Here is a 144,179-nt window from a genome sequence, read left to right as displayed (position 1 = left end):
CATGCTCAATATACTGACAAGCAAGCCTAGTTTTGCGATTCACTAGAAAACAAGCTTCATTTGGCAATTTACTGAAAAAGCCAGTTATTTTCTATTGTAGAAATAACTATTGCAAAAACAACATTGCTATCCCCTTTTCTCACACACAGTAACTGCAACTTCTCCTCCCAATCTTGGAGGTGCAGTTACTGCAGGATGTGAAACCAAAATGGGCAGACTTCTTACATGGCTACATCCCAGTCACCACCCAACCAGATCTCCATGACATACATCAGGTCTGTACATTCATGATGTTTTGAAAAGGTTCAGTGCAACAAACCACATGCTGCAGGAGTCAAAAATGGTCCCAATTCTACTGTAACAGCACTGAAGTCTTAGAAAGCATTTGTTGAATCAAAGCAAAATAAGTTCGATGAATATGAAGATGTAGGGAGAATATCGTCTGAAGCAGCAAAGTTTCCCATTGCACAGATTGGTCCTTGCCTGAGAAATGCATATCTCATTCCAGTATATGGTAAAGCAGCCCAGATGACACAGAGGGAGAAATTTTGCACAGAAAATTATTTCAGTTGCTGATCATCTTATTCTGTCCTTAAGCGCCAGAATAGCTGCATGAGTCTGAGCAATTTGGGTTCCTTAATCATCTGGAACAGACGCTTCCCAGCTCTGTTCACCTGCAGCCAATCTTGTGAGTACATACAAGACTGACAAAGCATAGGCCTAGTAATGAATTAGTACATTTTTATGTCTTTGTGAAACTTTACAAAGAAGACCACAATGACAGTATGCCAGAGGAACTGTTGTTCTATAGATGTATAAATTTATTGTTGAGAAAGTCTCAACAAGTTGCCTAAAAGCAATATTTCATAATTTGACATTATTGGAGGAAGCGATTTGTATCCCTGAGAGCAGTGATCAAATCTGAGCAAAAACTTTTGAAACAGTGCTTTGTAATATCAACAAAAATAAATGTTATTGTAGGAAATACATAAGGGATAGACATGAACCTAGCTCTGGCTAGCTATATCTTTTCAGAGAGAACAAGGCAAGTGTGTGTATGCAAATCAGAAAGAGGGTTAGGAAATTCCCTGAGTTTTACAATCTCCCCCCCCCAAAAAAAAACAGGAAGAGTAGGAGATAAAAAAGGGAAATCTAACTATCTAGATCTCACAGCCCTTTGTGGTCAGTAGGTTGGAAGAGTCAGTGCAACTGAAGTCACATTCTAAACAGAAATTATGATTGGTGTCAGTGATGTCCAAGTGCAATGATGAATGGTCATTTTTCAAGCAGAAAATAACAAACACAGATTAAGAAAAGTAATAAATTTAAATAATCGCTCATGGTTTGCAGTAATGAATATTGAACATGATACATAGTATGAACTGGATTTCAAAGATGTAACTGAAGTGTTTGCCAGTCAGAAAGTAAATATATTACTTTATCTTAGTTACAAGTTTGGCTGCTATCATAAAACTATATACAAATACCAATAGGTAATTTAACAAGAAATGTTCTTGGCAAGGGCCCCCCAGATGGCTTTGCTTCGCGGTCCCAAAATTTCCTTCATTATCTTCAAGTCCTGGGCCAAAACACTTTTTCTCACGCTTAATATCAATTATTTTTGTTTTTCCTCTAAGACCCAGTTTCCACTGGCACTGGATAGTCATGACTGAGCTTAATTTTTGAGACTTGCCCCCTAACCCTTTTTTTGTATGGGTCACTTCCTTTAGAATATAAGGCTGGGATATCGACCATTTCAATACTCATTATTTGTAAGCTGTCCTGCAGCCTTTTAGGGGAAACTGCATCACAGAAATAAATATTGTTGTTGTCTGTACCACTTTTGATATAACCTCCCAAAGCAACCATATATAATGTCCAGTCCAGTGCTTGGCAATCTAATTGTTTCTCCGATATCAAGCATGCAACGAGTACATGGATTATGTAAGTCTTTGTTAGGCCACAATATTGATATTGGAATATACTTGGCTTCATAGGACCAGGTTATTTGAAGGCCCAGCTTAGAATTCGTAATTCTTTAGTCCAGGCAGCTTTTGACTAAGAATTCTTTTTGTACTATATCAAGTATTAACATGATACTAAGAATTCCACTGGTGTTGAGCCTTATGTTTCCAGAGACAGCTTAAAATGTCTGCTCAAGCAGACCTTCGGTCAGCCGGTACGGCTGCATATTTCTTTCAGGATGGTGTTGATCTATCTTCATCCACTTTTATGGACATAATTGTTTGTTTTTCTTAATCTGCAATGAATTGTAAACCCATTTTAAGATTGCTTTTTAAAAAATAATATGTAAAATATCAGATCAATAAATAGCTCCCAGTTGCAGCTGTTAGAATTTTTTTATATTTCCTTATCAGGTTTGTTTCTGAGCAGGGATCAATGAAACAGGCAGTTGCATGAAATTAAGTTCTTTATTTTTCACCCAAGAGCAAAAGCAATGACAGCAAGCTCTTAGGTGGGCGATTGCGCAGGACCCCCTCCTTACAGCATGTTATATGCATTCCATTCAACTCCTCCTTTAGGATACCACCCCTTACTCAGTTACCCAAACTCCACCTTAACCTCATTCCATATTAGGAATTTCCTTCCCTCCTTGCTAGGGTTCCTTGACCATTATTAAACAATACCTTTCCTCTGGAGAAGCTATCTTTGGAATGTACACTTTATCTTGTTTCTATGGGCATAGCTATCTATCAAGTCCTGTTAGAAAGGAAGAGTAAGAAAGCCAACACAACTCTTTAAGGAAATATAATATGATTTCAGAGCCATAATACAAGTGCAGATGTTTCTAACATATGAATACTAAATATAAAATATATGAAAATGAAATATATATGTATTTAAGTTATACATATGTAACATATCACATATGTAACATATCACAGCAATGGGACCAGAAGGTTGGACTGAATGAGCCTAAACAAGCAGGAGTATTTTTATGTTCTTTGAAGAATGGCCTGCAAAAGTTTGCAGCTATCATATTTCTGTTCCCCTCCCCACCCACATTGTAGAATTTCACTCACTCTATCTTCGGAGATCTTTTGAGCCCATAGAAATAATTGTGCTTGACCTTGGAAAATGCCTTTTTTCTAGTCTTGCTGCCAAAGGTCTGTAAATAGTTTCACTTTTGTGAGTTGTGTTTAAAGAAGCTAATGTTTTCTGAGCTGTCACTGTATTTCTGAGCACTTTCCAACATTATGCTGCAGTTGGCTGTCATTCACAGCTTGGAAGCCATGCAGCCAATAGAGCATCTTCTTAAATGTCTTATTTCCCAGCACAAAAGAAAAAGAAAAGAAAAGAAAATGCTTATGGAAATTTTGACAGCTCAAAAAGTGTTAGAAGATTGATACCGTGCAGAAAGGTTAACTAAAAGGGGTAAGGTTTAAATACAGTACTATACTGAAATGAAGTACTCCCTTTTTCATGGACAATGGAGTAGGTACTATTCCCCTGAAATCAGAATTCAGTAGAAGCTAATTTTGCTCAGGGGGGAAATGGAAAGGGTGGGGGGAGGCTTTTTTGTGACTGCAGTAAACTATACAGTACCTTGGCTTTCTAATAGGAAATCCACAAACAACACAAGCACAATCTTGCTATTGTTACCTAGTAACTAGCATTAAGAGGCACGCTGTGGATGTCACGGCTAGTAGCCATTAAGAGTTTTATCTTCTTTATCTTTCATGAATTTATCTAATCCTTTTTGAAAGTCACATAAATTAGCGGCCATCAGCACAATCTGTGCTGATGAATTTTGCACTTTAACTATGGGCAATGTGAAGAGGGACTTCTTTTTGTCTGTCTTGAATGAGAAACAGGAATCTGTATAATAATGAATAAGGGACATTTGAAGGAGGCTATCAATATACAGATACAAGAGAAGAGATATTGGACTATTAAATAATCTTAATCAAGGCAGGACCTTATCTCTTAAGAAACTGAACAACGACTATTTAAATCTAAAAATGTCCATTGGGGAAGCTCGATTTGCTTAACAATTGTTGTAAAAATGGTCGTAAAATTGGGTCCAGTCATATGTGACTCCTTAATGACTGTACTGCTTAACAACCAGTTTTCCAGTCCCTATTATGGTCATTAATTGAGGACTACCAGTATCATTTTAACAGTAAGAAAATATCCTTAGCCTCATCTCAGTCTTTTTCAAACAATGCCATCTTTCCTTCACTTTTTTTCTCTCCCACAAATTGTGATTGCCAACTATCTTCCAACTGGCTTCCACTGAGGAATTGCAAACCTACCATTCTGGGCTATCGATCAGCAATCTACTTAACTGAATGCTCAGACATCAACTGCGACACTATATTTGCCAACTAACTTGCCATCCAAAGGGCATTTCCCACTAGTGACTCAAAGCATCTTTTAACATAACCTAGTCATAACTGCACTGTGAGAACACCATATGGAGACACTGATTGGTTCAAGATACAGAAAGGAGTATGGTGCGGTTGCATTCTTTCACCTTTCTTATTCAACCTGTATGCCAGTGATCATGAGGAAGGTGGAACTTGAAGAATCAAAAACCGGAGTAAAGATTGGAGGAAGGAACATCAACAATCTTCGATATGCTGATGACACAACTCCCCTCTCAGAAACCAAAGAAGGCCTGAAACATCTGATCAAAAGGAGTAAAGAAGAAAGCAAGGAATTTGGCCTCTTCCTGAACATCAAAAAGACCAAGCTCATGACCACTGTGAAGAATGGAAATGTCAAATTAACAACTGATGGTAAAGAGATTGAATGTGTGCAAGAATTCACTTTCCTAGGATTGCAGATTGATCAAAGCAGTGAATGCAGTCCAGAAATAAAGTGTCAAATCACACTGGGTCACACAGCAATGATGAGCATGAATCTAGTATGGAGAAATAAGGACATCAGCCTGGCAACTAAATGCAGATTAGTCCACACTATTGTGTTTCCCATAGCTACCTATGGTTGCAAAAGTTGGACCATGAAAAAAACTAGACAGGAGGAAAATCAACTCGTTTGAGCTGTGGTGTTGAAGAAGGCTCCAGCGCATTTCTTGGCCAGCAGAGGTGACAAACAAGCAAGTACTGGAGTATATAAAACCAGACAAATCGCTGGTGGGCAAAACCACAAAATTCCACTTTACTAATTTTGGCCATGCTATGTGATCAAACTCATTGGAAAAGGCAGTTATGCTCAGAATGGTCAGCGGTAAAAGGAAACGAGGCTACCAAAAACCACAGTGGCTAAACACCATCAAAGCTGACACCAGCCAGAGCATAAAACAACTAAAAGAAGCCATACAAGATCAGAAAATGTGGAAAGAGCTGGTCCATAGAATTGCAGAGAATTGGACACAATTGAACGGATAGCATCATCAGTCATAACTGAGATGAGAAAAAGCCTGCCCTCATTGCTGTTATGTTGACTGACTGATGATTGGTTGAAAGGCACCATAAGTCACTAGTGGGATCCTATCTAATACAGAATGTTCTGAGTGTACTCTTAACATACAAAATAAATTAGGAAAATTTTTGCAAAGTGGTTCTACCAAATTTTGCATGATTAAATATTAATTATATAATTAATTAATGATTAAGTATTTAATATTAAATATTAAAGGAAGTGGGGGGTAGAAAAAGCAGAGTACAGGGTCAATGTGAAATATTGATTTAAAGAGGCTGTCAGTTCATTCAGCTTGGATCTTTCAGGTTCTCAAGTTCAGATGCTGTTCATTGATCAAGCTGCCTGTCTAAATGATATGCTGTCTAAGGCATTTTTTCCCTTATTATCTCAGAAAATTCATGTTCTTTTGAGAGAACACATAACAATCCTGTACACACAGGTTCATTATTATTCCAGAAGAATGCTTCCAGAATGGCTTCTTAAAATATCACAAAATGAATATGACTGAATTCCAGCCTACTCATTGATAAGCCAGCTTGTCAACATGAATTTTACAAGAAATATTCTTTATAATACTTAAAAATATATACAGGGGGAAAAATTGTAAATTAAATAATGGCCCATGCAACAAAAAAGAAAAGTTTACAAGTTCAAGCAGGATGATAACAAATGAGCATATTTAAACATTTGATAGTTTGATAGCTCAATGTATCATAAATCTGTTTATCAATTGCATATATTACAGCTGACTATGACACTGTTTTTAGTCCTTTCTATTAAGTATTGTACTGATCCCATGAATATTATGTATGTAATATTTCTCATCTCATTCTTTCCAGGTAACATCCTAATTTTATATTCCATTTTCTTTCCTTTTTAATTGCTGAGTATTAATTATTGAGATAGAGCCAGTCTGGTGTAGTGGTTAAGGCACCTGGCTAGACACCAGGGGACTCTGAGTTCCGCCTTAGGCACAAAGCCAGCTGGGCAACCTTGGGCCAGTCACTTTCTCTCAGCCCTAGGAAGGAGGCAATGGCAAACCACTTCTGAAAAATCTTGCCAAGAAAACTGCAGGGACTTGTCCAGGCAGTCTCCGAGAATCAGACACCACTGAACGAATTAAAAAAGAATTGAGATAGAAGATCACTTAAGGTTTGAACTGATACGGTGTTATTGTCACACTTGGGTTGGAAGTGTGGCTTGTTTGATGATTTCTCTCCACTTCAGCTGTTGACTTTCATGGTTAACTGTTGTACAATACACTTTGCAGTTGTTAAATGAAAGCTGTACAGTAATGGTGAGTGATATGTGGCCCTCCAGATGTTAATCTTTAATGTTAACCTAGACACAATTATAAAAGTCATGAGGGGGGAGGGGGAATTCTGACTGAAAAAAAAGTGCCCGTGGAAACTGATGAGGGAAAAAAGTCTCCCAGTATTGCTTTGTCTGTTGGGTCTGGCTAGTATATATACTGTATTTATCTGAAAAGATGACACAGAATTTGAGATGATCCTCCAAAGGAGGGAAAATTAGACAGAAACATACCCCACAAAAATCATGCATAGTGTTTGGCTTTGCTATTTTGCCAACCAAGAGTTGCCATCTCCACCTATGTATATATGTTTGTGTGAATATACACACTGGCCAGAAGCCACACTTAAAAAAGCAAGGCCAGGCAGAACAAATACATATTTCTGTTGTGTGTATCAAATTAATACCTTTTTTTGAAGTATGGCTTCTGGCCAGTGTGTATAAAATAAGATGCCCTGTTTGCAAAAATAACAGATCCCCCCTTGGCCTATGTATGCTGAAAGCTCATTCTTTCACTCATATAGAACCCACTCAGAGACGGTGGCTTCTCCCATTCAATACTCACTCTTCTATTCTGCAACTGTAAGATGACCCTCCCACTTCAAAGATAATTATTTGGGGGTGGGGGAGACTTATTTTCCTTATTGTATCATTGTGAACACCTAAACCTTGGACACTTGCCATTTATATCACATCTCCAGTGAAAAGAAATGTTAAAAACCTCCTAAGTTGTCCGTCCAGGGAGTAAATAGGTTTTCTTAGAAATGGACATTAAATTTGTACTTAGTTCAAAGGGAAATGCAAGTCATATAGAATCAGTATTCAGTGGTCCAATGTTCAGAAATAATGGACATTAAATTTCTTATATTGGCAATGTAAGAAAATTGAAGGTTCTTTTACTCACATGAATTGGTCCTGTTCTGGTACAGTTTTGTTTTTGCTTCAGATCATTATATAGCTTGATATAATTTGGGGAAGAAATATTGTAGTTAATGATCTCAAATGGGATATTGAATTATATTCCTAAAACATGGCATTTGTCATCTCATAAATAGTTTTGGCTCTATTGAGCAAGGGGTATGACAGAGAGTTTTACATGATTTGGAAAGCAAATTACTCTCCTGATTTTAAGGAATGTTTGTTACCCTTTTTTTGAAAAATCTCTGTGTTCTAAAGATATCACCACAGCATGTTGCTGTATGGTCTAGATTTAATGATAAGCTTAATGACTGAATTAATTTTATATAGGCATTTATACATGGTATCCTTTTGGGTTGGCTCAGGGAGTTGGGGATGGGCGGCGTAGTTTTGTGCTGGTTCACCCCCTTCCTCCAGGGCTGGTCCCAATTGGTGTTGATGGGGAATGAGAGATCCGACCCCTGACCCCTCCTTTGTGAGGTGCTGCAGGGTTCGGTACTCTCTCCACTCCTTTTCAACATCTACATGAAACCACTGGGTGAGATCATCTGTTGCCACGGGATGAGGTATCATCAATATGCTGATGATACTCAATTGTACATCTCCATCCCGGGTGAGGTAAGTGATGCTGTGACTGCCCTCTCTCAGTCCTGGAGGCTGTGGGGGTCTGGATGGGGAACAACAGGCTTCAGTTGAACCCTGGTAAGACGGAGTGGCTGTGGGTTAATGGCTCTTCCATATCCGGGATATTGTCATCTTTGGTTCTGAATGGGGTTGCACTGCCCCAGACAGACCCAGTGTGTAACTTGGGGGTCCTCCTGGACTCATGGCTCCTGCTAGAAGAGCAGGTGGCAGCCGTGGCCAGAAGGGCCTTTGGGCAACTTCGTGTTGTGCACTAGTTACGCCCCTTCCTTGATCGGGAGGCCCTTTGAACAGTCACTCATGCCCTTGTTATCTCCCATTTTTATTGCAATGCGCTCTACATTGGGCTACCCTTGAAGAGTGTCCAGAAGCTACAGGTGGTCTAGAATGCAGCCGTGTGGGCTATCTTTGGCACCCCTAGAAAGGCGCACATAACACCCCTACTACGCGAACGGCATTGGGTGCCAGTTTAAAGCCCTACATGGCATGGGGCCAGGCTACCTGAGGGACCACCTCTTCTCCATTACATCAACCCATACCACCCAATCATGCAGACAGAGCATGCTACGGACCCCATTGGTAAGAGAATTCTGTCTGGCAGGGTCTAGGAGGCGGGCCTTCTCTGCAGTAGCTCCCACCCTCTGGAACATCCTACCTCTGGAGGTGAGGTTAGCCCCATTGCTCCTGGCCTTCCAGAGGAATCTGAAGACCTGGCTCTGCCACCTAGCTTGGGCCAGGGAGAGGAATGGTCATGCCTGGGGATGGCTAGTGCCCTAAAGTGCTCATCCCACATAAGGACTGAATTAGATCATTGCCATCTGGACTTCATTTTTATCTATATTTATTAGTTACTTGTAATTGTATTTTATGTAGTATATTTTTATATACTGTAATTATATTATACATGTATATCTATTGTTTTATTGATTATTTTGTTGTAAACCTCCCAGAGTCCCCCTGGTGGGAGGAGTTGGGTGGTGACAAATTTGATAAATAAATAAAAATAAAATAAATATTATATGGATCTTTTTTCTGTTAATTAGGGTTTGGATTACATTAAATTCATTTTAATCACTATAATATATATATTTTTTTCCTTCACTATATAACCACTGTTTATCTTCCCTCTTTGTTGGTGATGTAGACTCTTCTGCATTTTAACAATGTTTTTAAAAGAAGTACCAGCACTCAGTGTTTGAGCTGCAGTGCTGTTAAGACCTTGGTGAAATAGGAGCTTACAATACACCAGCTCTTACCCAAGTTGATATTCTCTAGGCATCTCGGATTGCTGTTGGAAGGAAAGTGCCTGTGCATGTGAATGAATGTTCCTGAGAGTGAGAATCTCACCTGACTATAGTGAAGCAGGTTTTATAACTATAACAGAATGGAAATACGTGATAGGAATAGGCAAAACATCTAGCTAGCTGTATACTACTAGGAGGAGAGTCAGTGAGCAAGACCTCCGTATGTAGATGTCTCTGGTCAAAGGCAGAAAAGGGGACTTGACAAAGAACAGACAAAGTAATAGACATAGCAGGGAAAGAGAGTAAATCTTTAAATATCTGTTTATACCCTTCTACCCCTTATGGTTAACAAGTTGCGAGGGGCTGAACAATCGGTGCCTGTGAGGTTGTATTTCTAACAACTACAATTCCTATTGTTGTAGGGAGCATGGCTTTTGCAGGATAGGAGTAATTGGAAAAACTATAGTTCAAATCATCTGAAGAAACTAAGCTGGGGAATTCTAGTATATAAATTCAGGCATTATAATATTTGGCACGTCCACTCACAGCAGTCTCATTACTGCATATGATTTCTAGTAGTCTAGTGGCTGGAAAAAAAAAAGTGATAGCATACTGGTTATAAACATGTGAGGGAACACAGAGTGTTACAGACTTGTTTAATGGTATTTATTTATTTATTTATTTATTTATTGGATTTACTATTGGTGATTTTAGTAATGAAACATAAGAAATAAAACATTATACAGTTATAAAAGCATAAAGCCAAAATAAACAATAGTATAATCATCCATCAGAGCAACTCCATTCTCAGTCATTTCTATGGGGCCAACCTCAGTTCAAGTGGGGGCTCTTCCAAAATATAGGTACGATAAAGTAGTGCCTACATGTCTCCACAGTATATATTTTGCAGAAGTGGAGGACAAACATAATTTCTCCTGGGACAAATAAGTATGATAAATTAATTCCAGCTGATGAAGGTGGTCCTGAAGATACTTCAGTGAACTGCTTTTAGAAGCAGTTACTTCATCTGAACTACATTTAGAACTTTATCAGAAGCCAGTTTGACACTCAAAGCAAAGGTGTTCATGGTAGCTAATGCCAGCCACTAAATGAATTGCTGCTTTCTGAACTAATTAAGGTTCTGGGTGGTGTCCAAGGACAATCCCATGCAGGATGCATTGCAGTAGTTCACCCTTGTTGTGATGAAGGCATGAATTACTGTTGTGAGGCTCTCTTCTCCTAAGCAGGGTGCGAGTGGCACACCAGCCTCCTGAAGCAGTAGTCATGCATCCCAAATGACTCTGTCAAGGCTAGCACATCCCCTCGTAAGGCAATGCTGGAGTTATCAGAACACCATGATGAACAAACAGCAACTCCACCTTATTTGGGTTCAGCATCCTAAACTGATAGATGACCCCCCTCAGAGGTTTCAGATATTGTCCTAACAGCCAGGAACCACGCTGAGACAAAGAACAGGTCTCTAGTGTTTTATTGCTGTTACATAACAGGAAAATCCTAACAAACTAAAGAAGCGTGGGAAAAACCCAGACATATAAACCTCAAAGGTTAAGGTGGGCCCGATCTGTGTCTCTTGGAATGGCTACCTAATTCCTCAGTGCTACGCATGCGCTTTACAGCCTGGATGGGAGCCCCCTGCTCTCCATCCGTACTCATGACAGATATATATTAAAAAGCAGGGGAGGGAATACCGTATATGAGAGTGACTGCTTGGCTGATCCTTCTACCCCAACAACCATCCAACTTGAATGGTCCACTAAGGAAGGAGAGGAACCTCTGTAGAACAGCCCTTCCAATTCTTAATCCTTGCAGATGGTCCAGAAAGATAACATAATTATTGGAACTGAAAGCCACCAAAAGACTGAAAAAGACAAAAAGGATGCACTGCTTCCAGCCAGATTCTGACAAAGATCATCAACAAGAGCAACCAATGTCATCCCATGCCCAGGGATGGGATGGAACCCTAACTGAAATGGGTCCAGAAAATTTGCTTTCTCTACAATTATCTGTAGTTGCCTGGTGACCACAGTCTTAACAACCTTCCTTCCAAAGTGGATGTTAGAGACTGGACAATGTTCCTCAAGGGTGACTGTACCCAAAAAGGGCTTCTTAGGAAGGGGGTGCACAGTCTCTTTCAAGACTGCGAGGATCACCTCTTCCTGAAATAAGGCATTAATAATCTTCTGGATCCAACCCAACAAACACACACCCTTTCTCCATGCCAAGAGGAGCAGTTAGACAGCCAAGGACATGCTAGAGCCTCCTATCTATCTCCTCACAGTCCACAGGCCAAAATGAATTCCAGATAACATGGTAAGATATCACCCATCACTTCATCAGGCTCCACCCAAAAAGAGTTAAGAGACTGGAGAATCTGAATGTCAAGCCCCTATCAGATCAAAGAAGCAAGATTCACACAGTCTCATTACTCAAGTTGAATGCCTGGAAAAGGGGCTTACAGAATCTTGGAAATTAAATAAGAAAACAATCGTCCTCATTAACGGAGTTAAGACCAAGTCTTTGTGACTTGTGTTTCCTAGATTCCCTAACTGACAGACTGAGGCCTCACTTAAGAGATAAGGCTGAAATCTCCATCTATTCCTCATTTGCCATGGCTTGAACAACATGGCTTCCTTTTCTTTCTCAGATTCTGAGAATACCCTTAAACTGATAAACTTTATCAGCAAAATGCTGTGTAACTGGTCATAGTAGTCAGGCAAAAGATCTACCTCCCTCCCCAGCAGGAAGTTGACTACCCTAAACAAAGCCACTGACCTTTAGTCCACTGATGCAATAAGAGAGAAGTAATTACTCTCTTCTTCTTTTGTTGCTGTGGTGTAGAGTCAGATGTGAGCTTATAGCCAAGCTTGAACAGGTTTTCTTCTCATCTTTCTCCACCAGTTCTCTAGGTGTTACTTCATCTCTCGAAGTCCCTTGGTAAATTAAGGTGCCATCTGGGATTGGGGTGTAGAGAGAGATCACTTGGGAGCAATCTGATCAAGAGTCGAGGTCCCCTCTCATTGCCAGCAGGGAAAAAAACAGCTGAATTCCCCAAGCTCCTTGCAGAATTAATGTACATCCCTAAGAAAGAACCCATCTGGATCTATCCTAGTTTCAAAATATAATCTGGAACATGCCTACAGTGTACAGCAGTTTAAAGACCATTGAGCAATACAATATATATTGTGCTTTTTGCTACAAGAGGATTAGCCTTTTCTGTTTAGAATTACAATTCATAAGCAACCTTTTGATTTTTACAGAACTTTTTCTTAGGTTGGGCATTAAATAAAATCAGGAGTAGTTCATGGCATTAAATTTGCAGAATAACAAGTTTTAGGATAGAATAGAGGATGAATGTGCAAATTAAGCTTAATTGCTTGTAAAATTAAGAGTACAAAGAAGTTTATCTAGAGAATGAAACAATCATTTCCACATATTTTGGAGAAATCAAGTCTAGTCGTTAGGCTGTCTCCAGAATAGAGAAATATTATAATTTCAGATCTTCAAATTAAATATCCTGGAAAAGATAGAGGTTTCATTTCATTTTAAAATATTGATTGATTTAAGGCATTCACCTCGAAGTCTTCTATCTCCCCCTGCTGGATTATAATAAAAATTACCTTCACTTGGCATTTTGTTCTAGTTCCAGTCACCAAAATTGGACAGATAGTTGCATGTAGAAGCAAGTGTATAGGTTTACATACATATATACACATATAGAATCAGTTAGAATTCTTTGCAGCCTTAGAAGCAACATTTAAAACCACAGGACTGGCCACAGAGACCCAAGAAAACATAGGGCAGACAATCATACCACGGACAAGAAGAACACAGAAGCAGAACCAACTAAAAGCAGAGGACAGAGCAGCCCTCAAAAACCTAAAGAAGGACCAAACCATCACCATCCACCCAGCAGACAAAGGTCAAACCATGGTTATCAACATATACAAAACATATACAACATATACAAAAGAACCAAAGAATTACTGTAGCACAAAGAAACCTACATCCCAATAAACACCAATCCCATACAGAAACTGGACAACCTGATCGAGGGACCCCTTAACAACCTAACCAAGAAAGGTCAAATCACAAAAGAAGAACAGAAACAGATGAAAAGCAGGGGACCTGTCCTCCCAGGCTTCTACAGATGCCCCAAAATACACAAGCCCAACATACCTCTTTGTCCAGTTGTATCATTATCAGGGACCCCAACATACAACATAGCAAAAGAACTTACAAAAAAAGGTTGGATATCTCACAGAGGGGAGTGAATATTCTATCAACTCCCCACTGCCCTCCAGAAAATCAACAATCTAAAAACAGAAGATAAAATTATGGTTTCATTCAATGTTACAGCACTCTTTACTTCCATAGATCCAAAATTAGCAAAAGAATCCATGGCAGCAGTACTACATAACACACCTGACCTAACCAAATACATTAAAATCAAAATTCCCAGCATCCTGGACCTCATCGACCTCTGCTTCACAACCTACTTTCAGTATGATGGACAGATATACCAACAAATCAGAGGAACAAGAGTGACAAGCTTAACTAATAAAGAAATTTGGTGCTGGTCAGCCTTGCAGAATAATTAGGCTCACAACCAGGTTAAAGAGCAGGTTCCTTTCCTTCCTGGGGGCAACTGCGTATAAGCTGTGGTGTCAACACAATGACCTCTTAATGTTACAGTGAGACTGTTCCTAACAGTCTCCGTTTTGAGGCCCACATGATTTTGCAATAGTCCTCATATTGCCCCACAAAGGGTTCCCATTGGATTGGGATGCAGCTGGGAGAAAGGTGACTTCATCTGGAGTATCTTTCATATCTTGAAATTTCTCAAGTCTTGAAAAGGTTGCCTGAGGAGGTCTAGTCACCTGACCCATTCCAGCACTTTAACAGTGGCATTTTCCTTACAAGAAACTTTGTGTGGTTAGAATACAGCTCTCTGCTGGATTGGGTGTTTCTGCATGAGCTGTGGGATGAGCTGCACTCAGAATCAAATAGAGTAGTCCTTGGTTATCACCCTGTTAAGCAACTGTTCAAACTTAAGATGGTGCTGAAACAGTAGGTTTACGACTGGTCCTCAAACTTATGACTGTTGCAGTGTCCCCGCTGTCCTGGCTTAAGCAAAGACCATGCTGAGACTAGGAGAATGTCTCTAGTGTTTATTTAACTGCTATAGTAAACAGAAAATCCTGCCAAACTGAAGGACCATGGGAAAACCCAGACAGATAAACCCCCAAACTCAAGGTGGGTCTGTTCTGCGTTTCTCTGAATGACAGTTCAAAGCCTCCAAATGTTTTCCCCCCTGGATAGGGGCCCCTTCCTGCTCACCATCCGTACTCATAACATCCACAGTCACATGATCACAATTTGGGCATGTCACTACCAGCATGCATTTTTGACAGTTGCAGCATCCTGCAGTCACATGATCACCATTTGCAAGCTTCACAGCCTGCTTCCAACAAGCAAAGTCAATGGAGAAGCTATGATTCCCGTAATGACTGCAGTAGAAATGACACTGTAAGTCTGGTACAGTCACGTGATGTTTCCCTGCGTCGCTTAGCAGCGGAGTTGCCGGTCCCAATTGTGGTGGTTAAGAGGGACTACCTGTATATATCTGCTCTTATTTCCTGTCCAAGAACAGGAACGTCCAGAACATTTTTTAAAATTTATACTCCAAAAGTAGACGTAAATCAATTACAAAGCTGAAGGTAAAAGGCAGTTTTCTTTTTTTTTTCTCGTTCTCTTTCTTTATACCCTTAATGCTTTAATCCATTCTGTCTTTCCATAGTTTTAATGGCACAGTCAATCTCCTGTTACACTTATCTCCTTATTAGTAAATTCCTCCAATTATCTTTTCCCTTTGATGTCAAACAATCAACATTCCCAAGAAGGTCAGGTCTGTTTATTTAATTAATTCCACATAACGCCAAAAGCACTTTCACCAAAATCTTTTTCATCCCCATGATCTGTTTATAACTTTCTTAGTTAAAATCTTGATTAAGCTCTTTGCTGTTTAAAGTCTTTTAAAAGTATTATTTTCTGCTTTATTTTACTTTCTGTAACTCGGAACTCATCCAGGAGTTTTCTTTATCCTGCTGTTTTCAAAGACCTCTTTTCAATTGTAAATTGATTATATTCCAGAGTGATTAAGAAACAGAGGGTTGGTCGAACTTAGTGTCCTTTGAAAGGCTACACATTGCAAGTGCAATGTTTCTCCTTTACATAATGTAAATTTCAGTCCTTTCAACCACATATTCTTCCATTGTTACATTTGTATATTGTAACCAAAGTTTTCAGTCCACTTTATCATACATTCTTTTACTTGTGCTTCTTCTGTTTCAAATTTCAATAAAAGTTTATACACTTTAACAATAATATGTTCATCATTTCTACATAATTCTATTTTGAATTCAGTCTTACAGTGTTCAAAACCAAAAGCTCTTTTACCTATTTTAAATCTTTCTAATAATTGTACATAAGAAAACCATTGACAAGTAGATCCTTCTGCCACTAACTCTTCTCTTGATTTTATTTTTCATTCTCCTTGACCAAATTCTAGTACATCAGAGTAAGTTAACCACTTATGTTTAGTTATCATTTCTCTTCTATAAAATGATTCTTGTGCTGAGAGCCACGAAGGTATTTGCAAGCACAACCTGGGCTTATATCTGTTCCATATTCTCAATATGGCACATCTAACAAAATGATTTTTAAAATCTACATTAACTACCACAAATATCCATGCCATCCAAATCTCAGATCCTGTCCTTCTAGCTCCAAAATCCTTCTGTTTCTCAGCAGCATCCACTCTTTCATCCAAACTAAACAATGTTGCAAAATACAATTTCAGATCAGGTAATCCCAATCCTCCTCTTTCTTTTGCATCTTGTAACACCTTATATTTAACTCGTGTTTTTTCCCCTGCCACACAAATTTAGATATATCTTTCTACCATTGCTTAATTGGTAGATCAGATGTCACAACAGGTATGGTTTGAAACAAAAATAACATTCTAGGCAGAACATTCATCTTAATCACAGAAATTCTCCCCAGCAATGACAGTTGTGTTTTCTCCCATCTTAACATATCTTTTTAAACTTCATTCCATAATTATTTTGAAATAACATACAATTCATATTTGTCATGTTAATACCCAAGTATTTTACCTCTTTTTGATCTTAAATCCCATTTTATTCATCAGTTCTATTTGGTCTTGCATCTTCATATTTTTTGTTAACATCTTTAGTATCTCACATGGTTTGGTTAAATCTCCATTAACAATTATTTGTGCCTTCTGTGAAGTATAAATCGATTTTATCCATTTTATAAAGTTCTCTCCAAAGTTCATATCTTCCAAAACTTTAAATAAAAATGTCCAGTTCAAATTGTCAAAGGCTTTCTCTGCATCTAAAAAAATTAATGCAGCTTGTTTTTCATTATGCTATTCTAAGTATTCTAGAATAACCAACAAAGTTTTAACATTGTCTTTTAACTGTCTTTTAGGTAAAAACCCACACTGATCTTCATGAATAAATTCTTGTAGAATTATTTTCAACCTATTGGCTAGAAGCATTGTGAACAACTTACAGTCATTATTCAATAATGATATTGGTCTATAATTTCTTGTTGAAGTCAAATCCTGTCCCTCTTTAGGTATTAATGCTATGTTTGCCTCTTTCCAAGCTCGGGCATCTTTCCCCCCTGTAAAATAGAGTTCATTGTGTTTTCCAGAGGTTGTAAAAGTTCATCCTTAAAACATTTATAGTAAGAACCCAATAATCCATCTGGTCCAGGTGCTTTTCCTGGTTTAATCATATTTATAGCTTCAGAAACCTCCCTTATTGTTATGGGTCCTTTTGTCTTTGTTCCTCTCTAATCCTTGGTAGATTTTTGTTTTTTAAATATTCCTCTATTTTCTCCAAAAAAAAAAAATTATACAAATTAGAATAATACTGATGAAACGCTTTTTGTATTGCCACATTATCCGTTAGTACAGTGTCTCCCTCTTGAAGTTTCAATATCATTTTCTCTTCTTGACTGTACCCACTTATGATGGCAGTTGTGGCAGTCCCAGCTGCTATTGTTAGGTGAATCCTGTGTGGTCACAGCATCCAGCAGTCACATGATCGCCATTTGCAACCTCCTGCCTGCTTCCCCATTGACTTTGCTTATTTGAAACTGACAGTGAAGGTTGCAAATGGCAATCACATGACCATGGGGAGGCTGCGATGGCCCCAACTAAGAGGACCCATTGTAAGTTCCCCTCATTCAGTGCTGCTGTATCTTCAAAGGGTTGCTTAATGAGTGGTTGTTAGCAGAGGACTACCTGTAAAGTGTTTGGAGACTGAAGCACTCTGGTGTCCTGCTTGAGTAGACAAAAATGAGAAGCATCTTGAGAAGGGAAAGAAAACTTGTATGTCACAAATGGGATGGAAATTCAGTTCCCTTACAGATCTTTCTCCAACAGCTCCTTGCATGGAGAACAAGAGTATGTTTTCCCTATCCCTGGGGCTGGGTAGGGGCTTCCCAGTGATTCTAGTCTTTCGCCATGCTGTTGGCCCAGCCAAACACTGGGGTTGTTTCCAGGGCCGCAACTGGGGGGGTGCAAGCGGGGCATGTGTCCCAGGTGCCTCACTGGGGGGTGCCAAAATGATTGTGGGGGGGCACCAAAATGGGCATGGAATCCATGTTTGCCCTGGGTGACACAGACCCTAGTTGCAGGCCTGGTCGTTTCACCCAGTGCAATGAGCCAATGATTCATGCAGAGTCGAAGAAAGCGGATGACAACACTTTATTTCTGCACAGAAGCAAAGAGATACGCTCAGGTGTTGGCCAAGAAGGCCCGTGACTTGGTGCAAGTTGTCACCCAATAAACCACACCGAGGTGGGAAGGTCCCTTGTTCTCTTTTATTTCTGTGTACAGCATCAAGAGAAGGCTCCTGCCCAAGCGCAAGAGCCCCAAACAACACATCTGACTTCTCTTTTATACATTTTCTAGCAAGGAAACAAAGGTAACAAAATTTGTTTATTGGCTATTTCTTTTAGTGCTTGCGCAGTAATTCTAGATGCTATTCCATTATATCCCTTAGCATGTTCTGTGTTTGCTAGGACCCCCTGTTGGCAGATTGCTGGGAAAGCCTTTGGCCCAGGAGAGATCAGAAAAGTCACACACCAGGCATTTCTATAAAAATAATTTATTTACAGAAAGCAAAACATATTTAAAAGTCTTCTGCATTCTTGCAGGCAGCTCAGAGCAGCTACATGCCTACACAGAAAAGAAAAAGAAAACTAAAACAAGTCCAGGCAAGTTTCCCCCCCCCCCCCAGGTGCAAAAATCAACATCTGAAAAGGGGACAGTTGAATTCAACCTCTGCACCCAGCCAAAATGACTAGTTACCATAGTAACCTTAATCTGTAGTAGAAAACATTAACACTCCCCTTTTTATACTACAGATTAAGATGCCAACCAATTTTCTTTGACAACTCTGTCTTTCCATTCACATTATTTTAACATTATCTCCCCTTAAACCAAAGGGTTAACAGAAAGCTACCATCCTTCTTCCTGTGTTTTTCCAAACCTAGGTTGTTATAATTCCAAGGCTTTTTAATGTGAAATGGCTTTTCATGCAGGCTTCAAAATCAAGCCTTTTTTTTCTGTTGGTGTGAACAGCAGCAAATCATCAACATAAATGCACAGATACATACAGCCTTGTTTGTCTTTCTTCATATATACACATGGATCTGCTTTTCCTTTTTCAAAATCAAAATTCTGCAGTTTTTCATCTAATTTTTGGTTCCAGGATCTAGCAGCTTGTTTTAACCCATAGATTGACTTCTGCAGTTCACAGACTAGATTCTCCCCTTTTTCATAGCCAGGGGGTTGCTGCATGTATAATTTGTGGTCTAAATCACCATAGAGAAATGCAGTTTGAATGTCATAGTGGTGAACTGACATTCCTTTGAGTGCAGCAACTTTTAACAGTAATCTAATTGATTCACCTTTAGTAACTGGTGCAAAAGTCTTGTCAAAGTCTAAATCTTTCCTCTGAGTGAACCCTTTTGCAACCAACCTTGCTTTATATTTTTAGATTTTGCCATCAGCATCCCTTTTCAGTTTGAAAACCCACCTACAACCCAGACAGTGTTCATTGGGAGGTAGATTTACCAGTTTCCATGTTTTATTTTCTTTCAAGGATGCTAATTCCTGTTGCATGGCAGAATGCCAATTTTGTGCAATCTCAGGTGGTAAAGCATTCACTTGTTCTAAAGACTCAGGTTCTGTGAATATGTGAAAAGCCTTTACTGTTTCAGCCTGAAAACGTGCTGCAGGAACACCTTTATTACTCCTCTGAGATCTGCCAGGTAATACAGGGCTTAAATTTTGACTCCTATCACTTTCCTGAGAAGCATCTGTCTCATCAGACAGATCTTCAGTTTGCTTTTCTGGTTTAATGTCCTCATCAGGCAAAAGATCACCATCAGCAAGTCCTTGCTGTTCTCTTGTGGTGGTCAGATCAACTGGAGAGCTAGAGTTTAATCTCCCCCAGTTTTGTGCAGCAAAAGAAGTGCTTTTGCTAATTATTAATTTTTCTCCCATTATGAACCTATAGCTCCTTTGGCTTTGTTCATATCCAACAAAAGTGGCTTTCTTTGTTGTGGGGCCTCCTTTCCTTCTCTGTTGTTTTGGAATATGAACCCAAGCAGTGCTACCAAACACTCTAAGATGGTTTACCTTTGGTTTCACACCATAAAACAAATGGAATGGAGTGTCCTGAATCACGGAGTTATACAATCTGTTTTGTACATAACAGGCAGTAGATATTGCCTCTCCTCAATACTTAAAAGATAAATGGGAATCTTTAAGCATGCATTCCATTGCATTTTGCAAGGTTCTGCCCTTTCTTTCAGCAACACCATTTTGCTGAGGGTTATAAGGGTTAGAAAGAATTTGTTCTATCCCCTTTTCCACTAGGAACCTTTTGAACTTGTGAGAAAGGTACTCTCCTCCTCTATCACATTGGAGTGCAGATACAGGACTTTTCCATTTGCCCATGTCAATTTTCCATTTGCCCATGTCACAAAACCTTTAAATTTCTCAAATGCCTCACCTTTGTGTTTTAAGATGTAGATAAATGTGTATCTTGAGAAATCATCAATGATGGTCATTGCATACCTTGCTTGTCTAAGACCTGGAGCAAAAGGACCAATAATGTCAGAGTGTACAATTTCCAAAGGTCTAGTTGTAACTCTGTCACTGTGCTTACTCACAGGAGCTTTTAGTGTTTTGCATTCTTTGCAAACTACACAATCTAAATATTTGTCACAGGGTTTTATCTTTAGGTCAGGACACAGCTGTGGCATTTGTGCTATATACTTGAAATTAGCATGACCAAATCTCCTGTGCATCAGGTGTACACATTGGTCATGATATGGCATGTTGCCAACTGCAGCCTTGCAGCTTGGCTTCCTTGCATTTTGCACAATGTACAAGGAGTCTTTTAATATACCAGTAGCACACAATTTTCCATTTTTACGTATCTCACAACCATTTTTCTTAAATGTTATGATATACCCTGTTGCAGCCAATTGTGCCACAGATAAAAGGTTTGATTGTAAATTTGGCACATACAACACACCTTTTACAGTTGCTCCCAAGCAGGATAAATACAAGTCACCTTGTCCCATAATTTTGGTCACAGACCCATCAGCCAAAGATACACTTTGTCTTTTAGTTTTAGACAGTGACACAAAAGAGCTTTTACAATTACATAAATGACAATTGGCCCCAGAATCTAACACCTATACATCAGAATTACCCTTCTCAGCAACCTGTGCAATCTGGGTTGTCTGAAGAGCCTTCTTCTGTGTTGCCCTTGTGTTTTTCTTCTCTGTCTTTCTACTCTTGGGTCTCAAGGCACAGTCTTTCTGCAAATGTCCAGCTGAACCACAAGTGAAGCATCACTGGCTGGCTAGTGCTGTGGCCTCAGCTTCCTTTCCCTTCTTTTCCCTTGTTTTCTGGTATTGCAGCTTCCCAGAAGAGATTGGGGGGGGGGGAACTTTCCTCTCTCTTCTCCCATTCAGTGAGTAAGCACTGTGTAACATACGATGGGGTGAGGTCTGCTTCAGGCATAGCCTCCAGGGTACAAATCAGCGTGTCCCACGTTTCATTTAGTGAGGACAGGAGGATATAGGATTTTGTGAGAGGTGTAAATTCCATTCCTCTCTCCTGCAACTCAACAAGCAGCTGCTGAATATAATGCAGGTGCTCAGGAAGGCTATCTCCTTCTGCAAGGTAGGCTTTGTACAGCTTTTTTGTCAGGGTAACTTTACTCCCTGCTGTTGCCTTTACAGACAAGTCTCTTAAAGCGTCCCAAAGTTGCTTTGCAGACTGTATACCTCGCACGTGGACTAGCTGATTGTCCTCAACTCCCAGGATAATGGTGGCTCTAGCCCGCTCATCCTGTCTCAGCCATTCAGCACTGGGATTTTGGGGGGTTTGCTCACCAATTGGCAGCCAAAGATTCTCTCTGCAAAGATACATCTCCATCTTCAGGGCCCAATTCAAATAGTTGGTCTCTGATAGGAGCTCCAGAGGCATCGCTGAGGGCTGGGAGGTAGCCATGGCTTCTTCCTTCTTTTGCAAGTCACCTCAGCTGGCTTCTTTGTCCTGTAGACCGGCAGTTGCTGGAAAATCTCCAGGTGGCTCCAAAGAAAATCTTCACAGGTCTTTGCTACCTGCCTTTAAATTCTGCATGAGGTGTGGAGCTGATCTCTCTATTCTCTCTGGGTTTTACTGGGCTTACTGGGCTGTTTACTGGGCACATAACCTGTTGGCAGATTGCTGGGAAAGCCTTTGGCCCAGGAGAGATCAGAAAAGTCACACACCAGGCATTTCTATAAAAATAATTTATTTACAGAAAGCAAAACATATTTAAAAGTCTTCTGCATTCTTGCAGGCAGCTCAGAGCAGCTACATGCCTACACAGAAAAGAAAAAGAAAACTAAAACAAGTCCAGGCAAGTTTCCCCCCCCCCCCCACCAGGTACAAAAATCAACATCTGAAAAGGGGACAGTTGAATTCAACCTCTGCACCCGCCAAAATGATTAGTTACCATAGTAACCTTAATCTGTAGTAGAAAACATTAACACCCCCACCTTGGGGGTGTGCATTTTACTATGTTACTTAGCTCTTCGGTTACAACTAGGTCAGCTGGTGGTCTTGTAACTAGGTCGTTCTCTGTTTGCTGAATACCTCGAGCCCAATCTTCCCTTCTTCCAAGTACAGCAGACTCTTCCACCTGCTGCCAGTCACCTCTTCAGCCCACATCGTCTTGAAGCTTAACCACAAGCATCTAATATTATTTGCTAGCAGGCAAGCATTAAACAGTAAATTTCCTTATGTGTCCCTGGGCCCTCACAGGACTGAAGTCCAAATCAAGAGCCCTTGATGAAATTCAACAAGCTCTTTTATACCATAAAACCACATATGCATGTTATAATTTCCTGATTTTATCCCACTTGTTCCCAATTTATTGAAGGCATGTGCAGTTTAGGCTAATATCCCATAATAAGCAAGGGGGGTGCACCTAATTAGCTAAGCTCTCTGCCTGTGTTTTCTAACATGCTAATGATAAACTTTGCTTCACCTCCGGACCTTTGCCCAGACATTCTTGACCACAGCTCAGCTAAATGCCATGTTACCTTCCCCTGTTCCAATAAAATGGTTTTAGCAAAGTTTACAAAACCACTATAAAACCACAACCTGTCAGTTGAGCTGACACTTCTTGCATACAAAGCATCTGCAGTCAACAGCGTCTGCCAACAGGTATTGGTTGCTGATTTTAACAATAGCAAAACTGAGCAAAAAGCAGACAGAATGGATAAGATTGGATAGTTCTGGCTGAAGCTTGTTCATGGCCCACTTACAGAAAGTCTCTAACAGTTTGCCAATGGGTTAATTGGCCAGGCCCTCAATGCTCTTGCCTATCTGGAAGGTAACCTAATGCTGTTTGTATTTTTTTAATTAAGATTCTTGTAGGAAAGCTGGACTTCATGTGGCTAGATTAATGTACGTGGCCTTCAAAAGAAAGCAGGCTGGGTTTCGGGTAACATTCAATTTGTGTTTTGGTGCACGTGCTTAAATGTACATCAAAATGTCTTCAGTGCAAATGTTGGTGTATACTCTTGGTTCTGATGGAAGATTTTACATATATATAACTTAAATACAAATATATTTCCTATTCATATATTTTATATTAGAAACATTTGTACTTGCATTATGGCTCTGACATCATGTTATATTTCCTTGAAGAGTTGTGTTCCCTTTCTTACTCTTCCTAACAGGACTTGATAGATATGCCCATAGAAACAAGATAAAGTGTACATTCCAAGATAGCTCTCCAGAGGCAAGGTATTGTTTAACAATGGTCAAGGAGCCCTAGCAAGGATGGAAGAAGTTCCTTATATGGAAGTATGTTAAGTTAGAGTGAAGGAAGGAAATTCCTAATATGGAATGAGGTTAAGGTGGAGTATGGGTAACTGAGTAGGGGGTGGTCTTCTAAAGGAGGAGTTGAATGGAATATATATAACGTGCTGTGAGGAGGAGGTCCCCTTCCTGGATCACTGCCCCCCTTCCTGGATCACTGCCTTGTCGTGGCAAAGGGCCTTGCGTATCTCAGTGAAGCCATGAGCTATGCCATGCAGGGCCACCCAAGATGGACAGGTCATGTCGGAGAGTTCTGACAAAACGTGGTCCACTGGAAAAGGAAATGGTAACCCACTCCAGTATCCTTGCCAAGAAAACCCCATGGACAGTATCAAAAGGCTAAAAGATATGACGATGGAAGATGAGCCCCTCAGGTCGGAAGGTGTCCAATATGCTACTGAGAAAGAGTGGAGGGCAATTACGAGTTGCTTCAGAAAGAGTGAAGCAACTGGGCCAAAGCTGAAAGGACATTCAGTTGTGGATGTGTCTGGAAGTGTAGTGAAAGGAAAGTCCAATGCTGTAAAGAACAATATTGCATAGGAACCTGGAATGTAAGATCTATGAATCAAGATAAGCTGGATGTGGTCAGACATGAGATGGCAAGATTGAACATAGACATCTTGGGAATCACTGAACTACAATGGACAGGAATGGACAAATTTAATTCAGATGACCATTATATCTACTACTGTGGGCAAGAATCCCTTAGAAGAAATGGAGTAGCCCTCATAGTCAATAAAAGAGTGGGAAAAGCAGTACTGGGGTACAACCTCAGAAATGACAGAATGATCTCAGTTCAAATCCAAGGCAAACCATTCAACATCACAGTAATCCAAGTCTATGCCCCAACCACTGATGCTGAAGAAGCTGAAGTTGACTGGTTCTATGAAGACCTACACCACCTTCTAGAACTAACACCCAAAAAAGATGTCCTTTATATCATAGGGGATTGGAATGCTAAAGTAGGAAGTCAGGAAATAACTGGAATAACAGGCAAGTTCGGCCTTGGAGTACAAAATGAAGCAGGGCAAAAGCTAACAAGAGTTTTGTCAAGAGAACACACTGGTCATAGCAAACACTCTTTTCCAACAACACAAGAGACAACTCTACACATGGACATCACCAGATGGTCAATACCGAAATCAGATTGATTATGTACTTTGCAGCCAAGATGGAAAAGCTCTATACAGTCAGTAAAAACAAGACCTGGAGCTGACTGTGGCTCCGAGCATGAGCTTCTTATTGCAAAATTTAGGCTTAAATTGAAGAACGTAGGGAAAACCACTAGACCATACAGGTATGACCTAAATCATATCCCTTATGAATATACAGTGGAGGTGATGAATAGATTTAAGGGACTAGATCTGGTAGACAGAGTGCCTGAAGAACTACAGTATGGACGGAGGTTTGAAACACTGTACAGGAGGCAGCAACTAAAACCACCCCAAAGAAAAAGAAATTCAAGAAAGCAAAGTGGCTGTCTCATGAGGCTTTAAAATAGCTGAGGAAAGAAAGAAAGCGAAAAGCAAGGGAGAATGGGAAAGATATAACCAACTGAATGCAGATTGCCAGAGAATAGCAAGGAGAGATAAGAAGGCCTTCTTAAATGAACAATGCAAAGAAATCAAGGAAAACAATAGAATGGGGAAGACTAGAGATCTCTTCAAGAAAATTGGAGATATCAAGGGACTGTTTTGTGCAAAGATCGGCATGATGAAGGACAAAAAAGGCAGGGATCTAACAGAAGCAGAAGAAATTAAGAAGAGGTGGCAAGAATATACAGAAGAACTATACAAGAAAGATCCAAATGTCCCTGATAACCACAATGGTGTGGTCACTGACCTTGAGCTGGACATCCTAGAGTGTGAAGTCAAGTGGGCCTTAGGAAGCATTACTAACAAAGCCAGCAGAGATGACAGTATTCCAGCTGAGCTATTTAAAATCCTAAAAGATGATGCTGTTAAAGTGCTGCACTCAATATGCCAACACATTTGGAAAACTCAACACTGGCCACAGGATTGGAAAAAGTCAGTTTATGTTTCAGTGCCAAAGAAGGGCAATGCCAAAGAATGTTCAACTACCACACAATTGCGCTCATTTCACATGCTAACAAGGTTATGCTCAGAATCCTACAAGCTAGGTTTCAGCAATATATGAACCGAGAACTACCAGAAGTACAAGCTGGGTTTCGTAGAGGCAAAGGAATTAGACATCAAATTGCCAACATTTGATGTATCATGGAGAAAGCAAGAGAGTTCCAGAAAAACATCTACTTCTGCTTCATTGACTACGCTAAAGCCTTTGATTGTGTGGATCACAACAAACTGTGGCAAATTCTTAGAGATGGGAGTACGGAACCACTTGTCTCCTGAGAAACCTGTATGCAGGTCAGGAAGCAACAGTTATAACCGGACATGGAACAACCAATTGGTTCAAAATTGGGAAAGAAGTACGACAAAGCTGCATTTTGTCACCCTGCTTATTTAACTTATATGCAGAGTACATCATGAGAAATGCCAGGCTGGATGAATCACAAGCCGGAATTAAGATTGCCAGGAGAAATATCAACAACCTCAGATATGCGGCAATATCACCCTAATGGCAGAAAGTGAAGAGCAACTTAAGAGCCTCTTGATGAAGGTGAAAAAGGAGAGTGCAAAAGCTGGCTTGAAACTCAACATTAAAAAAACTAAGATAATGGCATCTAGCCCCATCAATTCCTGGCAAATAGAAGAAATGGAAGCAGTGACAGATTTTTCGGGCTCCAAGATCACCACAGACAGTGACTGCAGCTGGGAAATTAAAAGATGCTTGCTCCTTGGGAGGAAAGCTATGGCAAACCTAGACAGCATATTAAAAAGCAGAGACATCACCTTGCCGACAAAGGTCTGTATAATCAAAACTATGGTTTTCCCAGTAGTAATGTACGGCTGTGAGAGTTGGACCATAAGGAAGGCCGAGCACCAAAGAATTGATGCTTTCAAACTGTGGTGCTGGAGAAGAATCTGAGTCCCTTGGACTGCAAGGAAGTCAAATCAGTCAGTCCTACAGAAAATCAACCCTGACTGTTCATCAGAAAAGCAGATACTGAAGCTAAAGCTCAAATACTTTGGCCACCTAATGCGAAGAGAGGACTCACTGGAAAAGACCCTGATGCTGGGAAAGACTGAAGGCAAAAGAAGGGGACAGCAGAGGATGAGATGGTTAGATAGCATCACCAATGCAATGAACATGAATTTGAGTAAACTCTGGGAGACAGTGGAGGACAGGAAGGCCAGGCACACTATGGTCCATGGAGTCACAAAGAGGAGGACACAACTTAATGACTGAACAACAATGGATGCGGTCCTGGGGGATTGCCCACCTAACCGTTTGTTGTCATTGTTTTCGCTCTTGGGTGAAAAATAACTTAATTTCATGCAACTGCATTTCTTTGGTCCTGGCTCAGAAACCTGGTAAGGAAATTAAAAAATTCTAACAGTTCTTTCCTGTTGATGTTGAGATTCAGGATGCCTTTTTGTATGGAGAATGTGAACTGTCTTTAAAATCACTCTGAAAAGGCCAGGAACTGGCACCAAAGGAGGGTCCTTCTTCTCCTCACTGCTTGACGACAGAACCCCTATTCTGCTTCATTCCTGCGGTAAAATAGGGGCCCGAAATGCATTTTACCGCCGCACTGCTATCCTGCTTTTGAGTGAAATGCCGTGTAACTCTCGCGCAGGACAGGAGATTATAAGAGTTGCAGACCAACCCAATGGGAGGACAGATTAGAGAAGCTGCCCCCGATGCACCTAATTGTTCCTAACCCGGAAGGACTAACTCTCCTCAGCTCTCCGTTTCTAAAAGAGCCCTTTGGCTCCATCACAGCTGAGGGCGGTTTTCAGTGAGAAGCCATAGCGGGAACATCTCCTTCAAGCCGGGGCGCTTCCCGCTTCCGGGGCTTTTGCTTCCTCGTGGGGCAGAAGGCGGGCTCCTTCTTCCCCCGGAACTGCACCGGGACGTTTCCCCCGGAGCTGACTGGGCGGGGTCGCAGATTTCGCGCGTTGCTCAGCCAGCGTGACGGAGGGGAGGAGGTGCAGAAGCGATCGCCTCGGCGGCGGCTGCTGCTAATTTTCTCTCGGCCGCCGTCATGTCCCGGCAGAGCAGCCTCCTAACGTTTTTCTCAAAGCCTGCGGAGAAGGGCAGTGACGGCGGCAGCCCGCCAAGTGACGCCGAGAGCCGCCCCAAGGTTTCGGCCAGTGCCCATAGCAGCAGCCAGAGCAGGACGCGACCGCCGTCGGTGGATTGGTGAGCCGTGGCTCAGCGCGAGCCGGGAGGCAGCCCGGGCCTCCTGGGAGGCGGTTTCATCGTCCCGGGTTTTTCCACCTAGGCTTTAAGCAGCTTCCGCCTCCAGGGAGCGCGCTTCGGGGGAGATGGAATGGAGGGCAGGCACGGCGAGAAAGGAAAATGTGTCCGGAAACGGAAAACAATAGAGCGCCGGGGGGGAGGTGCCTCTTGTGTGCCGCTGCTCGTGCTAGGCCCTCGTTGACACTTCACTTGCCGCTGTCTGGAGCCGTCTCTTTGTTGCTTGAGGGCGTCGTGGTGGAATAATAGCCTGGCCCTAGGCCAGAATGGGTAGATGAGGCGTAAACTGCTTACCCAAGGAAGAGTTATTTAGGGGGATTTATGTGTAGGCCCAGCACAGACATTTTATAGCATCGCATTTTATTTCGTCGTCCATTCCTCATTCATTTCTGTGGCATTTTAAGACTAAGGAATCAAATTCTTGTGCCCCGTTTAATACAGTGGAAAATGCTTCAGATCACATTTGCAGAGGATGAGCTTGCAATCCAGCAACGAACGAATGAGTTCTTGTTGATTTGGCTTGTTGACCTGGCTTCATCTGCGTGTATACTGATTGTGTATGCCTTCATTGGAATGAAGATGGATAGTGGTAATATAACCAGTGTTAGTGTAGCTTTTGAGATGAGTGGTACTGTACAGTTTACCATTTTTTAAAATATTATTAAGTTGTCTTGTAAATTGCTTTTAAAGTAAATTTAATAGAAAAATGTGATTTAAAGTGAATTACTGGAAAGTAATATATAAGGAAGAGTGAGTAATGATAGCATAGTACATGGAAAAATTGTGATTTTGTAACATGGAAGGATAGGGTAAAATTATGGTTAAAGTGTTAGGTTCATTCCATTTTTTTCTGTGGTGTGTTTATTCACTTTTCATTTTGTACATCCTGTTGTTATTGGTTCAGTCGCTTCCGACTCTTCGTGACTTCATGGACCAGCCCGCACCAGAGCTTGCTGTCGGTCATTGCCACCCCCAGCTCCCCCAAGGTCGAGTCTGCCACCTCTAGAATGTCATCCATCCACCTTGCCCTTGGTCGGCCCCTCTTCCTTTTGCCTTCCACTCTCCCTAGCATCAGCACCTTCTCCAGGGTGTCCTGTCTTCTCATTATGTGGCCAAAGTACTTCAGTTTTGCCTTTAATATCATTCCCTCAAGTGAGCAGTCTGGCTTGATTTCCTGGAGTATGGACTGGTTTGATCTTCTTGCAGTCCAAGGCAGTCTCAGAATTTTCTTCCAGCACCACAATTCCAAAGCATCGATCTTCCTTCTCTCAGCCTTCCTCATGGTCCAGCTCTCTCAGCCATATGTTACTACTGGGAATACCATTGCTTTAACTATGCGGGTGTCAGTGTGATGTCTCTGCTCTTAACTATTTTATTAAGATTTGTCATTGCTCTTCTCCCAAGGATTTAACGTCTTCTGATTTCCTGACTGTAGTCAGCAGCTGCAGTAATCTTTGCGCCTTTGTCCATCCTACTCACCTGCAATCATAACTTGGCCCCCCTTGCTCCTGGACTTCTGCAAAAAAATTAAAACCTGGTTGTGTCAACATGCCTGGGGCAGGAAGGGGAACAGTCTTCTTTGGGGATGGCTAGCGCCCTCTTGCTTTTTTCATAGTCAAGTTTTCCTTGAGTCAAGCTGGACTCTTGGTGACTATTCCGTCAGCAGTGTGGAAGTGGTTTGCCATTGCCTTTTTCCAGATTTTTTTTTTAAAAATTTCCTCATCTAGCCTAAGCCAATTTGGTGGTGTGGTTATATATACGTACATACATACATTGTGTGTGTGTGTTATAGGCTATAGGCTCTGGGCTAGAAACCAGGAGACTGAGTTCTAGTCCTGCCTTAGGGACAAAGTCAGCTGGATGATTTTGGGCCAGTCACTCTCAGCCCTAGGAAGAGGACAGTGGCAAACCACTGCCAAGAATGCCAGGAATCATTCCACTTGAAGGCGCACACACATGCAAAATCAAGCCTATGGCCTTGTTACTATGGTGGCTTCCCACCCAAGAATTAAATACAGTGGATATAAAGTCTACACGCCCCTGTTAAAATGCCAGGTTTTTGAGATGTAAAAAAATCAGACCAAGATAAATCACTTCAGATTTTTTTCCACCTTTAATATAGCATACAAGCTGTACAATTCAGTTAAAAAACAAACTGAAATCTTTTAGGGATAAAAATAAAAAAACTAGAATAATGTTGCATTCTAATACTTTGTTGAAGCACCTTTTGATTTTATGACAGCATTCAGTCTTTTGGGGTAGGAATCTATCAGCATGGCACATCTTGCCTTGGGAATCTTTGCCCACACTTCCTTGCAGAAGCGCTCCAAATCTGTCAGATTGCAAGGGCATCTCCTGTGCACAGCCTTCTTCAGGTCGCCCCACAGATTTTCAGTCGGATTCAGGTCTGGGCTCTGGCTGGGCCATTCCAGAACTTTGATCTTCTTCTGGTGAAGCCATTCTTTTGTTGATTTGGAGGTATGCTTTGGGTTGTTGTCGTGTTGAAAGGTGAAATTCCTCTTCACCTTTAGCATTTTAGCAGAGGCCTGAAAGTTTTGCGCCAAAATTGACTGATATTTGGAACTGTTCATAATTCCCTCCACCTTGACTAAAGCCCCAGTTCCAGCTGAAGAATGCTGCCACCACCATGCTTCACTGTGGGTCTGGTGTACTTTTGGTGATGCGTAGTGTTGTTCTTGCGCCAAACATACTTTTTGGAATTATGGCCAAAAAGTTCAGAGAAAAACATTCAAGCTGGGCTACATTTTGCAAAAACCTACTTCAAGTCTGACAAAAGCATGTGGGAAAATGTGTTATGGTCTGATGAGACCAAGGTGGTTTGGCAGAGTGCTGGAGAGCATTTGGCCCAAGAGATCAGAAAAAAAACACACCAGGCATTTCTATAAAAATAAATGTATTTACAGAAAGCATAAAACATAAACCGGTTTCCATATCCAGAAATCCTGGATAGGCACAAAAGCTTTTCAAGCTCATATTTTACAAGCTCATGCATTCACATGCAGAGCTGGACTGGAAAAAAAGGCAGCAAAAAGGAAACTAAAATGTTTGTGGCAAGCCCAGGCAAAATTCCTTCCTCAGGCAATTAGCAGCTTTACCTTTTATGGTCATCTTTTCACACCCCAACCTGAGGATACTCAAGTTTGACCTTCTGACTCTGCCAAAGTGATTTGTTACCATAGTAACTTAGTGGCTTGCTCCTTGCAAACAAACAAATACCAACAAGGTTGAATGTTTTGGCCATCAGTTTTTTTGATTCCAGCCAAGTTCAACTAGGTACTTCCATTTACATACTTTAGAAATATATTGACTGGATTTGCATACTATACTAAGGTACAGGTAGTCCTCAATTAACGACCACAGTTGGGACTGGGATCTTGGTCATTGAGCGAAGCTGTCACTAAATGAGACAGCACATTACTACTTCGCTCAACCACTGCAATATCAGCACTCCCAGTTGCAGTTGTTAAGTGATCTTGTGGGTTGTTAAGCAGATGGAGTCCCATTTAAGGAGCATGTTGTGTGTGGGGGTGGGGGAGACCTGGCATAGGCTGTGTGTGTCTCTCCGTTCAGGAGCTGAGAATCCTACTTGGATCTCATCTCTGGAGGCAGTTTCAAGAGCTCCCTGCCGAAGAATTCCACCCACCCCCCAGAGGCACCCCATTGTCCTTACCTCACCATGCTGCCTCTCTGCTCAGGGGCTGAGTATCCTTCGGCAGGGAGTCCTTGAAACAGCCCCCAGAGACGAGAGAGCTGAGATCCAAGCAGGATTATCAGCCCCTGAGCGGAAAGGCAGCATGTAAGGTACGGAGTGTGGAGTGCCTCTGGGGGGTGGTAGGAATCTTTTTTGATTCCAGCTCTGTGCAAGCAGGCATGGAGGATTTAGCTAAATTCTTCATGCCTGCTTGCACAGAGCAGGAATCCTTCGGCAAGGAGCTCTTGAAACAGCCCCCAGAGATGAGAGGCAGCAGCAGCTTGCAACCTTCCCTGCTAGCTTCCCTATTGACTTTCTAGAGAAGCCGGCAGAGAAGAGCATAAATGGCGATCACGTAATCGCGGGGCACTTGGCAACCAGTTGTAAGTGCAGGCAGGTTTCCAAGCACCTAGACTGTAATCATGTAACTGCGGGGGGTGGGGGGTGCCATTTTGCAATGGCCGGAAGTGCTTTACAGGCCATAAAGCACCCTTTCTGAGGTTGTCGTAACTTTGACGGGTTGGTAAGTGAGGACTACTTGTAATGTAATTTCTTTTGTATAATGTTGTTTTGCCTTTATAAACAGTAGTTCATGGATTAGTATGTGCGCAAACTCTATTTATACTAGTTTATTCAATAATCTATCATTAGACCTAATTGTATAAAGAATATATGGCCTACCCATAATTTGCCTGATTGTAGTGTAATTTGCCTGATTAAAGTTTTTCAAGTCATAATCTGCCTAGTATTGTGTTAACAGGAATGACAGCTAAGAGTTCGTTGAACGTTACTTGAAACACATTTGCTATGAAATGAAAAATCTGTTGTCATTTTTTAGAACATAAAAATTTTTTTGAGAGTGGAAGTGTATCCTTTTGTAGAAGGCTTAGACTACTTTGTAGTTTGTGTCCAAAATCATTTCTTCCTATTCAAAGGCAAGATGGTATTTTTCAGTCATTTGGTTGATCACCTAAGTTTCAGAACAATCATTTGGTGTAACAGAAATGATTCCAGAAACTTGGTCCTTGGGTTTCCTGTTTGAAAATAGAGAAACCAGTAATCTTTTTCTCTCTCAATCCTTTCCTGCTCTTTACATGGAAATACCAACTCTAAGAATTCAGCCTCTAGTCGCAGACAAATATTGGCAGTTCTGTCTCTGGAACAGCTTGTTTCAGTGCTTGCTTGATGCTTTAATCTATCTATAGGTATCTGCCTCTTTTTTAAAAAAAAAATTTAAACTACTTGGTTGCAGAGGCAAAACATAGTAGGAAGGTCGGTTCTAAGGTGGCTAAAAATCAAGGTGTTTTTTTTTAATGGGTCCTTTAATGCAGATTTTTAAAATTTAAATCATTTTTACATATTTTCTCTCAGTTACAAAATAATTTTGTTGCAGTTAAGTATAACTATGATTAGACATTAAGAAGATAAATAATTTGAAGAAAATCCTTCAAATTATGGATCTGGAAAGGGTTACGAAGAGTAACATGGACTGCAGAAGAAACCAGTCAGTTCTGAACTATCTGCTTATGATGGTCAGAAAGAGAAACTCATGTACTTTGGGCTTGTTATGCAAGAAGATAATAGACTTGGGGAAAAAAACTATGCAAACCTAACATTGTGGGAAGTAGTAGAATGGGAAAACGGTGGATAAACATATTGTCAGGTTTATATGATTGTCCTCCAAAGAGTTACAAGCAGATTGACACAGCTTGCATTTGTACATGGCACCTGAGTAACATTCTGAACTTTTAGTCTCAGTAGCAATGTCTTTTTAATTATTTTAAAAACTAAAAATCAAATAGACATTAAAATATATTAAAGCATAAAAACTTCATTTAAAAACCAAACACAAAATTTTTAAAGGCCAATTTAAAAATATATTTCTTTTTGAAATGCCTATTGAGTGGGAATCAATCTTGGCTCCTATTATTTTCTCATAACCATCTGAGGTAGGCTGAGAATAACTGACCTAGAGTCATCCAGTGAATTTACATGTCTAAGGGTGGATTAGAACTTGGGCCTGGCTAGTTATAGGCCAGTGCCTTCACCACTATATCACACTAGCTCCCATTAATTGATATTCTGGTTTCCTGTCATTTAGGAAATATTTATATAAAGCATTATTGAAAGAAAGTTTATTTTAATTAGGGACTGGCTACCTTTTCAGAGTCCTAGTACTGTTGCATAGTTGTGTGATATTCCAGATGTTGCCTCTTCAGTCACTGACATTTTTGGAGATTTCATTATGGAATCAGTATGAAACCCATGAAAGATTACCAAAACATTGCAAGATTTTATTTTTCATATATAGGAACTCATTTTTTATTTTGGAGGATTGGAAGCACACGATGGTTGGGTAAGTTCCATATTCCTAACCCTAACTGAATTTCAGTCAGGTCCCTCTGGTCTTCTGCGACTGCCTACCTTCCCCTTATTGCATTCCTTGTGTTTGAGGAAGACAAGTGTGTGAGCTGTTCTATATGATGCTGCTTCTGCGTGAGACAGTGTCTTTGTGTAATGATTGCCCTAGCCCCAAATACTCAGACTCACAAGAGGATGCTAAATGAAATCTGATTTATTAGAGTACTAAAAGCAAATACAGAGAAAGCTGAGAATGAGCAAAAGCGCGCCAAATACAAACTTAAACCCTTGCTTCAAACGTATCCCGCCTCCCTCGTAACAGCCCCGCCCGGCACAGGTGCTAGCAATCGTCAGAGTTGCCAGCCTGGGAAAGTAACCTTGAGCGCAGTAGATAACACAAACACATTCCAACGCAAAGCCAAAACATAATCGTTCCCATCCTCCCTAGACCAATGAAACACGCATCCAATTAATGACATGCGAAACGTTACGATGCATCAAAGACATTGAAACGGCGCACATGACATACCGCCCTCCTAAAATACCCTTAGGGACCTGGTTTCGAGGGATAAGCGGAGTGGAAACGGGCCACTAGAACCGGGGAAGCTACATCTGGTGCAGCGACCCACTCAGGATGAGGGAAATGCTTCCAACGAACTAAATATTGCAAAGTATTGCGAAGGCGTCTAGAGTCCAAAATTTCTTTAACTTCAAAGTGTTGCTGACCATCAATCATGATGGGGGTGGGAGGTGGAGGTTGCCGATGCCAGCGATCAGAAGGAATAGTCGGTTTGAGTAAGCTGCAATGAAAAACAGGGTGTAAGCGTTTAAGGTTATGAGGCAAATCAAGTTTAAAAGTCACAGGGTTAATCTGAGCGATAATTGGGAAAGGACCCACAAACTTAGGCGCAAGTTTCTTTGAAGGTTGTGATGACTTGATAAACTTGGTAGAAAGGTACACTGAGTCCCCAACTTGGAATGCCGGTTGGGGGGCCCGCTTCCAATCAGCATACAATTTATAATCCGCTTGAGCATCAGCCAATGCATTTTGAATCATTGGCCAAGAGTCAGCCAGTTGTGTTGACCAATCATCTGTAGTGACTGCACCTGCAGGAGGTTGTGGGAGATCAGTGATAGGTACAAAGTCTTTACCCTGAGCTACCCGAAACGGGGTCTGCCCAGTGCTTTGATGCACGGCATTGTTGTAAGCCACTTCAGCAAATGGTAGAAGGTCTACCCAATTGTCCTGCTGATAATTTACAAAAGCGCGCAGGTACTGCTCTAGAGTAGAGTTAACCGCCTCAGTGGCCCCGTCCGTCTGAGGATGCCAAGCCGTGGAGAGGGCTTGCTTCGTGCCCAACAGCTTGAGAAACGCCCGCCAAAACTGCGAGGTAAATTGTGTACCTCTGTCCGAAATCAAGCGGGAGGGACATCCGTGTAGCCTGTACACGTGTACAAGGAATAGGCGGGCTAATTGACGCGCTGACGGAATGGACACGCAGGGGATAAAGTGGGCTTGTTTGGAGAAATAATCTTTGACCACCCAAATGACCGTTTTGCGTTGGCTGGGTGGTAGCTCTACAATAAAATCCATGGAGATTTCTTCCCAAGGGGAAGAGGGGGCTGCTACCGGCTGCAGCAGCCCTTGGGGCTTGCCCACCTTGCGCTTGGACATTGCACAGACAGTGCAGGAAGCAATGTAGTCTTTGACATCTTTACGTAATGTGGGCCACCAGAATTGCCTCCGAACGAGGTGCAAGGTTTTTACAAACCCGAAGTGACCTGCGAGTTTGTCATCGTGTGAACGTGTTAACACATCTTTTCGGAGGCTTTCAGGAACGTAGAGGCGGTCGGACTTCCAAGCGAAGCCTTTGTCAAAAGTAACATTGTCTTTATTCGCAAGCAACCAAGTATCCGTTTTCAATTCTTTTAAAAACTTTTGTTGCAATTGGGAGGGAATTGACAAAGTGCTTGGCTGAGCAGCGCTTGTGGTGGGCGGTTGTTGCGCGCGCGTTTGGCTTCGCGTCACAGCTTGCATGCCCAATTGGGGCGCCGACCATAGGGTGCTTACCACATCTGGCGCCGCCCCAGAGTCTTGAGGTTGCCTTGACAAGGCATCAGCCAAGAAGTTCTTTTTCCCTGGAATAAATTTGAACTGAAAATTGAATCGATTGAAAAATTGAGCCCAACGAACCTGTTTAGGGCTCAGTTTTCGAGGGGTACTAAGTGCCTCCAAGTTTTTATGATCAGTCCAGACCTCAAAGGGGTGATTTGCCCCTTCCAACAGATGCCGCCAAGCTTCTAATGCAGCTTTCACTGCAAATGCCTCCTTTTCCCAAACATGCCAACGCCTCTCAGTTTCCGAGAACTTGCGGGATAGATAAGCACAGGGCTTGAGGCATCCTGCCTCGTCTTTTTGCATCAACAATGCGCCAATAGAATAATCGGAGGCATCTGCCTGTACAACAAAAGGCTTTGAGGGATCAGGGTGTTGTAAAATGGGCTCTTTGACGAAAGCTGCTTTCAGCCGCTCAAACGCCGTTTGACAAGCAGGCGTCCACCTCAACAACGCTCCGGGATTCTTGACTCTCCTAGTATCTCCCACCCCTTTTGTTCGAAGCAGGTCCGTTAGGGGCAAGGCAATCTCAGCGAACCCCCTTATGAATAATCTGTAGTAGTTGCTGAACCCCAAGAAACTTTGAAGTTGCCTGCGGGTACGGGGACTCTCCCAGTCCATGATAGCCTGCACCTTAGCAGGGTCCATTTCTATACCTTTATCAGAAATCCTATACCCCAAGTAGTCAATTTGGGTCTGATGAAAGGCACATTTGGATAGCTTTGCATACAATTCAGCAGATCTGAGTTTACACAAGACTTTCTTTACCAGAGCTACATGCTCTTTCATGGTTTCCGTATAAATCAACACATCATCCAAATACACCAGTACACCTTTAAACAGATGTTCATGCAAAACTTCATTGATTAATTGCATAAATACCCCAGGGGCCCCAGCCAACCCAAACGGCAACACCTTATACTGGAAGGCTCCCAACGGGCAATTGAATGCAGTTTTCCACTCATCACCCTCCTTGATTCGTACACGATAGTAGGCTTCTCTTAAATCCAGTTTAGAGAAGATCTTGCCTTTGGCCAGATGTGACAACATGTCCTTTATCAATGGCAAGGGATATTTGTTGGAAATTGAGACAGCATTTAATCCGCGGAAATCCGTACAAAGTCTCAATGTCCCATCCTTTTTTGGGCGGAAAAGAACCGGCGCCCCCACGGGTGAATTCGCCGGCTCAATGAATCCGCGCGCCAAATTTTTGTCCACAAATTCCCTCAACAGAGTCAGTTCCTTTTGCGTCATGGAATAAATTTTTGGTTTAGGCAATTGAGTGTTGGGCAGTAGTTCTATGGCACAGTCCGTCTTTCGATGGGGGGGCAACTGGTCAGCTTCCTTTTCACCGAATACATCAGCAAACATCCTGTACTCGGCCGGCAAGCCCTCCAGAGGAGAGGCCGGGTAAGGCGGAGTCGCAGCTGCCGCAACCCCCACCATCTCCTCTGGGGCACCCTTCCCCTCTGCCGCTTGATAAAACCCATCCCTAAATGTGATGGTCCGGTAGACCCAGTTTATTTGGGGGTTTTGCTGCACCAACCATGGTACCCCCAACACCACCAATGGGCCCCCTACGGGAGCCACGACAAAAGACAACCCTTCCTGGTGACTGCCCAGTTGCAAGGCTACCCGCCCTGTAAAATGGGTGACCGGTTTGCCCCCTGCCATGGACCCATCCAATTGAGTAAATGCGATGGGTCTTTGTAGGGGAAAAATGGGGAGCTCCAAAGCTGCCACCACGTCGGGGTGCATCAGACACCGGGAACACCCCGAATCAATCATGGCCCATACTTCCACCGTCTTGACTTGGGAACCCAATTTCAATTTCACCATGAGTATGCGGTAAGTGCCACTCACCGCTGGAGGCTCGCGCCCGTCCTCTACCACCTGCCCAGCGGCGCCCTTTAGAGCAGGTGGCTGGCGTTTCCCGCCGGTTGCGGGATTTCGGTCTCCCCTTCAATTTCGTAGAACATCACATCGTCTCCCTCGGTCTCAGCCACCGCAGCTTTCTGTTTCCTCGGCAACGCAGGGGACTTCGCCGGCGGTTTTCCGGGCCGTTCCTCCACCTTTGCCTTCGGGCATGCTGCCACTCGATGCCCCTCCTTACCACATCTCAGGCACAATCCTTTGGCGTACCGCTTCTCACGCTCCTCGTCCCAGGGTCGTTGTCCCGGTTTCCCCCCGGTGCTCACTGGGCGGCTGGGTTTCACCTCCCACCCCGACTTGGCGGTCTTCCGCTGGGCAAAGACCTCTTGGGCATGTTCAGCCCTTCCTGCTAGCAGGATCCACTCATACAGCGTGTATGGGTCGTCCCTCCCCAGGGACCAGCGCAGCACCTCGGTATTCAAGCCATCTTTGAAGAGCTCGATAATGGTTGCTTGGGACCAGTCATCCACCTTCCCAGCTAGCGCTTTAAACTCCAAAGCATAATCGGCCACTGATCGGGACCCCTGCTTGAGTTCCTTCAGGGCTCGCTTTGCTCTCTCCTTTGCTAAGGGGTCCTCGAAGTGTTGCTTCAACGCCCAGAGGAACTCCTCGAGATTTTCCAGTTCAGGCGCTTCCGACTGGCACATCTGGACATACCAGTCTGCCGCCCTCCCCTTCAGTTTGGTGGCAATGGTGATGATTCTTGCCTTCTCCAATTGGAAAACCGCCCCCCATTCCTCCATATAGGCTTTCGCATTCGTCAGGAAGAACGAGAGTTTGGTCGGGTCCCCATCAAACTTGACAGGGAAGTCTCGCATGCCGCCTCCCGCCGGGCTGCGCCCCACCACCGGTGCTGCTGCGGCTGGTGCTTCCCTGACTCGGGGCGGCACGGGGCCCCGGGGCGATCGCCCTGACGATGCTGCGCTTTCCATCTGGACCGACTGGTCCCCTTCGCGCCTCCGCACCACCCGTCGCCGTTCCGGGGTCAGCCCCTGGGAGGAAGGGGTTGAATGCCTCTGGCTGGATTCTTCCCGGCGCTCTCGCATCGAGGTTACATCCAAGCTCAGCTGTTTCAGAATAGCCTCCAACGAATCCATTTTCGACTCCAGCACTCTGATTCGATCCGGAGTGGGTGAGCCCTCCGTTGGCTGCGCCTGCACCACGTTGGGGGATAAGGGGTATCTCTGCCTCCAGGATGGGCCCCCCGCTGCTGTGGCATCTCCTCGGGTCTCATCCCAGGTGAGCAGCTCGCCCGGAGAATTCACGGTGGTCTCCGGGGCCGTTTTCAGCCCCCCGGCTTCGCTCTCCGACCCGGAGCTCGCCTCCTCTCTGATGGCGGACAGCTCCCCTCCTTGGGACGGTCGGCCGGACGGCCTCACGGTCGAGTCCGGTTCTCCTTCCTCCATCATCACGATTTCGGGTTCGGTCATCGCGGGCTCTCTCCCTCACAAGTTAGACGCTTGTCTTCCTTGGACAGGGGCCAGCGGAGTTAGGAACTGAGATTCTCAGCTTTATGTAATGATTGCCCCAGCCCCAAATACTCAGACTCACAAGAGGATGCTAAATGAAATCTGATTTATTAGAGTACTAAAAGCAAATACAGAGAAAGCTGAGAATGAGCAAAAGCGCGCCAAATACAAACTTAAACCCTTGCTTCAAACGTATCCCGCCTCCCTCGTAACAGCCCCGCCCGGCACAGGTGCTAGCAATCGTCAGAGTTGCCAGCCTGGGAAAGTAACCTTGAGCGCAGTAGATAATACAAATACATTCCAACGCAAAGCCAAAACATAATCGTTCCCATCCTCCCTAGACCAATGAAACACGCATCCAATTAATGACATGCGAAACGTTACGATGCATCAAATACATTGAAACGGCGCACATGACACTTTGTGAGAGAAAGGCTGATAGCATATACGTATATGAAAATGCAAATATGACATATGGGGTGGCATAAACCTCCAGGTTTGGTTTTAACTGAGGTTGGCAAACTTAGATTGACTTTGTGGGAAGGTGAGGCATTGCACGGGATTTATCATCCTTCTAATTATTGGGGAGGGTGGAGAAGAACACTCAAGCAATGATTGACACCAATCCTTTTCTTCTTCACAAGTTTGTGAAAGTGTTCTTTGGCACATAGTAAAGCAGTAAATTATTTGATGACTTAATTGTGTCTACTGCTCAGTGATTAGTTCTCTTCATCCAGGAACTTACAGATCTTAGTGGTCTTTAGCCCACCCCAGAATAGGCATATTCTTTAGCATCCAAAACTTCCCAAATTCAGCCTAGTTTCCCAACTAGAACTTCTTTTTCACAGTTTCAGAACTCTTCTTAGCTCATCAGCTTGTGTTCGTTCTTCCCTTACTCCCCCCACAAGAGCTTTGTGCATATGAAAAACCATCTTCTGCTCAGTGCTTTCCCAGACCTGAGTTCATCACCCTCCAAATGCAGCTTATGTGTCTGGGAGATCAAGTGACAGCATAGCAGTCAGTGAGCTGCTTTAAAACAGACAAATATGCTGCAGCTGTCAGCTTGTCAGGATAGGCTCAGAAGAGTGACAAACACACTGTAATTTTTGAAATCACTCAAAGCTTTTATTTCAAATTGTTTAGGGTCTTTTAATGCAAGGTAATGAAAGTAACCAAGCACAGTTAAAAGAACAATATAAGCCAAACTGAAATACAGATGTAGGGAAGAGCTAAGGAAAAAAATCAAGGACTTTTTATCCCTTTGAAGTGCAGGCTGCTGTAACTTTCTCCTGTTTTTTGCCCTTGATTGGTTTCCTTCTTTGCCTGCCCTGGGCCTTTCCTCATTCAGGATTGGGTACTCACAATAGCTGTATGGGGTGGGGGCCATTGTTTCATCCATTGGTAACTGATTCAGCATGAACGTCTACTTTTCAAGATGTGGGACAAATGCTTTTTCATGCCTTTCATTTCTTTTTTGCCTCAGCTGCATGCCTTGTTTCTCTTCAGTCATTATCTGTTTTTCCAAACATACTGAGCTTCTTTACTTTAGTACTAAATTTACCTATTGGCAGTGCAGCTACTTCATAAAATAACACCAGGAAGGTTATGGGAGGAAAATAGAAAAGAACAAACAGTTTTATAGTACCATTACTTTGTTAATGGTATTGAAGCAAATTTGCTGTATTTTTCCAATAATCCTAAATTCACACAATTTCTACTGAGAACATTATATAATGTGTATAAAATACATTTTAGAGAGTCCCCTCTTAATATCTCAGTCATACATTGATGCAGGTGAAGGTTGGCCATATTTCAGAATGTACTCTTCATTCACTTCAGACAACACGAAAATCTAGCAGGCTTGGCCTGCATCCCACACAAGCTGTAAGCATATCCTAAAGCGGCCATCCACAACCTGGATTCTTCAAGATGTGTTGGATTACACTTCCTTCATCCCTACTCAGCATGGGGATACTCTGAGGCTTATATTTAGTGTGTTCTTGGTTTGGGAATACTGCTAGAAAAGAGTTCCTTGAAATGTGCAATGCACAGAGATCTCTGTTTTCCCCAATTTTGGCCTTGTGGTATACTCCCACACACTTCCTTCCTTTTTTTTCCATTCACATAGTAGATCTACACTGAAGTTCAGCTGATCACTCAACACGTTTTTCTGTGTGTCCATATTGTTGGCAGAGTGCTGGAAAGCATTTGGCCCAGGAGAGATCAGAAAAGACACATCAGGCATTTCTATAAAAATAAATTTATTTACAGAAAGCACAAAAACATATTTACAGGCTTGTGCATTTTCACAGGCTCTCAAAGAGGAGAGAGCTCTCTCAGAGAGCTGCTTACTGGCTGCAAGCCTAAAAAGAAGGAACTAACAAGCAAGCAAGCTGCCCTCGCCTCAGGCAATGTAACTATTATCACCTAAAAAGAGGACAATTAAATTCAACCTCTTCACCCAGCCAGAATGATTAGTTACCACAGTAACCTTAATCTGTAGCAGAAAACAGTATACCAATATTCCCCTTTTTATGCTACAGAATGAGACACAAACCAATTTTCTTTGTCAACTCTGTATGTCTTTCCATTCACAATATTTTAACATTATCTCCCCTTTGGTTTAACAGAAAGCTACCATCCTTCTCCCTGTGTATTTCCAAACCTAGGTAATTTGTTACTGTTGCAAGGCTTTTTAATGTGAAATGGCTTTTCATGCAGGCTTCAAAATCAAGCCTTTGTTTTTCTGTTGATGTGAACAGCAGCAAATCATCAACATAAATGCATAGATACATACAGCCTTGTTCGTCTTTCTTCATATATACACATGGATCTGCTTTTCTAACCTTGCTTTATATTTTTGGATTTTGCCATCAGCATCCCATTTCAGTTTGAAAACCCACCTACGACCTAGACAGCATTCATTGGGAGGTAGATTTACCAGTTTCCATGTTTTATTTTCTTTCAAGGATGCTAACTCCTGTTGCATGGCAGAATGCCAATTTTGTGCAATCTCAGGTGGTAAAGCATTCACTTGTTCTAAAGACTCAGGTTCTGTGAATGTGTGAAAAGCCTCCAAAAATATAAAGCAAGGTTAGTTGCAAAAGGGTTCACTCAAAGGAAAGATTTAGACTTTGACAAGACTTTTGCACCAGTTACTAAAGGTGAATCAATTAGGTAAAGGTAAAGGTTTCCCTTGACGTAAAGTCCAGTCGTGTCCGACTCTAGGGGGCGGTGCTCATCTCCGTTTCTAAGCCTTAGAGCCGGCGTTGTCCCTAGGGACACTTCCGGGTCATGTGGCCAGCATGACGACACGGAACGCCGTTACCTTCCCGCCAAAGCGGTACCAATTAATCTACTCACATTTGCATGTTTTCGAACTGCTTGGTGTGCAGGAGCTGGGACTAGCAACGGGAGCTCACCCTGCCGCGCGGTTTCGAACCGCCGACCTTCCGATCGGCAGCTCAGCGGTTTAACCCGCAGCGCCACTGCGTCCCTGAATCAATTAGATTACTGTTAAAAATTGCTGCACTCAAAGGAATGTCAGTTCACTACTAGGACATTCAAACTGCATTTCTCTATGGTGAATTAGACCACAAATTACTCGTGCAGCAACCCCCTGGCTATGAAAAAGGGGAGAATCTGGTCTGTGAACTGCAAAAATCAATCTATGGGTTAAAACAGGCTGCTAGATCCTGGAACCAAAAATTAGATGAAAAACTGCAGAATTTTGGTTTTGAAAAAGGAAAAGCAGATCCATGTGTATATATGAAGAAAGACGAACAAGGCTGTATGTATCTATGCATTTATGTTGATGATTTGCTGCTGTTCACATCAACAGAAAAACAAAGGCTTGATTTTGAAGCCTGCATGAAAAGCCATTTCACATTAAAAAGCCTTGCAACAGTAACAAATTACCTAGGCTTGGAAATACACAGGGAGAAGGATGGTAGCTTTCTGTTAAACCAAAGGTAGTTGGTTTACCAACATCAAAGATAATGTTGAAATATTGTGAATCAAAAGACATGATTGCTGATATTTTAACCAAATCTCTTGCTGTACCAAGACACAAAGAGTTAACAAAGCAAATTGGTCTGCATCTCATTCTGTAGCATAAAAAGGGGAGTGTTTTGGTCACAGACCCATCAGCCAAAGATTGGGCTCAACACAGCACACAGGAGAAGATCTCTCACAAAAAGAAGGCAATATATTTTACAGCTTACATCTTTTAGTAAGATTTCCTATTATTTTAGGTATAGCAGCAGGACAAACAAAAAAAGGGGGGGAGTCATCTCTTCTAATACTATTACTATAGAAATGCTCAAGCAGTTTATTTTTCTTACTGTTTATATATAGATACATCATTTTTTTTTCTTCCCTGAGGCTCTCATTTTCTGAACATGAAGTTCCTATGCTTCCCACAGTATGATTGGGATACAGGTATCAAATCAATAACAAGATAATTAAATTTAAAAGATAGGTGAGTTAAAATTAAATTTTATTCATATTTCAGTATGAAGGCAACTTGAGCTTGAATAAGAAAATTATGGAGTAGTCTTTGCCAAATCAATATGCAAGTCATTGTTGCCAGTGCATATCTGTAAAAAACAGAGTGACAATGATGTAAGAAATTTCTTTTTTCACTAAAGCAACAAAACAGATGTATTATGTTCTCATTTTTTCCTTCTGGTCTGCTCATAAACTTGCACCACTTGCTGGCCATAGAGACATGAGTGCCAGCCTTTCCCCCTTACTTCCCTGACTCTAAGGGTCATAAACTCTCATGTAGTCAAGGAACAGGGAGCAGCTAAAAGAGATAATGGTGCCCAGTCCTGGTGTTTGGTGGATTATTTATTGGGAAACATACATCCTCTCCTTCAGCGGGCTCATAAGTTTCTATGTTCTATGCAAAAAACGCAACACTTGCACTAAGATTCCCAATAAATATCAAGAGATTTTTCCAGTAACAGAGTTGCTTTATTAAAACAAAGCAAAAGTATGTTTCAAAGAACACCATACTCAGAAGGCTCCTATGACGTGTGTTAACCAGACAGAGGCTAGGGTATTGGAAGAAGTTGGGTCCAGGTCCCGAGGGTCCTTGGTTCTTTCCTTGTGCTGGCTTTTTTTATAAGCTGCACTGCCGCGTGTGCCATGGGATTGGAGACCCTTTTCCTTTTTTTGACCTTATTTTACCCTTTGCTGGCCTCATTCATGTCCAGGGTTGGTTGGTTTTTTTTCTATTCTGTCCCTTTTGGTACTTCTTTTCTGTGCTTCAGCAGGTCTTCCCTTTTTTTTTTTTACGATTTCTAAAATGTTGATGGTCTTTGTAGTTTCTAGAAGGAACTTTCAAAATAAGAGTTATTTTTTGATGACATCAGCTTGCACATAACAAACAAAACAGTTGGCTTCATTGAGAGGTGTCAGTGAGTTTCATCTAGTTGCGTGCTGAAGGGGAATGATGAGACTGCCAATTCTTTGACCTCCTCCAAACTGTTAGAAGAAATATAAATTATTTTAGAATATATCACTATTTGACAAGGTAACAGTTTCTTCTGTTCCAGTCCCCACATCAGCTCAAGCATTTCCAGTGTACATGGATTTACTAAAGGCTCTCCAATTGTATGGGAATTCCTTTGTGTGGCAATTGATAAACAACTTCATGGACTCCAGGGGGGAGCCAGTTGCCAGTTGCAGCGGCAGATAAGAGGAGCCAGTGAAGATATTGGCTCCTTGGAATCCTCTCAGGATCAAGGAGAGGACTGGATTACCCACACATACTTCGCACAGAAGAAATCACATAATTGCAATCTCCAGGTGGTCAAGCACTCTGGAAGTTGCGGGGAACACTTTGCCAAAGCCATGGTCCAGAGCCTTCAAACAGACACTAGATTCACTTTCACTTTCTCTCCTAATTAATATCAGAAACTATCAGATTTCTTTGAAAATTAGGAACCTTCCGAAGGGCAAATCTCAGCGCACCAGGAGAATTTCCTTTGATCCTTGATGAAAGAAGATTTTTGTAAGATTAAAAAGAATAAATGACTTTTGAAAACAGCAAAAGAAGTTTGGAATTGACTTCGAACAGTTATAGTGCCAAACGAATTTGTAATTGAGGTAGTTTCGGATGTGGGTTTGAAGCAGGATCACAAAAGCGTTATGGAAAGAGATGCAGTGGATTTGAAAATGGATTTGAAAATTCCAGAGTACGAGAGTGATATGGAAAAAGATGTCAAAATGGAGAGTCAAAGGAAAGGGATCATACAAATAATAAATCAGAAGAGTGATTTGGAAAGACTATCTATCTTGGATTTATAAAAAGAATGCGTTAAACCAACGAAGCTGTTCCTGGGAGGAGACAAAGAGAAATTGTGGCTATTCCTGAAAGGAAACAAAGACATGATAAGAACTGGACTCGGGGACATTATTTGACAGGGTTAAAGATTAATCTTTTTAAAAGTAAACAGAAGCTCTATAAAGTGAATCCATTTGATCAGGGTTAAAATTTATACGTTGTTTCTGGTAGTAATTAATGTTTTTTTTTCCTTGACCAGGACTGTACAAGGAGGCTTTAAGGATTTGTTTATAAGTGAAGAGAGTTTTGTTTTGTTTTGTTTTATTTCTTAGGGAAAGGGATAAATTGGATTATAAAATGGATTTTTTTTTTATTAAGATTAAAATGTATGTGTTATCTCTGGTAGCTCTTAATAGACCTTTGCTAATTAGGATTAAATGATGATTTCTTATATTTTGATTATTTAGAAGGGATGTGTTAAGGGAAGATTATTATTTTTTCCTTCTTTACTAGAGAAGGTATAAACTTACTGAAATTGTTCATACTTGTCTGGAGGGGGGGGTCATCTTTTATATATCTTCTTTTTCTGTCTTTTTCTATTTTTCGCTATTTCCTTTTTTCTTCATTTTTTGTATATCAGTTTTTTATCTTTGCATATGTAAACTTCAATAAAATTATTATTAAAAAAAAGCAACTTCATAGGAAGGATCAAGAAACTTTTTTTTGCTAAATCCAAGTTTTGGAAATGTTCCAGTTTCTTCAAATTGAGCTCTTTTTTTGCATGATGCATTTTCAAGATGGAGAGACATGAGATGCTCTTTCAGCTTCATTCTTCTGCTTGCAAGAATTTTTCTGCACAAAAACACTGGCTTTTGTGTCTCATTACCTTCCATAATGCAACTAAAGCCATTTGAAATGTAGGCTTCATTATACTTCTTTTTCTTCAACATTTCAAGTTAAATGGATTCTGCAAAAAATTATAAAATAAATAAAGCTAAAATAAATCAAACTAAATTTCAGAGAGAACTACCTTATCTATTAAAAGTACTTTCTGAAAGTTTACCTGGACTGGTCTGTTCATATTAATAATAATCACTGAAAATAAAAATGCATACAAATCTCTCTCACAATTAATATGAAGCTGTGGAGCCCTTGGTGCTCTCTGAGCTTGGTTGTTTGCTTGCAGACATTTCATTACCCAACTAGGTAACATCATCAATGCTAGTGAGTGTGGGGTTTGTTCCCTGTTTATATATATTATCTTGCCCTGCCAGTGTTGGGGGTGTGGTTTTCTTCTTGGTAGATCCTTGATTAGGGTATTGTTTTCTCCTTGATGATTTGTCTGGTGTTATCCCCGCTTATCTAGGTGTTAGCTGCTAAAGAGGATGTGTTCTGGTCTTTCTGTTTCCTTTTTAGTTTTTTTATTCTTTTGAATGGTGTGTAAATGTGATTTATTTCTATGTGTCTACTGATGGTTGATTTGTCTGAATGCCAAGCTTCCAGGAATTCCCTAGGGGATAATTACCAAATCTAGATGTAATATGGTACAAACTAGGAAGAGTGGCAAACACTTTAAAATGGAAAGGAAATTCAAAAAGATTTAGGAGAACTTGAGCAGTCAACTGAAATGAAATTTAACAGGGAGCAATGTAGAGTTTGACATCTGGATATGAAAAATGAAACACACAAATATAAGATGGAAAGACCTGGCTTGGCAGGAGCTGGGTGTTCTAGTAGATAATAAGTTGAACATGGGCCAGCAGCATGATGCAGCGCCTAAAAAGGTGAATGCTATTTTGGGATGTATTAGCATGAACTTACACAAAATGCAAAAACTTACATTAGGGGAGAAATAAAGATGGGAAGAAACAAAAACCAGGTATGAAAAATAACTAAAAGGGATCTTTGAACGCTGAGGACTTCACAGAGTTGTTTCATTAGGATCATAATCTTGGAAGAGTTAATTTCAGGTCATTTGGAAGGTTATATGTGCAAAATCTCTTAAGTATAGTTTTAGTTTAATGATTGTAACAAAACATTGTCATGCTCATCAGAAATAGGACCTGCAGATTCCAATGGCTATATGTTAATTAACAAACATGAAGTCACTTCATGTTTTTTCTTACAGAAAAGTAGATAGATAAAATTCCAAAAAGATGCTTTGGAATGCATAAAAGCACAAATGTCTGCAAATCTTTAAAGGAGCCATATATTTTCCCAGGTTCATGTAGCGTTGGCAGAGAGCAGCTGGGCGATCCTGGACAAAAAACCTGCTGCTTTAAAGAGTTGCAAGGCAGTATTAAATTCACACTTGTGTGTGCTCTTTGAAATACTGTTTTTGGGAATTCAATTGAAGGGCTGCATAATCCTAGCAAATATAATTTTAATTTTCAAATGAATTTAATAGCAAATTAATCAGCAAAAGAAATTGACAGCATGTGTAGCCTGTTGATTTTTTATGAAAATTGTGCTATCATAAAATATTGACTTTCAGACCTCATTTTCAGTAAAATATATTCATTGCTATATGACATTTTTCTCCTTTTGTTGCAGTGACTTCAATGAGTTTTCACCTGGTGATTTAGTTTGGGCCAAACTTGAAGGCTACCCATGGTGGCCATGCCTTGTGTACCCACACCCAACAGAAGGAAACCTTTTTAGGGGGAGAGGAAGAGCATCACGTATCCATGTACAGTTTTTTGATGATGACCCATCAAGGGGTTGGGTTAGCATTAGATACATAAGACCATATAAAGGTAAGAGATGCAGTAACAGAATATTACACCTGAAGTCAGATATTTGTGCACTTAATACTGCTATTATGGGACGCGGTGGCACTGCGGGTTAAACCGCTGAGCTGTCGATCGGAAGGTCGGCGGTTCGAAACCGCGCGGCGGGGTGAGCTCCCGTTGCTCTCCCAGCTCCTGCACACCAAGCAGTTCGAAAACATGCAAATGTGAGTAGATTAATTGGTACCGCTTTGGCGGGAAGGTAACAGCGTTCCGTGAGTCATGCTGGCCACATGACCCGGAAGTGTCCCTAGGGACAACGCCGGCTCCAAGGCTTTGAAACGGAGATGAGCACCGCCCCCTAGAGTCGGACTCGACTGGACTTTACGTCAAGGGAAACCTTTACCTTTACTAATACTGCTATTGCTTCATCTTGATAGCTGACATACACAGAAAACCCCCCACCTTTGTTCTTTAACTGGAAACAGTTATGACAGAAAACATTGAACAGATATTTGCTTTCCCCCTAAACCAGAAAACAACTGTGATTTGAACAAGATTTAATTCAGCTGCCACCTGGTTTTCCTACATAGACTTCTGCACATCTGTTTGCAGCCAGTGCAGAAAAATAGCGTGATTTAAAACAATCTTCCTGAACCTGGTATTCACCATATGCTGGGATTGTAACTCTCAGAATTCTGAGCTAGCATGGCTACAGCATGTGATATCATCTAGCCCATAATGGCTATCCCAAAAATCTAAGCTGGTTTGTATCTGGATAGTACCAGAGGTATCTGCAGGATTGGAGGTTTTCATCAAAATAACCAAAGCAACACTGTGCCATTATGACAGAGGCTCTGCCCCTTTTGTACATATGTACAGTGTCACAGTGCATGTACAAAAGGGGTGGACCTTATGGCATGACACTGCTTTTGTCATCTGATTCCCCTTGCAGATGTCTCTGGTTGGTACTGTAGTAGAAGACAACCAGGAAATTGCAAGGCTGTGGGCTAGGCATGGGGATTGTGTCATGTAATAACCATGTGTCCAGATTGACTCCAGGGATTCTCTACCATTTTTTATGGCCATTTGGAGGACACCAGATTGGGGAAGAGTGGTTTGGAAGCATTCTAATGCAGTCAGAGGAAAGGGTATAAATTGCAAAAACTAATTCCCATGGAATGGATTGTAAAAAATGGTGGCTTGTGTGAGAACATGCAGAAAAATGTCCTTTTATGGAGGTGAGAAAATACCTGGTTTGGGGGGATTTTATAGTTAAGAGGAGGGAAGAAAGGGGCCTTCCAGAATTATTCCAAGCCATTTCTAGGAAAGAAGTGGGAAAACCATAACCATCCACCGCCTCTAAAAAAAAAAAAGAAAGAAAGAAGAATAGAGATGTTCCTACGACATTACAGAGTTTGGGAATTGATCTAGATGGAGTTTGAGGCAGGTTCAGGGTTAACAAAACATAGTCCAAACAAATCAGCTCTGCTTTGTTTTGCTTTCTCCTACTGTCTCTCCTTCAAGTAGAGAAAATATCTACATATCTGAAAAGGTGCTCCTCTTTGTCTCATACTCTCACTTAGTAAACAATCCGTGTACTGCACGGTAGAGGAGACTTCTGATTAATTCAGAGCATTTTCCTTTTACTGCTCATATCTACTTTTCCCTCTCAGCTTGTGGATTCTACTTGCATTATGTCTGCATATTTTGGAGTGCGAAGAACACAGTACATTTGTAGAGTTCAGTTACTGTATAACTTAAAAAAAAACTGATTTTTTAAAACTACACTTGTGTTCTATAGTAGTTTTAATGTGTGCTATAGAGAAGCAGGAGGTCTTGCTAGGGAGTTTTAAATGATGGAATTAGTGATTGAATAGCTGCTATGGTCTCTGCTGGTTATGGCATTTCAGTATTTTCAGGAGATTACTAATAGTTTAGATTCAGTGGTATTAAAAAAAGGTACTGAAATTTAAAACAGGGTGGACTTAGTAAAAAGAGATCCCAGTAACCACTATTTCTATTTACTTTATTTTAAAGGTTCTACGGGCAGAGACACCCAGAGGGGAGGTATATTTTACAGTTCAAAACCTGAAATTAAAAGAGCAATGGAACTGGCAGATGCTGCTATGAGAAAGGATAAAAGTGAACGACTTGGTCTGGCAGTGTGTGACAAACCTTCAGAAAGTGAAGAGGAAGAGGAAGAAGAAATGGAGGTAATTTTTTGTTTAAATTGTTGCTTTCAGAAATGCTAGAAAAATTGTTTTTCTTTTCATGTTTCTCAGGATACAATTTTATATAAGTGGATTGTTGCCTTAAAACAAAAGGAAAGTGTTTCAGAAACTGCAGTTCATTTATTTAACAAATTTATATAACCACTAATCTGTCAATGGAAGTCTGGGTGTCAAACAAAAGATAAAACATATTGCCTATTCAAATCAGTTAAAAGAACCAAGTTGAATCCCTTATAAAAACATCAATACATCTCACACACTTGCTGTGCTCCATTAATATCCTCACCCCAGTGCCTGGCGGAAAAGCCAGGTTTTCACAGCATTCCGGAAAGCCAACAGGGTTGGGGCTGTCCAAATCTGCAGGGGGAGGCAGGTACCATGACAGAGGAGGCATGCTTTTACTGTAGAGCCCACTTGGTGACACTGCTTCACTGAGGGGACCCAGAGCATGCTCACTCTGCCAGAACTTTTGGGATGGCCAGAAACCATCAGAGATAGGTAGTCCTGCAAGTAAGCTGGCTTCATGCCATGTAGGATTTTAAAGGTGACCCTCAACAGTGCAGCTTCTGAATGTCCTCAGGGGCAACCCCACATAGAGTGCACTGCAATAGTCCAATTGGGGGGTGATAAGGGCATGAGTAACAGCAGCACCTCCTAATCTAGGAGTGGGTGCAACTGGTACACAGAATGTATTTGTTCAAAGATGCTCCTGCCATTGCTGCCACCTGCTCCTGAAGCAGGAGCCATGAACCCAGGATGTCCCCAGATTGTTCACCAACTCCGAGAGAATGTTATTACATCCATAGTTAACAATGGAAGCTGACTAGATAAGGAGAGCTTTGAAACCCACAGCCACTGTCAGCTCTATCAGGTAGACTAGACTAAGAAAAGCTACTTTTATTAGAACAGCTATAGTAACAGAATCTTTCAAATCTGAATATGCTGCTTTTCTTCCCTTCATGTTCATGAGATTTGGGGAGGGGCAGCAGCTGTCTGAGGCATTTTTGCAAATTAATTTCTTGGCCTGGACTCAAGTTTAATTTCTCTGATCATTGCCTTAGTAGCGGGTCTTCCTTCTGTCCTTCAAGGCCATCCTCTTTATTACTTATGGCCACTCAGTCTTATCAAGGTTGAGCTTGGTTCTTCAGACCCTCACAGTCTCCAAGCACTGGGAAAACCTTGACAGCATCACCAGGATGGCCTGGGACAGAGATACAGGTAGTGGTAATTGGGACTGGGAACTCCATCATTAAGTGACGTGGTCATAAGTTGAGAATCCATGTGACTGCACTGCTTAGTGACGGCAGTTCTGGCAGTGCCGGTTGCCATTGTTAAGCGAGGGCCTCACATGATCTCAACTTCTTGCCTGCTTCCCCATTGACTTCTGCCTGGCCCCCATGAACAGATAAGGTTGCAAATTGCGATCATGTGACTGTGGAACACTGCGCTGGCTGTAAGTATGAGGGCCAGTTGTAAGTACCACTTGTTCAGCGCTATTGTAAGTTCGAATGGTTGCGGAAGGAGTGGTTGTTAAACGAGGACCACATGTATATAACTACTATCAGCATACTGATGATACTGGACCCCATGATGACAAATGACCTCACCCAGTGGTTTCGTGTAGATGTTAAATAGGAGTGGGACGTCAGTCAAGCCCTGTGGCACCCTTCAAAGCACCCCCTACCAACACTGCCTGGAATCAGCCTCAGAGGAACGAGGGGAATTATTGAATAACCATACCTCCCATTTCCAATCCCCTCAGCCAGTCCAGAAGAATACCATAATTGATGGTATTGAGAGAGATCAAGGAGGAACAAAATACATATACTGCTCCTGTCCCAGGCCCCCCCTGAGGTTATATACAAGCATGATCAAATGTCATGATCATAATTAAGAACCTGTACCAGACATGTCTCTTGATAAAGTCAGGGAGATAAATTCTTTTATCTGTTGAGCTTTTATGTTTACTCTTATTATTTAAGTTGAGGTTGAATATGGTTGATTTATTATTGTAGAAAAATATGGCCTGTTATCTTAGATAGATAAGCCTGTGCACTTTTCCTTTACTGGTTATGCATTTGGCTTAGCAAGTACGTATAAGCAAGAGAACACTGATCTGCCCACCTATTTACAAAAAAGAGATTGGGGAAGGGGGCAGATTTTGTCAGTGCTTTGCAAGTTGAAGCTTTAGCCTGCCAATTATCAACTTGTCTTTCAAATATCCATTTTTTATATTTCTTGGCTTTTTTCCCTTAAGCAGGTGAGTGATGAGGGCGATGATTTCGACACAGTAAAGGAAGTGAAAAGTAGAAATAAAAGGATAGCTAGGCGAAAGCAGCCTGATGGAAAAGCCAAAAAGAGAAGGATTTTCATGGATTCAGACACTGATAATGAGGGTTCCGATATGGAATTTAAGCCAGATGAAGTCAGCAGTGATGAAAATAGTGTTGAAGTATGTGACAGCGAGACTTCTGAATCTGAAACTGGCCCTGAAAAGAAGCGTCCCGTTAAAGTTCTCACTAAACATTCTCCTAAACAAATGCAGGAAAAGGCATGTAAACCTCCCCAAAAGGATAATCTTAAGAACAACCTTCCTGAAACACCCAACAGGGAAATCTCTCCTGAGATCATGTATAAATTAGCATCTTTTGCAGCTCCTGAAGGTTTTGATTTTCGACCAAGCATTAATGGAGGAGGAGGCGGCGGAGGAGGAGGAGATGGTAGTCCAACCATGTGGGAGCATGATAAAATTGATTGGCTTCAGGATGGTAAAAGGAAGGATGGTCACAGAAGACGACAAAATGATCCAGATTATGATCCAAGTACTTTATTTGTGCCAGAGGATTATCTTAAAAACTGCACTCCAGGAATGCGGAAATGGTGGGAGTTGAAGAGTCAAAATTTTGATGCTGTGATTTTCTATAAAGTGGGAAAATTTTATGAGTTGTATCATATGGATGCTGTTGTTGGTGTAAATAAGCTTGGTTTGGTATTTATGAAAGGTACTTGGGCTCACTCAGGTTTTCCAGAAATAGCTTTTGATAGATTCTCCAATATCCTAGTCCAGAAAGGTCATAAGGTTGTACGAGTTGAGCAGATGGAGACTCCTGAGATGATGGAAGCACGCTGTAAATCTTTGGCTCACCCAACAAGATTTGACAGGGTTGTGCGCCGAGAAGTATGCAGGATAATTTCCAGAGGCACACAGACCTACAGTATTCTTGATGGTGACTATTCAGAGACCCACAACAAATATCTTCTTTGTATAAAAGAAAAAATAGAGGATTCTGCTGGCCTGCATCGTACTTATGGAGTTTGCTTTGTTGATACATCAGTGGGGAAGTTTTATGTAGGCCAGTTCCTGGATGACCGCCATTGTTCTAGGTTTAGAACTCTTCTCGCTCATTATACTCCTGTACAGATAATTTCTGAGAGAGGAAACCCCTCTGCAGAAACACAAAAGATACTTAAAGGTTTAATCTCCTTTACTGTTCAAGAAAGCTTGACTCCTGGTTCTCAGTTCTGGAATGCATCTAAAACTTTAAAAACTCTCATTGAAGAAGGTTATTTCCAGAACCAAGAGAATTCAAATAGCAGAGTCACTCTGCCACCAGTAATCAGATCCATGACTGCAGAAAGTGATTCGCTGGGACTTACTCCTGCAGAAAATAGTGAACTTGTGCTCTCTGCTCTAGGCAGTTGTGTATTCTATCTTAAAAAATGTATTATTGACAAGGAACTTTTATCAATGGCAAATTTTGAAGAATACATTCCTGTAGATGTTGATATAGTTAGTGGAACCATATCAAGTAAGGTTTTTGATAAAACAAACCAGCGAATGGTACTAGATGGGGTAACTCTAGCAAACCTGGAAATACTGCAGAATGCAGCCAGTGGTTCAATAGAGGGCACGTTGCTGGAAAAAATTGACACTTGTTGTACACCCTTTGGGAGGAGACTCCTGAAACAATGGCTCTGTGCACCATTATGTAATCCATGTGCCATTAATGATCGCCTGGATGCAGTTGAAGACCTCCTAGCTGAGGCTGCTAAAATGTCTGAAATCCGTGACCTTCTTAAAAAGCTCCCAGACCTTGAAAGGCTTTTGAGCAAAATTCACAGTATTGGATCTTCTCTTAAGAACCAAAACCATCCAGACAATAGGGCTGTTTTATACGAGGAGGCTAGGTACAGCAAGAAAAAGATAATAGATTTCTTGTCTGCACTGGAAGGATTTAAAGTAATAGTTGAAATTCTCTCAATTTTGGAAGATACTGTTGATGGTTTTACATCTAAAACACTAAAACAGATAGCAACAGTTAAATCAAAAAATCCATCAGGCTGTTTCCCAGACTTGAAAGCAGAACTTGAAAGATGGGATATCGCCTTTGATCATAATACTGCACGGAAGACAGGTGTGGTTAATCCAAGAACCGGTTTTGACTCTGATTATGATAAAGCATTGCAAGATATCAGTGAGGTTGAGGAACGTCTTCGTCAATATTTAGAACAACAGCGCAAAAGACTTGGTGTCAGAGCCGTGATGTATTGGGGAGCAGGCAAAAACCGTTACCAAATGGAGATTGCAGAAACTGCAGTGCCTCAGGATTTGCCTGATGAATATGTGTTGAAGTCTAGTAGAAAGGGCTATAAACGTTATTGGACAAAAGACATAGAGAAGATGTTAAATGATATCATCAACGCTGAAGAGCGGAGGGATGCAGCGCAAAAAGATTGTATGAAAAGATTATTCTACGACTTTGATAAAACCAGGAAAGATTGGCAAACTGCAGTGGAATGCATAGCTGTTCTAGGTAAGTGGCCTTCTGGCATAGAAGTAGAATAGCATTGGCATATCTATGTAGACTGGGACTATCTAAAAGTGATCACAGGCTTATTTATTAAGAAAAAAGTAGTTTTCTACAATTATGTAGAAATTTATTTGGGTTTTTATGGTCATATCTCAGCCCTCAATTATAAAATAACAAGTACATGTTCTACATGGCTTTGACTCCTCCTTCAGCTGCAGAGCCTCAGATACAAAAGCTTAGTCTATGTGACAAAAAAAAATCATCAAAGAGTTCTACTTACAGGAGAGTATTCCTATATTTGGTACAGAAAGGGGAGCTGCCCTGGCTGAGCATAGATTGGCCCTGTGCCTTGTCATTTGAGAGATCTATACTGCAATCAAGATGATAATTCGAAGTGTGTAGCTATATAGGCTAGTTTTCACAAGAAATACTTGAAGGAGGAAAGCTAACTCTTACTTTTTAATTTTCTAGATGTCTTGTTATGCCTTGCACGCTACAGTCAGGGATGTGATGGACCATTGTGCCGCCCAGTAATCTTGTTGCCAGAGAACACCCCACCTTTTCTGGAGCTCAAAAGTTCACGCCATCCATGCATTACAAAAACATTCTTTGGAGATGATTTCATCCCTAATGATATTGTAATAGGGATAGAGGATGAGAAAACAAAGAGCAGAGCTACTTGTGTCCTTGTGACTGGCCCAAACATGGGAGGAAAATCTACACTCATGAGACAGGTGATTAGAGACAGGCACTTTACAGTATGAGTTTGACGCACTTCATTTTTTAACCTTATACACTTCGGCAGTGACGTTATAGTTCTTTGTCTTATTTACAATATTAGTTTGCTCATTTGCTAATATAATTTGAATTTGTGCAAACAGAATTGTGTTGAAGATAGCAAGTTGAAACCAGATAGTTAGTCTCTCTCACACACGCCCACATCTTTTATTTAAGTATTGGTTACTCACAGTTTTGTACAAGGAGAAAAAAATATTCCAGATGAAAACTAATTCTCCAAAATAGAATGCATTTTTAAAAAGTTAGTGACATCCTTTTACTGATCCAAATTCTGTTACTGGAGTAATTAATTTTGCTTTATTGAATTCAATTCGCACAACTTTTCATAGAAACCTCTGATTCTACATAGACTTGTTTCCCCATCATCCAAATGGTAGTGTGCCAGACATACGAAAGAAGTATACCATTCTAAGTTCCTTGTACATGTGCCTTGTACATGTTCAGTTTTTTTTTAAAGATGCCCAAACAATGAAATTAAATTGTTTGCCAGAATTTAGATAATATCTCCTTTTGGAGCATGTGGATTAGATTGTAAATAGCATTGTGAGACCACAAGTATGCTATATAAAATTTAGGAACAGTTCTGTATTAAATGGCTAAACCCAAACCTTGATTTGGGAGGATTACTGGTAGTTCTTGCTTACCAGTGGTAACTGGGACTGTGTACTCCATTGCTAAGCAACATGGTCATAAGGCACGGCATCACGTGACCACGCCCACTCATGACAGTAGTTCTGGCAGTCTCAATTGCTGTGATTAGGCGTGATCACCATTTGCAACCTCCTGCCAGCTTCCCCATTGACCTTGTTTGTTGGAAGCCGACAACGAAGGTTGCAAATGGCAATCGCATCACTGTGGGACGCTGTGACTGTCGTAATTTTGAGCCAGTTGCCAAGCACCCAAATCGCGATCATAGGACTGCGGGGATGCTGTGACAGCCACAGCTATGAGGACCAGTCATAAGTATCCCTTGTTCAGTGCTGTTGTAACTTTGAATGGTTGCTGAAGGAGTGGATGTTAAATGAGGACTATCTGTAGTTTCTCATGCCTTTTTTTTTTAAAGCTATCTGATTTGGATATTCATTGTAGCGTTTATTTTTAAATCTCTACTAATATCTGTTAGAGTTTGACTTGATAGAGTGACTGAAATAAAACTGAATAATTTAGTATTAAATTTGAAAATTGGAAAGGAGTGCCCCATTGCTAACAGTTCTTTATAGAGGTATTCAGTGCTACTAGTAACAAGAGAAAGGATGATCCTCCTCTTTACAATTTAAGTTGTTAATGCAGATTGGGTAGTCTCAATGGGATGGCTTTCGAGTCAGTGTTGACTCCTGGCAACTGCCTGGACTAGTCCCTGCAGTTTTCTTGGCAACGTTTTTCAGGATCAGTTTGCCATTGCCTCCTTCCTAGGGCTGAGAGAGAGTGACTGGCCCAAGGTCACTGAGCTGGCTTTGTGCCTAAGGCAGGACTAGAACTCATGGTCTCCCAGTTTCTAGCCTGGTGCCTTAACCACTACACCAGACTGGCTCTCTAGTCTCAGTAGAACAGCTTGATTTTAGTTGACATATAGGTGAAGGAGTTGGTGAAGAGAAATCTCTCTAGTATTGACTGGTTGCAGAACAATGAAGAAAGTTCTTTAATTGCTTTTGGTTTTGTTGCTTTGCAGGCTGGCCTCTTGGTAATAATGGCTCAGTTGGGATGCTTTGTACCTGCTGAATCTTGCAGGCTTACTCCTATTGACAGAGTGTTCACTAGACTAGGAGCTTCAGATAGAATTATGTCAGGTGGGTTTCACATTTTTCTATAAATGCTAAAAGACAAATTGTCCTCCTCAGCACAGTATGTAATGATCAAATTCAAGGATTTATTTCTACTTTACCTCCAAATTCAGTCTGAGCTAAAAGTTTTCATACCAAACCTGAAGTACAAGTCAATTACAAATCCTTTATTAATCACTAGAAAATAACAGTGTTATAACGCACACCATCTTTTCAGTTGTCTGGCAGTTGAAAATACATTGTTTTAAGGTACCAGTATTTTCTAGTTGAACATTTGGAGCATTCCTAGTAGATTGATAAAGTATCAACGTTACAGTAAAGAGAAGCATGAAAAACCTGCATGGCTGAATGTTGCCTTAAAACAAGGCTTGAATTAAATGAGAAAACTATAAACTCTTTCCTAATATGGTATTCTCCAGATGTGCTGGAGTGTAATTCTTATCTTGGGCTGTTCATAGTCCTTTCACTATCAGGTCAGTCTAACCAACCATGGAGATCTCAAGCTAAAATGGTGTTTTGTGGACTTGTTAGTACTGTAGTAAACCAAAATTGTAGTTGTGTATTACAGAGCATGTGCAACAAATAATGTGTGTTATGGGGGAGTTCTGCATTTCTTGTATGTGATATTCCTGCTTCTAGCTACATTTTGTTAATGTCTTAATGTTTTCCATCTAGGAGAGAGTACATTCTTTGTTGAACTGAGTGAGACTTCGAGTATACTACAACATGCAACAGAGCATTCCCTTGTTCTTATGGATGAACTAGGTATGTATGTTGATTGTGTTTAGAGTGTTATAATTGGGTTTTAATGCTGCCAGAGATTCACTGGTTCAAAATCAGATTAGTTTCGCCAGTACTTTTGGCTGATTTCAATGTAGCATGGAAAGACAAAGTAATGTGTAACAAGATATGCACCAGCATCTTCTTTAAATGAAAGTCTCTTAGCTACTACATGTGCAATGGTCATGCAAAAATCTAATAATACTTACAGTGTATACCAAAGACCCAGAGCCCGATTTAAATTAGACAACAAATGCTTGCAATGCTGAATGTTGTGTTTTTCTTGCCCAAGCATAGCCATTTCTAAAAATCACACCTAATTTTCCAAGTATATATAGTTATGGATAAGTAAAAATGTTACTAATTTTACAGATGAAATTCATTAGTGAGAGTTGAGATGATTTCCAAAGACAATGAATGAGAAAATTAAGGCACAAATGAGTAAAAACATATACAGAGTTGATAACTTGTGGGGAAAAAAAAGACCTTCACATGCATTTGGTCAAGCATGTACTGTAAAGCCAGAGGCAAGATTATTAGAACATTGTGAATTTGCCCAGACTTTGCTTAATTAAAGATTTTAGTGAAGGCCTTGCCTGCTTATTCTGCCTTTTCCTTGCAGAAACCCAAGCATTTTGGAACACAGTATATCTCATTTTTTAAGTAAGATAACTGAAGTGATTAATACACAAATTTGTTAGGATGGGACTAAGTTCCATGCTAACTAAAAAAGCATAGTCAATGCTTCTGAAATTATCTGATCCTAATACTGCCAGTCAGAGCCTTCATTGGCGACCAGCACCCCCTCCTGACCCCCACAACTGGCTAGGCTTTCACGAATCAACAGTTTTATTCAACAGTTCAAACATTTGGCCCAGGTATCCAGAAAAGCAATAAATTTTCCCCCCTCAAACCTCCTGTTTGTCAGCTTCCAACTCATATTTTCAAGGCAGGACTTTTTTCAAGTAGGGCAAGATGATAACAAAAAAATCAGTTTGACTTTTTTTCCCCTTAATGCCCTATTAACTAAGTAAAAAGTAGTTTGGCCCATTCTTAATTCCATCTGTAGAAACAAGACTTTTCTCATAGGTCCTTTGGTTTATACCTTTGTCTTTCATGACTGAGTTTTAGGGATGGCAGCACTGTTGTTGTTATTTATTTGCTGCATGACTCTGGGCACTTTAAAAAGGAAACAACAACGAATAAAGATGGCAGAAATAACAAAACTGGATGGGAACAAAAAACAAACCAAAAAAAAACGGGGTGGTTCAATAGATGTTATTATAAATAAGGATTTTCTAGCTGCAGAAGATAGTGAAGCAGGATCTTTATTCAGACTTAAATACTTAATTTACTTTTATTCTGTTCCTGTTAGTTATGACTTTGTAAGGAAGAAGTATTTTTCTTTAGTTTTTCTCCATATTAACATCATACTAGCCATAAAGGAATGTTAAATATTATTTTAAAATTTTGATATCACTTCTCCACATGCAATTAATATCTAATTTGGGAATAAGACCAAGCAAAGCCACTTTTTTTACATATAAAGGAACAACTATAATTGTCTAAGTCCTTCCATTATGGTGTAGAACCTTCAATTTTTGTAAGGGAGAAATGTATTCTGTTGTATTTTGCATTATGCTAACTGCTTGCACTTCCTGTATAATTGAAGTTCTTTCTTTCATTAGCTATCTTGTACTAGAATGCTATACTTTGCTTTTTTCAATTGCCTGTTACATTTTTAGCAATGCAGATTTGTACATGGATTAGTAGGTAGGTGGGTTGGCTTTATGGAAAGTGACAAAGGAAGGTTCTTAAACCCAAATTGCCGGACAGTTATCTGTTGCAATATTTTGTCTCTTGATTTCCCAGGGAGAGGTACAGCGACTTTTGATGGAACTGCTATTGCTAGTGCAGTTGTCAAAGAACTTTCAGAGAATATTAAATGTCGCACGATGTTTTCAACACATTACCATTCTTTAGTAGAAGACTATTCTCACAGTCTCTCTGTACGATTGGGACATATGGTATGCAATATTCTGTGCTTGTAGTGGTAGTTTCAGCAATTTTATCAGACGTGAGAATGTTCTTTCTTCGTTAGAACAGTTTACTGCTAAGTGAAAACCTCCCTTCTTCCCAAGGATAGATTGGTTAAACTAGCAAGAAAAAAATGTAAAATTATTTTCCCTTCATTTTCTGAATACTGGTACATTTCTGATCCTTATCCTTAGCTAATTTGCACCAAATACAGTGGTGCTTAAAAGTTTGTGAACTTTTTGAATTTTCCAGTTTCTGCATAAATTTGACCTAAAGTATGATCTGTTCACACGAAGTCCTAAAACTAGATAAAGAGAACCCAATTAAAAAAATGAGTCAAAAACATTATACTTGGTTCATCGATGCATTGAGAGAAATGATCCAAAGCTTACATGTTTGTGTATGGCAAAAGTATGTGAACCTCTAGGATTAATCAGTTCATTTGAAGGGGAAATTAAGAGTCAGATGTTTCAGTCAGTGGGATGATAATTAGGTGAGAGTGTAGGAGGTCCTGCTTTATTTAAAGAATAGAATTCTGGGTATTCATTGTCAAAGTCTGATCTTCACAACACAGGTAGGTGGAAGTGTGTCATGGCTCAATCCAAGGAGGTTTCTGAGGACCTCCAAAAAATAGTTGTTGATGCTCACCAGGCTGGAAAAGACTATTTCCAAAGAGTGGATTCTACCAGTCCACCATCAGGCAGATTGTATACAAATAGAGGAAATTCTACACTATTGTTACCCTCTACAGGAGTGGTCAACCAACCAAGATCACACCAAGAGGAAGGCATGTAGGTACTTCGGGAAGTCTCAAAGATGTCTAAGGAACTAAAGGCCTTTCTCAATTACTAAATATCAGTGTTCATGAGACCACCATCAGGAGAACACTGAACAACAATGGTGTGCATGGCAGGGTTGCAAGGAGAAAGAGACCACTCTCCCAAAAGAATATTGCTGCCCATTTAGTTTGTGAAAGACATTGATAAACCAGAAGGTTATTGGGAGAATGTTCTTTGGACAGATGAGACCAAAATATAATTTTGTGGCTTGAATGAAAAGTGTTATGTTTGGTGAAAGGCAAACATTGCACTCCAGCAGGAGAACCTTATCCCATCCAAGAAACATGGCAGTATCATTGTTTTGGGCCTGCTTTGCTGCCTCTGGACCAGGATGGCTTGCCATCATTGATGGAATAGTGAATTCTGAATTGTACCAGCAAATTCTACAGGAAAGTATCAGGGTTCCTGCTGTGAACTGAAGCTCAAGAGAAGGTGGGTCATGCAACAAGACAATGACCTAAAAAAGTTGTACAACCAAAGAATGGTTAAAGCAGAGGAAAGTTAATGGTTTGGAACGGCCAAGTCAAAGTCCTGACCTTAATCCTATAGAAATGTTGTGGAAGGACCTGAAGCGGGGGCAGTTCATGTGAGGAAGCCCACCAGCATCCCTGAGTTGAAGCTGTTCTGTAAGGAGGATTGGGATAAAATTCCTCCAAGCCAATGTGCAGGACTGATGAACGGTTATCAGAAATGTTTAGTTAGTTATTGTTGCCCAAAGGGGGAACACCAGTTACTGAAAGCAAAAGTTCATGTACTTTTGCCACATACAACTATATAGCTTTGGATCATTTTCCTAAATAAAGTGTTTAATTGGGTTCTCTTTATCTAGTTTTAGGGCTTGTGTGGAGAACAGATCACATTTTAGGTCATACTTATGCAGAAATATTGAAAATTCAAAACAATTCACTAATTTTTAAGCACCACTGTGAAATATACTTAAGTTTGGGTAAAGGTTTCCCTTGACATAAAGTCCAGTCGTGTCCGACTCTAGGGGGCGGTGCTCATCTCCGTTTCTAAGCCTTGGAGCCGGCGTTGTCCCTAAGGACCCGTCCATGGTCATGTGGCCGGCATGACTCACGGAACGCTGTTACCTTCCCGCTGAAGCGGTACCAATTAATCTACTCACATTTGCATGTTTTCGAACTGCTTGGTGTGCAGGAGCTGGGACGAGCAACGGGAGCTCACCCCGCCGCGCGGTTTCGAACCGCCGACCTTCCGATCGGCAGCTCAGCGGTTTAACCCACAGCGCCACCGCGTCCCTATACTTAAGTTTAGAAGGGTGCAAAATACATTTTGTTTGAAACTGTTCAATGACAAGATGTATTCCAAAGTTGAAATGATCCCATATCAAGCTTAAAGCAAGTGCTCCAAGCTTGAAACATTTCTGGTAAGGACAGAACAATCTGTTTTGAGTTCAAAAATTTGAAAAATATTTTGTATGCCTCAGCGTAGAACCAGTCCTTGAATGTGTCACACTTTTTATGCCTGAGAAGTCATACAAAAGTTATTTTTTCAGAAAAGAAAAAAAAAATAAGGCTGTGCATTTAGGCTAAATCAGAATTTCCAAAGTGATAGAAACATTTTGAGTTTTAAAACTTTCCATTAGGCAGGAGATTGTTTAAAAAGGCTATAGAAAATGTGAAGGAAGAAAAACATAGATTGGAAAAAAGGGGTGGTCTGAGCATAGCTTTAACACCAGGTATATCCCTTTATATTCTTTTCTCTTCTTGTTTGATGCAGAATGCTTGAAGTAATAGTATTTTATACTATTTTGTAAATTTTAGGTGCCCTTAAAATACACACCTATTTGTGGGTGTGAGAGATTTGGTTTCTTTTTTTCTTTCATTCTCATAGTACCTATGATATGTGATTATGGGCTGTACCAATTATTTTATATTTATCATGAGGAATAAAATGCCTATGTTGAAGCTTATTTTGGGAATTAACTATTTCAATGTAGGGCAGTGTTTCTGAACCTTGGCAATTTCTGGATGAGTGGACTTCAATTCCTACAATTCCCCAGGCAACATGATCATTGCCAAACATTTTTCTGAGAGTTGGTTCTCATTAATAAAGTGGTAAAAATATGGGGTGTGCAAATATAGATTTATGATTAGGTGAACTACACCTAGTTTCACATCAGCTTGGAGTCACACACACAAGGTAATTGCCCCACTCCACCTTTGTCAGACCCATTTGGAATACCATGTCTAGTTCTGGGCACCACAATCTCAAAAGCCATCAACAAATTACAGTAGGTTCCAAGGAAAAACAATTGAAGTAACCCAGTACGTTTAGCCTGCAGAAGAGAGTTAGGGAATGTATGATAGCAGTCTTCAGATACAAAAAAGATTGTCATTATAGAGAAGGGAGTGGACTTATTATCTTAGTACTTTAAAAGACAGGACCAGAAGCAATTTGAAACTACATGGAAGTAGATTCATGTTAGATATTAGGGGAAATTTCCTGATGTGGAGTAGGTTGCCTCGTGAAATGTTGTTTCCCTTTACTGGAGATCTTCAAATACAGACTGAAAAGCCATTTGTCTACAATGCAAAGCATTTCAAATCATGTACCAAGCAGAGGGTTAGATTAGATTACCTCTGACATACCTTTGAGTTTTGATTGCTTGAAGTCCACACATTTGGAAGTTGCCAAGTTTTGGAAACTCTCAGCATTTACTTTAATTACCTTGCTGTTTCTATTTTATAACCTGTTGCTACAGTAGGGGGAATGTTGAAAAAGACAGTTTAAATTACTAGTTTCGTGTTCTTTCCAGGCCTGTATGGTAGAAAATGAGTGTGAAGATCCTAGTCAAGAAACAATCACATTCCTATATAAATTTGTTAAAGGGGCTTGCCCTAAAAGTTACGGATTTAATGCTGCAAAGCTCGCTGACATTCCAGAAGAAGTGATTCAGAAAGGCCATAAAAAGGCAAAAGAGTTTGAAAGAGCTATTCTTTCACTGAAACTGTTTAGGTAAGTTTCTCACTTTTCAGACAGATTTTAATAAAAGTAGTCACAGATGTTCCTTAAAGTACCTGTGCATCCTGAAGAAAGGTTTGAGATGGGGGGAGGGCTGTTGACAGGGAAAGGGGGGGAGGTAACCCTGGTTTCCAGCTTTTGCTGAACTACAGCCTGCAGTACCCCTAACCATTGGCTGGAATACAGGGAGTTGTAATTCATCAAAGACTAATTGGAGGATCAGTTTCTTAACTAGGTTTAAGAATAGTGTTTTGCAGCTGAAGCACAATGTCACAGCTGTGTTAAAGGTTCTAATGGGATCAGTGGAAAAAGTGCATACACCATCTGGATCAATACATCTAAAGCCATTCATGTTTTCTGTATGTTAAAACAGGTTGAGGATGGAGTAGTTGTGCTGGAATAATTGCATGTTTGCTTTTGCAGGAATCTTTGTTGGATAGCTGAAGGAACATTAACAGCCAGAGATTACCTTGACAAACTAACTCTGCTTCATGGTTGAGACCCTGTATAGTTTTTGCAGCAGTTTTCAAAGGCAGTATGTAGACAACACAATGATCTAATAAACTTTATTTTTTAAAAATGACCATTTTCCATTGTCTTTCCTAGGAAATTAAACCCTTTTAATTCTTAGCTACCCTCTACATAATGATTATTGAATACTCCACAATATATTAAGTCTAGATGTTATGGTACATGCATACACTTTCAGGCTGTTGATTACCCACTGTCACCAATACACATAAATGGAAAAAAGCTATGAAACTGTATAGGGCGTCTATATACTTTCTCTCATCTTCATTAGAGCAGGAAATTACAATTTTCAGCAGTTCATAAGAGTAATGTCTAGACTGTTCAATAAAACTGTGAACAGAGTAAAATACAGGATTGTTTTAGGGAGATTCTTACAGTGTACTTTAAAACACAGTAAAACCTCCTCTTGCAAACTGTCACCTGTGTACTTTGTTTTATAGTGCATTAACTCCCAAAAAGTCTCATTAAAACATTGTTTTGTGAGGTGATGTAAATCATGAGGATTGGGAAGGGAAGGGGAGATTCTAACTGCAAAGGATACCAGAAAAATTGCTGGATATAATTTAAGATTAGTGTTCTCTTTCATAGAAAGAACATACATACTGGGACATGAGTACAGTTACAGCAAGTCTAAGTGTGCTAACAAAACAGGACACATTCAAGTACAATAAAGATTTGCTTGAAATTAAAAACTACATGAGATTAAAGCGTTAAAATCATCTCAATCTGAATAAATGTTAAAAAACCAAAATAAATGCGGAAGTGCTAGCTCACATTTTTACCATATTACAAAAAGCAATTGGTACCCATGTCCATAAAGGCAGCAACAAAGACTGCTGCTCGTCTATAGAATAGGACTACTGCAAATGGGACTGCGTTTCAATGCTACTTGTAGAAACACCAGCCTTTTGGAAGTTGCCATCTGTACAAATGCGCGGCTTTCTTCACACCTGTCCCTTCGTCTTTACACAGTAATGCTGAAACGCCCAGTTCTGTTATCCTGAGTCAACATATTGCCACTTTCTTTTTGGTAGGTTGAGCTCCATAGTGTCACCATTTACTATCCATTTTAAAGTCTCTCTGCAGAAATGGGCAAGTATAACTTCCTCAAAAAAACAAAATAACAGTTACAATAGAATGGCAGGACTTTTTTTTCCTCAAAAGTAACTCAGTTGTGCTGCAGTGTATTAGATTCTATAGGAGGAGCAGAGTCATATAGTGTGTCTGTATCATGTGTCGGTTCTCCAGCTAGTGTACAGGGATTGGACAGTGTTCCAGCACCACAGTCGCAAAAAAACCTGGAAGAGAGAAATATTTTAAATATTTATTGAAAAGTTCAACTTAAGAGTTTTCAGTCAAAGGTTATGTAACATACCTATCATGTCTAATAAATTCGACATCATGTCCTTGATGGCACTTCTTAATACAGTTTACACATATAGCATTGCGGTCTGTGGTATTACATGTATGACATCTGGAACAGAAAATTAAGGAAAGAAAAAGATTAGTCTTAACACATAAAATGCAAGGCTACAAGATAGAAGGATATGCCATGTTCAGTTGCTTACCTGTAGAAATCATGCATCGGGTAGCTGGTGTAACTTGATATTTTATATAGACACTGGCCTCTACTAACAGCTTTTTCAATGGCGTCTTGATTGTTCATTATTTTATTATCTATATTAAATGGCAGATTTCACAATATTAGTTTACTATATCATGTTGATGTTCGATGCACTAAAATCATAATCTGAATTTGAAACCCTCAAGTATCCTACTTCTTAAAATATTCCTTCAGACTTTAATTACAATTTCAAAGGAATTAGCAATACAAGTCTTAATGTGTGCATTGTTTTGTTAATTGCGGCAAAGCTATCCAAGCACACCTCATTCTTTGCCAACAGTTGTCCCATCTGTCTTTGGCCTGCATGAGCCTCTTCCATCTATTTTTCTGAGGTCCTGAGAGAGTATTCAGTACTATATATTATGTGGTCCCCAAGGTTGTGATGATCAACACTCAAGAACTGTCAGGAGGCTTGTCCACTCACAACATGGCTTTGCTCAGAGATGTAACGCTACAAAGTACTAAATGAGCAGAATGCTATCTTTCAATTCCTGCATACCTTTTTCCTTTTGTTTTTTTGAGACATCACTACAAAGAGCTGAAGGTGCCTATCCTGCTTATTTTGCAAGAAAGCTTATGGAGCCCAGAGACATTATTGAACATAAAAATAATACTGGAAGCTTTTGAGCATAACTACCACCAAAGGTTTTTTTTAAAGTGAAAGAAGAGGGCAGGAAGCCTGACAAGTGCCAAGGAAGCAAGAGCAAGAGCAAGAAGAGAGATGTTATATCTAAATAAGCAATGCACCAAATTGAGAATATCAGCAAAATAACAAGGACAAGAGATTAAGAAATCAAGAGAACCTTTTATGCAAAGAAGGAAAAAATCTACTTCAAAGGAGAGTTGGTGTGAATATACAGAACTATAGAAAAAGATTCCCAAAACTGATGATACATGTGAAAGTTTGATCACTGAAGTGGAGCCAGACATTCCAGAGAGTAAAATTAAATCGGCTCTAGAAAACATTGCTAGGAAGCTGCTGGAGTTGATGAAATAGTAAGAGAACTTTTAATCTTGGTAGTTAATGCAATTCAAGTGCCACCTACTGTCTATTAGCATGTATGGATACACAGTAGGAGCCATGGAACTGGAAAACATCAATTTACATCTACTGCCAGAAAAGGGCAGTGCTGAAAAGTGCTCACAGGGTTGAACAACTGCACTTATGCCACAGGCTAGTAACATTCGGTTTTGAAATCCAGACTTCAACAATGCAAAGGATGACAACTGCCAAGATGAATTTAAAAAGCAGGGGCATCTGAGATCCATCAATGGATAATGGAAAAATTGAGGGTGTTGCAAAAATATATCTATTCGTTAACTGGTTATACAAAGCCTTTGTGTGGACCACTACAATTTGTGGATAGCCTTTAAAAATATGGGTCTGCTGGGCCATCACATCTGCCTGTTGAAGAATTTATAGGATGACCAGGAAGCAATATTTAGGACAAAAGATAGAGTGATTAAGGGCTTCAAAATTGGGAAAGGAATGCTACAAGGTCATGTGCAGAACCTATCATGAGAAATGCTGGACTAGAAGAAACAAGTTGGAATTAAAATTGCTGGGAAAAAAGCCAACATCCTCAGCTATGCTGATAATACCATTCCAATGTCTGGAAGCAAGGAAGGCTTAAGGAACTATTTCTTGAAGGTGAAAAAGCCAGCTTGTTGATCAATATTAAAAAAAAATGTTGACAGGCAATCCCAACAGAATGTAAATAATGCAGAGAAAAGTAGTACAGACTGGCTCAAAAATTCACAAGTATAGAAAGTGCAGCCATGAAATAGACAAATATAGAAACATCACACCACCAACGAAAGTACGTATTGTCAAATGTATGATTTTCCTAGCTGCAGCATATGGCTGTGAATGCTGGACCATCAGAAAGGCTGAATAAAGAAAAACGTTTTCAAACTATACTGAATAAAATCCTTGGAAGTATCTTGGGTTGCAAGAAAAAATCATTCAATGCTAGATGAAGTAAAACCAGACTGCTCACTGGAAGCACTAATAACAAAGCTAATGCTTACATGTTTTGGACTCATAATATGATTAAAGAATCAAAGGAAAATCATAGTTGTAAAAAAGACCAATAGAAGACAAGGTGGCTGGATGCTATCACTGGTGACACAAGTGGTAAGCTTATACGAGCAAGCTTACACGAGCTCAAAGAAGGTATTACTGACATGCAGCCCGGCCAAAATATTCACTGAATTATGAAGAGACACAAGTGAAAAACTATTTTGACCCAATACTGTATGTTTTCTACTATTTCCTTCAACAAATATCCTGAAATAATATAATACTATTTATCAAATATCTGACTTTTACAATCCACTATTTGTTTAGGATGCCTATTATCTTGAAAAACAGATCAACTTTTAACAAAATGACATGTTGAGTTTCCAAACACAAGTTGATTCTCTTTATCCTCTTGAGAATCCATACTGATTATATCTACCATGACTCCTTTCCTGTATGGTTTTATGCTTTGTATAAGTTGCCCTTCTGCAGTTTATAATTCTAAGATTCCTTGGCTTGGTTTTATACTCCCAATCTGTATCACAACCCCACTGTTAATGGAAGTCACCTCTTTTGAAAGGGCACCCCTCATCCTTATGTGCCTTGCTACGTCAGATTGCATGGTTTCTTAAATAATATATAGAATACATGTGCTCAAAGCTTAGCAGCCAGGACATGACCTACCTCTGAATGGAAGATTTTTGTTTATATCAAACTACCACAGTATTTGTTGCAAAAGCTTAAGGCCATGTGTCTCTCTGTTTTGCAAGTATATTTCTGCTCATTCAACAACAGTTCCCTGAAAGCAGAGGTTCCCATTCTGCCCCTCTGAAATCTCTTCCAGAGGTCACCTAACCCTCCAGAACAGATACTAGAGATACTGGGAAAGCCTGTTCTACTGTGAGATACCTTTCCTTCAGCGGATGGTGGAATTGGCTGTGCTTCTAATAGAGAAAATGTTAATACATGTTCTAAACGTTAAGAAAAATTCTTACTTTTAAACAAAGCCATGCTTATGAAAATAGATAATTGTTTACTGTACAAAAGTAAAATATTAGTAACAGCTTTGGTATGCTACAAATAAGCATAATTTACATACCTTTCATTGTCACATTGACCCCAGAGGCTAGAAATAAACCTCCAAACCGATTATTGAAAATCTGATTGCCTTCTAAAGTTGCAGTTGCATGATTTGTTATTTCAATACCTTATGTTAAAAGGAAAAAGTTATTTTAATAAATGCAAACACATGTTTTATCAGTTACTTTTAGGTATCTCCACATTGCTGAAAAATAATTTCAAACAGAAAAAATGCACTTATTAGATGCATTCATGCTAAAGCTGATTACAACTTTCAGAATTCAAGTATCAACATTTTGTAAAATTTATTAAAAGACAACTATGGAGCACTGAATTTTTAAGAAATAGGTGCTTAGGTTCTATCTTAAGAATACAAAGAGGGCGGGGCATGGCAAGAACTGAGTTTTGGGATTACATGACAGGCTTCATCTGAACTATTTTTTCCTAAAACAGCAGCAACCCAATGCATTTGGAGTTCATGAATTACTGTGCATTAATTTTTATTCAACATATAATACTACTACACATGGAGAACTTCTTTTTAAAAGTTATTTATGCTAGTAGCATTGCAGTTTTTTACTTGGGAATTCCACATGTTTACTATGTACAGATTGCCATACTTGGTAAAGTTTTAGTATAGCAGCCTGGTATGTTTGTGTGCAAGTTTATTCTTAAAGAACAATATGACATCTTCTGCCAAGATATTCAACAAAAGCAAAATGCTGTTTTAAGTTTGGTAAATCTCAGTAACTAGGGCTATTCTTTGAACACTCATCAAAAGACATGTTTATAAAGGAGAGTAAATATGAGTGGGGACTGGGCAGATACTGTATTTTATGTAACATTACAGATATTTTGATTTCAACATAAAGCAATTGAGCTGCGATTCATAACAACAGTGGTTATTATGGTTGGAAGGATGCCAGAAGAAACTATATATTTTTTTTCCAAACGAATTAACATAGGTACCACTTTTGAAAATTCTGTGGAAAGTAACTGCAAAGGTCATGAAGAATGCTAAGCCATTTGAAACATGGTGCTCTGGCTATGATACCTTCTAAAAGAAAAAAAGGAGGAAAACCACAACTGAACTTTTGTATGATAACAAAGTTATTGATGTATGTCCCCCTCAATACTGGGAAGGCCTGGCACTACTACTAGGCTGCTTATATATGCCACTGTTCTGAGCTAAAATTGATACAAATCAAACACAAACCTGCAGCAAATCCATCAAATATTCTATTTTTCCGTAACACAGGATGACTATTTGTGCTGATAAGAACTCCAGCTTGTGCATTCCTGAAGATATCATTTTCTTCAAGAAGGCCTAATACCAAAACAAGAACATTACTTTAAGTCTGAAATCAGTTTTTTAAAGGTCCAAACATCTCCCACACTATGCTAATATTTTATTATATTAGTAAAAATTTCCTTTTAATATTAGTATAAGCATTTTATGTTGAAAGTTAGCATAGCTGAATTCTAATGACCATTTAATGAAAAAAAACTCAGATCAGATACTTACACAAAAAATTATCACAATCTTCCAAAAAGGGCTACAATTACGCCAGTGGAATTCTGAATACTACACACCAAACTATTTTAGATGGTTCAACAAAGAGCTACAGTTCCATTTTTATACTGTAGTAAGTGGAAACGATCAGTTTCTTAATCAAAATAATGATCAAATTTGGAGTTGTTTTTAATTTGGTAGTATTTGTGAACATGGCCAAACCAGAAGAACCACAAAGATTTCAAACGACTGCAAATAATTTATTGTCACTTGAAGGGTAGAAAACTTCTCCACAGAACATGTATCACCCATCTGTTACATAGAACAGTTTAAAGGTGAATGTCAAGTTAACTTATCTCCATCTCCTCGGGACACTTATCAAATGCTAATGGAAAGCAGTAAACAGCCAATTTGGAGCCAGCATTTCCAGTTCCACTTCCACAAGTGAAGATTCTGATCACATTCCAGATCTAGAATTCAATTTTTATTTTTAACAGCACCGGACTATTAGAAAATACAGTAAGAATACAAATATGGTAAAAATGAGAAGATACTAACCTCTGCCTCCATTAAATATGCAGATACCCCCATCTCTGCCATCATGAATTTTGTTTCTTCTTAATGTGGGATTACTATCTGTCTTAATCCATACTCCAGCCATTGCATTGTCAAAAATTTCATTGTCTTCTATAAAACCAAGCCCTTTACAAGGTGAAAGGAAAATGTAAGACCCTGGCAATGTGGAAAAGTTTTGTATTTTTTAAATTAAGTGAAGTAATGGGGAACTTACCAGAATTATAAACAAGAATTCCACCATTCTGGCCTCCCCAAATCTTGTTGCGCCTAATTTTGGGGTTACTTCCAGTTCTGTGCATCAGCAAACATTAAATTACTCAAAATGTACCTATAATTTATTACTGATAAAATAAAATTCACTTATAGGTGGAAGGGCATTACTAGCAATGTTACAATTTTAGTTACATATGTCAAATGAGCTTAGACCAGAACTGGCACTCTAGTATCACTTCTCACATCATCCTGGCACACATAAAAATAATTATTTATTTCATTTATCTCAATGCCAAATCTTGCATACTCTGAGACTGGCCTTGGAAGGAAACATATACAGCCAGGCAGGGCATTTATTTATTTAGGGCATATTGTGCCTGTTGGTTTCTTTCTCTTGCACTTCCTCTACTTAGGGCTTTCTCCCCATTCTATCTTGAAATAGTCTTATGTATCATAGAGAACAGGGCAATGCACTCTTTTCAGCCCAAGAGCCATTTCATTCCCCTTCCTCCAATGGTGCTGTTCCAGATCACTGCCACGGGCTGTGGGGAAGTAGCAATCTTGGGCAGAATTATTGCAGAGGGGAAAAAAGTCTTCTCTCTCCCAATAATCCTGCTGCAGCTCTTTTCAACTGCACATTATCAAACAGCCATCAAATGAACTGACTAGAGGGCTGCCAGGAAACCCTGGGACAAGAGCACACACAGTGAGCTAGGTTGAAGCTCTGTGACCTGCTGGCAGCAGATTTTTCCTTTATGCTATAGTGGATATCATGGCAACACACAGTAAATCTGTTCCTTCTCATGCAAATATTATTAGTCAAGCTCATCTCATTTAGTAAGTGAATGTAATGCTTCCAGATAAGAGAATCTTATTTTGAAGTAAAGACTGAAAGGAAAATGAAAGCATTAAAAGAACATAACCACATCCTCTCTGGCTCAGCTTTGAGTACCTTTCATCTGACTACAAGCAGAGTTCCTGAACAGTGTGATAAGTTTCACTGTGTTAATAGAAGTCAGATATGACTTGATTTAATTTGTTTGAACTGAGCCCCTAGTGTCTTATATGACTAACGGATGAAGCCCAACACCAAGAAAGATCCAGATGTTTCCAAAAATATGGTTAGTTATCCCAGTGATAAGAAAATCTTGTAAATATAGCATTCTCTCTCTCCCCACCCCACCATTTAAGGATTTTTCACTTTCAGTGAAATTCTTCACTGTATCAAATGTACCTCTAGGTGGTTGTGAGAGACGCCAATGTGTTAATGTGTGAATAATTGCAGGAAAATCCCCATTTACAAAAAGAAGGCCACAATGTATTGACAAGTTAAGCATGTTGCAAGGTAGATTATTCATATAGCTACAAGATATAACACTGAAGCTCAAATTCAGTTTATCATCCAAAGTCAACCACTTAAATCCTAATTAAGGTTATGCTAAGTGCAACACTATCCAGTGAATGACAACTGTCCTTCCTTATTTGTAGTTGGAGTATTATTACAAAATCATTTTCGTTAAAGAGAAAGAGAAAGCCATTAAGGCATACACACACAATCACAGTGGATCATTTTAAAGGACTGGGGAGAGAATTCACTGAATGAAAATAGTAAGTATACATATATTAGGCCCTTTAAGGAAGTAAAATAGAAGTATATTTTACCTGATTTGAACCCCTGAGTACATATGGTTATAGATATCATTGTCCTCTAATACTCCATGCCCATTGTCATAGAAATAGACACCAACCTAAATGATAAACATAAAAATAGTAAAGAATTTGAAACTAGGGTTGCTGTAACTTACACAATAGTAAGCAACATACCTGTTTGCCACTATGTATTCTATTTCTTCTTAAAACTGGAGTGCTTCCTGTTGTAACCCAGACTCCAGCCAAGGTATTACTGTAAACTTCATTTTCTTCAATCACACCTTGCCCTTTTTCATGCTGAAACAAAACAAAAGTATGCAAATCAAGTGGAACCCTGCAACCAATTCTGTCAATCCCTTCTAAGAGTTGTTCCTGTTCAGGGTTACAAGCAACTAGGGATATCTACAAAGTGGGAAATGCGTTTGGCTCAAACCTGAAACAAACATTTAGGGACTGAGAAGTTTGATCAAACTGTTTCAGATGGGTCATGGTCTAGCCAAACCAAAAATCTGGAACATTCTGGTTGTTGCAGCAACAACTGGCTGAAACAAAAATCCAGAAAGGTCTTGCAGGCCAGGTAAAGCAAGTCTGGTGCACCTCATCCCTCACTCCACCATTTCTTCTTATGGCCTTTGTGCCAGGCTGTCTACTGGCCTTCCCATAGCCCTCTTTTCCCTTAGCAGCCCCCACCCTCAGATGCCACGCTGATCCAACTTTCCCCTGATTTTTTTCAGAGCCTTCCTTTCCCTTACCTCAACTTACCTGCCCTGCAAGACCTCTCTGGATTTTTGGTGATGGTGTTGCTGCCGCCATTAACAGCCCTACTTATTTTCCCGCTCTCCCCAAACTAAACCACCACTGCTTGGACCAAACACGTATTTTGGTCTGGACACAATCACACAAAACTGGATGCTCCCATGCATGAATTATTTTGCACGTTCCTCCAACCAACCATTCCTTCCGAGAATAGCACTCATGTCGCCTTAACTGCCCAAAGTCACTGGGAGCTGGGTGGCATAAAAATCAAACAAACAACAAACAAATAAATTTCTTTAATAAACATTGTTTTACATTACTGCTTCCTGAAAATGCTGTTTTCCACCTATTTTTAAATCAAACTACACACTTTTTCAGGAGTTCAAAATGTGATAAGGATCAGAGCAAAGGAGGAGCACATGTTGGCAGCAAACTCCACCCCTCATTTTCATGCATGTTAGAAGTCCTCCTATAGGTTCATGTTATGATTTTTTTCTTTTCCCAAATATTCATAATCTACAAACTTAATACTGAAAATAATGCTAAAGAATGAATCTTCCAATGGTTACTCCAAAACTGTGCTCACCACATAAATACCACCATGTTGGCCATCATGAATCTTATTGTGCCGAACAATGGGACAGCTGTTAGTCCGAATTTGTATCCCTGCTAATGCATTCCCTGTTGGAACAGGAAAAGTGTAAGAAAATGTGGCATACAGGTCACAAAGAATATTAAATGCAACTGAGCAAATGTTTGCTTGTTTACCATAAATGTCATTTCCTTCAATGAGACCTCTTCCATCACCAAATATGTAGACTCCACCTTGATTCCCATTAAAAATTGCATTACCCCTAAAGGTTTAAAACCAGAAAATAACATTGTCAGGTATCATCTCTTTTAAATTAGAGCACAATCTGGGTCATCAGGTTAATTCCACATGCTTCAATCTAATCTCTCCCCACTCTGCCCCCCATGAAAGATCGTCATACTTCTAGTTAAAACTATTCTTCTGCTTTTTGCAGTGTGTTGCTGAGGGGAAGAGGGGAGGGGGAGGGGAGAAAGAGAGAAAGCAAGAGAGCAGGGTGTCATTGGGAAAAAAAAATGTCAAGCAGTTTTGGCCCTGGACCCACCAGTAGCTTACTTCAGTTCCATATATCACACAATCCGCAACGAATTACAGAAGACGATACAGTCTTCAACAGAATAAAAGATTACTCATCTCTCACCTAAACTTACTCTTTAAATGTTATGATTGCAGGTATAAAGTGCTCTTAATCTGCAGAGCTTAGAACAGTTGTATAAAGGTTTCACATCCAGCTAACTTCTGGGTCCAGCCTCAAATGCTAATTTAGAACTAAATGATTCCCAAATGACTAAAATAACCATCAGAAAATATCTTGCAATATTTCCTAGGTTAAATCTTCCCTATAAGCTAAAATAAAAGATAGATACCTTATTGTTGGATCGCTATTTGAAGTAATCCATACACCAGCAAAATTGTTTGCATAGATCTTATTTTCTATAAATTGTCCTCTTCCTTTTTCATGAACGTAGATTCCTCCAGTTTGACCATGATGGATTTCACAACGAACTACAGTAGGATTTGCGTAAGCTTTCACTTCAAAACCAGCTATTCTATTTCTATGTATGTTGCAACTTTCAAAATAACCCTAAACACAAGAAGACAAGGGAGAGGGGAAGAGGAAGGGAAGAGAGAATGTTGGGAGGTAGAGAGAAACAACAGGGAAAAAAATCGTTTTTAATTATTATCTTCTGACCACCTACTTAACGGTTGTAATGAAACATGTCAGTATGCAAGAATATGTAATACTATTAGCATTATTTATTTATGGTGCCTTCGAGTCAATGCTGATTCCTAGCAATTGCCTGGACTAGTCCCTGCAGTTTTTTTGGCAACATTTTGGGAAGTGATTTGCTCAACTTCTTCCTAGGTCTGAGAGAGAGTGACTAGCCCAGCTGGCTTTGTGCCTAAGGCAAGCCTAGAAATCAGAGTTTCCCAGTTTCTAGCCTGATGCCTTAACCGCTACACCAAGCTGGCTATTATTTATTTCTATAGCATTAAAATAATGTTATGAAGAAAAATGTCAGGTTATCATATACTTTCACACCATCTGTTAGACACTTAACAAGAGTAGAATATATTAAGCCCATTTTTTTTCAGTTGAAGAAAGAGTCTTCTATACAGCTATTATATTTAATTCAACAGAACCAGCCCTAGATTATTTTCACAACAAGGCTTTATATAGCAAAAACTATTTATTATAGCACAATTGTATAACCCTTGGCTTATAGGCCACATGCAGCTCTTAATCCTCTTTTTGTAACACTTAGAGCCCCTCCCCCAATTGTGCTGATTAAATTCAGTAATACATTGCAGATTTTTTGGTATATTATTTCAAGTTTTAATATTAAGGTTAAAGCAGATGTATTAACTTTTTGAAACAAAGGCCAAAATTTTCTGCCTCTTCCAGAGAAGCTACCATGTAATCACCATGACTTCTGTGGTCTCTGAAGGATGAGAAAATCTCAGTAGTGCACCGAAGAATTTGAAATATTTCAATCCTTAGTTTGAGCATCAGAACTTGTTTCAAAAGATCTTTTGAGGATACCAGTGCTTTGGACCATGAAATTTTAAAATGCAGGAAGTCCAAATAGAGAGCAATGTATTTTGAAATAAATTTTTAAGTCTTAAATAATAGCACCCAAACTTCCTACAGCCCTGTAATGAAGTACTTTGAGATATTTACAACTGACTTTTATCAGTTTTTACTTTAGAGGAATATTAGGTCAATGTAGCCTCTGGATTATTAATTTGGAACAGAAGGATTTTATGTAGACTTTGAATTAAAATTAGGTAAAATCTCATAATGACATGTCACATTCTGCTGCTCTTTTTCCGAAGTCAAACGTTCCGTCCAGCAGTAATATTCTGCAAGCAGCAGCATCAATGCTGTGCAATCACGCAAGATTAGCAAATAAATATTGTTTCTGGCTTTGAAGGAATACGACAAATATAATTTATGGCAAAAATATGGCAGCTCAAGTCAGCTACCTGGCAGCGATGCCCAGTGACTGAAATGGAAGAGCCGACATGGCAAAACATTTTTCACGGACAAACTACTCATACTGGCAACCAAGGAACAGTTCCAACAAGTGCTAAGCTAACACAGTAGTGCAAAACATGCTATCTTGTAGCACAGAAATTCTTGTGCTGTTGCAGCACCAAAATTCAAACACCCCCCCTCCCAAATACAGAATCTTCCTGAGTTGGAATTCTGGAGATGTTAAGTAAAATATAATAGTTTCCCAGTTAGGTCAAGGTGTAATTGCAAAAGTAGCAAAACAAAGATATTTGGTATGTGATTTACACAAATATCTTCCCAACTTCGACTACATATCCAAATACAAAATTAAGAGAGAAAAAACTCATTCATTTCAAGCTTTCTGCTGCTTGCAGTTCCCACTTTATGTCTTGCTGAAATATAAAACAACAGTGCTTTTGTGACCATGTTTGGAAGGAAAAAAAACGAGAGATTGCAGTTATATTTTTAAGTTGACACAAGAGAAAAAAGCTGCCACACACTAATAGACAAAGACCTACACAGACACAATTCTGAGCAATAATTTAAAGGATTGAAAACAGCTTTGGAAGAGTTTCATGTTTTTATATGGCAATTGATCATGTCTCTTAATTACACTGATAACAAGAGTTATGGAACATAAGGACATTGTGAAGCTAATTGTCTGCCCTGGGTCTTGACTTCAATTTTCCCTGCTAAACATACTATATACTTAAGATCTATAAATGCAAGAGTATTTATACTCTTTGGTAGTGGAGGCTAATAAACTAGCCTTAAAAGTTCACAAAAGCTTCTATTTCCCAAGAGACATACATACACATAAAAATCTCTCTGCAAAATACATCTATCTATGTTTGCTTGTGTATTTATGCACACACACAGATAAATATATATACATTACCATGCCATGGTCAAATGTAAAAACACCAACATCTCGCCCATGATGAATGTGATTCCGTCTTATAATAGGGTTTCCGTGGTTTTTCACCCAAATCCCAGCTAATGCATTATTAGAAATCTCATTATCCTCATATATCCCCTAAAACATTAGATAGAATAGATTTAGGATGAGTGAAGTACATTTATTTTTCTAAGAAAGCAATAAAAAAAGAGATAGCAAAAAAGGAAAATGGAAAAGGTGTTACCTGTGCATGATCTGTAATGTAGAGTCCAACATTTTCACAATCACTTATGTTACAATGCTTGATAGTGGGACAAGCCCCTTGGCCACTAACACAAACTGCAGAACCAACTGAAAATGAAGTTTGTACATGTAAAAAATGAGGGAAGGTCTTTTATAAGATATGTGTAACAAATACTACCAGCTACTTTTTGCAACTGAAATAATTTGAATAGTTATTGCCAATTATGTAATCTTGGCCTTTCAAAATATGATACCAAGCTAAATAAATTACATCTTATAAAAGACAAAGAACAGTGTAGTAATTTACAATACAAAATTAAGGACATACACAATACTCTCCTCTAGAGCTCTCTGGAATAGGAATACAACAAACCACCTCCTGTTCTGAAAGACTGCCAGGCCACTCCCAGAACAGCTGGGTTGGGATGGGCTGTAAGAAGCATAAAACTTTCAAGTATTCCCCAGAATGGAACTTTTTGCACATCTTTTTCATAAATTATCAATTAAAGATACACTGGGGAATAAGTGAACAAACATTTTAAGAACTCAAGTTCAACGAATCCAAAGATTTTCATTAGCTGGAAAGTTCATTTTAACACATGAAATATCACCTAGGACAGCAGGTAGTATCACACACATAATCAGTTTTCTAACAAATTTGTCAAGATACAATAATTTAAGACAAAGTACATATCTATAAAGAATGTTAGTTACTTTTTAACTATTTTTGCAAAGAAATTACTTACCTGTACAAGTACTTCGAATAATACAATGATCTATTATAGGGCTGCAGTTGACTGTAATCTCTAAGCAATGGTGAGCATTGTGATGTTGTGCAGATTTGTCATCAGGATTAAACTGAAATTACATACAATAATTCTCTTTACTAGTTATTCATTTCTTTCAATCAAATAGGTTCAAGGCAAGTGTTTGCCCATGTTTCTTCTTACCCTGATTGTCATGTAACCAACATAAGCATCCTCTGATCCCTCCATGAAGACAAAGGTTGAATCCCTTGTGTTTTCAATAATGACTTTATCTGCTACTTTCCCAGGAGCTTTACAAAAATATAAAATTTTAAAATGAATTACTAGATGAAAATTACAAACCATAATTCTCAATTCCTTTAAAAACTAGTAACACACCTGCTATCATGTCTTTCCAAAAGCAGACTTTGTATTTAATTATAGATGACAATTCAGATTGTTTTAAGTCTATTGAGACATTCAGTCCAGTAACTTCATTTTACAAGAATTTCAAAAGTTGTTTTTCTTAGTTTTATCTAAATCAAACATTCATTAGTTTTAGTTTTAATAGAAGGAACTATATCCTCATTCAAAGCTCAAATGACAAACAATGACTTTCATATTGTGGACATAACATGCAAAGAGAAAATCTTCGTGCTTGGCAAGGTTTAAGGAAACACACACAAAAAAGAAAAACAGCAATGCAATGGATTGATACAATCTAGTAATGATCAGCCACTTGACTGAAGATAGAACTCACAGTTCAGGGCATCTATCTACAGGGTTGCCAAGAGCCAATATTGACTTCATAACAACTAACAACATACCCTCATTCAGGGCAAAGAAACAGAACAAAGAATTTATTGTAAAGTTCAGGTTGCTACATACTTCTTTTGAGTTCTTAAAACCAAAATGAGTTACAATGGTACTTACCTCTACCCTATGTTTAATCAAATGAGTATCTACTTGAAAAACCACCAGAGGGAGCACAAAGTTATAAATAATAGTTTTAATTTTAATTTTAATCTCAACAGTGCTAGTTTACAAACTAGCTAGTTTTAAAAATGAAAAAGTGCATTCAGCACAGAAAATATCTTGTGTAGTTTTGGAATTATTTTCCTTTTAAATCCAAGGAAGGCATTCATGTCCATCTCTGATGGCCCAAGAAACAGAAATGACACAGGCTAAAACAGAAGAACCATGCCCTACAGTTTCCATGATATGATCTTGAGCATATTCCCACAATTTGTAGGAATACATCAGGAATCCTTTTGAAGTCTTAAACCTCATTGATAAGGAACCAGATGAACTAGGGAATGAAATCAAAGAAGCTGTTAAGGATGAATGTGAAAAGAGACTACCGAAGACCAAGAATGGAAGAGAGCAAACTGGACATCAAAACAAACAGTGGAAATTGCTAAGAAGAGAAGAGAAGCCAAAGACATGAATGATCTTAGGAAAGTACAAAGAATTTCAAAGAACCATTAGAATAGATAAGAAACTGTATTACATTTGTAAAGACATCAAAGAAAGAAGTAGACATGGAAAAGCAAGGAAGGTCTTTCAAAAGGTCTCCAAAATCAGAAGGAGATTCCAACCTCGAATTAGTATATTAAGAATGTCAGAGGAGAGACAGTAACCGATAAAGACGATCAAACAAGAATGGAAAGAGTATACTGTACAATAGAGATTTTAAAATCCAAAATACTTTAGAAGATATTCCCTATGGACAAGAACCTCTAGTACTAGAAGTTAAATCTGCACTCTGCTCTTTACCAAGACAGGAGGCTAGTGAATTGATGGGAGTACCTCCAGAAATATGGAAAGCAACAGAAGAATCAATAGAGGTTCTAATCAAAGTATGCCAGCAAATCTGGAGAATAATACAGCAGCTAACAGATTGGAAGAAGTCAATTACATACCAATGCCAAAGAAAGGAGACTTAACAAAATGTGCCAACTATTGCACAATATCCTTAGTTTCACATGCTAGCTGTGAGGTTTCAGCCAGCTTTTGACTCAGAAAATGAAACTCTTTCTGAGTCAGAAGGGAAAGAGAAAGTTACCAGGCAGAAACTGGGAAAGCAAAACCCAGAAGTGACTCAGCAGCGCGGAAGAAGTTACAGACGCTGATTGGCCAGTCTTTGGAGGAGGATTTGAATCCTCCAATCAGCGCATGCAAAAGACGTGCAGCAAAGCACGCGGAGAAGGCAGCCCAATTGGCTTCAGAAGGGAATAGGCGCACAAGGGATTGGCATAAAAGGCAGCCATGCGAAGAGCAAGCTGGCGGAGACAACCAATCCTTCAAGCTCGCAGTTCCAGTGTAAGAGTCCTTACCTGCATCAGAAACTTTGTCTGTAGCCGAAGGGGAATCAGCGCCTGCATTTCCTATCACAGAGGACCTGTATCCTGCACCCGCTGTCACAGAGGATCTTCTCCCTGCCAAATCCAGCAACCTCAGCCTTGCATCCAGCTTTGGACCTCACCACCGCCATTCTGTGCATTCCAGGCACGTTCCCAGCCTTGTTCCTAGCTGCCAGCCTTGCCCAGGATCTCCAGTCCAGTTTTATTGTGCTTCCAGCTTCCAGCCTTGCCCAGAATCTCCAGTCCAGTTTCATCGTGCTTCTAACTTCCAGCCTTGCGCAGAATCTCCAGTCCAGTCCAGCTGTGCTTCGATTGCCCAGCATTGTTCAGGAACTTCAGGCATACCTTGTTGTGCTCCAGGTTCTCAACCTTGTCCAGGATCTGCAGTTCAGTCCAGTTGTGTTTCAAGCTCCCCGCCTAGTCAAGAACCTCCAGTCCAGTCTAGTTGTGTGCCAAGCTTCCAGCCTAGCCCGGAATCTTCAGCCAAGTCCAGGCTTGTTTCAAGTTATCAGCTTTGTCCTGAGTCTTCAGCCCAGTGTACCCAGTCCAGCCTAGATTGTCCAGTTCAGTCCAGTCCTGCCACCAGAGCCAACCCTTGCCCAGTGGTTCCAGTTTGGTCTTGCTTAGCTTCCAGGTACCAGCCTAGCTCGGGTGGTGTTTCAGATCGTGGACACTTACCTCCCAGTTTTGCCACATGCCCTACTTCTTCCAGTTCCCCAGCTCTGGTCAGCGAATTCTGCCTAGCTGTTTTGCCACAGTCTCCTCCTGTAACCTTGCCGGTTCTTCCATTGTTGCCCAGGTGGTCTTGATGGGAACCAGCCTACCTCATTGATCACAAGGACTTATTATTGTAAATAGTTGTATCAATAAAGAGTGTTTTTGATAATAACCTTGTCTGGCCGCCTCATAGTCTGAACAGGACACCAACAAAATAATGCTTAAGATCAAGTGAAGATTAGAGCCCTACATGGAAAGGGAGATGTTCAAGCTGGTCTTGGAAAAGACCAAGGAAAAAGAGATATTGCTGATACACACTGGAGAACTGAGAAAGCCAATGAATACCAAAAAGAAGTCAAATGTGCTTCATTGATTGAATCAGCAGTCAAGAAATATGCCACTGACTAGCACTTGGTAGGGTAGCAATAAGGCTTTGGAAAAGATATTTAAATGACATATGTCTGTACTTACAAAGATCAGAATTGTGTAGGCAATGTTTTTCCCTATGGCAGTCTATGAAAGAGAAAGTGATTTTGAAGAAGCAAGATGGAAAGGATTGATGTTTTTGAACTTTGGAGAAGTTTTCAAAACTGGAGAAGTTTTGAACTTGTTAGAGAAGACTCCTGAGAATACCATGGATAGCCAAGAAAACAGACAAGTGGATCACACAACAAATCAATCCAGAATTCTTGGTTGAGGTACAAACAACCACATTCAAAAATTATATTATTTTGGATACATTATGCAAAGACCTAGCTCTGCGGAGAAATCTTTAACGCTGGGAAAGGTGTAAGGAAAGAGAGGAGGATGACCTCCTCAAAATGGACAGACTCAATTACATTGGCAATGGGTGCACCATTGGAAGGCCAGAAGGGGCAGATCATACAGACACTGACATAATGGCACATAATCAATCAATCCATCAATCAATCTGAATTCTGCCTTCCATTTAGATGCCCCAGTTCCTGCAGTTGTCAAGAATATATCTACATTGCTAGAACTAATATGTAAACTGTTCTTATTTCTTGGGATGTCAGATCTGACCACAATAATATACAGTATGCCTTAGTTATAGCCCACATTTTTTTACTTGTACAGTTTTAATGTGTTTGGATATTCTTAACTGCATTTTAATTACACTGTTATTGTTTATTAATTGCTCTGAGTGGCATCTGTTACCAGAAAAACAGGCTATAATCTTAGAAATAAAATAAGGAATATTACAGAACAGTAATCCCTCTTGATATTATTCAATATAAACAGATCATTAGAGTATTCTGCCTTACCCTAAAATAAAGCTACAGTAGCAGTATTGCTCAAGAAAACCAAAATGATGCATATGGAGGAGATAAAAATCAGAACATTCAAGCAGGAAAATTGGAATAGGAATCCCTATTTTGGTCTTCACGTTGTATTTCTAAAAGGAACAGTTAGGAAATAAATAACCCATCCACCCTATTATTTATTTTGAAAAATCCAATAAAAATATTAATTTACACAATTATGTAGTTACCAAATCTACTACCCATAGTTACCAAGAGAGGGCATTAATTTTGTTTTATGGTTACTTCTAAACTTCCAAGAAATAATAATGCTTTCTTTTTAAAGCTAAATTTGTTCCCCTTTAAAAACCTTTGCCATTAATTATGTATATTTGAATTAAACTCTATTATGACTCATCAGTAAATATTTCCAGAATAATACATACAGTACAAATACTAATATATAAAAGTAAACTCTTTGCTTCTAAAAAGACATTAATATAACACTTGGTAAACTGTCTTAGAGACAGGATTCAGTAAGATGACAACTCAGAAAGGAACCCTACTGAACATCTCTGGAGAATCAAGGGGGACTTGAATGGCATTCACAGATTATCTGTTAGCAGGTAAGCTAACATGTCTGAAGATGGGGGGTTTTTTTGGTATCCAAGAATCAAGTTGTATAAAGGAATATGAAAATATATGCCTAACACTTCAAATGTTTACTTAACATTACTGAGGAATTGTAGCTTTTTAAGGCGCCAACAAAATAAATATTCACAATAATTTACCCTAGTTAACAGTGTAACAATTGTGTGATACTCTATGGACAGGAAGGGAATATAAATTGTAAAAATAAATGAACGTTGAGTTCACTAGTTACAAAAGCATCCAAATATATAATGAATTATATATTTATACTTAAGTGTAACCAAAAAGAGTTAATAAACCAGCCACTAGGGCTTTGATTGGTCTACCCCCACCCCTTGTTTATAAACGACCAGAATCTCCCTGGTTTGCAGACCTGCCATAATTAACTGGGAGATGGGGAGAAATGCCTAAAAAATCAAGGCTCTGTGCCATGACAGCTGAGGGGAGGGATAAGAGGGAAGGGATCAGGGACAGGGGAATATTTGACTCTGGGAGCTGCTGAGACCACTGAGGAACAGGGCACAGGCCAGTCAGAGGAAGCAACAGCAGCACCATTCTCATTTCTGAATATATCCAATCCCTGTTTAAAACTATCCAAGATAGTGGTTATCACATGAAATACACAGGTTAGTTATGTGCTATGTATTTATCTAAATCTTTCAATCACCTTCACTGGAGGAACTCAAGTCCTAGTGTTCTGGAAGAGCAAAAACTTCTCCTTATCTATGTTCTTCACACTATTTATAATGTTATATGCTTCAATTGTGTTCCCCTTCAGTCTCCCTTTTCTGAAGCTAAAAACACAAGTTACATAAGTAGGACATAGAAAAGCAATTTTTAAAAACATTTTTTAAAAGTTTAGATGACCGTGTTGTTTTAATATGACATTTGTAAACTGAAGCTATTTGTCAATATTAGGTACAATTGGTTTTTGTTTGACATTCTGAAACAAAGCAAATGTTTGCTTCAGTCAGTCCTCTGAGGTAGGGAAGGTCAGGAAACAGGAGTCCCTTGGAGTCCCAGAATGTGGTTTAATGTGGTTAGGATACTGTGACAGAATCCTAAAAGCCTATCAAAGCGCCTCTCTAGTTTCAACATACCTAATACAATCAAAGTAGAGATGATTTGAGTGTTTGTTTCTTCCAGAGATTTTAACTCCAGCCTTGGATTCCTCAAGCCCAGCTTGTCGCATGATGTGTTCTGCATACAAGTTGAATAGGTAGGGTGAGAGTATACAGCCCTGCCGTACTCCTTTCCCAATCTTAAACCAGTCTGTTGTTCCGTGGTCTGTTCTTACTGTTGCTACTTGGTCGTTATACAGATTCTTCAGGAGGCATACAAGATGACTTGGTATCCCCATACCACTAAGAACTTGCCACAATTTGTTATGGTCCACACAGTCAAAGGCTTTAGAATAGTCAATAAAACAGAAATAGATGTTTTTCTGAAACTCCCTGGCTTTTTCCATTATCCAGCGGATATTGGCAATTTGGTCTCTAGTTCCTCTGCCTTTTCTAAACCCAGCTTGTACGTCTGGCAATTCTCGCTCCATGAACTGCTGAAGTCTACCTTGCAGGATCTTGAGCATTACCTTACTGGCATGTGAAATGAGTGCCACTGTTCGATAGTTTGAACATTCTTTAGTGTTTCCCTTTTTTGGTATGGGGATATAAGTTGATTTTTTCCAGTCTGATGGCCATTCTTGTGTTTTCCAAATTTGCTGGCATATAGCATGCATTACCTTGACAGCATCATCTTGCAAGATTTTGAACAGTTCAGCTGGGATGCCGTCGTCTCCTGTTGCCTTGTTATTAGCAATGCTTCTTAAGGCCCACTCAACCTCACTCTTCAGGATGTCTGGCTCTAGCTCACTGACCACACCGTCAAAGCTATCCCCGATATTGTTATCCTTCCTATACAGGTCTTCTGTATATTCTTGCCACCTTTTCTTGATCTCTTCTTCTTCTGTTAGGTCCTTGCCATCTTTGTTTTTGATCATACCCATTTTTGCCTGGAATTTACCTCCGATGTTTCTAATTTTCTGGAAGAGGTCTCTTGTCCTTCCTATTCTATTGTCTTCTTCCACTTCTGCGCATTGCTTGTTTAAAAATAATTCCTTATCTCTTCTGGCTAACCTCTGGAATTTTGCATTTAATTGGGCATATCTCCCCCTATCACTGTTGCCTTTTGCTTTCCTTCTTTCTTGGGCTACTTCTAGTGTCTCAGCAGACAGCCATTTTGCCTTCTTGGTTTTCTCTTTCTTTGGGATGTGTTTTATTGCCGCCTCCTGAACAATGCTGCCAACTTCTGTCCAGAGTTCTTCCGGGACCCTATCTACTAAGTCCAGTCCCTTAAATCTATTCTTCACCTCCACTGCATATTCCTTAGGAATATTAGTGAGCTCATATCTAGCTGATCTGTGGGTCTTCCCTAATCTCTTTAGTCTGATCCTAAATTGTGCAAGAAGAAGTTCGTGATCTGAACTACAGTCAGCTCCAGGCCTTGTTTTTACCGACTGTACAGATGTCCGCCACCTTTGGCTGCAAAGGATGTAATCAATCTGATTTCGGTGTTGTCCATCTGGTGAAGTCCATGTATAAAGCCGTCTCTTAGGTTGTTGGAAGAGAGTGTTTGTTATGCAGAGTGAATTGTCTTGGCAAAATTCTATCAGCCTGTGTCCTGCTTCATTTTGTTCTCCTAGGCCATACTTACCTGTAATTCGAGGTGTCATTTGACTGCCCACCTTAGCATTCCAGTCTCCTGTGATGAAAATAACATCTCTTTTAGGCGTGTTGTCCAGTAGGTGCTGCAGATCCTCATAGAACTGCTCTACTTCAGCTTCTTCAGCATTTGTGGTTGGGGCGTATATTTGGATCACTGTGATGTTAGATGGCTTGCCCTGAATTCGAATTGAGATCATTCTGTCGTTTTTTGGGTTGTATCCAAGCACTGCTTTAGCCACTTTACTATTAATTATGAAGGCTACTCCATTTCTTCTGTGGTCCTCTTGTCCGCAGTAGTAGAACTGGTGGTCATTTGATGTGAAGTGGCCCATTCCAGTCCATTTCAGTTCACTGACGCCCAGAATGTCTATCTTTAATCTTGACATCTCACCAATAACCACATCCAATTTGCCCTGGCTCATAGATCTTACATTCCAGGTTCCGATGGTGTGTTGATCCTTAGAACATCGGATTCGCCGTTCACCACCAGCACCGTCGGCCACTAGCCGTCCTTTCGGCTTTGAGCTAGCTGCGTCATCACGTCTGGGGCTAGTTGAGCTCATCCTCTGTTCCTCCCCAGTAGCATTTTGACCATCTTCCGACCTGGGGGTCTCATCTTCCGATGGTATACCGACATATCTCTGGTTGTACTGATCCATTTAGTTTTCATGGCAAGAATACTGAGGTGATGTAAACTCAGGTTGTGCCCAAAAACACCTTTATGGATCTCAGCTCAAGAAGCATATCATAGAAGAGAAACAGCAAACAGACAAATGGTTGATCTACTGGGACTTATTGGAAAACCATCAAGGGGAATTTAAAATCAAATCAAGGGAGCAGAAGGATATAGTTGTCAATGGTTTTCCCATTTACAGTTATCAGAAAGGTTCAAAATGGACAAAAAGACTTATGGTATGGAACAAAGTAAGACAGAATTTGAAGTACAATTGAACATGTAATGCTAAAACGTGCAAACTTTGGCTGAAATTTGAAAAAGAGGAAGAACAGGTTAAAGGGGCCATTGCTTGACCCAACTAATCTGGACAGTTTTCGTCCAGTCTCCAACCTTCCCTTTTTAGGAAAGGTTGTAGAGAAAGTGGTCGCACAGCAGCTTCTAAAGGCTCTGGATGAGGTGGATTATCTGAACTCCTTTCAGTCAGGATTCAGGCCGGGATAAGGGACTGAGAAAGCATGTAAAAAAGCTAAAAAAAATTGGATTCAAATACATACTTTGATACAAAGGATTTTAAAGATCAATATTCAACTGAAGCCAGAACTTTTCCTTTTAGGACTAATGGATAAACAGAAAAAAAACCATGGAAGATTATTTCAGTATATGATTATGGCGGCGAAATTACTATATGCACAGAGATGGAAAGACTCAACACTACCCACTATGGAGGAATGACTGGTGAAGTTTACAGATTTTGCTGAAATGGATAAATTGACATTATCTACATTTATTGATGACTGGAAACCTCTTCTGGACTTTTTGCATAAAAATGAAAAAAATGAACTTATGATTTATGGTTTTGATGATTAGACAGGATAGATTATAGAAATATGATATAACTTTAGAGAGAGGGGTTAAATATATTTGTACTTATAACTGCCGTGAAGACTATCAGAAGCCACTTCTTTATATCTTTTTCTTTTTTCTTCAACTTTTTTCTTTTCTTGCACTTTTTTCTTTTTCTTTGATTTCTTTTTCTTTCTTTTCCCTACTTTATATTAGTTGGTATTAATTTTTATCTTCTTGTTTAAAAGTTTCAATAAAAATTATATTTAACAAAACTAGCAACTAAAAATTATGAAGAAAGAAATTCAAGGCAATGGTAAGGCTAATTTAACCTCCAAATTTCCATCAACCATTAACTGGGAATTGGGAAGGTGACAAGAGTTATAGTCCTGGAGGGCACCAGCACGGTGAGACAGTAGCGACACCTTGGGCTCAGATTCCCAAGGTGCATGAACTCTGCCTCAGCCAGTGAGCAATAAGATCCTTTTACTGAAGAATCATTGAGGGTATGTGGCTCCACTTCTTTCTCTTTGCTCTGCTACAGAGGCTTGACCCTGTTCATCCTACCACCTTTCCATTGCTGCCAGTTGACAGTAAGGAAGCAACTGTAATCAAGCTCATGTAAACATCTGACAAACAGAAGAGGGTCATGGAACCAGTATTTTAATCAAATAATGCCCCTCTAGAGGGAGGGTCTTTCTTTTGCAACAAACATTATTTTCTTCCGTGTGCAGTGGAGAGGTGATCAATTCATGGAAAATGGAATATAGCCCAGAAGTTCCATTAATGTGCACAGGAGTTAAATGGATTCAGGGGAGTACTAGAAGATTTTGATTTGGAGGAGGCCAAGCAGGTGATTAAATATTTTTGCTGGCTCCTAATGCCTGACTTGATTACAAGAGTGGAATATGCATATACATATAAATACACATGTATTTATTTATGTATTTATTTATTAGATTTATATTCCAGTTTTTGTAACAGAAGCTCAAGGTGGCATATACTATACTGCCGCCTCTGATTTTTCTCCCTTGTGAGATAGTTTGGATGAGAGACAATGTTTGGCCCAAAGTCACACATGAACTTTTACGGCTGAGAGTGGGCTAGAACCCAAATTTTCCTGCTTCTTAATCACTACATTACATTGGTATAAAATTAGGAAAACAGCACTTGGAAATTATTTTTCTTTCTCTCACCATGTTTTCTTATCCACAAATATAACTCTTGGAGTTCTTATAAGCTATTTTGGGGAAGACATATATATGTCCCTCTCTCTCCTTCAGAAAGAGAAAAGCAGGTTTCATGAATTTTGAGTGGTAAATTATGCAATGAAAAGGATTATATCCCTCCTATCTCCAACAACTCCTAACCCTAATCCTAACTAAACATTTTGACTTCTATAGGTTCTGTGATACCAGAACTGTTTAGGTCTGTCATACAATGGTTAGTTTGGGCCTGAGTTGATTCAGTTGCTAAATGAATGAATGAAGATTTTAAGGTATCTGCAGTTTAATTAACACAACAACTGCAAAAGGCAGCTTTACTTGGAACAGCTTACATCCTGCAACAATACCTTTAATATTATTAAACAACATCTGCCTATCCCAGGTCCTTGGGAAGGACTCGTTAGGTGGACAAAAATGCTGAATATCTGGCTGACTGTGCAACCAACCATAATAATAATAATAATAATAATAATAATAATAATAATAATAATAATATCTTAGGCTTTAATGCTTCAATATTGACAGGGTTGTCTTTGTCTTTGTTGGCATGTAATACTACACCATAATGTAATTTGTTTTCTGTTTAGTACAATGTGTGAGCGTGTCCCAAAAGGCAACCATGGGTTATTTTTCTTACATGCCACTACATTTATCAAGATCCTGGCTTGTTTAGGATCTTGAATTATTCCTAGTTTCTTTTTATGCCCTATCCATTGGGGGGGGGACATAAATTAAGAAGAGGCAAACCTATTTGTAATTGGTTCCAAGACAATTCTGTGTTAATGTGATATGCAAAACATAAGCTCTGAAAGCCAGCATCTTTAACCAAAAGAACATATTCTAAGGACAGAAGGAAAACTAATTGACAATTAAATTCTGTCCAACTGTAGCAAAAACAGTGGGGCAAACACACTGCATGGAAACTTCTATCATACGACAGAAGAGTTCCCACCAAAGAACCCAAAAATGCAGTATCAAGTATATAGGAGCCAGAAAATAAAATGAATTAGTTTTGCCAGAAGTTCAGAATACATAATTATTTCTATCTTATCTCAGGAGTAGAGGAGGAGAACAATAAAGCAACCACCAATAAAAGAAACAAATCCACTACTGCAAAATAATTGGGTTCATTTAAAATACTGGATTAAAAGGAAGGAGGAAAAACAACTTAAGTACTGCTCTCTTTCTAAGAAAGAAATCTGATGAGGTTGGAGGTTATTGGGGAAGAGAAGAATGGGAGAACTTGCTTGTTTATAATATCTTCTCATAGAAATATTACTTTGAAATAAATGTATTAAAATTCTAATATAATTCTTGAGGCAAGCAGCTAGTGAGATCCAATATTATTAGACCAAAATAAATGGAAGATATTGTTCCAAGTTTTAAAGTTTCCTCAGAAACAAAAACAAAACAATATGAAATGAAATATTTTTCATAAAGAGTGCTGTCTGGGACATAGTGTAGTAAAGATAACTTAATAGTTTTACAGCTTATTTTCCTGGTATTTACCATATGATAAAGCAAAGTGCTCTGTTTACAAAAGTTAAAAGTAGTAGCAAACTGAAGCCAGTGATAACAGGATGTTTTTCAAATTGACTACCTGCACCAATCATGGTTATAGGAGATTCAATGTATATCCATTCATCCGTGTATATGCCAGAGTGAACAAAGATAAGTCCATCAAAGTGAGCTTCTTGTACACCACCTAATGCATCTTCAATGGTGTCATAATACTAAAAGAAAGCAAAAGAACTATTTAGAAAGAAATAGCTATTGAAAAGATCTAATAGTATTCAATGAAGATGATTTTGAAATGTACCAGCATATTTTCTCTTCCTTTGTATCTTGCTGGGTTGCTGTAGAAATGTTCAGCAAATCCTGGCTTTACATGGGCTCCTTTATACTAAAATTTGAGAAAAAAATATTAAGTTATGGTAAACAGTATCTTTTGAGCTACATTAAAAAAAGAGAGAAATAACAACACACAAATGTTCAATGTTGCATTGCAAAATTCCTGGAAGTAATTCATACCATTTCAATACATTATTAACTGTGCTCAGTAGATGGCTCTGAATTTCAGACTTATTTATTTCAAGTACAGATATGAAAAGAAGAGAACTTTGGTGGGAGTTAGGAAATAGACCTCATTAAAACCTTATTAAAGTGCTTCCAGGCAACACTGGACATAGGACTCCCAGAAGAATGTTTCCTTGATCTCAAATGCAGTGAACTTCATTCTTAAAAAGCAGTGAACTTCCTGGAATTTGCCATAAAACTGGGTTAAACATGCCCAATAATTTATGAAGAATGCAAAACTATTATGCATTTTGCTGTTATACATTGCCTAAACAATATCTTAATTATTTATTTATTTCTATTCATTCCATGTCTTGCCCTGTTTCCTGATAATGAACTGGACTGTTAATTAATATTTAATAATATATTACATATTCCAGCCATTTGTGGTCCATGTTAAACATTCAAATTTACTGTCACTGCCATAAGATCAGCAAAAACAATCAGGAAGAGGTTCTATGAATAAAAGATGCTGTAAATAAAATAAAATGATTTTCTAAGAATTCTCAACCTGTTGAATTAGTCCTACCGATTCCTATTCATTTGCTTTTCCTGTATCATTTTTCCTGATTTCACAAGTTATGTGAGGACAGAAAGTATGCATGTTGAGTACCAAAGCTCCCCACTTTTGCATTCGCTTTTGAATTAAATTCTTGAGTTCTCATTCAATGTTATTTATACTTCATTAGTACTACAGATCGTCCTCATTTAGTGACTGCCTGTAATGAATGCCTTTCCCAATAAAGTACTCAGACTCAAAAACAAAGTTTAAGTTCTGATTTTCTGAACATGACACTGCCTCATTTAGTGACCATTCACAGTTATGATGGATATGAAAAAGTAACTTTACAACCAATCCTCTCATTTACGACCTTTGCAGGTCTGTAAAGCAAAGGGACGCTGAAGTAAGAACATAAGCAAAGTCGTGGTTTCACTTAGCGATTGCTTCACTTAACAACCTAGTTTATGGATCCAATTGTGGTCACTAAACAAGGACTACCTGTATACTACAATATAGACATATATTTGTTTTAAATTTTTTAAAAATCTAATCTCTCTTTATTCTCCCATATACTTTTATCAGTTCTTCTTCTCCAATTTGTAGGTTTTTCTATTATTATGCTCCTAATAGAACTTCTCAAAATAAGAACTGCTTTCATTGCAGTTTAGCCCAAAGAATTGTATATTAAATGCACCAATCAACATCCCAAGAATTATATTTCATTTGCATAGAGATGGAGAACATTTAATATAGTAATTTGGGAATATAAAACTGAACCAGAGACTTAGGAAATGAAGCTATCATGCTAGTAAGAGCGAACAGGTATCTCAACACTATAAATTGATTGAAGTGGGAAAGATGGCAGGTGGAATAAATATAAATAATCCCACCCTTGACTCTTCTTCAGCATTTCAACATTGTAAACATGAAACATAGTAAGGAGACTTTAAAAAAGACATTTATACCAGTTGCTGAAAGCTTTCCTTCCAAGGATTTGGATGTTCATATTCTTCTGGATTGATTTGATAAAATTTACCAGGTTCAGGATGCATCATTGGACGTGTATATTCAAATACTTCCATGTACAGTCGTTTCCTGAATAATAAAGACATTATGAATAGAATATTGTGGATATATTTTAAGAGAACACAGATATAAACTATATAAAAACTATATGAAACTATCAAAAACTGTTATAGTGATTATTTTTGTAATGCATTAGATGTTTACAACTGTGCTAGTTTCCCACTGTTCACAATAGATAGTAAAAAACACTATTCATTTTAGATTGACAGAAATATCATAAATAAATAAAATCATAGTCACTAAGGATAACTTTAGATATGAATTTCTTTGAATACAAGGACAAATATGAACAAAGGATTAAGTTTATGGATGGTCTTAGAAGCATCTGGTTGAACAGAAGTAATTGTTTATCAACTCTTTTTTCCCCTTTTTCTGCTTTTTCCTTCACAAAATCAATCCTCTCTTTCTATTAAAGCTCCTTATATAAAAGCAAGATGTGCTTTCCCCCCCCCCCAGGAATTCAAAACTGTATCTTTGAGCAACTGACCAATCATATGCTGAGCAACATACAGAGAACTTACATGATGAATGGTATATGAAAGAATGCATTCTGCAAGTACAGATACATACTACTGCTGTTACTGGAATAGTCCTTCCCCAAATCAATGTCTGAAGAGGCAAACGAACTTCCATATTTCAGTATTGATTCATGACTTATTCTGTGTTCAAATTCATTAACATTTAGAGCTAGTACCTTTGTTATTGCTTTTAGGTGTTAGCTGACATCAAGTTTTTAATGACAACTGAACTGCCTTTTTAGAGATATGTTTAATGACAACTGAACTGCATTTTTATGTCCCCTTTTAATATTTTGTTTTAATGGCTTCTTATTTATATTTTATTTTTTTCTTGTGACTGTTTTTTTTCTATTTTACAAAACTTGAAATCTTTGTTTAAAAACATCCTTTAAAAAACTGTATTAAATATTCCACTACAGCCTCTACATCTCAGCAGGTGGCAGCAGCTGGCCAACCTTATTTAGGCTTGGAAACTAAGTAGGACTATAAAACTACAAGAGTACGTCCATAAAAAAGTCTTGCGGCTGTAATCATATATAAAAGTAGATTTCCGATTGAAAGATCCACATATGCCTATAGTGGAAGATTGGATTATTAAATTAATGGATTTGGCCCAAATGGTGAAGTTAACAGCTTTCATAAGCGAGAATACCGTCTCCGGATTTGTTTCTACTTGGCAACCCTTTTAGACTACTTGCTTGTGATGGAAAAAAATGAAGCTTTAATTGTGGGTTTTAGTGACTAAATGGTTTGCTTTGATAGAAATAATATTAATATGGTTTAATTACTGGTAAGAGATTATATTTCAGAAACCATCTTTTGTTTCTTCACCTTTATACTTTTTTCACTGTTCTTTAACCCTATCTTCTTCCTTTCCTATATTTTCTATATTGTATTTTAACTATATATTTTGAAATTGAATAAAGTTCTTATAAAAAAAAAAGAATGCGCCCATAAAGTCATTAGCAGGAGAATTTGACCTGAAGCAGTTTACTTAACAGTTAGTAACAGATATATTAATATGCAAATAATCAGAACATTATTAGCATAGTTTTACAAGGGTGAAGACAGAATTAGAGAAAGCAAAAAAAACTATTGACTATGCAGAATTCAGAAAGCTTAGCTTCTGGATTTTTCAATAGTACTTCCACAATTATAAGTGTACAAACTGGTTTCTATGAAAAATAACAAAATCTTTGTAATCAGCCAAATTAGACTGACCTCACACATCAAAGAAAATTAGGCATGCTGTTTGAAGTATGTGCAAGACAAACCTTCTTGCAATTCAAGTATCTGTTTTCATTCAAGGTAATTAGAACAACTAACTAGGAATTCATTTTTCTTATTGTGCTTGGTAATATGTAACATATTTTGGAATAATTAAGTATATCTTTTCACTTACCACAAAATTGGATCATTAGCTAGCTCACTGAAGCGTTTACATACACAAGCTGCTCTACAAAGATCTTGTTCCAGCAAGTATGAAAAGATTTTCAGAACGACTTCATCAGGTAATTTCTCTTGAAGATATTGTTCTGCAGGTGCTGCTATTAAAATACAAAACATGAATAATAGGATTGGTATTCATAACTAATCTGGAGTATTCTCACCAAGAAAGATCATGGACATTTTGTATCTTTCTTACACTCATGAGCTGACTGAAAGAGATTTTGTTAGAAAAAACAGCATGTAGGTTATATATCAAAGCATAAAACCTAGGTATGCATCCACCTTTATGAACTATAAAAATCGTGATGGATTTTGGGCAAAATACAACAATCAAGCTTAGCAACCAGTATGGACAGGCAGTGAGCAACAGTAAACTTCTGATCTCTTAGCCTCCTGATACATGCACACAGTAAACAGGAATCACCCACAGATCTAGGATATCTCATAATTTTAAGTAGGGAACCACCAAGGAAGGCAAGCTCATATTCCAAAATCCAGTCTCAACATCCCTGTATATTCAGAACAGCCATCCATCCATGGCTGGTGGAGATCTTCCACAACATTTCTGCAATATGAGAAACTAGTTACTAGTTTAACTTCCAGTTTAGTGAACAACTGCAAAAATAGCCTTCTACACAAAGGGGACAATATGTAGGCAAAGTCTCATCATACAAGAGTTAAGGTGACAGGGAAGACAGCCACCTTTGCTGATGAAGACCAAATGGATACTCAAAACAGCCTTGCTTGCAGCATGGGATCGTACAGGATGACAGGTTCTAAAGACACGGGGTGCCCATAGGCACAGAGACCAGTAAGAGTTTGGCTATCTTGATGATAGGGGCACATAAGAAGAGGAAGGGATAGAGAGTTCTCCATTACAATGCCCAGAAGTTCCTAAAGGATTACTTCCCTCCATATGGAATACCCTCCTCAAAGACATTCAACTGATGCAATGGCTTTATACATTTTATTTCTTTTGCTTGTGCTGCTTAAATACAATAAAAAATAATAAATGAGGGCATGTTGGTACAACTGCAATGGGAAACAGAAAAGCACATTAGTTAATTTACACTAAAGCTAGTTTTAAGCTTTGGCTGTGAAGTATTGGCATATAGATTTTAATGCAGCTTTGCTAGTTGTTACGGGTCTTATAATTCTGATTCTGGGTCTATTTTAATTTTAATTTTCAGTTCTCTTTCCTGAAGGTGTACCACTAAAACAGGGAATAAGAACATATTTTCCTTTTTAGAATGAAACATTTAACAAAGCAAAAGCTTCTTCCAGTATTTCTTACCTTTGGCAGTAGAAAAATATAATAGCATTTATCAAAGCCCAATTTTCTATCAAAAGAAGATATATAGAAAATAACTTCAAAGTTGCAATTAAAAAGTGGGGCTGTGCAAATAGGGCTATGTTAGTTCATGTTAACATGCTCTGTGAAGCATGTTTCCTTGAAACATTAGAGCAGCCACAACTTCTGAAACATAGACATTTCCACTGGGACTGCCAGCAAAGCAGGTGGCTGTATATGCACAAATATGTGCAGACAGCCAGAAACAGACTTCAAAGCATCTACACAAGCCACCTAGAGGATATAGATGCTTTAACAATTTTGTGGAGGAATGTTTCACTCATTCTAACGTGCTTTAAATCTTTTGCAGAAGCCTATTAAAAATTAGATTTACAGTGCAATCCTATACATGTCTATTCAAGAATACAGGTAGTCCTCGCTTAACAACCATTCCTTTAGTGATGGTTCAGACTTATGATAGTGCTGAAAACACCAACTTATAACCAGTCCTCACACTTACAACTGTCACAGCGTCCCTGTGGTCATGATTTGGGTGTTTGGCAACCAGTTCACATTTATAACCACTGCAGCATCACATGGTCACGTGATCGCCATTTCTGACCTTCCCGGCTATTTCTGGTAAGCAAAATCAATGGGGAACCACGTGATTCACTTAATGACCACATGGTTTGCTTAACAACTGCCACATAAAAGGTCGTAAAATTGGCTCAGATTCACTTAATGACTGCATCACTTAGCAACCAAAATTCCGGTCCCAATTGTGAACGCCAAGCAAGGACTACCCATTCAATTCAATGGGGATTAGTGTTTTAAATATATTTTATTTCTTCTATTATCTATGAAGTCACTAGGAGTCAAAAGTGACTTGATGGCACATAATTGATCATGATCAGACAAGTATAGGACTATAGTGTATGTTATGAATGACTCAATGGACTAACAAACTAAGAGATACAATTTTGCATGAATACTGAAATGACTTCCTTAGTCAAAGGTTTGAAATTGATTTTTTTCTGGAAATTTTTCTCATGATTTAAATTATACCTACAATTCATCTAATAGGCCTTGCTTCCATATAAGTGCATAGGCCTGCAACAGTATTTTTCAGATTTAGTATCCTTGTTGTGTGTACAGCATTGCATACAAATCTAGCTTGCTTGCTTAACCTTATATAATTCTCCATGCAAGCAGCATCTAGGGTATGTGATAAAACTGTTTTAAATTGTGCTGTTCAGATCAATTGAATTGTGTTTAGTTGCAAACTGGTATGTTATTTCTTGCAACAAGGGGTTATTACATATATTTGTTCAAGAAATGTATCAGTTCCAAAATGGGAAAGTTGATTTAAAATATTCTCTTTTTTACCACTGGCTATGCAAACTACAACTTGAATCCTGATTCTCATCTCTACATGTAATTATGCAATTTGGACTTTCCTGGAAATGTAAAATGGCTATGACAACTACCCTTCCCTGTGATGCCACCTCATACCTTTTGAGGTTCGAGGCTATTTGAGGGTTCACTGACCCTACAGAGCAGACTAGGGCTGTAAATCCAGTGAAAACTGTCTCATTTCTATCTATCAGTAGGAATGTCTTATGAAGAGTTTTCTACTCATATCTCAGGGTTCAGGTCAAAATATTTCAGTTTGCATTTCTCAATGCCAATGAGCAAAATAAGCTACTTTTTAACTTAAATTTATGCATGGAAATTCTGATTACTATAAATGTTATGCCAGTTTTGACTTCATTACTGAAGATGACTTCATGTAGTGCACGTTTACAAGGAATTTCCACTGATTTCAATGAGGCTTATTTCTAAATAACATAGTAAAGATTGTCAGCCTTAATCTTTAATAAAAGTATTTACTACAGCAGTCTTAAAATGCATATATTTTAAGCAGATTTTAACATTGTCTTCCCAGAATTCTGGTCTGTAAAAATGTAAGAGTATATTGCACATATTAAAGATAAGGAAAGCAATTAAAATTATTATATAGTGTATTGAGTAATGTACTGAAGAATGGCTAATGCTTGGGAGAAGAGAGAAAAAATTCAAAAAGACTTCAGCTAGAATGGTGGATGGAAACAAACAGAATGAAATTTAACAGGGAGAAATGTAAAGCTGTGCATTTAGGTAAAAAAAAACATGTATGGGGTAGAGGAAATCTGGCTATAGAGCAGCACATGTGAGAAGGACTTGGGTGTACTAGTAGATCACAAGCTCAACATGTCCCAACAGCATAATGCAGCTGCAAAGAAGGCCAACAACATCTTGAGGAACTTCAAGAGGAGCATAGAGTCCAGATCACAGGAAGTCATTATCCTGCTCATTGTGCCTTGTTCAGGCCTCACTTTGAGTATTAATTCAGTTCTGTGCACCCCAGTTTATAAAAGACACTGTTAAACTGGAGCAAGTCCAAAGAACAGCTACCAAGATGGTGAAAGGGACTGGAAACGAAGTCCTACAAGGAACAATTAAAAGATCTAGGTATGATTAGCTTGCAGAAGAGAAGGTTGAGAGGGGACATGACAGTTGTCTTCAAATATCTGAAGGGTTGTAACATTGTAGAGGGTTAGTTATTCTCACTTGCTCCAGAGGGTAGGACTAGAACTAATGAGATAAAAGTTCAAAGATGTAGATACAATTAGACAGTAAGAGCCGTCAATCAGTGGAATAGGTTAGAGCAAGCAATGATTTCTTCCCCTTCACTGGAGGCTTTCAAACAGTAGTTAATTAGTGGGGATGGTGCAGTGAAGTCTGCAGAGTGCAATGGGTTGGACTTGATGACCTCATAGATCCCTTCCAACTCTGTAATTCTTATACTTCTCTTAACTTCCTAGGTTTCTCAATATAACCAAGACCTTAGGCTACAAAAACAATAAAGATATAGATTTTTCTACATTGATATTATTACTCTTGCTAGGTTGCTTTTTTAAAATTTTAATATGCATCACATTTAACTATTTTGTGTGCTAAACTTTAACTGTCCATAAAAGATTCCAAAGAAACTATTAAAATATAGAATGTAGATGACAAAACCATTGCTGTGAATTTATGCCTTGTACTTACTTCCCTATAGTACAACAGAAACAGTCTCTCAGCTGTGACCTTTTTTTTAATCTATGTCAGTCTTCATATGTGTATGTTTCTTGTCTCCATAACAATGCAAGGCAGATAAGGTATACAGGTAGTCTTTCACTTATGATGGCAATTGGGACCAGAATTTCCATCACTAAGTGATGTGGTCATAAAGCGGGACTGCATCACTTAGCGATGGCAATGCCTGCAGTCCCCGTTGCCGTCATTAACTGAATCCTATGGCTGTTAGGTGAGACAACTTCCTGCCAGCTTACCACAACCAAAGTAATGGGAAAGCTGGTGGGAAGTTGCAAGTCCCAGGCCCGCAGGCAGGTAAGTGGTTGCTGCTGGATGTGGGAGGGAGCGACAGGGTGCGGAGGGTTGGGGATGGTGCGAAGGGGTGCGTAAGAGGCACAGTGTAGGGAGAGCATGTGAGGGAAGGTTGGGGAGGTTGCACTAAGAGGTGCACAAGAGGCACCGCACAGGCCAAGGAGGGTGCACTAAGGGATGCGCGAGATGCGCCGCATGGGCTGGGGAGGGTGCATGAGGGTGCAAAGGAGTGCGTGAGAGGCACCAGGCAGGTTGGAGAGGTTGCGTGAGGGGCTCATGGGTCAGAGAGGGTGCACAAGGGTGTGAGAGAGGCACAGCGAGGGTTGGGGAAGGTGTGCGAATGGCCAGCTCAGCGCGAACGCAGAGGGGCTGGGGGAGGGCATGCAGATGGGGAAGACTTATGCTAGAGACTTGCAACCTTCCCTGCTGGCTCTCCCACTGGCTTTCTGGAGAAGCTGGCAGGGAAGGTTGCAAATGGTGATTACGTGATCATGGAGCACTTGGCAACTGGTCTTAAGTGCAAGTGGGTTGTCAGGCACCCAGATAGTGATCGTGTAACATGAGGGTGCTGGGATGGCCGGAACTCCAAGGACCGGTCGTAATCACGATTCATTCAGCACCATTGTAACTTCGAATGCTCACTGGACAAATGGTCATGAGTCGAGGACTACCTGTATAGCTAAGAGCAAACTAAGGACTGGTTCTTGGGGAAAAAAAACACTTTTTGTAACTATTAATTTAGTTAACAGATAACTTTATCATATTTAATTTCATGAACACATATAATAAAAGGAAACAGGTATTTCACAGGATTGTAGGTTACAACTATCAGAACTGTTTAAAATGTTTTTAGGGAGTAGATGACATGACTCTTAGGACAATGTAACACCAATAACTTTTTGTACAAATATACATAAATCCAGGTATAATTAATACAAGTGTCTGATATATTTCTTAAAGGAACAATCAACTGTATATAACTTTTTAATACCTATTTACTGAAAATTCTTGCAAAATGTTGAAATGTTGTTTAATCTTGCTAAGAGAGCTAACTGAAATGTGCATAGAAGCATTATCAGTATGCCTCCTAATTGGCACTACCTCAGCTTACAGATGGAGCTTCAAAACTATTTCACCAAAGGGACTCCTGTTGATCCAGTGAGAATTATTTAAGATATACTAAAGCTGGACCAAGCTTCTGAGGGGCCTACAGTAGCCATAGGTCAACCGCCCCACCCAATCATCCAGAGAGGGCATGTTGCGGACCCCGTCCGTAGGAGAATTTCATCTGGCGGGGTCCAGGAAACGGGCCTTCTCTGCAGTGGCCCCCGCCCTCTGGAACATCTTGCCCCCAGAGGTGAGGCAGGCCCCTTCACTTCCGACATTCAGGAAGGCCCTGAAGACTTGGTTCTGCCGCCTTGCCTGGGGTGGGCAAGTGAACAACCATTCTTGGGGGTGGCTCGCACCCTAGAGTCCCTCCCACCAGCTTGGATTTTATACCTTCTTGGATTTTATATTTATTTATTGTATTTTATAATAATTGTGATGTGGCTGGTTTTATGAGATTTTAATGTTTATGTTTGGAGCTTGACTATATTGTAAACCGCCCATCTTGGGGGAGATGGGCGGTAATTAAATTTGAATAATAATAATAATAATAATAATAATAATAATAATAATAATAATAAAAAAACTACAAGCCAGCAGTAGCTATGGTCAGAAGAGCAATGGGGTGGCTCTGCTCAGCTTTCTCTCTTTCTCACACAAGTCTTCCCTTATCCCTCCAGCACAGACTGTTACCTGCACCCTAACCAGAGAAAGCATTTTCTTGCTGCTCAGAATGGAAGCTACTCTAACGCTATTACTCCAGTTTTACTCATATATATAATTATTGAGACAGAAACCAGAGTACAGGTAGTCCTCACTTAACAACTGCCTTATTTAACAACCATTCAAAGTTACAACAGTGTAAAAAAAAGTTTTGTGACCAATCCGCGCATTTATGACTGCTGCAGCATCCTGCAGTCGAATGATCACCATTTGTGTGCTTCACAACTGGCTTGCAACAAGCAGAATAGAGAAGGTGGAAGTAAAATCGTAAGTCGTGGTCACGTGATTTTTCTCTTAGCAACCACAGTGATTGACTTAACAATGGAAAGGGAAGTGAGGTCATAAGCCCATTGCAATCAGGTGGCTTTCCGCTTAGCGACTGTGGCACTTAGCAACAGAGTTGCTGGTCCCAATTGTGGTCACTAAGTGAGCGACCTGTACAAAGCACCAGGGTGTTTTAATCACTGCTCAAGCCATCTTTACCCCATGGTTTCTCTCTCAAGAATTTTATAAGAATGGCTACCAAGGTGTGTCAACAACAGCGAGGAGAGCATATTTTTCACCAACTGAAAAATCTATTTAAAGCGGTAGTACTTTATTATTATTTAAACAAGCAAACAGAAAGAACATGTAGGGATCTTCTCCATTTCTTTAAATAAATGCTTTGTAATATTCAGTCAAGAGATTACAGACAGAGAGAGCAACTAAAATTGTTAATGTTTATTGATATTAATACTTCTGGCTTTACATGGTTTGCTTAAAGTTTCAGGAATCTAAAAAAATATCCTTCGCCAATTTTCTGTAGGCAGAGATGTGGGGTTTTTTTCTCCCAGCTTTTCTTCCAGGTTGTTCTAGTTACCTGCACATACAGCTGGCAACTGGCTGAAAAAGGGGGTGGGTGGGACTCCTGATGCTTCTTAATTGGATAAACAACATTACCATTACTGCAGGGGTAATGTGCACATGCACATCAACCAAATTAGCACTGTTCTAGATATTAACAGCACTGGCAACACTTCTGTGTGAAGTAAGCTAGTGTGCATATACACCTTTGCATTACCTGCCTGCAAAATAAAGCACCACACAACACTCAAGATAATAGAAATCTATATGAACTCTAACTTCCTCAGAGGAACCACAGCAGTAACATACAAAATAGGCTGGCAGCATGCAGTTGTGAGAATCTTTTGTCAACTATATGTTTAACTGTTTCCTTTCCAATAATTCATCCCTACATCATCCCATCTGGTCTAAGCCAATAATAGCAGGGACATGCTGCTGATTTCTGCTGCAATTATGGCTAAGCTATAAAAAAAATTGAGGAAAATACAAGCAGGACCAATCACAAGCCAAGGAACATCAGCTCAGCAGCAGTGCTTGAAACAGCCCAAACACTCAAAATGACACTTCTCAAAACAACTATCTTTTGGCTCATGCTTGGAACAAAACTTTAGAAAAACACAATTCATGCTCAGAACACTCAAAACAGCTGTTCTGAGGTCAGAACATTTCAAGGTTGTAATGCTGCAATCTTTACTACATCTCTAGAGACTGGGTTTTTTCTACTTCATTCTAAAACTACTATAGGTTTGTGTTGTTCAGAAGTGCTATTAACTGCATCTATCAGTTAAAAATCTTTCTCTTCTACATGGCAAACAGAACTACTTGCAACACACAGATAACCTTACTGCTATCTTGTTTGATTCAACAAATACCATTTAATAAAACCAGATTACTTAAAACGAAGAGGCCTAAAGTTAGCATCCTAACTGTTCTCTGCACCCTATCCCATAAAATGGCTATTACCTGATAAATCCTGTAATTTCCCGGATACTCTAGCACGTTTTGCTCGATGGCCGAAGTTTTCTGTAGCTGAAGTAGAAGCACCCTGACAAGAAAAAAGTAAAAACATTTACAACAGCTCTTCTCTACTGAACACAGTCAAGCATCCCAACCATCCTTCACCATTTTTTGTTGATGCTGATATTCCCACATATGTTCCCTTCACAACAGCCTATGGACTAGATTATGCCCACAGTGTTATTTATCTACTCTAAAAAGTTTGGTGTTTTTTTTAAAATACCTCCATATTGCTCTTTGCAGGGCAAGCTGTTCTTTTAGGTAAAAGAGTTTTTCTGCGAAGTTGGTATGGACTATTTTGTGCACCAGGACCTGATTCTTCTGCAACCATATCTGCAGGTACATCATCATCTACCAAGAAATAAAGAACACATAATAGATTGTTGCAAGAGAGTAACATATATTGTTTTACCAGAATACCAAAAACCTCCTGTTTTTAATTAAATTATATGTAGACAAAGCTGGTATATTAATATAGTTATCAGCCACATGTCCATCTTAGTTAAATATTGTGCTATATATTCATATTTACTTTATATTAGTAAACATAATTGCATTGTATTCATATATTTTAAACTTTTAAAATCCTTATATTAACAGTAAAGTACACTTTACAAATGAACCATAGAATGTTTCTCATAAGAATGGGGAAAGATTTCAAATGTAGTTAAAACAGATTTGTTAGCTCTTCAGAGCCCTTCAGATGCCACAAAATTGGTTTTGTTGCAACAGTTAAAAAAATAGGTAAGTAAATGATACTCTGCTAGCCTTGACCTTTTCTTGAAAATCCAGAAATTCTGAAACAGGTGAATAATAATTTTGATACAAGTGAATAAAAGTAAGACTTCCTCTCTGAGTTGTTAAGTCAGTGGGCTAACATTTCAATAGCTGAGTAGTGTCCTATAGCAGTTCACAGTATACACACAGTGATATATCTCATCTCACATTTACTGACCTAGTGAGTACACACAAGGACAATGTAAGAGATAGGAGCACAAGACTTTCCTGTTCTTAATTCACAAACAGTATATTAAAACTGAATTTTATCCGGAGAGCATTGTAGTCTTCTAAACTGATACTAGTCTTTTGTGCAGTCAGCAGTGAAACAGACGACACTCTCAATTTTTTTGACTATTTTAAACATTAATTTTAATTCAAATAAGTGTTGAATGCATATTGTATACTTATGGTTTCGAAGAAGCCGATTACTTTCCATTTGCAATTCTTTTTATTGGTTTAAAATGCAATTTATTATTAATTGGTGGATCCATCTGCATTTCTAAATACAATACCTACTTTGAATTATGCGTCTTTCACCATAAACTACTACTATAATGCTTATGCAAAACAAAGCAATTCTATATCTTGAAGTCTAGGACTTGCTATTGATGTAATGTAAAAAAGAGATGCTAGTCTTGAACTGTCTGCTATTCAGAATTGAAGAAAAGGAAAAATCTTGCACACTGTCTTATACAAAATGAGAACTCTTATTTCTTTAGGGTGGACAAAACCAGAATCCATTGTTTGTACATACAGCTAAGATACGCATACATGAATAGCTTTAAGCTTATCTTTTGAACAGAGGCAATTTTTTGAAAATCATACCATGTGTTACTCAACTCACCAAAGTAAAAATATTTACAATTTAGCAGACAGTCACTATCAATAAGTTTACTAACAGTATTTGTACTTTCTGTTTTCCATTTCCTTCTCAACTCACAACAAAAATCCATAATGTTATATAAGCAAATTAGTTTTTTATACCCAGCATTTTGGCCTAAAAGGATTTCCAAGTTGAAAAATAAACACCAATTCTATAAAACTATTTTTTATTGACAATCAGGTATTAGGAAGAGAGAGTTGGACTGAAAAAACAGTTCCACTTATTCTGCACATGCAAGAAAGAAACCTTCATTCTTGCACTACTTGATCTGACACCTTGTTTAAGGCTGACTCATTTTTCAGACTAATATGAGATTTAAACACATTTGCAGTATTATAATGGGCATATCAAAAATAAAAGAAAATTAGATATGCTCAACTCTTCTGTAATATAAGTCATTGTATCTATTTTCCTAAAGGCACCCAAACTCACAGATGACCTCCCCCAGCAGCTTTATGCAAATGTTAAAAATATTATGCACATGTTGCATTCCTGAAACAACTCCTTCCCAGCTGCTTTTCCTCACCCAAGTTCTAGCGAAGGGCTTTCTGAAAGTATAGTAAAGCATCTGGAACAAAGGATTCCAAGTTAAAGTAGCAAATGGGGAGAGTGTTACCAGCATAGAAGAAAGGCTTTTCCGAGACATGACAGAAATACTTGTCCATAACTAGGACATAAAATATCTTGTAGAGTATGAACAGAATGGAATTACAGAACTAGATTTGGAAAACAGATTACATCTACCTTCTTCCGACAAAATATAGCATTCTAAACTGATAAGAGGACTGTTTACTACCTCATTAATAACAAAACTTTAATGAATTTAGCTTTCTAAACTCAAATTTATCTGTAAGTATCAATGGAAATAAATACCAGCAGAATTAATTTTATCAAAAAAAGAACCATCTGATTGACTGAGGTTTATAATCTTCAACTTTCACTTCATACTTCTTAGACTCTGAAAAACTGAATATTTATATGAACTGAAAAAAGCCACTGAGTGCTCACTTCATACACAAGGAATCCAAGAAAAATGGGAAACAAATATGCTTACAGTAGTACATTTCCCTCTTATACTCCTGTATCACAGCTAGGAAAATGTTCCAAATTCTGCAACATTTGAAAGTAGCCAAAGGGCAGTAACACGCCAAGTTGTGTACGTGGGCAGTCAAATAAACTGATCAAACAAACAAACAATGCTATTATCACTAACATTACTACTTTAGTATCTAAGATCATACCTGTATATGTGAATTGACTGTAACAATACCACTATAAAGCACTCCTGTAAAATAACTATTTAGTTATAATCTGGAAGAAATTCCCCCCTTTCCTTCCATAATTTTCCATCTTTCCTTGAATATCCTTCACTGCAGATACCTCATTTTTCTACTTAGAGACTTCTGGAAAAAAAAATTAAACAATTTTTTTCTACAAAGATAGCCTCTGGGGAAAACAGAGCATTTACATCTTTCAGTATACTTTAATAAACCCTCTTTACATTAAGAATAATTTACTGTATAAATCCAAAATATACTTTTGTAGAATGGGTTATATGACCTTAACAGAAAGTTATACCTATTTAGCTTCTCTAGATTTGGCAAAGGAGAACATGAAAGATAGGCTAAACAGAATATACTTCAAAAATCTGCTACTAGGTAAACAAGTTAAGTAAATCCTGTAACAGAATTAGACTGGGGAATAAAGATTTCAGAGCTAAATTTGCTGAACTGAAGCAGCATATCAACATCTGTTAAAATATGCAAACAAACAGCAGCTAGGAAATGTTAAAACCTTCACTTCACATTTGCAAATATCTTGCCATTCTGGAAAGAATCGTTAAGATGATTTTATTACAGCTAGTCCCACCTGTATAATCTCTTTCTATAAACAGACACTGTAGGAAATTTTAAAGGATGTTATTAATAGTTACTAAAATGCATGCAAAATGAATGAAACAGAGACATAACAGCAGACACCTTTCAAATCTGAACTGTTAATAATCAGAAAATAAAAGAATAAGCTGAAATACTTTGAAATAAGATTTTAATTTTTAAAAAAATCCACTTAAAATATGTGCTTTACATCCATATTATAGTATTCATTACTACATATTCAAGAAAACAGAATAATTCTGTTGTGTTACTTACACCTTAAATTAGCATCCCATTTTGCCTTTTTTTTTAATATTATCTGAATGAATACCTCAAGAATACTGATACAACTATTTCATATCATGGAGACTTCACCAAGTAGGGCCCCAGAGACAGCACACATGCCAGTATTTATACCGTTAGGGATGTGCAGTGCTTCAAATTTGAAGCCAAAAAGATGCTTCAAAGTATGCCTCAGCACACACAATGAACCTGTTGGTGCCTCCTTAAAGAAACTGCATCTTTGACCATACAGTCCCAGGAGAAGACTCAGCTTCTTTAAGAAAATGTCAACGTATAGCCATTTTCTAGCTCATGTTTCCTCAGAATAAGTCTATGTAACTACCTGATGGTTTCAACAATAAAACTATATAGTGGTTTCTCATACAACCTAAGAAAACAATTTAGAACAATCTTACTAACTGTGTAAGAAGCAACGGAGAAAGTAACTGTCCCACTGGCACTTTTTATACCAATAGATTTGTAAGTATTCTTGTAAAATTAATTCAACAACCCTGTAAGCACACTTAGCAGAGAATAATTTTTAAGGAACATAATTGCATTACTGAATAATGTGACTTGGCTGGGCTTTTTATGTTTACAATTCTTCAGAAGCAAAGAATTATAAATTTTTCCTCATTTCATAGAAAATAAATATCTACATTATTTGACTGGTGAATTCAAGTTCACAGCCAGAAGACATAATTGGATATGTAAGATAATGCAACCAATTTAGGTATACGAACATGGTGGGACAGAGAAGTATTATTTCTCTCATATATCTGCACCTGTAGATTATGAAAGAATACACAACTGTTAATATACATGACTGGGCTTTCAGAAATCATATACATAAAAACCAGAGTTCTAGAGGGTTATTAACACTGTTGTACATCTGGTGTTAAGAGATTCTTTTGAAGAGGTGCTATCTATAATTAATCATATTTCAATTAAAAAAGAAAACAAACACACATTCACATTTGAAATAATTATCACTACCTAGTTAAAGCATTTATCTAGTTAAAGCATTTATGAGCATAAAAAGCCCAGACAAGTCACATTTATTTTATTTAGAAAATGTATACGACCACCCATCTTACATACAAAATCATTCACAAGAAAACAATATAACCTCTAGAACTGAACAAAAAGCACAATTAAAACCATTATAATAAATGAGGTGCTGTATAACAAAGTCACAACACAAACTACATTTGGCAGCCCCATCCATAGTATACAGCAGTAATCCAATTGAGAAGTGGGTGACAATGAGCAGAGCATCCCAATCCAGCAACAGGCTCATGCACAAGACAGATTTTGAAAAAGCTCTCCTAGCCAGAGCTGCCACCTGCTCTTCTAGGAGGACTCCCAGGCTGCACATCAACTCTGTCCAGGGAAGTGTGTAGAGAATCAGGGAGATATCCTCAAATCTACTGCTCATTCCCATGACTCTGGCCTGGGGTTTTCTGTGCATGCAGGGTAGGGCAGATTAAGGCTAATGGGGAGGTGGTGTAGAGAGCCAGGGAGATGACCCTGAGGGAAATTGACAGGAACCATTAAATAATCAAAGCTAATGTTGAATAATAATCAACTGAGTAATCAACTGAAACATTCCTTAAGACCTGGGAAACAAGATAATATTTGGAACAGTCTCCCTGATGCACTGGAGTATTGTAATGGGATGTAAGAGTAACTTTGAGGAACTGGAAGAAGAGCTGCAACCAAGACAACGGTCAAGCAAAAGAAATTTGTGTCTGAGGCAGAAATGTAATTTGAGAAAGCATCTCAGGCTTGACCTTCCCCAGTTCTCTGATAGATAAAGGGAGGGAAGGGGGAGGCACATTCAGACTTGCAAGATTCTGTTATTGTAACCTTATAATAAAATAGCACTGTATTAGCATTCATAATTTTGGTTTCCTAACCTGGTCTACCTTGAAGGGCTGACAAGTATAACAGGGAGGGGAGGTAAAGCACAAGCAGACTTGTAAGATTCTGTTACTATAGCCTATCTCAATAATGTATAGCTCTAATTTTCCTGTGGAGTCGGTTTTCTGATCTGGTCTACTTCACAGGGCTGACAAGAGTGCTACCACGCTGAGAGTTAAAGATGAAAAATCTCCAGATCCAGGGGGTCCAAAACCCCAAAGCCACTTGGTCTTGCTAGGATTGAGTCACAGCCTGTTCTTCCTCATCCTTGCTCTCACAGACTCCAGGCACTGAGGAAGAACATCAACAGCATCACTTTACATCCAGGGGTAGAGACGTATAACTGAGTATCATCAGCATACTGATGATATTTCAACCCTGCTGATGAATGACCTCTCCCAGCAGTGGGGAGAGTAGAATCCTGAGACAACCATACAAGAGAGGTCTAAAACTAGACTTCTCCCCCTTACCAATACCAACTAGAACTGGACCTGGAGGAAGGAGGGGCTCCACCACAGAACAATACCATCCACTCCTATCTCCTTAATACCATGATTGGTGGTATCAAAAGCCCCTGAGAGATCCAGGAGAATAAGGGTGGATGCACTAACCTCATTCCAAGCCCTCCAGAGGTCACCCACAAGTGTAACTAATACTGTCTTGGTACCATACCCCAGCCTGAATCCCCACTGAAAAAGATCCAGATAATCCATTGCTTATAAGCATGGAGGAAGGAATGGAACACCTCCCACCCAAATATTTAGAATACTTACTTACCATTGTAATGCCCTGCATCTCCAGGCAGCATACAGTATTAGATGCTGCCTTTATTTAGATGATCTGCTTACTTACATATAACTGCAGTGTTCTGAAAGTTAACTGTGAATTCACACATTAGTTATATCCATATATAAAGTTCCATGTGGAACCTTGTAGAGCTTATAGAAATATATGATACACCCCCAGAGACCCATTAGGCTAGGGGCAGCTTTGGCTTGGATCCCTTTAGTTCCTGACACATGAGTCCTAAGGAACAAAGATTACTTGAAACCAACTGGAACAGGAGGGTACTGCCATTATCTCAAAATGAAAACAAATGCATGATGACATAATCACAAATATGGCATTTGCCTCCCCTGCTCCTTGCCATGGATGTTCATGGAAAGGGGAATTAGCAGCACAGGAATTGGCAGAAATATGCAAAATAGTAATACCTTTCAAGAAAAAAGAACACTGTTGGGGGAGAAGTACTGTCTATTGGTTGGGTAAGAAATAGATTACTATTCTAAAGCCTTTGACTGTGTGGACCATAACAAATTGTGGCAAGTTCTTAGTGGTATGGGGATACCAAGTCATCTTGTCTGCCTCCTGAAGAATCTGTATAACGACCAAGTAGCAACAGTGAGAACAGACCACGGAACAACAGACTGGTTTAAGATTGGGAAAGGAGGACGGCAGGGCTGTATACTCTCACCCTACCTATTCAACTTGTATGCAGAACACATCATGCGACATGCTGGGCTTGAGGAATCCAAGGCTGGGGTTAAAATCGCTGGAAGAAACATTAACAATCTCAGATATGCAGATGATACCACTTTGATGGCTGAAAGTGAAGAGGAACTGAGGAGCCTTATGATGAAGGTGAAAGAAGAAAGTGCAAAAGCTGGCTTGCAGCTAAATCTCAAAAAAACCAAGATTATGACAACCAGCTTGATTGATAACTGGCAAATAGAGGGAGAAAATGTAGAAGCAGTGAAAGACTTTGTATTTCTAGGTGCGAAGATTACTGCAGATGCTGACTGCAGTCAGGAAATCAGAAGACGCTTAATCCTTGGGAGAAGAGCAATGACAAATCTCGATAAAATAGTTAAGAGCAGAGACATCACACTGACAACAAAGGTCTGCATAGTTAAAGCAATGGTGTTCCCTGTAGTAACACATGGCTGCGAGAGCTGGACCGTAAGGAAGGCTGAGAGAAGGAAGATAGATGCTTTGGAACTGTGGTGTTGGAGGAAAATTCTGAGAGTGCCTTGGACTGCAGGAAGATCAAACCAGTCCATCCTCCAGGAAATAAAGCCAGACTGCTCACTTGAGGGAATGATATTAAAGGCAAAACTGAAATACTTTGGCCACATAATGAGAAGACAGGACACCCTGCAGAAGATGCTGATGCTAGGGAGAGTGGAGGGCAAAAGGAAGAGGGGCCGACCAAGGGCAAGGTGGATGGATGATATTCTAGAGGTGACGGACTCGTCCTTGGGGGAGCTGGGGGTGTTGACGACCAACAGGAAGCTCTGGCGTGGGCTGGTCCATGAAGTCACGAAGAGTCGGAAGCGACTAAACAAATAAACAACAAAAAAGAAATAGGTCAACCCACATACTCATTATTTCTTTTATGAACTCCTACAATGTACTTTATATGGGGCTGTCTTCAAAGATCACCCAGAAGCAATTGTTGCAAAATGCAGCAGCCCATCTGTTATCTGGTGCTCAAAACCATCAGCAGATTATACCAGTGCTATGGGCCCTGCACTGGCTTCTAGTATGCGTCCAGGTACAATTCAAATTGTTGGTTTTAACCTATAAACCTTATATAACAAATCAGTTATAGCCAATTTAATTACAGTGAATACAGTTTAGGAAATAGTAACCTGGCTTTTGTTGGACTAAATCTAAGAATTGTAATTTTTATAGAAGAAATATTTGTATCTTTGAAAATAAATAACTTGAAAACATCAAAACACATCATTAACCAAGAAGCAGTATCACCACTGTAACATCCTATTAATTTTCCAAATAGTCTATTTACTAAAGTGCATGCCAATGATTTATGAAACAGCAGATTCTAATTCTGAACACATGAACTGCAAATTGCCCAGAAATGATGTGCCAAGTAGAACCAGTGTTCAAAAGAGATCTCATGACATTCAGTAACAAATATGATATACTAAAACCAAACCAAACCAAAATTAGAAAGTTGCTTTCATTCAACTGAGTTGTTTCAGAACAAGACTTTCTAAATAATTTTAATTTAGGAAATACTTGAATAAACCTAGAATTAAATTAGTAGTAGTAGTAGTAGTAGTAGATGATTTTATCCCACCTTTTTTATATATATATGTATGTGTTGGTCAACTCAAGGTAGTAAACATATCTAATACAGGTAGTCCTCAGTTAACAACTGTAATTGGGACTGGCAACTCTGTCACTAAGTGATGCAGCCATAAAGTAAAAAATCACATTATGCCAACTTATGATGGCAGTTCCAGCTATGGTTGTTAAGCGAATCATGCAGGGCAGGTCATTAAACATGGTATCACAAGACTGAGATGTGCAACTTCCTGTTGACTTCCCCATTGACTTTGCTTGTCAGAAGCCAGCAACGAAGGTTGCAAATGGTGATTATGTGACTATGGGATGCTGCAACCATCGTAATTGCGTGCTGGTTGCCAAGTGCCTGAATTGTAATCATGTGACTGTGGCGACACTGGGCTGCATCTTCAAGGACCAGTCGTAAGCCTCATTCAGCGCCATCGTAACTTCAAATGGTTGCCAAACGAGTGGTTGCTAAGCGAGGACTACCTGTACTCCAGCCTCTTATTTTCCTCACAACAACAACCCTGTGAGGTGGGTTGGGCTGAGAGAGTGTGACTGGCCCAAAGTCACTCAGCCAGCTTTCATGCCTAAGGGAAGCCTAGAACTCACAGTTTCTAGACTAGAACCTTAACCACTATACCAAACTGGCTCCAATGTATTCCTTCCACTAATGTTCACAATAGAAAGAAGATAAAATATAGTATTGATTAATGTAAGAATGGAGGTAATATTCAAAGATGTAGAGACAGAGGGTAGGCAAAAGTTTTTCTTCATCTATAAAGCCATGTTGTTAAAGTGCAGAACTAGGAACAGTGAGGTCCAGGTTCTAGTCTACCCTCAGCCATGGAAACTCCCAGCATGACCTTGGGTCAATTACTCTCCCTCAGGGTAACCTTCCCCACAGGTTGTTGCTGTGGGGAAAAATAGCATAGAGTTCTTTGTACATAGCCTTTTGCTCCTGAATGCAATGTAAATCTAATAAATGTATAGAATCTCTCATAATACTAGAATACTGTTTCATACAGTGATGCTGAATTGTGAGAGATTCAGGGGCAGATAGAAGAAAATTTTTCACACAGCATATTTATTGCACGGTTCACTATCAGAAGATGCACTGATGGCCATTAGCAAGGTCTTGCTTCATTAGAACTCTTTTGTTAACAACCTAATGGTGTCATATTCAATTCTGTTTCTTTCCCCCTAAAGTTCTGCTATGCTACCTCATCATGATGGGGGGTGGGGGGCGTTCCTGGGAGGGATGAGCCAAGAATGCTACAGGTATACAGTATGCCAAGAATATATACTCCCAGCAGGGTGACCCAAGGTATTACAGTTATCCCAGCTGCAGTTAAGCAAGCAGGCTATATCAGGCAGGAGTGATATAGCAAGATGCTTGAGAGGGATGATCACTTTAGGGGCAACAACAAAGGCATCATTTCATACTGCACAGAGAAGGCTATGGTAAATGACTCTTTTATTTTACCAAGAAGACCACATAGAAAAGATAAAATGATTAACGATACAGTGTCAGAAGATGGGTCAGGTTGGATAGGACTCAGCATGCTACTGAGGAACGATTGAGGATTTTTCAGAGTACTAATCCTGTTTATAATGTAGTAGATTATAGCCTCTCAAAACACCTAGTTGCTGATAGTTCCATGCAGAAAAGAAAATCCAGAGCTTACAGCAGGAACTTGCAATGTAAGAAGCATGAACATGGGAAAGCACATCACAGTGAAAGATAAACTGAATCGACTACATACTGACATCTTAATCATGGACTCGAATTGGACACTTTCAGTTGAAAGATCATACTGTTTACTATTCAGACACAAAAAACAAACAAGGAACAGCTTTCATAATCAGGAAGGATATAACAAAAACAGTACTTGGGTGCAATGCAGTCAATGACCAAAGAATATCAATTACACTACATGGACAATCCTTTAATATGATGGTTATCCAAGTTTATGCGCCAACCACTGAGGCACATAAAGAGGAGGTTGATTAATGTGCTGCTTATGGTTGGAGACAGAAATGCCAAAGCTGGAAACAGTAAGGAAGAAAACACAGTTGGACTACATGGCCTAGGAAACAAATAAAACAGAACAACTGATCGGTTTCTGCCAATCTGTTGGTCTCGTCATTGCCAACACAGTGTTCAAACAAACAAAACAGTGCCTCATGTACAAATTCCAAGTCAAGCTAAAGCAGAAGAACAAAGCTAACCAGCTTCCACAGTACAATCTTGAGAACATACCCTTCATTTTCAAGAAAAATATCAGGAATTACTCTGATGGCCTGAACCTCAGTAATAGGGAACCAAAGAAATATGGAATGAAATGAAAACTGTTGTTAAAGATGAGTGTAAAAAGGGACTGCCAAAGACCAAGAAATAGAAAAAAGCAAACAGAATGTCAGAACAAATTGTGGAAATTGCCAAGATGAAAAGAGAAGCCAAAGATACAAAAAAACAAAAATCTCAGGAAAGAACTTAGCAAAAAATTTCAGAGATGTTAGAAGAGACAATGAGACTGGCTCCAGGGTTGCAAAGGAACAAGACAAGGCTGTATTACAATGACATCTATAAAGACAAAGAGGATACAAAGAAGATATCTGAACTCAGAAGGAAGTTCCAACCTCAAACTGATATGCCAAAGAATGGCAATAGACAGTATATAGTTATTAGTAACAGATAACAACTGATTCATAAAAGATCAAACAGAGATGGAAGGAGTATATTGAAATTCTGCACAGTAAACATATCCACATCCCAGAAATCTTAGAAGATACTCTCTATTTACAAGAACCTCTAGTACCATAAGATAAAGCTATTTACCAAGTCCAAAAGCTATTGGAGAAGAAGAAGGGAATGGCCTTCAGGGACAGGAGGAAGGGTTGCTATCAAGACAACATTCAGATTCTGTTACTATAGCTTTTCAATAAAAATAGTACTGACCTACACGACATTGGATTCCTATTTTGACCTGCCCTTGGAGGGCTGACAGGTACAGGATTTGATGGAAATCTACAAAAATATGACAAGCAATGGAAGAAGGATCAATAGAGATTCTAGTTAAACTATGCCAACAAATCTGGAGAATGACACAGTAGCGGACAGATTGGAAGAGGTCAATCTACAGACGAGTATCAAAGAAAAGAGACTTAATAGAGTGTGCAAACTATCATACAATACCCTTAATTTCACACACACTGACTGCAGTCAGGAAATCAGAAGACGTTTTATTCTTGGGAGGAGAGCAGTGACAAACCTCGATAAAATAGTTAAGAGCAGAGACATCAAACTGACAACAAAGGTCTGCATAGTTAAAGCAATGGTATTCCCCGTAGTAACATATGGCTGCAAGAGCTGGACCGTAAGGAAGGCTGAGAGAAGGAAGATAGATGCTTTGGAACTGTGGTGTTGGAGGAAAATTCTGAGAGTGCCTTGGACTGCAAGAAGATCAAACCAGTCCATCCTCCAGGAAATAAAGCCAGACTGCTCACTTGAGGGAATGATATCAAAGGCAAAACTGAAATACTTTGGCCACATAATGAGAAGACAGGACACCCTGGAGAACATGCTGATGCTAGGGAGAGTGGAAGGCAAAAGGAAGAGGGGCCGACCAAGGGCAAGATGGATAGATGATATTCTAGAGGTGATGGACTCGTCCCTGGGGGAGCTGGGGGTGTTGACGACCAACAGGAAGCTCTGGCATGGGCTGGTCCATGAAGTCACGAAGAGTCGGAAGCGACTGAACAAATAAATAACAACAACAACAAAATAACGCTTAGGGTCATCCAACACAGATTACAGCCCTACACACAGAGGGAGAGCTAGCTGTTCAGATTAATTTTAGAAAAAGCTGAGGAACAAGAGACATTACTGAGAAAGTCAAAGAGTACCAAAAAGAAGTCAATGTAATGCTTTATTAATTATGGAAAGGCTTTTGATTTTGTCCAGCCAAGAAAACAAAGAAATGGAACTCTAAACAAATCAACCCAGAGTTCTCACTAGAGGCACAAATGACTAGGCTCAACTTATCTTACTTTGGACACGTTATGTGAAGACTTAACTCTCTAGAGAAGGTTCTAACTCTGGGAAAGGTGAAAGGAAAGAAAAGAGGATGACCAGCAGCAAAGTGGATGGCTCAGCTACAGTGGCAATGGCTACACCATTGGAAGACCTGAAAGACCAGCTTAGGGACAGATTGTCATGGAGAAAATTTATCTATGCAGTAGTTAAGAGTTGACAATGACTTGATGGCACATAATCAATCAATTTGATTTTGTTGACCATGTCAAACTATGGAATGTTTTTAAGAAAATGGGAATCCCAAAACATCTTATTGTCCTCATGAGAAACCTATATACAGGTCAGGAAGCCATAGTCTGGATAGAACATTGTGAAATAAACTGGTTCCTGGTAAGCAAAGGAATGAGACAAGGCTGGTTACCCTCTCATTTATTCAACCCATAGGCTGAATATATATGAAGGGAGACTGGATTGGAAGAAAATTAGCATGGTTTTAAAATCAAATGGAGAAACATCAATAGCTTGTGCTCTGCTGATGATACTACTAAGGAAGCTGAAAATCCAAATGATCTGGAAGCTTTAGTAATTGTTTGAGTAGTGATGTTTTTGAACTTTGGTATTGTGGAAGACTCCTGAGAATACCACCGATAACCAAAAAACCCAAAGAAATTTATAATTAAGTAAATCAACCCAGAGTTCTCATTTCAGGCACAAATGATCAGGCTCAAATTATCATCCTTTGGACACATTATGTGAAGACCTAACTCTTTGGAGAAAGCTCTAATGTTCAGAAAGGTGGAAGGAGAGGGACGACGAGTATGACCAGCAGCAAGGTAGCTCAAATTATCATATTTTGGACAAACTATGTAAAGACCTATTTCTCCTTAGAAGTCTGTAATGTTAGAAAAGTTGGAAGGAAAAAGAAGAGGACAAACAGCAACAAAACAGATAGAGTTGATTACAGCAGCTATACCTGTTCCAATGAAAAACAGGAAGAGTCAGTCTATGGAGAGATCATGTTGGAGAAGATGTCATTCTAAAACACCATCAGACTCATAAACAGGATCATAAAGATATCTGATTTATTAAAGAATAGTATGCAGGATCACAAAGAAAGCTGAGAATGGAAAAAGCACGCCAAATGCAAACTAAAACCCCCTCGGTACAAACGAGATCCCTCCCCCCATAGGATCTTCCCAGGCTCACAATCCCAGGTGCTCCTAACGGCTTCTGATGGTCCGCGGGAAAAGACCTTGAGCAGAGCACATAACCCAAACACATTCCATTGAAATGAACACAGATACAGAGCTTGGCACAAGGTTTCACAGCAGCTCCCTCCCAACAGAAACGCGCGTCAGCACCATGGCATGTGAAACGTTACGATGTACAGCGCACATTGAAACAGTAAACATGACATACTGCCCCCCCAAAAGAAAGAAAGCATTTAAGGGGAAGGTTTTAATGGGTAAGCCAAATGGAAACGGTTAACTAAATCAGGAGCATTAACGTGGTGAGCAGGCACCCATTCAGGATGAGGAAAGTGTTTCCAGCGGATCAGGTACTGGAGGGTGCCCCGAAGCTTGCGAGAATCAATGACCTCCTTGACTTCAAAGTGCTGTTGCCCGTCAATCATGATCAGAGCAGGTGGAGGAGGTTAGGGATGCCAGCGGGAAGAGTGGTGGACAGGCTTGGGCTGCAATGGAAAACAGGGTGCAAGCGTTTCAAATTGTGAGGCAGGTCCAACTTAACAGTAACTGGATTGATAAGACCAACAATAGGGAAAGGACCAATAAACTTGGGAGCAAGCTTCTTCGAGGGCTGTGGGGACTTGATGAATTTGGTAGTAAGATAAACCTGATCCCCAATTTTGAAATCGTGTTGCAAAGAACGACGTTTGTCGGCTTGGAACTTGTAAGCAGCCTGGGCACCAGCCAAAGCCTGTTGAATCACCAACCAGGAATCAGCCAGCTTAACAGCCCAGTCAGAGGCAGAACAGGACTGGGGAGGGGTTTGTGGCAGCTCAGGGATGGGAACAAAGTCGTGACCAGAAACCACACGAAAAGGGGTCTGCCCAGTGTTCTGATGAACAGCATTGTTCTATCCATGTGGTCACTAAAAAACCAATAGTGACTTGATGGTACATAATCAAATCAGTTCAACTTTTACTTGCAAAAATACACTAACATTTAGAACTGTACAATTTGCAGATCATGTCCTAATAAGCAGTACACTTATTGTACAATTTATTTTAATAACTATTTACAAAATTACACCATTTTCATTTTAGCATGTTTTCATTCAAGATGCCACAAAAACATGTTCCATCATGTCATTGTTAACTCTTAGCAATAGTTCAATTCTGCAAAGTACTCATCTTAATACCATCAGGGTGCTCACACTATTTAAGTAAACATATATAGATCTAAAGACAATTTGCAAACTATACAATAAAATAAAGTAAAACATTAAAAACAGTGGATGCCTTAGTTAAAGTACTGACTTAAGAGACATCAAACCTGCAATAAATCTAATTGCAAACAATTGTCAAAATTGCTCACAATGCAGCTCCTATGATGTCAGGCACTGGTTGAGATCATTGGACAATGTCAACCTGCTTAGTAACTCTGAAGAATTCCTTTAGACAGTTTTCAGGAGAATTAACTATGGAGGAAACCTAATACTTCTTCTCCCTGGCTGCACTAGTATCAGCTTTATTATCAAACTGCAGTGTCCAGTTAGATTTGACCTAGACTTGAATCCTAGTTGCTCAAACAACTTGTCCTCATGTTTCCTTGCCCACAAATATTCCTTACTTGACCTATGTGAACCTACATGAGAATTCTGGCTGTAACTGCAGCAGCTTTAATCACACTACTGTAAATGAGATTCAATAAATGGGGTAGAAAAATTCAAGGACGTTTCCCTGTACTTTACTATTTCAAACTTAGTTTTTGGTTTCATAAGTCCATTAGCAAGTACACATAATCTTGCATCAGATTTTTATTTTGGAGATGTCAGAATACAATGTCAGTGAAAAAAAGCGGAACTCTGAAATTAATGATTGGGTGTCCAATGCAGTATATCTAGTTTTTTATGTTCCAAAAAACATATTAATGTACAATTAATTTCAGAATTGCTTTTGTTCTTTGTTTTCAATGTAACATATTGTTTTCTTTAAATGTTAACACTAAATAAAATCTAATTATTTTCCAAGACAACTGAAAATGTCCATACAAAAACTATGTATGAATTGGACGATAGAATTTTTTTACTATAATTTGTTGTAGTTTAAGTTATTTATAAGATATAAGGAATCAAATCTGCACATGTTATAAGCAATTATTTATGTATTTATTTTATATTTTGAAAAAATGGGGGTTGTTTCTTCCAATTTTTTTTTTGAAGAATCTAGAGTGTAATTATGCAGCTAAGACCCAAAATGCAATTCTGGAAATTCTTCATTGTAGCTAAAAATGAAATTTGCTACAGTTACTACATGAAAAATCAATTTCTGCCCTTTTTTTATCCCAGAGGATTTCATTATTTTACTGAATTCTTGGTAATTAAAATGTTTGTAATTATTTTATAAATCCTCCATTCACCTAATAAAGACATTTCTTAACATCAAAGAAGTATATTGTCACAGTAACTAAATATGACCTAAGTGAACACTGGCACTCTTAGAAATAATAGCAAAGTAAAAACATATTTCTAGCGACTTCTGTCTATATCACATATAAAATTACTAAAGAAAGCCAAGGTTCTGTTCATTCCTTTGTTAACTATGAATTAGAGTTACAAAACAGATAAACAAGAGGCAACTTTTAATAAATTTAACCCATAAGAAAATGAAAATGACGAATTCCAATATTCCAAAATTCATGGCTGTTACCAAAGTTATACTGACAGTATTTTAAATAACCATTTTTTTCTTAAAATATCAGAGACATTCCAAAATGCTTTATAAATTTATATAACCCAACAAATTTCAAATTCAATTTTAGTTAGGGAGACTGAAAAAAGAAAGTAACTCACTGTATTTTCTATATGTTCTACTGCAGTAATTCTCAAATTGTGATCCATAGAATTCAGTCAGGTGCACTATTTCAGAGTCCTATGTTCACTGTTTGGCCTTTTCCCTTCTAAGGGATGCTATAGAAACTTACTTAAAAGAGCTAGAAGGAGGAAGTCGTACATACTTTAAAAGAAACTATGTTACTTCAGGGATGATAGAAATATAAATCCCCACTCATTTGATTTGTCAGTACACGTAGTCCTTGCTTAACGACCATTTGTTCAGCGACTATTCAAAGTTATGACCAGTTCTCAACGTTACAGCTGTTAAAATGCTTCCACAGTCATGTGATCAAAATTTGGGCACTTGGCAGCCCACCCACATTTACAACCACAGGGTATGCTTCAACTACCCCCACCTACCTATCTCCCCCTCATCTCTGCCCTTTTGACTGCCCTGCACTCTGCTGCCCCTGCTGCCCTGCATTCTGCCACCCCACCTTGCTGCTCTGCACTCTGCCACCGCCGCCATACCCAACTGACCATCACCATCTTCTTCCTCCCACTACTGACAAGGTCCACCCAGCCTGGCCCTTTGCTAGGCAGCTGATGGCTGTATTCAGCTTCAGGAAGAAGGCCTCATGCAGCAAGCAGCTGCCTCACAAAGGGGCAAGCCAGATGCACCTTATCAGCAGGAGGAGGAGGAAGATGGCGAAGGTCAGCTGGGGGCAGCAGGGGTGTGGAGTGCAGGGCAGCAGGGCAGGTCAGAGTGCAGGGCAGCCAAAAGGGCAGAGATGGGAGGAGATAGTGGGTGGGGTGAGTTGTAGCAGAGGCAAGCACAGCAGGGCAGGGCAAGAAAAGCATCAGGTCCTTGCCTAACGATGGCATAGTCCTCGCTTAAGAACTGCAATCAGGACTACCGAAACTGCCATCGCTAAGCGGTGCGGTCATGTGATGTTTCACCTAATGACTGCATTGCTTAGCAATGGAAATTCCTGTCCCAATTAGGGTTGAGGATCACCTGTACATTTCTCTAAGCAAGAAACAGAGAAGAAGAACAATCTAGTTAATGTGTTGTGCATGATAATACATGTGGCTTGAGCCACTTATGATACTGGCTTTTTACATGCAGGGTAGAAATTTATAGGACAAGGTCTAATGACATGCATGCCTGCCAATATCTCTGAGACTACTAAGGATCTTTATTTATGTGGTCTTAGATTCCATAATGGAAGAAAGTAGTTAATAATACTAACAGTATAGATTTTAAAATACTAGACAAATGCTAGCATATATGTATGCTGAATATTCACCATGACAGGAAATATCCAATGCCTATATGTCATTCATTATTTATAAATCATCTTTTTTTATACACACAGTTCCACAAGTATCAATAACAACATATAAACTAAATTACACATAAAAAGTAAAGCAGCATCTTGTTAATTATAGGATAATGATTGGCTTATATAATATTCAATATAGTTGTTAAACCCCAACCCTGACTGAAAAATAATATTTGCACATCATACTTTCACTTCTGATGTTTTTCAAGCCAGTGACAGGTATACACGACACGTTAAACCATAAAATAATTAGGTCAGACAGTGGCCTACAATTAAGTAGCTCAGTAATTTATGTTCAATGTTACTGCCCCCCCAACTATGGCAGGGAAGGATTATTTAAAAAAGAAAACCTTAACTATGTTAAGAAGTTTTATAATAAACAATAGAAGCAACAGCTAAATATGCTTTTTTGCAGCCTGCTTGCATAACTGAGAACTGAGTTCAACAAACAAACAGCAACAATTCATTCAATTTAACAGTCTGAATACCTACAATTAACCAGTACCACCCCAGTAAAAATACATTTCTGTGACTTTGGCTTTCTTCTTACTAATGCACATACCAAGTTTTGTATTTGGCAACCTGCTTGAAAAAGAAAGCATACCACATGGAACATTACAACTCATGAACTCTAACTTTCTCAAAATTAAAAAACAGCACTTAAACCTAATAAATTCTCCCCAATTCTCCCTCCTCCTTTCTCCCTTTAATAAACTCCAGCCATGTCAAAAAGAATGGAGCTAATGTCTGCTGCTTTATTGGCTGGTAAGATTCTTTAAAACTCTGTGGCTTGAAGGAAAACAACAGGACAATACCTGAATGGTGAAACCTTTGAAACAATATAGAATGAAATCACATTTTGTCCCAAATCTGGAACAAAACTCAAGAAGAATATTGTTTTCTCCAAGCTTGGAACATCAAAAATGACTATTCTAAATTCAGAATGTTTTGACTTCCAAATATTTTGCACTCCATATATGCACATTGCTGTTGTTATTGCTTTAAACTAAAACTGTATTTTTTAAAGTAGCAGTGCTGCATGGCTCTGATTACTCCAAATACTAGGACTGTACTGGGCTTTGGATTCAAAGGGGGGGGGTGCGCTTTGGAGTGCACATGGGTGCACACTTCACGCATACTGCCAAATCCTTAAACCAAATGTGTCTTTTCCCAGGATCAAGTGGCAGCTGTGGAGGGCAGCCACACACAGCTGGTTTAAGGAGCTGCCAACAAGTACTAGATGGAAGCACTGGTGGAAGAAATAGAAGAGACTGATAGTTAAACCTTTACTTTGGAGTGCCTTCTGATGCTATTATAAAATCCACTGAAGATTACTATGAAAGAAAATAAGCTTAATTTACAGCAATATAAATGGATAAATGTTCCTCATTAGGATTTAATAGGGTACATCAGTAGTAATATTGCTAGTAATACTTTTGAAGCATTCAAGAAAACTATTAAATTATTTAACCACACCTCTACAATTTATTGATATAAACATCAAACCTTTTCAATAACTGAAGAGTTATTTTCTCAAGTATGCTGTCTATTGAGCATATACTGCATTGAACAGCAAGCTTCAGAGACTTTGCTTTCTCTGCTTAAGAAAAAGGTATAGTACCAATCCTTCCACTGGTTTACTGAAAGCAGTCTACCGAAGACAGTTAAAATCAAAAAAATCCTTAAATGGCTTAATTCTGACAATATTCAAATTCAGCCTTTGGCAATTAAAAAGAATTTTCATTAACTGTAAAAAGGCAGACACGATACTCTCTGCAAATCAAGTAGATTCAAAATTGGTATTGTTAAACAGAATGCTCTAATCTTAGAAGATACAATGGAGCATAGAGAGGTGGGTATTATAGGCAGTCCTTGTGTTATGATGGCAATTTGGACCACGATTGCCATCGCTAAGTGATGCAGTCATAAAGTATGATGTCATGTGACCACATCACTTAACAGCAACCCATGCAGTCCAGGTTGCTGTCGTAACCCCAAGACATGTGGGTCATTAAGCAGGAAGCAGTGGGAGTCCCAGGTAAGGAGCACAGGGGTGCCACGGGGGGGATTGGGGGAAGCCCTGGGAGGCATGGTGCAGGCCGCGTGTGAGTTAGGGGAGGGGTTGGTGTGGTATGGTGCAAGAGCAGGGAGGCAGAGGGAAGGTGGGTGTGGGTATGTACAAGTGCAGGGAGGCTGAGGGAAGGAGGGTACAGTACACAGGCTGGGGGGGGGAGGAACTTACAAGAGCGACTTGAGACCTTCCCTACTGGCTTTCCCATTGACTTTGCTTGTGGGAAGCCAGCAGGGAAGGTTGCAAATGGTGATCACATGACTGCAGGATACTGCAACCATCGTAAGTGCGAGCTGGTTGCCGAATACCCGAATTGCAATCAAGTGACCATGGGAGAACAGCGATGGCAGGAACTCTGAGGACCAGTCGTAATTACCACTCATTCAGCACCACTGCAACTTCGAACGGTCGCTGAATGAGTGGTTGGCAAGCAAGAACTATCTGTATTATGTTAAATAACTATGGTAAACTGATTGACCATAGAAGACTAGCATCTTGAGCAGGGTTTCTCAACCAGGGTTCTGTGAGAGGTCACTAGGGGTTCTTTGGGAGATCACAGTTTATTTTAAAAATTATTTCAAATTCAGGCAACTTTACATTAAAGAGGTAAGTTTCATTCTTTATTTTCAGTTTAGGAACACTGTTAATGCATATATACAGTTCTACACATGAAACAAATATAATAATTTTGTAACTTCTGGCCTATATTTGAGCTTGAATGTGCAAGGGTTTCCTGAGGCCTGAAAAATATTTCAAGGGTTCCTCCAGGGTCAAAAGGTTGAGAAAGCTGATCTTGAGTCTTCAAAAGAAACTACATACAGCTAGAAATTTCTAAACATTAAGCACCTAAGTTCTTTTGTACCCCTGTACCAACAAATACCAGAACATTGCACTGGCCCATTTTCCCTGTTTCTACTGCATTTTTTAATCTAGCACCAACCAACCTAGAACTTTCAATGTAGTTGTAACTTTCAAAAATTAGGAATAGTCTTGAACAGTTAGAAGTGGTACATTCCAGTGTTTTGCTATCTTTCTGTGACAATCCTTTCTCTTAAATTATTTGGCTATCTTGCATAGTTTTCACAAAAGAATGAACTATTCCCCTGAATCACTTTTAACTGCCCTATTAATATTGCATATTTTAGATGTCACTAAATTTCTAAATTTTAAAGAAGATACTGTAGGGTGCATATATCCTAAAAATATTTCAAATCCACAGCAATAAAGCTATAAATGAATTTGGGAAATTACATCAAATTTAATATATTTGTATGATTAAGATAAAATGCTGAACAATAAAAAAGAAATACTTTGCTAGAAAATATAGTACTTAACTAAAGAGTAGACCAGTTCTACACAATCAAGCTAGAATCGGTACTTTTCCTACCTTAATGAATCCTCCCATCATTAAGAATTTTAGAAATTGTATAAAGTTTTAAAATGTACTTATATTGTTCCAATACTATGGCTTCTAAATCATTGTCATGATTTTAAAATATATCATTTTCTTTTTCTTCCTTTTTTATTTTTCTATTAATCTTTTTTAAAAAAAATAAACAGACGAGAAAAGAAATTAAAAAGTTAATGCAAAGCTATAGTAGCAGTAAGTTGACAGAGAAATTGCAAACGTTGTACAGTTGCTGCTCATTATATCATTGATGAAGGATTAACCATAGAAAGCAGAATACACTGAGTTATTTTTAACGAAAAAGAAAAGGGTTTTACAGGTCTTTTTAAATCACTGAGCTGAATGCCAGTTCCACTATTTTATTATTTAAACATAAATCACCTAACCAAAAGAAAGAAAAAAAATCTACTAAAAACATTATTGAATATTTAGTTTCCAACATCCCTTTCATTGTACTCTGACTGATATACAATATTTATAAACATATAAATTTTCGTATATTTCTAACCTTTAATCAATTATTTTTCCCCTTAAAAACCATGCTCTACATGTTTAAATTTGCCTTGCTTTAAAAATGGACTTATTTAGTCAAAGTTCTATTGTGAACATATTGTTATTGGCATATATAAATACAATGAAATAAATAAATATATATTCTCCAAGAGGCAACGTAACTCTTTTCCAACGTTGTACTAAGTTTATCCTCATAGCCATCAACATGTATCTTAGTAAATTGTGATTTTTGTTGTTGATATGTACTGGAATTATGCCTAATAAAAAGTTTTGGTTTCAATTCAAATTCAGTTTCTAAACCCTCTGAAGAGTGTTGTGTATTTCTTGCCAGTATCTGGGTTTTTATACATGACCATCACATATGGTAAAATGTTCCTTCTGTATTATGGCATTTTCAATCATATAGTAATTAGATTGTAAGAATAGTAATCGTCTATCTTGACGATTATTACAGAAGTGTATACCATCTCTAAAACATTTTGTACTAGTTTTCTCTAAGATTGTATCTTGAGGTGAATTTTATTGTCTTGTTCCATAGTTCTTTCCATTGTTGTATTGTGATTGTTACTGTGAAGTTTTGCATCCATTTTATCATACAATTTTTTATTTGTTCTGTTGCAATGTCATATTTAAGTAACAGTTTGTATATATGCCCTAACGGACAGTCTTGACTCTATATAATTATTTCAAATTCTGTCATTTTTTTAGAAGCCCTCCCTCATTTTTGAGGCCAGTTTTTATTCTTCCAACAATCTGTAGGTACTATATTCCAGCCTTCACCAAATAATTCTTGCTGTATATTTAGTCTATTCATGGAATCTGAATAGACCATATCTGCACAAGTACTTGCACTTTTTTTTTTGTTTTTGCTATAGTTATCTCCAGCATAAACAGCATTTAAGGAAGAAGCTAGCAATGAAATTGCTGGACTTATTTTTTTCCTTCATAAAGTTCCAAACTTTTATGAAACTTTGTGTTACATACATCCTTTTACATTTTTGTCCTCCTTCATGTCCTGTACCACAGATATCTATGAAGCACATTAGCTAGGCCAGCTCTTTCCAATACTGACATTCTACTATTTGGAGATTTTATCCAGAAATAAAATCCCCTATATAGTACAGACTATTTGCTTTTTAATATACTCTGCTTTCTCTTCAGATCATATAAATCTTTCACCTTTTACTAAAAGACTTCATTTTTAACTTCTATATTTGAACAAAAAAAAAAAAAGGAAATACAGAATTGCAGCTGAAGATTTAAAGAAAACTACTGTATTCACAATGAATAACTAGGGATTTTGTACTAGTTGTTCAAAATTCTGTTTCAGACAAAAACAGATTTTTAATGCAAAATTCTTCCCTAGTCAGCTAACATACACAGACTTCAAACAGTCTGAACTTAAATACTCTTCCCTCATCAAAATGCTATGCACTTTTAATCAATATGGAAACAAACCAAAAAACTAAAAACACCAGACCCAACAAACTGCAAATATTAAAAATCATTACTTCCAATCATTACATAAACTTTCTTCATAGCAAGTACTAGGGCCTCAAATAGTACCACGGGCATCAGTGTACTGAGGGGTACCTCTCTTCTTACATACTTCCTTTTAAAAGTATTTAAATGTACTTAAATAAATTGGAAACTGGCATGCACCAAAGTTAGCTCCAGCATCCTTTTTTTTCCTTCAATAATGCCCTGGCACTATATAGTTGCACAGCCATTATTAGACAATAAAATAGGGCTCATTTCATCCTAATGCTTTGTTGAGAAATGTGGCTACCCATCCACCCTATAAATAAGTAAATAAATAAATAAATAAATAAAGGTAAGCTGACTGACTATGTCCTAACTCAGGGTTTCTCAATCAGGGTTCTGTGGAACCCTAGGGTTCTGTGAGATGTCACTAGAGGTTCCCTGAGAAATCACCATTTATTTAAAAAAATTATTTCAAATTTTGCAAACTTCATATTAAAGAGGTAAGTTTCATTCTTTTTTAGTTTAAGAACACTGTTAATGAATATATTCAGGCCTACACATGAAACAAATATAATAGTTTTGTAACTTCTTGCCTATATTTGAGCCTGAATGTGCAGGGGTTCCCCAAGGTCTGAAAAATATTTCAAGGGTTCCTCCAGGGTCAAAATGTTGAGAAAGGCTGTTCTAACTGATCAATCTATGGAAGGAGAACCTCGCAGCACAAGCCTTTCCTTTTTACTCTCTTCTGAGATTTTAAGCCAGCAGTAGCTGGACCACACCTGGGCTTAACTATAAGTGGAGGCCACTTTCGGTACATGGGTGCGAATATTGTGACGAGAGTTTGCAGTCATGTGGCATAGCAGAAGGAGAGAAGGATACAGGTGAGAGAAGAAACACCAGGACAAAGTTGGCTTGGTGCAGTGGGTAACTGATGATATGGGCAAAGCAGGTTCAGAATTCTGATACACAAGCAACTAAAAGCTGAGCAGAGTGGAGGAGCCCAGCAGTCACACCAACTCCTCCAGAAATGCTGACAACAGCCAGCTGGCAGTCCAAAATGATTTGCCAATCCACTATACCCACAGCGCCATCCCCACGCGTTGATACCACAACCCTAGCTTCATATTCAATAAATATTAGATACATACTAACTACATACATACGTAAACATCACAGACTAAGAAAGTATTATGGAAGGGGTATCTCTTTATCTGGCCAATGTAGTAAACATATAATACACGTATTTACTATGCTATATACCTATTTAATATAGTATCTTCTAAATGTATTATGCCCATGATTAGGCTATAAAACATTTTAATTAAACAGAATCTTTTATTTGCACATGACATCTTATTTCATTTTAAAAGAGAATGCAAGAAGATTATTATTTTTCTTACAACTCTACTATTAAATGGTATGAGTTATTTAAATTGTTTATTAATGTCCACAAACAAATGTTGAAAGCAAATGGGGAATTTTAAGGCAGAGACAAAGTATATAGTGTCAGATTTATTTTTAAGAGTTTGCTCAACTAAAAAGCAAACCTGGAAAAGAGTTTAATTACTTGATTAAAATTCTAAACTTTAAGCAACTTTCCATGTCTACCATAGTATGCCTTGGTTAAAATTTCAGATATGTCAATATTTCCAGAGAGTTGAATTTAATCAAAATTTGGGGTGTGCATTTTTTATTATACTGGTTGTATGTCAACCCTGATCCACTTGAAGCAATTATATGGATTATTTGAAATAACCCACCACCCACTTCAAAACATAATTCTGTTGAGCACAATAAATGGCAGCATAGGGAATTATGTAAAAGGTATATAAGTATGAAGAAAGCCTAATTTTGGATTTCACTAGTTGTCATTAACGCAACAATCTACGTTTATAAGATCATATCATAACTTGGATAACCACATTTTTGTAATTTCCCATATAACTGTTAGCTTAAAAGCAATACATATTGAATCAACATAGTTAACAAATAACACTACAGAAATCTCAAATTACATAGATGAGGAGAGTGGGGAATTAAAGACTTTTAATACCAAAATCTTGCATCTTATTTATTTTATATGTACCTATCACACTTACATTTAATATGAGCCTACATAGATTATGGAGGATTTATCACCTGTACCACATTCATTCATATATATTCTAAATCAGTGCATGGATTGAAACTCAGGTATACATTTCCCCCACTTTCCAAATATTCCAGCATAGTACCAATTTACATTTTAAAAGGTTATATAAATGATTTTTCCTGGAGATGAAAATGGAAACAAGATGGAATATATGGGAAAGTGACGAAGATCATAAATACATGGTTTCATATATCCCTAAATTTTGCCTATGCAGATATTTATGAAGGCAATTTCCAGTTTACAGTTAAGTTTTGATATCCAGTGAGGTAAATCAAAAAATCAAACATCAGAGTTTTTCAGGGCTTTAAATGAACATGTTTGTCTTTAACCAGATTCAAAAGCCCTGGGGCAGGATAAGCTAAGGCAGACTTTCCAAACCCAATGCCTTTCAGATATATTAAAGTTTATCCTTAGCTAACCTCATTACCATACATTAGAAAGTTACCAGGTTGGGAAAAATTAGCCAAACTTAATAAAGAAAAACATGGATTTAATTTTTGCCATCTTGCTCCAAATATTACTCAGAAAATCAATAGTCTTTAACAGTGATATCTGCAATCTTATGCTACTTTTGTCAAAACAATGAAAGCAGTTCCACCTTTTGGGGTATATCTACAACACACCAATACATATAGAAAAGAGGCAGGGCTTGCATTACAATACTGCTTTCATCAGTCTGACCCCCTTCGTATTCCTGGATTCTAGCTGACTCTTAAGTCTTATTGATTGGATTCAGTCATTCTATTTACCAAATATAACTGGGGCTGAGATTTTGATGTTGTAGGGAAGACTCAAAATGACATTAGTCCCATCCTACTCTTCAATAAGTAATTCATTGAGAAAGTCTCCCGCGTTAATCTTTGGGGTTAATTCTGAACACAGCCACATCCCCACTTGTAAGAGGGTGTGCACATTTATCTAACCACGTTATTCTAGTTTTTTATTTTCCCCCCTAAAAGATTTGTTTGTTTTTCAATTGAATTGTACAGCTTGTATATTATATTAAAGGTGGAAAAAATTCTGAAGTGATTTATCTTGGGTTTGATTTTTTTACATCTCAAAAACCTGGCATTTTAACAGGGGTATATAGACTTTTTATATCCACTGTATACACATTGTTACCCTTTATCATCCAAATTATTTGCTTTTTACAGAAAAGTAATTATCTAAGTAATTTGCTTTTGTGATATTTTATCAGACCGCGAAAACATCTCAGGCACTTATTTTTTAATCAAATTTTTGCTGCCTACTTTTATTATATTCAAAATCTGGGGGGAGGGGGGAAGCATTTTACAAGTACAGTTAGCTGTAATTTTTATCAGCCACTCTGAGTGACATATTCATGTTGGAAAAGCAGGCTATAATTTTTCATAATTGTATAGGATATGAAGTCCAGATTCCAATATAAAATAAAGTCTATATTGCCTGCCATCTTCTCCTAAGTACAGTCCACTTGTACTGTTGTCTGATAAAACTGTGCATTTTTCACATGCATTCTTTATGCTACTTTAGTAAAGCCTTTTGTTTCATGGGTCTCACATTTGTAGACTTGCTCTTCTATCATACTATAGAAATGGAGCCAAGGCCCAAGGATACAAGGTAGTGTATCCAGAAGCATACTGAACAGATGTCTTGTGCAGGTGTTTATTTTGTAATAAATTCTTATTACTTACGTATGTATTGGTTATATTCTGGAACATGTTGAAAACAGTTTTGTGGATTCCAAATCTGCCATAACTATGCTTTTACCACATATCTTTCATTCCACACAGTTACAGCTTTCTTAGAATCAGTGCAAAGCATGCATAACTGGAAGAAGTAAGGGCTAACTAAAAGTCATACATTATTTAAAACAAATACCCAAATGTTTCTAAAGAGGCAATTGTTATAGGACTGCACACCATCTACAATCCATTTACTCAGAAGTCAATTTCAGTGTATTCAACATACATCTAGAATTGCAGCTGGAATCTTACATACTATAGTACAATTATCAAAAGGTGTTAACAACAGATTCTCTTTTCCTATAAAGCCTTCACGTTCTGTTCCATCTGCTCTAGTTAGTTTTATATGTTGCTGTATTCTCCTAGCATCTGGAATAAGAGAACGATACACTTATCTGAACCCTTAAGTAATGACGTCAAAACCATTGCTTAAGAGCTAATTTTCAAAAGCCACAAATTCAAGTATTAAATGTTTTCAGCAGACTTATTCTCTTCTAAAGTTCATCTTTTATTCTCTATACCTAAGAAAAGCAATGAAAGCAGATAAAACACATATATTAATATAATCTTTAGAGTTAGTTTATTTCTTTATTAAATATTCATTTTCTAATTTAGGGGACATCTTATTAAAACTTTATAATTAATTAACAGTTAATAAATAATCTTTACATATTACGAATTTGCTAAGATAAGGGAATTTCAAATGTGTATTCTGGGAAACCAAGACATTCCTTGGAAAGTTTACAGAGGGTTCCACAGTAACATCACCAATAGCAGAGCTTCCCTGAAAAACTACAGCTACTGTGCATTTGGTTTCAAGTGAGTCAAATGTACATATATTCTGGAATTCACTGAAAGCAAAAACTAAAGGTCTTCAGTAGACAGCTCAAGTTTTTCTTCACCATCTCTCCCTCAAGGCATTTGCCCTTTCTAACAGGTCAGAATGGGCAAACACACTCCAGGTCCCTTCCGTTAAATGTTACCATCTACTGGGATCTAGGCAGTAGCTGCTCCTGCCCTTTGGAACATCCTTCCACATCAGATCTGGCAGGCACCTACCCTCCTAGCCTTCTGGAAAGCCCTGAAGACCTGGCTTTTCCCACAAGTGTTTGAGTAAGATGAGGCTAGAGCCCAGTAAAGTTGTTCATCGATGTTTGGGAGTGTGTTTTCTGGGGGCACTGGGAGTTTTTGTGATGGTTATTAGGTTTTTTTACTGTCTTTATTACTGTTTATAAGCTGCATAGGGTTATGGTGCATAAGATGGGTGTCTACTGTATATAGGTGAAATAAATAAATAAATCAAAGCCTGTTATTATTTTTGGGACCCAAATCCACAAAAACAGAAAACTGATCTGCCACATCAATAAATACTAAAAACTGGCACTAGAATAATTCCAACAATAATTTGTTTTAAAATTTGTATGGACATAATATAGACAACATTCCACATTTTAATCATTTATTTTATAATATACCAAACTTTGGGATGAGGTTTAATGAGAACTCTATATCAAACTACATATTTACTACCCCTATATATCCAATCTATGTATATGTTAAAATAATGTAAACTAACTCATATTATAAACCTCAAGGCATAATTAGTAAAACAATTCAGCAACAATTACTAGAAAAATATTTGAGATATTTGAATCTTGGCTTTTTAATGAGAGCAAGGAACTGCAATGCATGGAAGATTACACAGAATCTACTAGACTGGCATAAAGCTAAATATATAACATAAGCTACTAGTCTTTTTGACAGCTAGTTTCACAAAACATCTAAAACAGAAGTACGTTTGAGCTTCACAAACTACTATGTTAAAAAGGCCTATTTTTCTACATTCATGTACAGTGCAACAAAACATCTACAGCCAGAGCTTTATTTCACAGCTTTTACTTCCATTTCAGTTAATGATGTATATATGCATGAAGTTCTTGTTAAAAATACTGCTTAATTTTCACTTTTTAAATGAAATGTGTATTCAGGAAATCATTTTCCATGAAAGGACAGATGATACACACAGAAATTGATTTTTAAGTGCAGATCCTGGAAAATATATACAAATAACATCAACACTAATGAAAAAATACATTTTTGTCACTGTATTCACATATATGCAGTTTCCCCTCCATCAAATAGGTGATTATAGCTATTAGATAATATGGAAAAGACATAACTCATTACAGCATGCATTTTTATCTGAATTAGTAATTTTAAAAGTTTATTTAGTGCAGCTAACAAATACTTTTCAATTTATACACATCTGACTTCATGAACTTGTCTTCTAATTATTTTACTTTTGTTTTAGCATTGTGAAATGAGTATCATCATCTGGTAAACTGTGGAAGAGAACTTCTTCTTAGGCGCCATTACCAATTTTGCAGATAAATCTTAATATGAAGTCAAAGGGTTAGAATTAGGGTCACCATCAGAGGTGTTGGAGATCCACCCTCCTTTCAGCATATATTCTTATGTAAGTATCTGCAGAAACATTTTTAATACTGAAAATACATCACATATAGCATATGAAAGTTTTTGCATAAATTAAATCTGGATTCATTGTTGGTTTGGGAGGTATGCATGAAATGCAGATTGATCTGTAGCAAATTCTATCACATTGTTCCACTAGCCACCTATAGATTAGTTTATATGAATCATACTATGTCATACAAACAAAAGTGAACAAGATGCACTAGGCCAAAAAAATCTTAATATCAATACAAAGCAGAACTATGTTGAGATACAAAATTCATACAAATTATGTTTATATACTTATTTATTAAGTCAGCCAAATGCATTTTTAAAGATTTATATTCATGGTTGATGGTATAATTATTAGATTGGAATTAATTTTAAGAAATTAACTGGAGAATTTAGATAATACAATTATTTTAAGATGAAAGTTAAAAAGGCCAAATTTAAAAATCATTCCAAATTTTATTCTAACTATCACCACAACTCAGCAAAAGAGCTCCATGTGCAGAAACAAGTGTCAGCATGTATATTATTTGTTAAAACAAAAACTATTCATATGAGTATCAGAATGCATGCTGGAACATGCACTGAAACATGGAGGTCATCAGCCAACACTCCTTTAGCTGTATTGTTTTTGACTGTCTACACATAATTTATGTTAAAAGGCAATTAAATCAATAAATTGGGAGCATCTCGCAACACGTAAATACTGTCTAGAAGATAGCAAAGTAGCTATATTATAGAGAAATTGGGTTGTATGGGCATCCTTTTGTGAATTTGAACAACTGATGCTTATGTTAGCACTCTAAATCTCTAAAATAAAATACGTCAACATAGCACAGAAGCAATATTTTTTACATTTAACTTGATTTCCAAAAAAAATACTTCTCCATTATCATTCTTCCTTGTTTCAAGATAACTGGCCCAGGATATTTGAAAGACAGCTATTTATTTATTTATTTATTTATTTATTTATTTTTATTATTATTATTATTATTATGCACATTTCTATTACCGCCCATCTCTCTCCAAGAGGGGGGAGATAATGCACAATAAATAAGTAAAAGTCAGAAACATAGATTCAGTACTATATAATTCAGTTATGCTTTGGACAATACTAAAGATTTGCACATAGCTGCATTTTTTCAATAACCGCAGGCTACCTAGATTGAATGAATCTGTTCATCCTGAATCCAAATCATCACTATTTTTACAATGCATTGAGCAGGGGAATATATACTTCATCCCAATCCTGTCAACAAAGTAATTTAAATGATGAAATTATCATTGTCATTTGAACATTCAAACCAAGCTAACACAATAGTCTAAACAAAATTAAAAACAGGTCTAAATTTTAGATACACACCTCAGGCCAAAATCAGTTTTTTAAACTTTCATTTATACAATTTATTTCATTTTTATTTTATTTATTTTCTATCCCGTCTTTATTATTTTTTGTAAATAACTCAAGGCAGCGAACATACCTAATACTCCTTCCTCCTCCTATTTTCCCCACAACAACATCCCTGTGAGGTGAGCTGGGCTGAGAGTGACTGGCCCAAGGTCACCCAGCCGGCTTTCATGCCTAAGGCGGGACTAGAACTCCTGGTTTCTAGAATTGATTCTGGGCTATGATGTTGGTCTACAAATTTAGTAATTTCTTAATATATTACATGGGATATAATTGTCTTTATTCATCTCATTCTCTTTTAATAACTAAGTTATATAGGTTTGGGGAACAGATTGAATTTCTTAGATTCTTCCAATTCACAAGTCTTATTCGCTGAGTAAATATTCTTAAGGCAAATGTCTGAAAGATTTCAATAGGAATTTAAAATACTAGAAAAATCAGACATTAGAGTAAAACAGGAATATGCTATTACCTAAAGACTTTTAATGATAATAGATTAAAAACTTATTGAGGAAAATGTTACTCCTTCACTTTAAAGTTATAAATACTTTTTCATAAATTCACTACCCAAATGTTTCTCAAAAGTAAAATACAGGAGGTTCTCAAATCAATGAAATGCCTTTACTGTATAACACTTTTATTTGTTATAGTTTATCACTGATCTAGCTTCAGAAATTCTCCTTCATTTGACCTGCTGAGATTAACTAGCTATACTTCTGCTTGTGTTAGTTGCAGTATGACATAAACACAAGGATGTCACCCAACTTTAATGTGTTGTGTTAAAGGAAAAATAATTTCCAGAAGGAACAAGTCAGTACTGTTTGAATGCCACTTCTGAGATCTATTATCTAGTGCATTTATATTACAATTCTGAGTTAAGCAACAACCAAATAAAATATGTTACTTTAATTATATTTTTCACTTTTCACAAAATTTTGCTAAACTAACTAGAAACTATTATTACATAAATCCATATGCCAATGGAGTACATGAGAGCAAAAAGCCTACAATACATGATCTATGAAAAAAGGAAGGGATTTTCTATGTTTCAAATGGTACATTAAAAGATTAGTAATTATGTAATAGATATCAGAATTATTTTTAAGTTTTACACAAACCCCATAGCTGGGCAAAAAACATCACATCCTCTGAAAATAATCTGGTTCCTGCAACATTCTTGTTTGATTGGTTGAATGGGGGGAACAGACAGAGCCAAATTAAAAGCATCCTGGCATTCTTTCTGAACAAGTTCTAAGTTAACAATCCTTCAATTACACCTTTTCTTAAAAAAATATATATATATATATACCATATCACCATGTACTTCTTAAACCTAGCAATTTGTCCCTAGTGAATTAGCCTTACATACTCAAACAAAAGACATTCCTCTAACAACAGCTAGAGGTGTTTTATTAACTGACCAAAATCACAGGTCATTCTCCTTTTATCACGAGAAAGGTGTGACACCCAGTGCATAAAAAATTAAAATCCAACCCAATGGATAATACATGCAAAATGTCTCCTACGATCCCACCCCTGTTCTTCTCCTCTAGAAAATAACCCTGCGACAACAGCACACTAACACTGGGAGAGAAACCTAGCCAATTAATATGGCAACAGTTACGCAGCCTAGTGAGAAAATGATCACCCTCCTCCTCCTTTTCCAACACTTTCCCCCCGCCCCCGGACACCCAGATCTGGGTTTTATTTAATTTGCCCAGTGATCATGTAAACCTTCTACTAGAGAAAGAAGGAAAAGAGGAATCCCTTCCATGATTACATTTCCAATTCTTTCAAACAATGGTGCTTCTCTAATTAGCCTCAATCTAATATTTTTTATGCTAGGCCCCGAACCGACAAGCAGGGAACTGAAACCTTCACACGCGCGAAAAACACGAAGGTTTCTCTATCGCCACCCGCAGCAGCCTGACACCAGGAACAAATATTTGTGGGTTTTTATTTAGGCCAGTGTGTGAGAGTGGTGCGACAGACTGAAGGGGGCGAGAAGGGGAAAGAGAAGCAAGCAGATAAATAAATGGCCGATGATCTACCCCGACAAAAACGCCGCCTATGTAAGGATGAGGGTCTGCAATTCCTTTCTTTCATGCCACCCCTCCGAATTCCTCCCTATCTCCGATCGTTTTTTTTCCTTCGGGGTCCGGGTAACCAAAGCCATGCAAACTGCGCAGCAAAAACACTGGGGCAGGGCGAGGGTGGAGAGAGAGAGAGAGAGAGAGGGAGAGAGAGAGGAAGAGGAAGGGGAGGGGGTGAGAGAGCAGTTCTTGTCTCCATGAGACACCATTACAAAAAGAGAGAAAAACGGGGCGGGGGGGGGGGAAGAGCCGAGGAGGAGGAGAGGAATAAGAGAATAAAAGGAAAGGTGTCAACACAAGTTACTGGGATACACACCGTGTCCCGGACACAGGGGGAAGCTTTTCCCTCCCACGGCTAAAAAACCACCGGGGAGAAGATGGAACGAACCTGGGCCTCTTCGTCCTCTTGCTCTCCCTTTTTCTGTGTCTCTCCTTGGGGAACCGAAAGGAGGGTCTGTGCTCTCTATCCCCCCTCCCCCGAAAAGTACCTGAGAGGAACCCACAGTTAGTTTATCGGCAATTCAAACCCCAAGTAGGGCCCGAGCCAAACAAAGCGCGGCCTATGTCTCTAACAGGTCCTCGGAACGGGAAGAGCGTATCTTTGACTTGCAGGGGGGCTGGGGCTGCGAAAAGGAACCGCACCCGGTTCGCCGTCTCTCCTGCCCGCGCCCCTCCGCCGCCCTTGTCCTCGCCGCCCCTCCCTCCCTCTCTTACCCCGTTCCCCAGCGGCGATAGCGGCTGCTGCGGCGGCGGCAGCTACGGCGTTGTTGTTGTTCCTCTCCGGCGGCGGTGGCGGTGGAGGTGGCGGCGGCAGTTGCAGTGGTTGCTGCTGCTGCTGAGGCGGCTGAACAGGAGGAGGCGGTGGCGGCGGTGGCGGCGGCTGCTGCACCGGGCGCGGCCTGGACACTCGCCTGGGTCTCCTGTTGGCGGCTCGGACCGAGTTCATTTGCCGGTTCGGGCGGGGGGAGGAGAGGGGGTCGCTCCTCCGGCAACGAGACTTGGGGAGGGGAGGTGGGGGGGGTGGAGGAGGAGGAGAGGGGAAAGGAAGGCTCCCTGGCTGAGGAGACCGGCCCAGAGGAGCTCGCTCAGAGAAAAGGAAGGCGCCTCCTCCTATGCCTCCGTTGCCGCCCGGGTCTCTCCTCCGCCGGCGGCGGTTAACGAGGGGGATGCTCGTGCCGCTGGTGACCCCCTTCCCCCTGCTCGGGAGCTCGCGCTTTTCCCTCCCACCCCTCCCCAGCCCCCCCAAGAAGGTCTCTCTCAAGGGAGTCACCCACGGCCGGCCCGGCTTCGGCTTAAGCCCGTCGCCTCTCCGTGGCAGGAGGAGCCATGGACACTGCCAGAGAGAGACAGAGCGAGAGAGAGGGGGAGGAGGAAAAAAGCCCTCCCTCCCTCCGTCCCTCTCTACACTCTCACAACGGGCAAGGCGACAAGCCTTGGCTCACCCAATCCGCGCATCCCGCATGGAAGGGATGACGCCGCTTGGCCAATAGTGGCGAGGCTTGCATGTTCAGGCCGAGGGGCGGCTGGTACTGAGGAGGTGGAGAAAAAAAGGAGCGGAGAGGGAGGGAGGAGGCCAAGAGGAACTAGTGGGAGGAGAGATTGCGGGGTGGGGTGGCCGGAGGAGGCCGCAGGAAAAGGGGGTTGTATAAAAGGCTGAGAAGCGGGAGCCCAGCGAAATGTGGGGAAGGCTTGGGAGAGGGGTCTGTGGGGGAGGTTCGAGGCAAAAAAGGCTTTAATTTGTCCAGAGCTGAAGGATTCGATATTCAGGAAAGGGAAGGAGCAAATGGGGTTCAGTCTTAGAACTGGGCCAGAGGCACAAAGAGCTTTAAAATTGTCTTCCTGCCAGAGAAAGATGAGTGTTTCGTTTTTGGAGAAAGAATGGAAGTGAAGGAGTATCGGATGCCAGTAATGTAATGTATAAATGATTACCTCATCTCGAAAGAAATGATTAATCAGTTCCTGAGCGGGGAAGGTGGTGGAACCGAAAGGAAAGAGCAGGTCAGTTCTGAAAGAGGAGACTTGGTTTGACAGCTTGGCTCATCTGGGACCCTTCGGTTTTCAGGGAGGCTGAAAATACCTCAAGGAGCATAGATTAAAAGGGTAGGTATGAAACGATTTTGGGGAGATGGTCTGCATTCTTGGGGGGTGGGTATTCTTGATGTTTCTTGGTGGGTGGCTTCTTGCTCCTCTATTCTCTGCTGTTTGGAGAAATACTGTAGTTTGGAGTTGGTGGGCTTAGCCGTTCTCAGGAGGAGAGGCCAAGGTGATATATTTTGTGGGTTCAATCCCTCTTCTTAGGTGTTATTTCTGTTTTAAAATATCAGCGCTGGAAGCATAGTGTGGGGTGCATCAGACAGTAGGGTTTGTCCGGGCAATTTAAAATGCCTTTTTTTTAAAAGCTGCACACCTAGCAGTGGTGCTGTTAACATATTTAGCTGTTCAGATCCTCCTTAATCTGCTGGGCTAGAGAGCCTGCTCAGTTTTTGCCCTCTTGGACTAGAAATTTGCCTTGTGCTTATTGCATGTTTTTTTGGCAGATGCCCTTTTTATTCTCCTGACCATTTTTATCTTTCCAAATTGCTTTTATGAGTATGATTTTTGTTTTTCATTCTGCTTACTGACTTTATATCTTTCTACTTTATTTTCATGAATAATATATTTGTTTTAATGTATTCAATTGTAATTTATTTGTACCCCTACCCCTGCTAGCATAACTATTGTATATTACTCTGTATAAGTAGTATTGCATGAAAATCAACAAAGATTATTGTCCACAATGATTCAAGTTAAATACACAATGGTTTAAGCTAATTATACAATACTACTTATACAGTATTATATAATAATACTGTTCCATCTTACGTACAAATTTGACTTAAAGACAGACTTTGGGAACGGAACTCACTCTTAAACTGGGTACCACAGCCTATTTCATTGGGTGTAATTGTGGGGGCCCTGGATCTGGGGACTTTCAAACTTAATTTTGCATGGGATTGCATTTCCCCATTCGAGACTGGTGCACAATCTGGGGTCATCTTGGACTCACAGCTCCTGCTTGAAGAGTAGGTGTCAGCAGTACTCAAGAGGGCATTTGCACAGATTCATCAGGTGTACCAGTTGTGCCTGTTTTTGGATTGGGAGTCCCTCCAGACAGTTGCTCATGCCCTAGTCACCTCACGGCTGGACTATTGCAGTGCGCTGTACAGTACATGGGGTTGCCTTGGAGACCACTCAGAAGCTGCAGTGGTGTGGACACTGTTGGGCATGCCTCAATATGCCCACGTGACACCTCTGCTTTGAGGGACCACCTATCTCCCATGGTCTCCACCCATCCACTAAGACTGAGCGAAGTTGGTGCACTTCAGGTCTTGAACAAACAATGCCATTTGTTGTGACCCAGGAGATGTGCCTTCCTTGTCACAGCACCTGCCCTCTAGAATGATATTCTCGTCCAGAGATCTTTTTAATTCCCATCCTAATGATGTTTGAAGAGCCTTTTAAAATTTTGTTTGTGTATTTGTTTTGTTCTCCCAGGCCTTGGGGTTGAGTTGTGGGACCTGGGTGGTGGTGGTTGTGCAGTTTGTCTGGACACTTGGGCTCTTTTTATTGGTTTTTTATTGTTTTCCTATTTTAAGTATAAGCCACCCAGCATCATTCTGGAGTCAGCCAGCTTCTAAAGCTAAAGGCAGGCAGGCAGGCTAAATTAGCACTATTTGTATTCTGAATTAGAGTTATGATCAGGGTGGGTCAAAAAAAAGTCACAATGATGGCTGCAACCATGGAATTGAAGCCCCTCCCCCAATCTTTTATGTAAAATGGGAGGAATTTCAATTGCATAATCCCAGCCGCCATCTTGACTTTTTTGACATCCCCCCAGATGCCCTGTACTGCATGCAGGAATGTTTGTGTCAGACTTAGTCATTTCACTGTGAGTAATTAATTATCACTGCCTGTAACTTCTGCATTTTTATTCCTCTTTATAGTTTGCAATTTAATCCCCACCCACTCACCCAAGTGAAATTTAGTTTTCCAAAATATGTGCCAGATCACATTTGTTATGCTTTAAAATAATACAGAATTCTTTTTTGTAAATTATCTGAAAACTGTAGAAGGGCAGGATACAAATAAAATATTCAATGTGTTTTAATGTGTTTCTTAATTCTCTACTCCAACTTTCTTGAAGAAGTTTAGGATTATATATATGTCCTTCCCAAATTTTTGTTTTTACAAAAACTATATGATGAGTTAGGTTCAGATGCAGTAGCCTACCCAAGATGACTTTATGGCTGAAAGGAGAAATCTGTAATCCAAATCCAAAATTCTGTTAGCATGGGACAGTTGCTCAGAACTTTTCTGCTCATTCCAGCTTGCACAGATCCATATCAATACAGGTTGTCCGCATTTAGTGACTACAGTTGGGACCAGCAACTCGGTTGTTAAGCAGAGTGGTCGCTAAGTGAAACCATGACTGTGCTTATGATCTTACTAAAGCTTTCCTTTGCTTTACAGACCTGCCAAGGTCGTAAATGCAAGGATTGGTTGTAAAGTTACTTTTTCATCACCATCGTAACTGTGAACAGTCATTAAACGAGGCAGTTGCTAACTGGAGAATTACGTTCTGATTGATAGCCATATTTCAAGGGCTAGTCTTAATTATAATATATAACATATATAAGTTATATAATATATATAATTATAATATATAACCGCTCAGAGTCCCTCTTCGGGGGGAGATGGGCAGTAGTATAAATATGATAAATAAATAAATGTAAATACTTAAATATGCTTAAATAGATATATTTTACCATCTTTGAAAAAACTAAGAAAAAAACAGATTTTCAATACATTGTAGGGGGTGAATTTGCTCTTTCACCATTTCTTTGGGAAAACATTATTTAGCAATAAAACAAAGAGGAATGGTAGATTAGACCTACCCACAGTAGCTCATCAAATGCCAATTGGAGGGTCGTAGGTAGAACCTGAAATAAATAGTATTCCATCTTGATAGCAGATACCACAAGATCCTTCCTTTTACAGTATCTAATTTTCAGTCAATCAACTTTATTGGAACTCTAGATTCTAGCCTTAGGAGCATTAGAAACAATTCTTCCAATTCCCTTTCTCTTCACCATGAATGATTTCATATCTCAAAATAGTCTATACCTCCTTGTTTATTTTCATTGTCATTTTTCTGCACTTTTTCTGTCTCTACAATTTTCGGGGGGAGTGCATGACCAAAAGCAAACTCCATATTTTGCATATAGTTGCACTGTAGATTTATATAAAGACACTGGCATTTTAATTCCTAATGATCTGCAACATGAAATTTGCCTTTTTCATAGCAACTACATTTTTTTGGTCAGTTACTATCTAGTCCCATAAGCATATTTTTAGGGGGTTTTTTAAATCACATATGCATTATGTTATACTTGTTTGCTTTGACTTACATTTTCCATTTTAAATTTGCTTAAGGTAGGGAAATCCTCTTCGAAGTTCTTTGCAGCTCCCTTTTGGTTTTAACTATCCCCCAAAAGGTGGTGTCCTATGTACTGACTCAGTCATTCATGAGTGAGTTAAAACACATTACAGTAGTCCCATTAAAACTATTTTGGGGACCGTTCTGTTTATATTTCTGCATGTTGACACACTGAGTTCTGAAAATTTACTAAAACAGGATTTACCTTTTCAGAAACCATGTTATATTTTCTTTGGCAATGACTTTTCTTTGCAATGTCATATCTTCACAATTTTATCAAAATACCTGAAAAAATAATTCAATTTATTTACTTTATGTTCCTTTTAGTACTGCTTAAATTCTTATTGTCACCCAATAGTCCCATGTCCTAGTGGCTTAATTTATTTTTAAAATTTGTAGCATTAGTG

The 144,179-nt window shown here is 39.0% G+C and overlaps 2 protein-coding genes across 3 annotated transcripts; one reads left to right on the top strand and one right to left on the bottom strand.

The window, feature by feature from the left end:
* The first annotated feature begins 28,116 nt into the window (after window positions 1-28,116).
* On the top strand, window positions 28,117-65,842 carry MSH6 (mutS homolog 6). 2 transcript variants are annotated; one of them, XM_063301758.1, is made up of 10 exons: window positions 28,117-28,326; window positions 48,819-49,021; window positions 51,035-51,210; window positions 53,489-56,042; window positions 56,511-56,773; window positions 58,507-58,624; window positions 59,294-59,383; window positions 61,271-61,425; window positions 65,054-65,253; window positions 65,683-65,842. In XM_063301758.1, exons 1-10 carry the CDS (start codon window positions 28,169-28,171, stop codon window positions 65,756-65,758), a joined length of 3,993 nt encoding a protein of 1,330 aa, XP_063157828.1. In that variant the 5' UTR covers window positions 28,117-28,168; the 3' UTR covers window positions 65,759-65,842. The 2 variants fall into 2 exon arrangements, with proteins under 2 accessions (XP_063157828.1, XP_063157819.1); XM_063301749.1 differs by having other exon boundaries at window positions 53,486-56,042.
* On the bottom strand, window positions 65,812-139,510 carry FBXO11 (F-box protein 11). Its single transcript, XM_063301772.1, has 23 exons — window positions 139,011-139,510; window positions 104,948-105,075; window positions 104,671-104,752; window positions 96,265-96,409; window positions 94,224-94,353; window positions 92,500-92,583; window positions 92,281-92,413; window positions 80,424-80,530; window positions 80,220-80,331; window positions 79,475-79,581; window positions 79,231-79,368; window positions 76,681-76,898; window positions 75,994-76,079; window positions 75,812-75,906; window positions 74,644-74,766; window positions 74,482-74,567; window positions 72,821-72,897; window positions 72,589-72,732; window positions 71,734-71,844; window positions 70,537-70,644; window positions 67,359-67,467; window positions 67,166-67,264; window positions 65,812-67,088 (listed from the first exon to the last, which is right to left on the bottom strand). The coding sequence occupies exons 1-23, from the start codon at window positions 139,240-139,242 to the stop codon at window positions 66,959-66,961; spliced, it is 2,784 nt and encodes a 927-aa protein (XP_063157842.1). The 5' UTR covers window positions 139,243-139,510; the 3' UTR covers window positions 65,812-66,958.
* Window positions 139,511-144,179: the final 4,669 nt, after the last annotated feature.

Source organism: Candoia aspera, chromosome 1 (genome assembly GCF_035149785.1).
Source record: "Candoia aspera isolate rCanAsp1 chromosome 1, rCanAsp1.hap2, whole genome shotgun sequence".
Classification (NCBI taxonomy): domain Eukaryota; kingdom Metazoa; phylum Chordata; class Lepidosauria; order Squamata; family Boidae; genus Candoia; species Candoia aspera.
The sequence above is the reverse complement of the archived record's forward strand: the minus strand, read 5'-3'. Positions and strand labels throughout refer to the sequence as shown.

Bases quoted from the DNA above. Each gene is read 5' to 3' on its own strand.
- MSH6 (XM_063301749.1), top strand. From the start codon at position 28,169: ATGTCCCGGCAGAGCAGCCTCCTAACGTTTTTCTCAAAGCCTGCGGAG. The intron at 28,327-48,818 runs GTGAGCCGTGGC...CTTTTGTTGCAG, and splicing joins CGACCGCCGTCGGTGGATTG to TGACTTCAATGAGTTTTCAC. The intron at 65,254-65,682 runs GTAAGTTTCTCA...TTGCTTTTGCAG, and splicing joins CTTTCACTGAAACTGTTTAG to GAATCTTTGTTGGATAGCTG.
- FBXO11 (XM_063301772.1), bottom strand. From the start codon at position 139,242: ATGAACTCGGTCCGAGCCGCCAACAGGAGACCCAGGCGAGTGTCCAGG. The intron at 75,907-75,993 runs GTAAACAAGCAA...CTGTTCCAACAG, and splicing joins TGAAGGAAATGACATTTATG to GGAATGCATTAGCAGGGATA. The intron at 67,089-67,165 runs GTATGTTACATA...TCTCTCTTCCAG, and splicing joins GAATTTATTAGACATGATAG to GTTTTTTTGCGACTGTGGTG.